The sequence below is a fragment of the Patella vulgata genome, chromosome 2 (assembly GCF_932274485.2).
Source record: "Patella vulgata chromosome 2, xgPatVulg1.2, whole genome shotgun sequence".
Classification (NCBI taxonomy): domain Eukaryota; kingdom Metazoa; phylum Mollusca; class Gastropoda; family Patellidae; genus Patella; species Patella vulgata.
In genome coordinates this window covers 29,851,953-29,953,455 of record NC_065880.2, presented here as the reverse complement: position 1 = coordinate 29,953,455, position 101,503 = coordinate 29,851,953, and the positions used below count along the sequence as shown (strand labels likewise).

The 101,503-nt window shown below is 36.5% G+C and overlaps 1 protein-coding gene and 1 long non-coding RNA gene across 2 annotated transcripts; one reads left to right on the top strand and one right to left on the bottom strand.

The window, feature by feature from the left end:
- Positions 1-16,667: 16,667 nt before the first annotated feature.
- On the top strand, positions 16,668-80,155 carry LOC126809660 (uncharacterized). The gene is made up of 3 exons (XR_007674926.2): positions 16,668-16,988; positions 73,366-73,503; positions 79,918-80,155. It is a non-coding gene; the product is annotated as an uncharacterized LOC126809660 (long non-coding RNA).
- Positions 80,156-87,338: 7,183 nt separating this feature from the next.
- Positions 87,339-92,648, bottom strand: LOC130010898 (uncharacterized). Its single transcript, XM_056099072.1, has 3 exons — positions 92,273-92,648; positions 91,685-91,903; positions 87,339-87,349 (listed from the first exon to the last, which is right to left on the bottom strand). The coding sequence occupies exons 1-3, from the start codon at positions 92,646-92,648 to the stop codon at positions 87,339-87,341; spliced, it is 606 nt and encodes a 201-aa protein (XP_055955047.1).
- Between the last annotated feature and the right edge of the window lie 8,855 nt (positions 92,649-101,503).

The following is a 101,503-nucleotide window of genomic DNA, read 5'->3' as shown; positions in this document are numbered from 1 at the left end:
ATTTAAACTGTAATGTTTGATGGCATAACAATAAATTTGTTTGTTAAATTATTATTTATTCATTAAATGATATGAACAATTAAATTAATACAGCAAAATCAATACTATATAGACATTTCGAAGGTTAATAAACAAAGTCAATTGCAATACTAATAAAATTGTGTTATACAATGAAAAAATACCCCCACCCTAACATAAAACATAACTATTTAATTTGCCCCCCCCCCCCAAAAAAAAAACAACAAAAAAAACAAAAAACCAAAAAAAACCCCAAGCACTGAGACATTTTGAGTATTAATAAACAATAAATAAAATTGTATTATATAATTCTTAGGGTTTAGGATTACACTGCAGTCTATACAGTAAAACAATATCTAGGGAGGGTGCGGTATTTAACATTGCAAAAAAGCCATTAAAGATAGCAATGGCGACAGGTAATGTTTGGGTTTCCACAATTAGAGTCTTATTTTCAGATTTATAAAAGAGTTTGATGGCTTTATATTATTGAGAATGTAATGTTTTCTTTCTTTGGTATCAATACTCCAAGGATGTTCTAGTCTCTGAAAAATATGAAACGGATGATTATAAGTACACTTATAGACAAATTGAGAATGTAATGTTGTTTTCTTTCTTTAGTATCAATATTTACTAACTACTTCTCCAGGGATGTTCTAGTCTCTGAAAAAAGTAAAACGGGTGATTATAAGTACTACTATAGACAAATTGGGCGTCGATGTGGATTTTACTTGGCATTCCAGGTATATATGTGTGTCTTAATCAGTCATGGGCACAGAGGGGGTTATTTAGATAGCACAAAAAGCGCAGGGAAGGAAGTGAAAAGAGCATGATTTACCACAAGATAACATTTTGAGACTAACATGTATGGCTACATATAAATGCAAGTGCAAGGGAAAGTATTTTAGTCAGACAGCATTATTGCCTACTCCTATTTCAAATTCAAATTGCTATGGAATCTTTTACATGCATCACTAATTTGCATACTGAACCGAATGACCACTTTGGTGTTAGTCTTACAAGCAAAATAACCTAATAGTAACTGTATCCAGTCTATAAGGCCTATATACAGTATTTACACAGTAACATATATGAGAGCCATATGGGGCAAGTTGTTAACCTATTAAATTTAATATGGATACAATAAAAGCCTTACCTACACTTCTTCTGTAATATGTTTTATTATTGTTTCTGCTCCTGACACTTTATACCTTCCCATAGTTGGCAATGATACATGGCATTTACCAATTATCTACGTTTCTTGGCCTGAAAGTTGAGATTAAGTCGAGCTTTTGTTATTATGTAATTGATTTGAATAAATACAATATGCTGGTATCATGAATATAACTGACTTGAAGTTTGAATTATTGATTTAAGACAACTGGACATTTATAAATAGCTACTCTTCTCTTCACATAAAAAGATACATGAACAATTTTCCCAATTCACCTGGATTTATTGTAGGTCTGTGTTCAAATTCACACTTCCTTTCAAAGCATTTAGGCAACAATATTTGGCTTTGCAATGTTGGATTATCTTGCTAAAATCTACTGCAATCTAAAAAAAATGGAACAAAATTAGTTGTTATCTATCTAGGCCATGTCTTTTTTTCCAAAACCTAAGATGGCGTCCACATAAAACCCCCCAAAAAACAAAAACATTGCTACAGCATTCTAATTATGATTATTTGAATAACTAATCACACTGAAACATAATTATACACATGGGGATATGATAGAATATTGAATTAGCCTACATGTACCTATACCTCGAAATATACTGTTTGGTCAGTTTGCCCACCTACCATATTAGCCACCCGTCCTTCGGCAAATGAAAATTAGCGTGTAGTTTCTTTTTTAACCGAAACGAAATTTTTTCGTTATAAATACATTGTATTAAAAAATACCAAAATCACAAACCTGATATTCATGTTTTCTAAACATACTGTTTTCACAACAATATCACTTTTTGAGTTGGTTCTAACAATGCCACCGGAATATGAAATTAATCGATACTAATCCAGGAAGGAATTACCACACAGCTTAAGAATACAGTTAACTTTTCACAACAGTATCACTTTTTTCAGGATTCTATATCGAATAGTAACAACGATAGTGGAGTAAAAGTTAGAATATAATGATTCTAGGCAGTTATATATTGACGTCATAATGATGTCATGGTAATATTTGTTGCGATGACCCCACACCTTAAACTTAAAACGTGTAAACAACTATAAGTGTGCCAAAGTTCATGCTTATCGAAAACCCGGCATTAAACGGGTCATTCGGGACTACCGCACGACGCAGAGAGGTGTGGTATATCGTCCACTCTACCTATAGGACCCACAGATGGCTCTCCTCCTTGTCACGAACAAACCGGGGTCGATTCCTTAATAGGTCTTCTGTTGGCCAAGAAAGTTCCCCGGGATTTTCTAGTATCACTCTATTCAGCCATGCCCCGTTCACCTTGTCCAAAGGTCAAGATGATACAAAGGGCGGACAATAGATATGGGTCTACGAACAGATTTAAATACATTTAGATGATAGGATTTTGAAATGTCACCAGAGGAAGTTGTAATTTCACACACACAAAAGAAAAACGCAGTTTCAGGGGTTCCTGGCATATTAAATATTTTGCAATCTCTTGAGAGCCGTAGTCTTAAAATTATATTTGTAATGGTTTTAACATACCGGTATGCAAAACTTGTGGAAGGCAACACTGACCTTTAAGAAAAAAAAAATACAGATTGTCAGGCAAGATAACACACGCCCACGAGAACCCCTGTCCTCTTTGACATGTGTCTTCTTTGGAAATTCACAAGGTTCCATTGGCAGAGATCTTACATTCCTGTAAATAATGGGTACATGATACGAGAGCTGACTGAAAAGTTCTTAGCCTATTTGTGAGAAACCTGTACAGAGTCGATGGTTTCCATCTATATATTTTTCTACGTAGTCTCCCTTCGAGATGTATACACTTTTGCCAACGCTGTTGTAAGACCTGGATGCCGGCCAGAAAGTTTCTTCAGCAACCCTAAAAAAGTCGTTCACAGCTGACACGACGTCATCATTACTAGTAAAAGAACGAGCGACTAGTTCCTTTTTCACGTTTGGAAACAGGTCTCATCCATGGTTACAAATCTGGCCAAAACTTTATTAGGATCAGATTCAAAACGACGCAGATTGTCACAGAACATAAGGAATCTGACATGTTTCTGATCCACAGTCAAGAGATTTGGCACCCATCTTGCAGAAAGTTTTGTTATTTCTAACACGTAGGTGATAATGTGCTCAACCCTCTCATGAGAGATAACAATAACACTAGAATATGTCGATTAGTCGTCACCATGTCATGTACCCGGGTAATCTTTTCTTGAATAGTTGATATTGATGGCCTTCCAGGACACGGTTCATCGTCAAGACTCCCTCTACCACGCTTCGTTACTGTGAAATAATGAAGGGGATTCGTCCCCTAAAGTAGAGACCATGTCGGCATGTATCTGTGTTGGGGTTAGTCCTTTCAGTTGCAGGTACCTGATGACTGCCCTATAGTCAGTTTTGTTCATTTGATTTCAATGGGTAGGTTCTCAAGATGACCTGGTACGAATACAATAATAACACTACAGTTGCAATTCTTATGTATGTGATTCATTCAATGATTGTAATTATTGGTGACAAAAGTTTGTTTCAGCCCAATTGATCTATCCTTTTCAGGCTTAGAACTTTTCAGCCAGCCTTCGTACAGCAGTTATTATTAAAATTGTCACTCGTGTCGTGAAATAATTATTCCTATACTAGTAATTAGTAAAATACGTAAATGAATGATCAAGCGTAAAAAGCGAAGCATGTAATCAGGTCGATTAGATGAAAAATCATTCACCTTTTGAGAAATTTCAAATGAAAAATATTTATTTACGATTCAAGATTTTAAGAAAAACTTTAAATATAATACGGTTTTACGGGCGAATGACGATTATATTAAGATGGGAGTAGATTAGACTGCTATTTGGGTTACTAACCATTAGAACTACAGACCACATCTTAAAACGACTATATTTTCATTACCCTATACTTAATTATTCTTTCTAATAAGACATGTGGGTTGTTTTGTTCTTTTTTAAATACTAAAACATTAAAATCTGATATTGCAATATCATTAGCTGTTGTTTTGTTTATATGTATGATAAATGGTCTATGTTAATAAATTACTTAAAGATGAAAAAGGGATTAGAACACGAAAAAATGGATACACGAGACTTAATTTCGAATGTCAAATACTGTTGCTACGATAGTAATAAATCTATGCTGCATCTTGTTAACACTTCAGACACTCATAACTTTGCTCAGAATAAAGTAATTTAAATAAAAATAATTTTCATTATCTATTTTATAAATAGTATAGCAAGATCAGCCTGTTTCACAATCCCTTTCAATTTCCTAATAAAATATTGTTTAAGAAAAAATCGGTCAGCCCATTATCTAAATATTACAAGATGCATCCTTTATTTAGATATTATTTCTAATAAAAGGAAACGAATTTTACAATAATAAACAATCTACGGTATACGTCTTGTCAAATGTTCAAACACTTCAAAGATCAGCCAGCTCTTTATCTCAATTTTATATAATGGATCTTTAATTTAAAGATGCATTATGTAAGCTTTCTATAAAGAGCTGACAGTTCTCGCTGTAATAGTTAAAAATAGATAATGAATAGAAAATAAATTTCAGTCAAATTCCTTTATTCTGAGTGGAGTTGTGGCCGTTTGAAGAATAGTGTAGCCTCGATTGTCATTTCTACCGTTTTACAATAATAAACAAAGTCTCCATTATTTCCTTTTTAAATTAAATTATTAACTTGCGATCGTGTTTAAATCCGTTAAAAACCTCAACCATCCGATACCATAGAGAGTTGATCAAGGGCTTGGCATGTGAATAAATGTCTAATTATTGATTTATTTAACATTTTAGGCCAAACGAAAGGTCTGCAATAGACAGATGTAGCTCTTACGTAATATATCTCTAAATATTATTTTTAATCAAACAAAGCGAATATGGTCACAAAAACGAAATCAAAACAAAGTCATAAACTGACAAGACTCATTTGACACCTGACAAGAACAAAACAAATGAAAGTAAACCGGAAATGACATTGTGCACGCGCTTAACATATAGGCCATCATTACTTCATGTAACTAGACCGGGAGCCCAGGGGGTCAACCTAGCTGAAAAGTGTACCAATTTTCTCCTATATGGTATCAATGTATGTATATCTGGTATCATCAGAATGTAAGTCTGCCGGGTTTCTGGTGGTGGGTGTGGTATTACACGCCCTAAATGCCATGATCCCCAACTAGGCTAGATTAGCTCAAAAGTGTACCACCCGAAAATCTTACTGCAGTGTACCGTACATCTTCAGGTATTACAAAAACACTCTGACAGACATTTCTAGTGGTGGGGTACCCCTGACAGAGCTATGTAATTGCCAGACATTTGTAGTGGTGGAGTATCCCTGACAAGAGTTATCTAATATTTAGACCAAAGCTAGGCTAGATTAGCTGAAATCTGTACCACTTAAAACAGCTTTGGAGTTGTTCAGTACCACCACAGGAGTCATGAATGACCACTGCCAGACAGTTTGTGCGGTGGGTTACCCCTAACAGACACGCCCCAAAATGCCATGCCCCAACTAGGCTGCTCGATTTTCATGTGGTACACTTTTGAGCTAATCTAGACTAGTTGGGGGGGCATGGCATTTTGGGCGTGGAATACCACACCCACCACCAGAAACCCGGCAGACTTACATTATGATGATACCAGATATACATACATTATTACCATATAGGAGAAAATTGGTACATTTTTCTGCTAGGTTAACCCCATGGGCTCCTGTTCTATAACCTAGATAACGAACCCAGAACACAACTAACGGTTGGTAGTGGTTCGAAAACGTATCACATGGCTTGATATAAGGATTCTTACGGGCTTTCCACACAAAGTTAACCATTAGATATAAGGGTGGTGGTCATATAATCCCTAGACTGTATAATTTTCTTGTTTTGAGATATAGTTTTATATATGAGAGGACCCCTATATTTTACCACCGTCTTCCCGTTACTTAATTCGCTGCACATAGAGCTTATAAATACTAATTCTTTGAAAGAGAAGACCGTTTTGTATTACACTATGGGCACATTTTGATAAACCTATTAGAATATTATATCCATTAAAATTCCATCAAACTGTCACTGATAAATGAATCGGCAAATTTATTCATTATTCAGTTGCGCGTGAATCTAATTTAAAGTCATTGGTCGTCATTTGTGGGATTTTTCAAACTACAATGTCGTAACACTGATATTTCTTAAAGGAATCACAGTCCAAAAATGTGTTAAGAATCATACATTTTGTATGACCTACATATGTCTTATGTATTACATTTTATTAAAGAATATTATTAAAATGTACTATTTTAATATACCATTTACTACTCCATTTTTGATAGGATTTATTTTTAAGTATTTTGTAAGCCAGAGGCTAATTGTTGTTTGACCTATATAATTACCTCCCTTTCTTTTACAAAAACTTTTCCTGAAATTGATACGGAATGTGTCTAGTTCTAGTAGAGATATTCCTTTGTTCTGTAAAGTCGTGTTTCATGTCGTTTTCATTATACCCATTGTTTTAGGGTTTATACATATTATGTTATTATTACTCTTATTTTGTATATATTAGAAGAATTTGTATATATTTGGAATCTTGTTGGGTAATATTTTAAGACCGATAAATCGATTATTCTGTTCGTTTAACTTATCACACGTTGAGTTGTAACAAATGGTTTAAATCAATTCAGTATTTACAAAGATGTGATGAATTGAAAACCTGGCAGTATTCGACCTAGAAAAAATCCAGATACAATGTATAAACAATGTGAGTGCATGAAAAAAAACACCTGTACTTAAGACTAATCGGACATGATTCCGTCTTAAGATGTGAACACGAATTTGTCTAATGGCACTTTAAGAGTATGAGGGCTGTTTTGTTCTGACTAGATATTAAGGTATCAATTATCGTGTCTAACCCTACTAGTTAATAATATAGGATTCGACTTTCTATACACAGACATGAAATCTCTGTAATTTCTTTCAAGGGTTTTCTTATAACAGTTATCATTAGTTTAATTCTTTACTCTTAGAGGCGATTCTTTAAGATAGAAAATACTGCCTAATTTTTATTTTCTAAAATCCTTCTTAAAGGCAAGCCCACGCCAAGTTTTCGTGTAACCTCAATAAGACACAGCCTACCAATCCCGGTACAAGACACCATTCACTTAATTTAGTATTTAGACTAAACATATTATTCTTCAAATTCAACTGTTAAGGGATCTTTTACGTGCAAGTCTAAATGTTAAGGCCACCTGTAGATTTCGTCAAGGTCGCAAGATGTCTATAGTGTTAGGGCATGTGATTGTTGACGAGATTGTGCGTTGGGGTTAAGGCTAGCCCTGTTTACATCTCGTGACCTTGACGAAATCTGCAGGTGGCCTTAAAGGGACAATAACACTCTTGCTGGCTTGAAAGCTCCAGAAAATAAATAATATCTCTAAGTACTAGATGTTTAAGTGTCCTACCTGTTGTGTAAATTATCCATTACATCCTATTTTACTTGTCCGGAGGGTTCGGAGCTATTTTTAAATCGAAGTTTCATTTGAAAAGGTTTACGTTAGACGTTTCAAACCATTATGTTGATTTTTCAAAAATTTTAAATAAGGTGTGTTAAGATGAAATTTGTATCATCAATTAATTGAAATATTCTGAAATAGTACAATTTGTTGACCAGAATAAAGATTGGGACATATTATTCAGTTACAACAAGATTGGTATTGAGCCTTTAATATTTAGACATTACCAACTGTTTAGTGAACCAGCGCCATAGCAACTGCGCCACCGTAGATCTCGACATTAATAGATTGTGATAAGTACCTTTTTATAACTGACAGCGTGTTTTTTATGGCTACATAAATATAATTTGTCACGCAACATAGCTGATTTAACAACTGTTTACAAGAAGACATGGATAAATAGAAGGCTCATATGACTTGCACGTGAACAGGGTTCGTCTTACAAATAAAGATGGTGGCGAATGTCAAGACGAGTATGGTTTTCGAGAAGAGATACGTTCTTATCAGAATACAAATGAAATGAAATGGACTGAAGACGGGTGGACGCCGTGCATAGTGCTACAAGGGCGCTACCACGTACTCTTGTCGAAACCCAACTGTCCTTTACATGTATGCCAAAGTGGACCTCGCTTTTTCTTCAGCCCAAACGACTAGATACCGTCCTTGTCAGGCCCTCATCCCTGCACCACTGACAAGGCGAACTACGCTGGCTCCCGGTCAAGACCGGGATGGAAACCCGGACCTTCTGGTTAGCTAGCCAACCAGCGTCTTACTCTTTGAGTCGACGCGGCTCGATATGATTTTCGAAAAGAGAAGCGGTCTAATCTAAGGCCAAACATTCGAAATTACAATTTTATTTTAGACATACAAACATGGTATATAATACAATTGGTAAATTATTAATATGCTGGCTGTAAATTATGTATAATTTGGCTTTCATGATGTAAAGCCGTTAATGACCTTCTCTAGTAGTTTGTTCAATAACACTTAGTCGGTATCGGTCGGGTTACAGGAAGCATTGTATGACGCACGAAATGCATCAAGATGATGTATGGCGCCATTTTATATTACAGTTTTGAGATCATAGCATCATAGATATTTGAAAATTGTGCCAGGCACCATGTATCCTATTACTTTCTCCACAGATTCACGACATTTTTTATTGGTAATAGAATAAAAGTACCTCACCGAAAAAGCGCCCATGCTGCACCCCAGTCCCCCGCCACCTCTCGTCTCTTTCTATCTACACAACTGAGTGGGCATCGAATTCGGAAAAGAACTTTAATTTTGAAATCATTGGTTACTTTTGCTTCGTAGTTTATGGAAATTGTCCAATTATGCATCGTTCATATTGTTTCCTGTGCCGTATTCTAGATGACACGCCATATTATCTGAGCTCGGATTTAATATTGTGCAATTTGTCATGTCATATATTTGCAAAAAAAAAAAAAAAAAAATGTACTGGAATTAGGTGAGCTTTTGTTTATTTTAAAGAATTTAAACTAGCTGTTATGACGTTAATCATTATCCGTAGCATGTGTTTTATTCCAACCCCCCTAGAGTTAGATCTCGTCTAAAGTATTTCTTTCTAAAGTTTCAACAGCGACATCGTCGGGATTTAAATACATAATATATCGTCTTCTTTTCATGGTTTATTTATAACTCTTCATATAAAGTCGATCAATCGGTCGTTGAATTAAGGTCAACACGATTATCATGATCGTTCTGATCTCACTGACCAATCCGTTTGCTGACTGATTATAGAGATACTGTTTCCGTACGTTACTCGATCGACAACATTTATATTCCATTATCTCTTAAAGGCAATCTAGTCATTTAAAGCAACATTATCACTTTCATGAAGAAACGGTGGTAATAGTCCACAACGCGGTTAACTTTCAAGATCCATGTTTCAATCAACAGTTTTCTATGGTGATTTTATCTTTGTCAGTGGTAAAGGGCGAGGTGGGAAGCGGGTGGGGTCTGAAAAGGTGAGAGAGAGAGAGAGAGATAGAGAGAGAGAGAGTTTAATGTCCACTAGACACAAACTAGGTCATTTCGGGACTAACATATGGTTTAATTTTATTTCAATAATTCGCTTGCGCGTAGGGGTCTTTAGCTGTTAGAGGAAACCGGAGGACCCAAAGAAAAACCACGAGGTTGGACAGGCGACCTTAATCCTTGTCACGTACAACCGGGGATTCGAAACCACGCCAGTTGACTCAATGACAGGCCTTATGATACAGCACGCACGTGCTAACCATTCGGACATCCAACCTCCCTGTCTGAAAAGGTACAGCGTCTATTCGTTGGCATGGGTCGGTAAGCCGAAGTTCCGTGTTCACGTTGACATGCACGTGAAAGAAACCCTAGTAGGTTGAATTTGACGAAGAGGAGGTGGAAGCACCGCTGTTATTCCAAATATGCTTGGCATATATTAGGTCTTCGTTTAACTCGGTTGGTGAATACAACTATTCAATGCTAAACACCATTTCGTGTAAAAAAAACAACAGTCGTCTCACAATTCGGAGCAAATTTAAAGAGCCATTAATATTTTCAGAATATATTGCTCTATTTATTTTTGTCAGACGTAGTGGGAACCATCGATCTTTTTTAGAAGAAATTGCCAATAAGATTGAGGAGATATTTAATATATTTTACCAGTGGTTACATTTTGAAATATTACATCAACCATATACACAGGCCCTTAGATAGCTGACGTTGCACGGATGGGTGTCTGATATACATGTAGTTTTCATTTTAAGCCAAGAATTTACCAGAAAAGTAGAGTTTGCCTAGAGGTAATAGATCTTTCCTAAAAGTATTGAGATAATTAAGAATACGTCCAGGTAAAAAAATCACCACTTTACTTAATTCTGATTATACATCACATCATTCACTTACTTTATTCTGATCACATCATTCACTTTACTTCATTCTGATATACATCGCATCATCCACTTCAGTATAGTTGCCCCCCCCCCCCTCCCTCCCTCTGCATTATAATTCACGAATCCGAACAGCTTTAAAGCCTTTCAAAAATTCTGTCACTCCAAACAACATGAAACTCGGTGCAACTTTGTAGTAGAACCAAACGATTCATCAAGCAATTAACCGGAAATTAAACTGTCATTTCTTCCGCGAACATTATAACAATATTCTTCGATATTTATCTTGATTGACACAAGCTGATGTTAAACGGACGCTCATATGGTTTAACCAATCACCCCGCAGTAAGTATCTAAGGTCAGTATAATATATAGTTGTCCATGTTAAATAATATGTATAATAAATATATTAAATATTATCCTCCGTACATTTTTCGTCAAAGTTTAATGTATAAAATCTTCATGTTAATGTTGTATGTACAATATTACAGGTTAGCTTCCATGTTATATTATTACACGTTATGTATAATATATTACATGTTAAATATGTATAATATATATTACATGTTATCCTCCATATTAAATATACTCAGCCAAATTAAAAACTTGACACTGATGAATTTCAACAAATTTTTTTTCTGGTAAGTCAAATAAATTTTAAAGTGTTTCTAACGATAGTAAGTAGTAAGAAGCCTTTAATTTCATAAAATTGTAAGGTCACGTGGATCATGTGACTTTTGAGCATATAAAGATGAAAAACCTGAAAACACGTGCAAACACAAACTCGTGAGGTCAATCGATGCAAGTTTGCTTAAACTGAACACGCACACGTAACTTGAACTGGAAAAACAAATTAAAATTGTTATTTTCATCTTTGTTAGAAAATGCCGCGCCTTTCAAATGTAGAACGTCTACGTGCTATAGGTAGGCTCTATGCTGGTCAGTCTGTGGTCACTGTTGCAAGAGCCTTTAATTGTTCACGCCAGACAATAATTAATCTTAGAATGAGAGTGCTTCAAACGGGAACTATATTGCTCACCGCCAAAGGGCGGGAGCGCCACGTGTGACGTCACTCCAGGAAGATCAAGCAATACGATTACGTAATCTTAGAAACAGATTTGTCACTGCAACCTCCACAAGTAGAGAGATGTTTGGTGGAAGGGTAACTGCACAAACTGTTCGAAATCGCTTGCAGGCTGCTGGTCTTCGAGCTCGGAGGCCAAATAATGGACCAATATTGACACCTCTTCATCGCCGTAACCGACTTGTGTGGGCCACAAGACACATAAGATTTACTCTAAGACAGTGGAATTCGGTTGTCTTTAGTGACGAATCTCGATTCACATTGAGATTTGCCGATGGCAGGGTCCGAGTGTACCGCAAACGAGGTGAGCGTTACGCTCAAGTTTGCGTCAGAGAAGTTGACCGATTTGGTGGCGGCAGCGTCATGGTTTGGGGTTCTTTTTGTGCACATGGACGTTCTCCTCTTGTTGTTGTCCAAGAGAACTTAAATGCTGTCCAGTACAGGGATCAGATTTTGCAACCTGTTCTTCTTCCGTTTATGCAGAGACATGGGCCTGGACTAACGTTTCAACAAGACAATGCTCGACCCCATACAGCAATTGCTACCCAGAATTTTTTAAGAAACGCCGGTGTCCAAGTCCTGGATTGGCTGTCGCTTAGCCCCGACCATAATCCTATTGAACACATCTGGGACGAACTGGGTCGACGTGTTCGTCAGAAAGTGAATCCACCACTGACGTTGCAGGACCTTCAACATGCCCTTGCTGAGCAGTGGCGACGTCTTCCTCGGGTAGTGTTTACTAATGTTCTGAGATCCACGAGAAGACGTTGTGTGGCAGTACGAGACGCTAGAGGAGGCCACAACCGTTACTAAACACTTTATTCCGATTGTTCTCCAAGTCTGTGAATTTCATTTTGGGGGGGGTACTGTGACATCACGAACGTTATCAATGTCAAGGACTTTCGGCGAGACGTATTCTGGCTTCTGTTGATGTCAAGGTCGTCTGTGCACAACATAAAACTAAAATAGTTGCCTTAAACCAAATATTAAAAATCTAGTCCCAAAAATCCCGAGTGTCAAGTTTTTAATTTGGCTGAGTATATGTATAATATATTTCCATCTTAAATCTGTATAATGTATTACATGTTATCGTCCATATTAAATATTGTATATGATATATCACATGTTATCCTCTTTGTTAAGTGTGTACAAGAGTTGATTGATAAGTAGTGAGTCTAACACAGAAAGAAAAAAGAAATTCAAATCAAATGCATTTATTTTTCAACATAGTTCCCCTTCAATGTAATACACTTCTGTCATCGGTGTTGGAGAGCCTTTATTCCAGTTCTGTAGAAGTCTTTGTCTTTGGGTGTGTAGAAAATCATCCACAGCGGCAATGTCGTCATAGTCAGACGGGAAATGCCTACCGGAAAGACATTTCTTCAGAGCAGGAAACAGATCGAAGTCTGAGGGAGCTAAATCAGGTGAGTACGGTGGATGCTGAAGAAGTTGAAAACCAGTCATGGATTGCTGACATGGCAACAACTGATTCGTGCACTGGCGCATTGTCCGGGTGGAAAATCACACCTTTGGTCAGCTTTCCTCGTCTTTTGGTCTTAATTTCTTGCCTCAGCTGCCTTATAAGTGCTGCATAGTATCTACCGTTAATTGTTTGACCCTTTTGGAGGTAATCCACCATGAGAACACCCTCAGAATCCCAGAATACTGAGGCCATCGCCTTTCCTGCCGATGAAACAGCCTTTCGTTTTTTGGGGTCGGCGACGTCACATGTTTCGACTGTTTTGACTGCTCTTTTGTTTCTGGGTGAAAGCGGTGAACCCAAGTTTCATCCATAATAACAATTTGTTTTAGGAAGCGGTCAGGATCGTTTTCAAATGAGGCTAGATTCTCTTCTGACATGATGTGTCTTGAACGCTTTTGATCAGGCGTCAAAAGCTTTGGTACCTATCGCGCTGAAACCTTTGTCATTTCCAAAGTTTCAGTGATAATAGAATGAACCCTCCCCTTGCTAATACCAACTACCCCAGCTATGAATCGTTCAATAACTCGCCGGTCATTCATTATCAGAGCATGGATTTTTTGTACAATTTCAGGTGTTGACACAGTTTTTGGTCGACCAGGGCGTGGTTCGTCTTCAACGCTGTCTAGGCCACGCTTGAATTCAGTTGACCACCTTTTAGTTGTGGCATATGAAGGAGCATCATCTCCTAATGTCTCAATCATATCACATGTATGGCTTTCGGTGTTAGACCCTTTTTATGCAGATACTTAATCACAGCTCTCGCCTCGATATGGTCCATTTTCTGATAACAACAGACCCTACTTGATTGTTATGACCCGTCACAACCAAACAGTTTAACCGAATGTGATGAAAGTTTGTGACAGAGCCCGAGGAACATAATAGTGCAAGTGCAAAACGTGGTATCATTGTTTTGCACGGTTTTCCAATCGAGGTTCACTACTTATCAATCACCCCTCGTATACATCGTCCATGTAAAATATGTATGATATATTACATGTTATCTCCCCATGTTAAATATGTATGATATATTACACGTGATCGCCCATTCTAAATATGTATCATTACACACCTTGGGATGTTATTTCCTTTGATCTCCCATGCATGTTATGAAACGTATCAACCTGTTGTGACGTCATAAGAGGGTGATATCTGATATCGACTACAAATTGTTGTTTACTCAGCAGATTGGAGAGGTGTCAATAACCTGAATATAGCCAGTGTATAACTGTTTATTTACGATTCATACAAATCAGATCATTTCAATGTCAGGTTTTTGAAATACAATTTTAAGAAATTTGGATTGGTATACCGATAAATGTATTTTATGCCTATTTGCTGATTTCAGGTTTTCAACACTTTTTTATACGCCCACATGTCATATATTGTCGTGACCCTCGTCCGCCAGTCCACGATCTGGAGGCTAAACGATTAAGGTCGTGGGAAGAAGAATCCTATTGATTTTAAATTATTTCCGATAATTACTTCCAGATTTATGGTCCCTGATATTTAATATTTTGTGTACTAAATGCTAGTATAAGGCAGAACTAGAAGGCAAACAAATCTGACTGCCCGGACGACTTAGCTACTTTGGGCGTATGTGGGGAAGATTGGGTGGCCGAATGGTTAGCGCATGCGCGTTGTATCATAAGGTCTGTCGTTGAGTCAACTGGCTTGGTTTCGATTCCCCGGTTGTACGTGCCAAGGAGTAGGTTCGCCAGTCCAACCTCGTGGGTTTTCTCCGGGTCCTCCGGTTTCCTCCCACTGCTAAAGACCCATACGAGCAAGCGAATTATTGAAATAAAATTGAACCATGTTAGTCCCGAAATGACCCAGTTTGAGCCAAGTGGACGTTAAACCCCATTTCTACCTCTCTCTGTGGGCGTATGTTTCGTTGACTGGCAATCTATTTTTAAAATCCACGACAGGCCAATGGATAACGTAATATTTATTTTAGTTAGAATAAACATCAAAAAGGAACGATTAAAACTATCTAAAAGATGGTCAAACAGAATTTTACCCCAGTTCGCTATGTTTCGTGTATTTGTTCCATATACTATTGGACGAGTTTTCTAGCTAATGTTACTATTTCTCAAACTATAAATCATTGAAACAACATTTATTTATTGTTTTAACTATATGTATTTATCTTTTTTAATTAACACGACGTTTCTTGCTATCTATTGTATATATATATATATATATATATATATATATATATATATATATATATATATTTGTGACTGTCGTTTGTCTGTCTGTCTGTCTGTCTGTTCAGGGTTGGCGGCTACACTAGGTCTGCCCCGAGTCTGAAATTTGGGGTATAGGGGTAGCTCGGACCGGGGAGTAACATAGGCCAGGTGGCGTTAGTCTACCATTTCCGGTTTCGGAGTTATGACCCCCGAGCGAAGCCGGGTATCCTGCTAGTTTCTAATACAGTTCACACCTTAAAATGCATGGTCTGTTTTTCCACAATCACCGGGTCAGTATGTTCGGGTGTTCATCAATATGAACACCTACTTGTCCTCAAATGATCACCTGTACACGTGCCAAATCAACATATTACAGGTTGATCAGTAACTTGAACACCTGAGTCAAAACAAAGGGTCTAGTGTGTAATTATCTCATAAAATAGTACATGTTATCCTTCATGTTAAATATGTTTAATATTTTAAAAATTCAACCGCTAAAATCTCGGTTCATAGTGGATCAATTCGACTGAAATTTTCAGCAAATTCCCTAAACAGTATCTAGTTTTTAACTATTATAGTGAGAACTGCCAGCTATTTATCTAGTCTCTCAAAATGTATCTTAAGTATGCACCGTGTGTAAATAAAACTTTCCTTAACACGATTGAATAAAATATAATCTATCAGCCAGTCCTACAATAGAGGTGGGTGGGTGGGTGACCGAAGATCAAAAGGTCTGTCATTGGGTCAAGTGGTGTGGTTTGATTTCCAGCTTGCACGTGACAACGCGTTTTTCTTTGGTCCTCCAGTTTCCTTCAACTGCTGAAGACCCCTACTCCCAAGCGAATAATTGAAATAAAATTGAACCGTATGTAATGCAAGCCATTACAAGAAATATATTTGGCCTCGTCTCAGCTCGACTTGGTCAATTTTTGGTGAACCCTTTTTGTCGAATGCAACTTCATGCGCTGTTTAAGCAACGCATCCGGGATCCTTTTTACACGTAAGATCAGTGTTTGTACCAAATTACCGACTAGACAAAGGTTCATTGTCGGCTATTAAGCTCTTATTCTTTATCATTTATTGGAAGATTTCAGCTACTTAATGTACAGACGGAACTTTTTATAGTGTATCATTAGTATCATTAGCTTATATGATGGCGGCTTTATCCCGAATTCCATTTCTATCTTATTTAATTTGATTGGTCGTAAAATAGAAACTTGTATATAGTGTGACATACAGACAACAGTTCGTTCTTGAAACACCAGAATCCTAAGCCGACAAGACTATTAGCTCTGCTATATAGCTTCGATCGAATATGGTGAGTTATTGTTTGGTTGTAGCGGATGTACCGTTTGAACGTGTGGAACAATACTCCGGCTTCGTTAATATTCTCAAACGATCAGTCTAACAGACGTTGTGACAGAAAGACCGCCAATAAGAGTAGTCAAACGGCACTGTCGTCTGCTAGTGTTCGTGTTAACTGAGGTATAGTTGGATCGTCAGAGTTGTTGTTCAGTCATCTATTAATCAGTGTTATGAAATACTTCTGTTTACTGGCGATCGATCATGCAGTATGAACAAGTTATTAAACTTCCTATCCGTCGCTGAAATTTCAATCTTCGGATTTCTCCTGGTTTTAGTACTTCAAGGTAAGCCTTGTTTTCAATGTAATTAATGTTCTAACGGGTGATTTTGTCAATACGGTTGTTTTCCATACTTGATCGAAATAAATCGAATTACATTTGAACGTTCCGTTGACAGTTTCCTTAGGCCATTTTTAGACCAGTATGCGGTTTTATGAATTCTGCCCCGATAGCGGCATTTCCGCCTATAGTCTTCTTTAAATTTGTACACGGGATCTCATCCAAACGATTAAACACACTTCCCTTGACAGCCACCGTAGATGAACACTGATCAGTAAGAACCGGGCTGACATTGTCTTAAATTTCTCAAACAAAAGAGTAAGCATGGCTGCCTCGTAGGCCATACAAATGAAATGAAACGGGGTTTAACGTCCAGCATTTTTTTTTTGATAATGAAAGATGGACAATCAACATTCAATGTGTCCGTTCAACGACGTTTCCGCCTACTCTTCATCGCATTCAAACTGTTGTTATTTTTATATGGACGCCAACGTGTGTATTTGGGCCTCAGTTTTCGTATCATTCGAAGGAATAGACGCTGTTTATTGCCAGTCTTCTCATCTTGCATCACTGGCAAAGAGGGGAATCCCAAGGAGGTTTCTCAACCAACACTGGAATCTAACCCCGGACAGCTGAACCACAATACGAACATTGCTTTATCAACAAGTTGTTATGGAAGCATTTATCATTAGAAAATGAGCCCCTAGGATACCTGTCTGCTACGTTAACTACAATTTCAAAATTTAAGAGCTCTAGAAATTCACCTCCTGATATGGACCAGCCTCCCTACCAACGTTACATTTCTTCTGTCTCTCCAGTGTCACCATTACCTCTAAATATACAGTCCAAATATAATTTAATTTGAAATAACTGGGATCTTTGCCACGATTGATCTGTAACAATCATTTGACGTTACCGAAAATTACAGAAAAAAAGAAATCAGTTCACTTTAGATCATAAGGTCTGTCATTGAGTCTCGTAGTGTGGTTCCGATTCCCAACTTGTATGTGACAAAGAGTAGGGTTGCCTGTCGAACCTCGTGGGTTTTCTCCGTATCCTCTGCTAAAGACCCCTATAGTTGCACCATGTGTTAGTCCCGAAATGACCTAGTTTGTGACGAGTGGACATTAAACCCTATTTCTCTTTTTCTATATAAATTAAAGCATACTATTATTTTTGGACGATATCTATGTTATTACTGTCTCCGCCGTGTGGATTATAAATCGCAATTCGCTCTTAAACGACAATTATTCTGTCTGCATTTTAAACGATAGTTATAGTGTTTTTCCGAGATAAATAAACTAAAGTCACACTATTGGAGTTTAGAAGTAAATATACTATTACTATCACAATTCGCTATATAGCTGTGCAATCGTAATTTCTCACTAAATACTGTATTTATATTCATCCGACATATTTCTTGTAAATCGGAATGTCCCTCCTTTTATAAACTGTTTAATATACACGCGTACAGCAAAACTATGTTAGGTAAGGAAAGTGGCATGAGGTGCATGCCCTATCCCAGACGTTTAATTCAGAGGTCGGAGCTCACACTCATCGGGCGTAGCCGGACCCACTGAAAAATGAGCTGAAAAAAATATCGCCTGAACTACACAGAAAACGAAAATATTAACGGATAGGCTACACGATTTTTATTTACCTTTTTTTAATAGACTGGAAAAAATATAAATTCAAGATTTTATTAATATATTATTGAGGGTAAGGCTAAATAGTTTTTTTTTTATCTATGTGGTGTGGATTTTAGAGCCTATTGTACTTTACATGGCTTTATAGTTATATAACTTTACCAATATCCTTTTTAATAAGTCAACTACTTATTGCCACGTATTGTTTTCGTAAGTGTTTTTATTATTTTTTTGTGGAATTTACATTCTGCCAACGTAGATGTGGTTGGCCCCCGTGCGTCTATTTATTAAATATGAATTGGGTCATTTTTGACGAACAGAAAGTGTTTACGGATGTGACAAAAAATAATCGCAGATTGTGCATATCGCGGTTATTTCTCAACGGATCATCTTCGGATTTTCATTTTTTGATTCTTTGGACGAATTCCATATATGCTCTGGCTGACGGCTTTTAGAAATTCGGAAGTTCGCTCTATTAATAGTAGCATCAAAGATTTGCGAAAGTTTTCTTCATTTTTTTGACATTAAAGATGGCATATCTTGAGGTATCAAGTTGAAACTCGGTAGGAATAAGGAACACACCGATGCCTTCAAAATGGCATATTAAATTATTTTGTGACGGCTTCCGGAAGCCTTCCGATTTTTCCCGAACATGAATAGTTCTCTCCATTTTGAAAATAGACAATGGTGGTGACATATGGTGGTGTTAGCCCCAGATATTATATTTCATTTTCAAAGACCTTGTTCCATAACATTTTCAACCGCTTGGCCGCCATATTGGATTTTGCAAAAAACATTCAAATCGATATTCACCCGCATTTTAATTCCGATTTTCGAAAACTATTTTTTATTGAACCTACTTCCAAATGGCAACAACTCTTAGGGAGCCGAGTTTTGAATTTCGATTTTGTTTACTTCCGGTTTCACTTTGAATTTTGTTCGACTTTACACTTTCTAGATGGTTACCTAACCTTTTAATGACCCTTGACCTTTGTATACATGGTGACCCTCATGTCTACTAACAACTAATATAAAAAAGTTCGGTCTTGAAGTATAACTTCCACTTTAATAGGTATTGGATGTTACTATACTCAATAATTTATGGTCTAACTTGATTGTTGACGTGGACGTGACAAGGCGTGACCTGACGTGACGTACCGAAACACGTCAGTACTCTTTGGAGGTATATAATTGTAGTTATGGCAGCATACAATTCATCAAATAGTAAGCCCTAAGCTTTATGGAACCAACATTAGGACCAAACCAATTTAATATTTGGTTCTTCCGGATCTTATTCATTAAATAACCCACTTAAATCTTGTGTACGACATTTTATTAAAATTTCAAAACTTCAAAATATAATTATGGAACTAAAAGTTTTTGAAAAGTTCAACCAAGTTTAAGCTAGTCCTTTTCCCGAAGAAATCAGGCGCGTGTCCATAAAAAAGAGGGTCCGGACCTCTGCTCGTGCAGAGCATTTTGCATTTCCCCTACATTCATAGTATTAACGTCGGACAAACAAATAACATGCGAATCATTTCCGCCGTTTTAATCTCACTCCACTCTAATCCCTATACATGTAAGCTCCTAAATGAGCAGATATATTGTCTGGAGCCTTCTAATTATATAAAAGTCCCGAGTAATCCCCGAGACCCGACGGAAAATTTGATGTTGTCCTGGATCCTCCTCTACTTAAAGTTCTAAACACGTCCTGTATCGGTATCATCTCCACATTAGCAAGCATTTGTAAAACCTATAAAAAAATAAGTCGGCATTAACAAAAAGTTTCTGCCAGGCGATTCTAGAAGATTAAAATGAAATATGCTGTAGGCTATTAGATGACCTATGATTGTAGATTTTTAAAAAATATGCTCCCTGTTGTATGAAATCCTTCCCGCAGTGTGTAATGTATTTACGATATTGTGGTCATAACAATATTGACTTGAATCTCAGCAAGGACAATTATCCATAGCTGGAAAGTCCTCCTAATTTGATAACACATTAGCTGGTAGTAAAACTGACAAATCAGACCATATATTATTTGCGAACGCCATTCGTGTGGGTTGTTATTTCAGACAATTGCCAAACATTTGTCAAAAATGAAATGAAATGAAATGGGATTAAAAGTCCTACTTTTTAGCACCGAAAAAGCAATTGAAGACGGGCATACGCCATACAGTGTTCTTTGAGGTAAATTTCGTGTAGACACCTGCGCTACGGCCTATTCTTAAGGTTTCTATTGCGTGCACCCCAATATGTACAAGAAAACAACTTCAAGCCGTCCGTCCGTCCTGCACTTCTGACAAAGGGAACCGCGCTGGAAAAATCACGAGGAACTTTTTGAGCCAACACTGGGAGCGAACCCGAGACCTCATGGTTAGCGAGCCATCGGCTTACCCACTGAGCCACCGCCCCACGCATTAGTCAAAAAGGCGGCACAATGTTGTAAAATACCAAATATTGAAGCACTTGAACCTAAATGAGCAGTGGAATCGACAGGTACTCAAGAAGTCAAATTTATACACATAACCTACCTACCTATCTCTTGTAAATTTAAACACATAACCTACCTACCTATCTCTTGTAAATTTAAACACATAACCTACCTATCACTTGTGAATTTATACACATAACCTACCTATCTCTTGTGAATTTATACACATAACCTACCTATCTCTTGTGAATTTATACACATAACCTACCTATCTCTTGTGAATTTATACACATAACCTACCTATCTCTTGTGAATTTATACACAAACCTACCTATCTCTTGTAAATTTATACACATAACCTACCTATCTCTACCTATCTCTTGTAAATTTATACACAAACCTACCTATCTCTTGCAAATTTTTGCTTCCGATTGTTTAGCGTATGCTACAATGGACAGCATTTAAATTTAAAAGTTAGTTATTGTTTTAATCACACAGTTCATTTAATGTTTCTAACACGCAAAAACCAAAACTAATCAAGAATCGTAGGAGCAGAATAGTGGCTCAGTATTTTAAAAATTCGGTTAATATTAAGTGCGCTGAAAAGAACAGAACCATTCAAGAACACAATGTCATGCATTACTAAACCAAGAGCTTAATCCAAAATGTTTCCTATATCGACCAACATGTAATATTATAATTATTCTGATTCGAAAAGCTCAACGTTGAGAATTTCCTTAAAGTTACAATTTCATATCTTTAAGTTATATTTTTAAAATGTATTAAAATAAAGCCCTAAAATAGATGGTATCTATAAACAGTCATACTTTGTTAAAGAATAGTCCTATTAATCCTATAATTCATTATTATTCTATGCAATAATTCAGTATCCTGTTTAAAATTATTATGTTTATAACAATATGTATGATAAAGACTACTCTAAGTTTTTTTAAATGTGTGCCTGATCCTTTTGATAATAGTATGTGTCAATAAAATATGTTTAAAAAAATTCCCCAGCAGATTATATAATGTCAATATGTTCTGTAATAGACATGTTACGTACAAAACAACATTATAATCGAATTTGTATATGTGATGCCCAATTATGCCGTATAAATGTTTTATAATTCATAAGTCATATAGGATGGACATTATTTCATGTAGCCGTATATTGTTTCCACCGGCGTTCGTTGTCTAGACCAACATTTCTTATCAACGCTATATATCATCCACATTGCGATTTTCTTATCGGGTTTCATTTTCACATTTGAACAGATTGGTCATATCCCCGTAAGAAAGATCTTTATCGAAATTCAAATGTTTTCGATAATAAATTTCAAAATTATCAACTCATTTACGTTCGGTACCGGAAAGAGTGTTTGATGAATTTTCCAAACCTCATAATGGATTTTTTATAAGATGCACTGTGAGATTTGTTTACAGTCATTTTAGAACAAACTGGTCGTAACGTTAAATGGTAGACCTCTACAAGAATTATTTCATCACCATCACGTATTTTTATGGTGAAAACGGTCTTTTTAGATAGTACAATGATCCTAGAGAACTTGCAAGTAAAACCTGGATGATATCGTAGAAGATTAAAGACAACGGTACAACCCGCCAAATTAGTGTTTCACACCTCGCCAACTCATGCGAACTATGAATAGTAACATAATATTTGAAATGCTCCGATAGGGCTAATGAACATGCATGGGCGTACGCCATTCAGTATGCTATGAGTGAAATTTGCCCGGACAGCGACACCACGGCCTACTCTTTTATTAAATTGTTCACGGGGCATCGTTTTTTCGTCCCACCCGAACGACTATACGTTGTCTCTTGCCTGCCCCCCCCCCAGTCCTGCACCACTGACAAGAGGAACCACGTCGGAAAATCCCGATGAACTTTATCGGTCAACACAGGGATCGAAGAAATTGACAATATTATGGGCAACTGAAATTGACAAAAACTAAACAAGAACCGATGGAGTACTGTCGGTTGTATGTCAATCCATAGGATAGTTTATGTTATTTTTATGTGAATAAGTTAGATACTGAAATACAAGTGTCATCTAGAACCGCTCGTTTCAATATGCCTACTTTGATACTTTGCAATTCACTATTGGCGGGGGGGGGGGGGCAAGGGATGTAACTGGTATAACGCAACATTGGCTATTACACTTGACGTACATTTTTGTACTTCTTTGAGTGGCATTTAATGCCCAATGGCACTCTCAACTTTCGTCGAAACTTTGCATGTTTATATACTAGTAATTGTTATTCCATATAAGTTTTATTGGCGCAAAAACACATTTTACACTGTAAATTAATCAAATTTAACCTTTTAATTGACTTTCTTCATTCTCAAATTTGTTGTCTGAACAAAGGCAGGACCATAAATACTAGTACACAGGAATACGTTACAGATATAAAACAGCCTTTGGGAATTTATCAGACAAGTATATACAAACTCCAATTCGTTATATCTTTAGCGGTAGTATTAAATCTGTATCGTATGATATAAATATGTACTCAATCACATTTGTCCCGCGGAAACAATAACGCTGGAGTGATTATTATAAGATCTAACCTATCCAGTTTAAGTAGAGCGTGGTATAAAAATAGTATTTCTTTATGATGAAACCAAGGAAATGTGTCAAAAGAAATTTCCTTTGGTAATCTTTTAAGTGCTGCAACCGTAGAATTTTCATTTATCATTTGTCACTTTCAGTTTTATGGATATAACCCCTAATCCTTTGCCAAAAGAATAGTACTACCATTCTTATTTATGGTATTTTGGTACGTTAAAAAGAAAAACTTCTTTTCAAATACAGAGCTATCGACACCACAAATGCTCGCGGTGGGACGACAACTAAGAACAATTTCAGACATAAATCAACAACATATTAATTCGACAAAGGGGCATCTGAAAAATAGGCCCTATATATGGTTAATGGCGCTAAGAATTTTTAGCTATTCGTTAATTGTTTGTTACCGTGTAGAAATTTACTCAATATACAATTAATACTTTGAAACAAACCAGCTTATTTTACGAAACCATCACTGTAATATGGCAAACATAAATTTCAGATTGGACATATTCAGTCTATAGTGATTCGATGACTATTAATGAACAGTGACGTTTTGAAAACATTAGCTATGTCTTATTTCTTGAAAGACTTGGTCTTTGTAACGATTTGAAAACCTTATGCAAATCTATCAGCTCACTGCCAAAGCTGTCCAACTTATCTTCATAGATTAATCTTCTACGCATTCAAGAAATCTGTCTCGAAAAGAGTTTATTTTCCATTCGACATCACATGTTGTAGCGGTATTATGGTGTTTTAAATCATTATACGGACGAATCTATTCACCCAATCATCTTGACCAATTTCCGCGATAATAATACAAATCACTTGACCAGACATGACCACGGATACATTAACACTGATTAGATATAGCAGAAGCTTTTACTTCATTAGGTTTGGAGGGTTAAATTCAAGTCTAATATATCTTTTCGACGCTATATATAAACATACAAGACTTATAAAAATTACCTTTTATAAGAGGAAATGGCAGTCTCGTCTTTTTTGGTAAAAAAGGTGAATGTAGTTGACTGTGGTAGCTTAGTCATACTTTGTTCACGCTATCTTGTGATGTATTGTGTGGGATGTCGGTAGCAACTTCCTTGTTGTTCGTGGCAGTCCTTCAGAAAAACGACGTTCTTCTTAACATGATATGTCCTTCGACAACGTTTAATTATTACATTATTGAATTAGTATTTCTTAGGAATCTATTTTCGAAAGAAGCTCAAATCTCTTTGGTGTTGAGAATCGTCCTGAATTTCGCATTCAGTTAGTATGTGTAATAGCTAGCTAAAAATGAATGTTATTTTGAGAATAAAGGTTTTGGCCGTATTTCTAGTAAAATCGAATGTGCTTTTGATACACATTGCATCACAACTGCTCAATACCGCACACCAGTGTGATTCGCATGCGTGGTAGTTTGGTTTCAGCAAGCGGTGATAGTATCTGCTGAAGGCAGCGCAAAGCCGAACGATGGACCAACTGTGGAAAGGGCCCCATTATGTTAGCGCCTTTTTCAAGCGAGACGCTAATTTTCCAAAGTAGCTACATGTATATTCATTCACCAAATCTTATCACGAGCCTTCAATTATATCAGATATTATAACAACCATAAAAGTTTTTTTTTGGTACGGCAGTTGTAAGGCAAGAAGAAATGCATGTGCTATGCGCTAGAATATTGTTATCGTCTGTTTTAATGTTTTCTATTACTTGTAATGTAGTTAACATTCAATTGGTAAAGTAAATTTGGCGCCTGTGGTTCCCCTTGAAAAGCTTGTTAAGAATGTGTATCATATTATAGTCAATAAACAGTTGACGCGTTTTAGCGTAACTGGTGTGTAAAACAAAAGCCAATAATATTTTCGCGCTTTTGGTGCCCCTACTAAACGTCTTGCAGGGACGCAGGATCAAAAGCCATTAAATAATGTCATATTGTATCAACCCATCTTGTTGCATCCATTGGGATTTAATTTCCACTCCGCATAAACAATTTCATTTCTAAAATTCACTTGCACGTATAGGGGAATAGCAGTGGGAAGAAACCGGAAAAACCAACGAGGCTGGACAGGCGAACCAGAGTATGAGCTGCTTACTTCGATTTGTATGCCGATGATACTCAATTATATGTTTCATTTACACCTAATTGTCCATCTTCTTTCAATTTATCATAATTGCAACTGGAGAACTGTATTATAATAAAATGATAATAAAACCGAATATTTGTTATTAGGCTCAAGGCATCAATTAAGTAAATTTGCAATAATTCGTAATTGTGATATATTTCCATCTTATTCTGCTCGTAATATTGGCGCAATCTTTGATAGTTTTATGCTTATGGGGGCCCAAGTAAATAATATTTGTAAATTAATATCAGAAATATAAGTAAAATACATAAATTTGTAACTAGTGACCAAGTCACTTGTTAATTCTCTGGTCACTTCTCGATTAGATAACTTTAATTCACTTTTAGTTGGTTTACATTTAAAGCTTCTAGACAAATTACAAAAAGTACAGAGAGAGAGAGAGAGAGAGAGAGAGAGAGAGAGAGAGAGATGGGGTTTAACGTCCATTCGGGGCTAACATATGGTTTAATTAATTTTTTTTTATTTCAATAATTCGCTTGCGCGTAGGGGTCTTTAGCAGTGGGAAGAAACCGGAGGACCCGGAGAAAACCCACGAGGTTGGACAGGCGACCCTACTTCTTGTCACGTACAACCGGGGAATCGAAACCCCGCCAGTTGACTCAATGACAGACCGTATGATACAGCGCGCGAGCTAACCATTCGCCCCCCCCCCCCCCAAAAAAAAAAATAGTACAGAATATTGCAGCTAGACTTGTTACTTTAACTAAGAAATATGACCACATTTCTCCTGTTTTATATAATTTACATTGGTTACCTGTTAAATATCGAATTGATTTTATTACTTACTTTTAAATGTTTAAATAATTCTGCTCCTGTTTACCTCTCAGATCTTTTAGAACTTTGCCGAACATTACGTAGGCCTACATCAGATAAACTACTTTTAAAGCCCAAAACTGTTCAACTAGCCTCTTATGGTCAGTGCTCTTTATGAAATAATCTACCATTTAGTTTAATAGTAAGTGCAGGGGACTGCACCACACATAATTTACATAAAAACAAATACACGGACAAGACATCATACTCAGAAACCACAAATAAACAAACAATTCAAAAAAAAGTGTACAGTCCCAGGCCTGTAGTGACATAGACTTCACTCAAATTTTAAAAAACAATCAGGATGTACAACCCAAAGAAATCATTGTGTAATGTCAGCATGAGTCATGATCTGCTATTAAGAAATACGAATATAGGCTAAGCATACTGTAGTAATATTCAACTATACATCGGTGAAACGTTTTATTGTTCAATGGAATCGAGGTAATTTAATACATTTAGGGCACATGTTCCACCCTTCAAAAACAAAAAAAAAAAAAAAACAAATAAAAAAAAAAAAAAAAAAGAAACTGAATACAAAGAAGCAAAATATGAAATGTAGACTGTCTCGAAAGATAGCCGTCTGCTGACTGAATGACGTCATAGCTTAGAAGTTGACAAAATTTCACAATAAAAAGGGCGATAATCCAGATAAAATAACGTTAAAACCTTAAAAACTATAAGTTTTAGCGACTAATCGAAATTATTAAGTTATATAATTGTACAAATTATAATATGTAATACCCCACACAAGAAATGCAAAACACGTATGCTGAAGAAATCGTAATCTGTAAGTGCATTTATAAAGGCATAAAAATAAGGGTGATATTCCTGACAGGATTAGGTAACTACAGAAAATTTAAAATCAATATTAAATTGTATCATTATCCAATATGTAGTTAGTTATATATAAGAAATGTCAAACTTGGTATGTTGAAGAAATGGAAGTTTCGAAATTTCTTTTAAAATGCGTAATTGTGTATCGCCTTTGGCAGGGCACTTAAAATAAAGAGATTTTATTCGGGAAAGAAATAGTTCTTTATTGTTACATATTGTCAAAAATCTTAATGCCTGTATATAGAAAACACTAGGCTATATAGCGTGGTATCTGGTATGTTATAAATTTATGGGTATTTTACTACTTCAAAACCAAATTTGTCCGTTTTGTCGAAAATACCGACATTAAATTTATTGTTAAATATATTGATGTCCAGGTCAAGAACATGTGCATTTAAGATGCTGTACATCTCTATTTCTTTTAAAAATTAACTTAAAACACATTTATTTAATCAGGCTTTTAACTGACACTGTATACAATCGTTAACATTTCCATAATCTTGTTGTTTATATACTCAGCCAAATTAAAAACTTGACACTCGGGATTTTTGGGACTAGATTTTTAATATTTGGTTTAAGGCAACTATTTTAGTGTTATGTTGTGCACAGACGACCTTGACATCAACAGAAAGCAAGAATACGTCTCGCCGAAAGTCCTTGACATTGATAACGTTCGTGATGTCACAGTAGCCCCCAAAATGAAATTCACAGACTTGGAGAACAATCGGAATAAAGTGTTTAGTAACGGTTGTGGCCTCCTCTAGCGTCTCGTACTGCCACACAACGTCTTCTCATGGATCTCAGAACATTAGTAAACACTACCCGAGGAAGACGTCGCCACTGCTCAGCAAGAGCATGTTGAAGGTCCTGTAACGTCAGTGGTGGATTCACTTGCTGACCAACACGTCGACCCAGTTCGTCCCAGATGTGTTCAATAGGATTAAGGTCGGGGCTAAGCGACGGCCAATCCAGGACTTGGACACCAGCATTTCTTAAAAAAATTCTGGGTAGCAATTGCTGTATGGGGTCGATCATTGTCTTGTTGAAACGTTAGTCCAGGCCCATGTCTCTGCATAAACGGAAGAAGAACAGGTTGCAAAATCTGATCCATGTACTGGACAGCATTTAAGTTCCCTTGGACAACAACAAGAGGAGAACGTCCATGTGCACAAAAAGAACCCCAAACCATGACGCTGCCGCCACCAAATCGGTCAACTTCTCTGACGCATACTTGAGCGTAACGCTCACCTCGTCTGCGGTACACTCGGACCCTGCCATTGGCAAATCTCAAAGTGAATCGAATTCCACTGTCTTTGAGTAAATCTTATGTGTCTTGTGGCCCACACAAGTCGATTACGGCGATGAAGAGGTGTCAATATTGGTCCATTATAGGGCCTCCGAGCTCGAAGACCAGCAGCCTGCAAGCGATTTCGAACAGTTTGTGCAGTTACTCTTCCACCTAACATCTCTCTACTTGCTTGATCTTCCTGGACTGACGTCACACGTGGCGCTCCCGCCCTTGGGCGGTCGGCAATCGTTCCAGTTTGAAGCACTCTCATTCTAAGATTAATTATTGTCTGGCGTGAACAATTAAAGGCTCTTGCAACAGTGACCACAGACTGACCAGCATAGAGCCTACCTATAGCACGTAGACGTTCTACATTTGAAAGGCGCGGCCCTTTTCTAACAAAGATGAAAATAACAATTTTAATTTGTTTTTCCAGTTCAGTTTAAGCAAACTTGCATCGATTGACCTCACGAGTTTGCACGTGTTTTTCAGGTTTTTCATCTTTATATGCTCAAAAGTCACGTGATCCACGTGACTTTACAATTTTATGAAATTAAAGAATTCTTACTACTTACTATCGTTAGAAACACTTTAAAATTTATTTGACTTACCAGAAAAAAAAAATTTGTTGAAATTCATCAGTGTCAAGTTTTTAATTTGGCTGAGTAGATATGATTATACTGTCACTTTGTGAAGTGCCCCTGAACATGTTATATGAAAGTTTGCACTATAAATATGTTGTAATAATAATAATAATATGTTTCTGATAGACCGATGATAGAAAAGGCAGGTTTTACAGATATAATCAATCTGAAATTCCATAGAAAGTTTTGAATCGATGTAAACACCAAGATTTTTTAACTTTGTTGGCTGGTTTAATTTCTGAGTCAGCTATTTTCAAAGTTGATGTATTAGATTTTGATTGTGAGTGACAATGGAACAATTTTAATCCCCTAAGAGGGGCTTAATGCGAGTAAGCTTATTTGTGTCTGTAAAATCCAATAGCATAATTTTTTTTTATGAAAGATTTAAAATCTTGATAAGGTAATAAAAGTTTCAGGTGACGTGACGGTAGCTGAAGCTACTCGATCACCATGCATCATTTCATAGATTTCCAAAAGGGGGAATTGCGTAAATCAAATATGAAAGCACACCATTTTACGAACAAGCGTTATAGTCGGCCGATTGGTTCACAAGTTGATTGGGAGAAAATGATATTTTTCTAGTTTCATTCCTACGATTATTCAATTAACAGTTCAAACGTCAACATCTATATACAATTAGATCTTAATCCGATCTGTTTTTAGCAGCTAACTGCTCGGAAGGTATTCGTGGTGTATGTGTCAATTGCTCAAAATCCCATATCAATTGGTAGCTATAGTCAAACGTCAACATAATAGCAGCAAATGTAGGAGTATGAAACAAGTGAATTACCCCCAGACTTAAGACCATGCCGCCTTTATCTTTTTTGCATTCCTTCATAATAAAATACATTATTCAACACATGTTATTCAACGAATAAATACAAAACAATTCCCATGGTATATAAGATTGTATCAGTGGAACGTATCTAACGAGACTAGGATGTTAAAGAACGCGACGGTTCCTATGGTTATTTAGTTTGCAAACAAATAATCTCTGTGTTGTATCATATTAATTAATCATTATTTTATCAGTGTGATATTCATCAAATCAGATCGCAAAGATTTCATCAGCCAAACAGCTTCAACTATCATGGGTTTACTTTAATTACTTAAGTATAGCTCCTTAAATTATTGCTTTTTAATAGAATGCGTCTTACTTCCCTTCAAGTTTGCGTCATCAAAAAACAATTAATCGATTTAAGAACGCATGCGTAAAAAAGAGAAAATTTAAGACAGCAACTGGTGTATCGTTTATATTGTATGCAGGATTCTAGTTAAAATTGAATTTAATGCAGTTGCGTCAAAAGTTTATCGTCTACATTTCTATTTATTTGTAAGACTCCCGAGGCGCCACAAGTACACATAGAGACGGAAACATACTTCTGAAATACAGTTTTAGATTAGAAATAAAACACGTCTTAAATGACTTTTTCCTAAAATAATTGAATTCTTCAAGTACAAATAGTGCCATGTAAATTTCAGTTAAATTGAATTTTATAGAGGTAATTAACTCAACCATTATTTTTTGTAATTTGGTAACAAGGACAGGCATGAATGAGCTTTGGAGAATGATTGAGTAGCTGTCACAAGTACGGAGTGTACAATGTGAGACTTTCTAAGAAATGCCATAATAACAGAGATGAAAAACCGCCACTACCAAAGCTCGACATCGAAATTCTATAACGTAACTGAAACGAATTGGGTTTTTTTCTTCACCCAGTGGACTAATGCAGACGGTCTACGCCATACAGTGTGAACGATATAAGGGACATTTTGCCCGGACAGCAGCGCTACGCCTATTCATTTTTCTAATAATCACTGTCAATTAGGGTTTGTTTAAGTGCTCGCCATGTGTCCATGACACTTCCGTTTATCGTTCTAGATACTGTCATTGTCAGGCCCTCCATCCTGCACCTATGCCAAGTGGTAACTGCGCAGGAAAATCCCAAGAAACTTTCTCGGCCAACCCCTGGAGCGAACCTAAGCCCCCACAACTCCCTTATAGCGTAACGATAACCAAATACAATATGAAGCCTAGTTAACTGTTTTCTAAAGAGTGTCTGAATCTGTAAAAAACAATAATTAATACTTTGCAAAAGATAATTTTTGCTATATTATATAATCAGTAGCTATATTTAACCATATAGCAATAATTGACACCATTATCAATGCTTTGATAAGTATCGAGACACCACCTCAAATTTGATGGATATGGGACATTTTCAGAGACCAGCTGACATTTTGGTCAGTCTAAGAGGCTCCAAATTTGGCATCTAGTCTTTACGATTAAAACCTTTTATGTACTTAATGAAAATAAAATGGGATTTCTGAGCCATTGTGGCCCCAAAATACATAATAATGCATCCAAAGAGGTATTAATGATTCAAATATTTACATTATATGCTTTTATTTACACTCTTCGGAAATGAACTATGTGTGATGTTTTGTTAACAAATGCTGTAGATTGATAGGATAAAATGTTTTGAAAGCTCTGCCTTATTGTGTAATTATTATATATCCGGTGTGTATCCTAACCGACTTTACCATCTCTAACCTAATATTACATTTATAAACATCCAGCTTTCTTTTCTTTACTGTCTAGTCTATTATCATCACGGTGAATCAAGTATCTAATAGAAATACTGGTCCCATAGGAAAAGTGTATAAATAGACTTCACGAAATAAAAATAAAATCTTTTAAACGATATCTGGAACAGGTTGGTGAAATGTTATTTCATTAAAAAAAAAAAAAATAGAGATGTATACATTTATATATTATACTGGTGATATGAGTGTTATCATTTACTAATCAAATCCCAATGCTGCACCATTTGGACTACACAGTGTACCAGATTAACATCATTTTATGACCACAATTTGCACGCAGAATAAGCCAATGAGATAAAGAATACAGGAAAATAAGACATTTTGAAAAGCATTTATGGGTGTGTAAAAACAAGTGTATGCTAACCCGAAAACGTTTTATGTATAACACAATAGGTCAAAAATGTAAAAGAAGGAAGTGCATGTGCATGGTATGAAAGGAAATTCCTAAACGAAAACATTGTATACAATATTATTTTATGGCTGCAAATTTCTTTTGGGGGCTGACATTGACATGTCATATTGTAAATGCAGACATATGATTAAATTCTGCATTATTAACATGGTTATATACATGTAAACCTAATAAAATACAATATCTCGATTCCGGGGTTGAAGTTGGCACATGGTTTGGGTTAAAGATACATTATGGGAGATTCGATAACGAGTTGGCAGTTCTCACTATATAAAGGCAATTTGCTGAAAATTTCATTCAAATTGATCCACTATGAACCGAGAACTCAGCGAATAAAATTTCTGCCTAGCCTCGGTCATTACTAAAGTCATTACGTTAAACAGCATAGTCTCGATTATCCATTTAATCGTTTAAAGTTATGCAGTAAATCGGATGACAATCCACTTACGATCGCAGGCTAGTGACGCCATCTAGAGTTGATTATGGTCTGGATAAGTTAATTAATGTCTAATTAATAATTTAGATAACATTTCAGGCCCAAAGAAAGACCTGCAATAGACAGATTTAGCTCTTGCATAATGTATGTTTAAAGAAACAACCCAAGAATTAATACTGATGATACGAGTAGGGCCACATATGGTCGCATTACGATTTTGAAGCTCAAAACGTTTTATATACATATTATGCTTTACTGAAAAAACCTATCATATGTTTAAACTGCTGATATTGTTACTTGGTTACCAGAAATAGCTTGGTAATTAAAGCTCAATCAAAGACATCGAACGTAACGAGGTTATGTAATCCTTGATTCAGTACAAATGCGTAACAAATCATATCCGCTATTTTTATATACGGGTATTAAAGACGCAGTTTGTAAGATTAAGATAAAGAGATTACCCTTCTTGCTATAATATATAGTTGAAAAATAACTAATGACAAATTCAATATATTGAAATTTTAAGTCAAGTTATGAGTGTTTGAAGCTTTTACAAGATAGCCTCGATTGTCAAGTACAATTGCTACGATGATAAAATACTCTCGATTATCCATTTTAAAGTTAAATTATTACATAGCACGGGTGTTCAATCCATTTAGTATCACGAATATCCGATGGACTGGGGAATCGAAATCACGCCAGTTGACTCAATGACAGACCTTATGATGCAACGCTCACGCGCTAACCATTCGGGCATCTACCCCCCCCCCCTCTTCACATCGGAATAAATGCCTAAACCTGCAATAGTTGGGTTTAGCTCTTACATAATGCATCGTTAAATAACAAATAATAAACAATACATGTATCAAAATCGTAATTATTATTCATCTAATGCAGTGTATTTGGAACCCTAGCAAATCAGTCTCAAACTGTAACAATCTACAGTCTTCCATACTATTGTCATGTACACACCGCGAAATAAAATGAACGTTTAGCCACAAGAGATCTCGGGATGTCAAATGTTCGCAATTTGCAATTGTCGACGCTGTGAGCTGTAAAGTGACAATAAACATGCATATGCATGGTTTTCATCCGTACATCTGTCAAAGACCATTCCCATGTGTAGAATGTCTTATCCTTTTAAAAACGTAGTCCGGTTGGTGCAGAATAGTAAAAGGTTATAGCCCAGTGCAGAAAAGAACGATGTTAAAGCCCAGCGTAGAAGAGTAAGAATTTAAGGCCCATTACAGAAAAGTACGACGTTAAAGCCCATTGCAGAAGAGAAATAATTTAAGGCCAAGTGCAGAAAAGTACGACATTAAAGCCCAGTGCAGAAGAGTAAGAATTTACGGCCCGGTGCAGAAAAGTACGACGTTAAAGGTACGACGTTAAAGCCCGGTGCAGAAGAGTAAGAATTTAAGTCCCAGTGCAGAAAAGTGCGACGTTAAAGCCCATTGTAGAAGAGTAATAATTTAAGGCCCAGTGCAGAAAAGTACGACATTAAAGACCTGTGAAAAGAAAGTACGACGTTAAAGCCCAGTGCAGAAAAGCAAGACGTTAAAGCCCAATTCATTTCATCTCACGAACCGAAGCTAAATGCTAGTTGCTGATTTACTTCATTTAATAATAAGATATTTCTCTAATAATATATCCCTTGTCGATGGTACAGAACGGGTGGGGGTGAGGGTGGGCTGGCAAGGAAAGTGTCTAGTTATTCGGGTCGAACGAAAAACCGAGATCCAGTGTTTACATTTGCATGCACGTAAAAAAAAAAACCCTGAGGGTTGGAATTCTAAAAAATAGTAGAGCCGCTGTTTGGGCAAAATTTCCCTGTCTTCATTACCCCAGTCGTTGCAGAAACTTAGGACGTCATGTCATTTCCAATAATAAAACTTTACAAGAAACAACTGGGTTATCCATTTCAATTAGGTGCGTTAACGCTAATACCAAACTCTATCATCTTCTGACATGAAGGTTAACTAATACCGACTGTCTTTGACGACAAAAGCAAACATGATTATTTTAAATACACATGTACCCTGTCAGATACCTAATTACTGTCATCTTTCAGATAATTGTTAATGAATGCTGATTCCTAGAATGGTAATTTTAAATTACAAAATCTATTACAGTGATAGATATAACATCGATGCAATTTACCATGAGGACAGAATCTGGCTTTTTCTGGTTAAGCTCAAGATTTCTGATTACTCGTGTATTTACGCGTGACATTTCTCAGTAGTGGAATATTAACAGTTATAACCCATGACACGCGGGTACTGGAGATCTAGAGATACTGTGGGATCACATTTTACGATCCGTCAATCAGACGAACGTGAAAAAGTACGAGGGCTGGCTGAAAAGTTCTAAGCCTGAAAAGGATAGATCAATTGGGTTGAAACAAACATTTGCCACAAATCATTGAATGAAGCATACACATAAGAACTGCGACTGCAGTGTTAGTATTGTCTTCGTACCAAACCATCTTGTGAACCTACCCAAGATGGAATTTAAGCCTGGCAGAGAGTGAGAGAGCCTTGGCGATACAGATACATGCCGACATGGTCTCCGCTTTAGGGGACGACGCCCCTTCCTTTTCCACAGTAAGGACGTGGGCTGTGGTATTTAAGCGTGGCAAAAAGAGGCTTGACGATGACCAGCGTCATGGAAGGCCACCAATAGCAACCATTCAAGAAAAGATTACCCGGGTGTATGCCATGGTGATGGCTGATCGACGATTGACCACTAGACATAAATTGCCAATGCTGTGGGCATCTCCGAGAGAGGGCTAGGCACATTATCGCCAACGGGTGAGGAATGACAAAAAATTCTGCAAGATGTGTGCCAAAAACTCTTGACTGTGGATCAGAAATGACAACCTGTGTCGTTTAGAAGCAGATCCTGATAATGTTTTAGCCAGATTTGTAACCATGGATGAGACCCGTTTCCAAATATGAAAAAGGAACTAGCCGGTCTTCATTTTCCTACTAATGATGACCACATGTCAGCTACGGTGGCTAAAAAAGACTTCTTCCAGACCGGCATCCAGGCCTTACAACATCATTGGCAAAATTGTGTACATCCCGAAGGGGACTATGTAGAAAAATAAAAAGAAACCATAGACTTTTTACAGGTATTTCACAGGTAGGCTTAGAACTTTTGAGCAGGAAACAATCAGTTTACTTTACGTCCAGTAGATTATCGAGATATAAACAATTGCTATCAATAGCCCTATTTATGTCATCTACCATTTAAATTCCATGTCTGTTGGTCGAGAGATTTCCCGGATATTGTGTAGTCGTTCGGATGGATCGAATACTCGAGGTCCGTGAGGCCATAGGCAGGTGCTCGTAACATAACCTTATAGCCAGTTTGAATTCAAAATATGTTTTGGCCGTGGCGCAGTTGTCCGGGCGAAAATTTCCCGCATAGGACATTGTATACCTGTCTTCATTACCCAAGTCGGTGGACAAAAGTAGGGCGTTTAAAACCATTTCATTTAACTTAAAAGCTCTTAGTTTAATCGATGTTTGATGGTTTTTCTTTTCTCGGAGTGGAAGTCTTGTGCTCCCGTAATCCATAGTTTTTCTTAAATGACAGACAAGAATAACTTGGAAGACATAAAACTCAATGATATTCATTTGTCAGATTCACAGTTTTTCCAACCCGTCCCATGCCATAGGGCAATGGACGTTTTAATTTTGTAAAAACTAAAAACGAATGCAATTAAGAATATATACTATTAAGAATGTATATTATTTCATATTTATGCCCTGTGTTGCACTTGTACGAAACGAACACAATCATTTATTATGGCCCAAGGCCTCCAGGAAGCTAAATCTGACATTGCTTTGAAGATATAATGGAGGGGGTTGGGGTGGCCGAATGGTTCGCGCGTGTGCGTTGTATCACAAGGTCTGCAATTGAGTCAACTAGCGTGGTTTCGATTTCCCGGTTGTACGTGACAAGGAGTAGGGTCGCCTGTCCAACCTCGTGGGTTTTCTCTCCATCCCCACTGCTAAAGACCCCTACGCGCAAGCAAATTATTGAACTAAAATTGAACCATATGTTAGTTCCGAAATGACCTAGTTTGTGAGGAGTGGACGATACACCCCAATTGGTGCAAGTGGATAGGTTAATAAAATACGACATTATTTTATGGGTTTTGATACATGAGTCACTACCAGCCTTTTAGTAGGGGCTACTAAGGCGACAAAATGCCATTGGCTTTGGACCTTACCCCCCCTCTCTCTCTCTCTACGCTGTAATGGAGAATATTATTGTTGTTGAGAATATACAAGATTAGTAACTTATAAAAGATAAAGAAATTTGTAATTATTTTCTGACTTATTTTCTATATAAATATAAACTGATATCAATTGAATTCCTTAAACAACTAAAATTCATCACGATCCCCAAGGCTTTTCTATTTTATTTTATTTTTGGGGGGCGGGGGTGGGGGGTCGAACCCGTTTTTATTAATCATGTGTATAGAAAATTGTTCTTGAAGGTACATCCTTATAAAATATGCCCAACATAACAGTTTTCTTCACTGATAAATTGATGTGAAGACATGGCTGCTGTGTGGGCGAGCGTGGCTAGATTTACGTAATTTATTGCCATTTGAAGCCACCAACTTTAGTGTATTTCAAATCACTTAAATTTCTCAAATTTGAATAAAGTAAATCAACCTGTTAGTATACTGAATTGTGGTTTTAAGGCAATGCAAAATAAATTTATTTGTTTTTAGCAGTTTTGCATCATAAAGAGCGAAATTGCATTGTAATGGATTTAAATTTTATGGCAAGACTAAACGTAAGAAGTTATGGATTACTTTGCATAGTAAAACATAAAAACGGTTCACATATTAAATTTCAAGTAGACGGTAGCCATCGATGTTGAATCTAATTTTTATTTCATGGATGGTAGAATTTATGGGAATAGAAAGTAACAAATAACTATTTAGATACAAAGAGAATAATGCGGTTTTGTAATAAATCTGTCATGTGCAGAGTGCAGTGTAAAGAGATTGTATTACAATAACTGTATTGTATGGGTGATATGTATTTAGAAATCATTACTACTTTATTGCAATACTATTGGTATAAACTATTTTATGGATGTTTTTATTATACCTCCACATTTTATTCTGGAATATTGACGTCACTCAACACATTAAACGAAATTCGGTGCAAGCTGCGTTTGTTAACATAGTCGTAGTCCGATAATCCTATAATTGCCCAAAAAACAAGCATTTCGATCGTATTCGAACTGCCCGTGCCTTGGGCTTTTCTTAGCCTCACGTCGCCCAAAGAACAATTTTACCATAAAATAACTTATTAAAAATTAGCATATAAATTTAACCTTAACTGAAAGCTAACACAAAAACAAATATTATGTTAAAGTAACAAAACCATAACACTTTTAACGTTAAAGATGGGTTCCCGCGTACAAACTGGCTGATTTAATGGTATATATGGACCAAAAACATATTCAATCTAATTAATTTGTCATAATTATGCTTCAAATCCTTCTCAAACATTGTAATTGCGAAGGAATGCCCTGCTATTAAAATTCGATCAAACCAGGTCATGTTTACGTCACGTCTTGGGAGTCAGAGGATAATTCATTGCATACATAAAACTATGTTGTCTTTAATCGCTTACTATTTATTACAAATATCGAATCCTAACTAAATTCTCGGATTATCCACTACCCGCGTCTTTTTCCGTCATTTTTATCTCAGAAAGTATTGTACGTCTAACTCTTCATAAAGTTTATCAACTTGTACATCAAGCGCTGAATGTTCGCTTGTGACCTTTGACATCACGCGTGCAGAAGTTCCTAATCGTCGGGCTGTTGATTAGGGGAACCCTTACATTTTTGTCCTGTATACGCTCAATGAGTGTTTTTCGGGAAATCCAGTATTTTTCTAGTGAGATTGGATATCTCTACTTTCCATATATACCAAAATTGCTATACTTTTATTGGAAATAACCACCCGATAAATATTTTTCTGGGAACCCATCTTTAAATTAACTTAATAAAAATTTGCGTAAATTTAACCTTAAATGAAAGCTAACACAAAAACAAATATAACGTTAAAAGTAACATAACCCCAAGACCGGTAGGCTTACTCGGTTAATATGGACGTGACTATGCAAGCAATGATTTTGATCACGTGTTTGTACCCGGCCATGAGTATGGAAATATGTCCACCTTGTGCAATTTCTCTCCGATACGATTCCCGTAACGAACCTCATAATTTAATTTGCGACCTCTTTTATGTTTTCTATTGACAGTGTCAAATAATTTATAGCTTCAGGGAAAAGTCAGCATTTTAACTTGAGCAGAAAATTAAAATTTATGGCAATTAAATTCTCTTATTTTCATTACGCCTCGGAAAGCATATCAGTATTTATTATACAAAGACTGTACGCGTACGTGGCTTTTGGCCATCAGACTTTATCAAACCGAAAAAAATGAGTAATTTTCGTATTCAAATGAGATATTGCTTTTCCATTTTTTATGGTATTATTTCCCAGTGTACAATTAACAATCGTCAACATATAAATAGGTTTCGCAATGTGAGAATAATTATTACTCCCGGGCCAAATAAACGCGCAGTTTAATGTTTCATACTTCCATTTTCAAACCAAAAAGTAGAGTCCAGAATTTTTACATTACGAAGCACGACATTTTATTCTCTCAGTATTTACATCGGAAAAGAAAAGTTCGTGTCCGGTTCTTTGAATTTGTAATATTTTTTGTCTGCATATAGAGCACTATAATGATACCTAAACATGCACCTTGAGAATTAGGATGACGTGACCGTTTATCAATTGCCGAACTGATTTTAGGCTCTCCAGCACAATAAATACAATATTTGATATATATCTCCTTACCCTTTAAATATCTCATCTTTCAAACGTTATTATCGACAGAATTAATCAGTCACCTATCACTAATCAACTCCGGTTACCCGACACTTGCCCTGAAGCACATAGACAAATCGCGCTTTGGGGAATGGACTTCAATCTGGAATAACGACGAAAACTTTTTAAATTGGGAAATTGACAGCTGTCTCTATAGTAAGATACATCGTTAAACGCAATGTTTCTTTAATAAATTTTGTCTATTTTATTAACAGTAATTTGCCAACTTCGTTTTTTTTTTTAAAATTACCACTCTTGGAACCAGGATTCATGAACAATTATCTGCATTTAGAAATATTGAAGTATTTGATACAGAACATGTTACGTTGAAAGGGTTCTGTTTGCTTTTATCTTCAAAGACTGTTGCCATTAGTTATCCATCATATCAGAAATGCTAAAGTTGTTATGGACGTTAAAGGACGGATTGTAATGCTAGAGTTGTTATGTCGTTAAAGTCTCAGACTGAAATGTTAGGATTATTAAGGACGTTAAAGCATCGAACTGAAATGCTAAAGTGGTGATGGAGGTTAAACATCGTTGCCAGAGTTGTTATATATAGACGTTAAAACACTTATTCGTTGTTACTAATAATGTTATTGATAAAATCTTCATCGCCATATTATAGTCAGTAGTTGAGAAAACTAGGGGTACTCATCGGCTGCCATAGGGTAGCCTTGTTTATAAAACCATAGCGTACACGACTCGTTTACTGATTATAAAATGTTCATTGTGTTTTCAATATTGGATTTTATGATCCCATATTTTCACGGCAAGATAACAACAAATATTGATTGAAATTGACTTATCTTGATATCTAATTTGTGTTTTTCATTTAGAATATTATGGAAAATATTGAGTTAAGCCCTTGCAACGTAAACACGAAAACAACTAAGTTATTTCGGCACCAACATATGGTACAATTTTATTTTATTAATTCGCTTGCACGTACAGTTGCCTTAATTGGCCGGAAACCGGAGTACACCGAGAAAACGCACGAGATTAGACAGGCAACCCTACTACTTGTCACGTACAAGTGTGGTGTGGGGTTGAAACCAGATTACTTGACCCAGTGACGGATCCTAAGATCTAACGCGCTATGTACCCAATGCCATTTACCTCCCGTACGTGTCTTCCTTATGCACAACTCAAAGTGACAGAAGACAAAGGTATACTATCATACCACGAGAACTGATGCTACATTTTTCCGGTCCGGAACTACTCTTTCATGGCCTTGGCCGTCATTTCAGACATTATATAGTTTACTTTGACAGACATATAGACAGTCTCATCATATTTAAATCAGCTTACTATTCCGTCCAACTACAGCATCTTTAAAGCGACAATTGATGACCACGAGATATTACCTGTTTAGTTTCTACAGAACAATATGTATATCTTTTAGATATTCCATGAATACGCCATACTTTATTAGTTTCTATGGATAATATTTATAAAATATCTGTTGTCACCTTTCATTCCTAATGTTTGACCCAGAGACTGTTTGATGCCGAGGGTATAACGTTCAGAGGGACGAAAAACAACAAAAACATGAATATGCTACAAAGTAACTTTGTTAGTCTCAATGGGTGATTACTATTTCTAGAACATCTGTTGTCCTTTATCCCCCCTCAAAGTTTGACCAAAAGGCTAGTTGATGGTTAGTGATAAGCAAATTCAGAATTTGAATAAGCTTTGAGAGAACCACCACCTTTCCTAACGCCCGAACCCATTTGTTCAGGTCATTATATTATTCTTCGGGTTACCTGATAAACACGGTTATTAACACATGATATATGTATTTCAATTATATGCTGCCATATTACCACTCTGACTCTAAAAGGTTTACCAGATAATGTTGTATAAGCAAATAACGTAGTCTACGTAATATAAAACATCCTTAAAACATCCGTTTGTATAATTTGTATTCTAGTCTGCGTTATGACTGCACGTAATATAATATTATCTTTATAAACATCAATTAAAATCTTTTTTATGTCTGATCTGTTACCATTACTGTGTACCAAATATTATCATTTAATAGAAATACACAATATAAAGGACTGTAAATGCTGTTACATTCTTTAATGTTTAGTCTATTATCATTACTATTACATTATACATTATTATCATTACTGTACATCAAATATTATTACAAGAACAAAATTTTAACTATTATCTAACACGAACTTTTTTTAAGTCTGTAACTCAATATTGTCCGCAATATTCGAAATTAAAATCACGAATTAGAATTCAATATTGATCAATTTCAAACAATATTCATGTTGTTTTTCTTGCCGTGAAAGGATCCTAATATCCAATGTTTAAAGTAGCTAAATCTCTAACTCAATATCATCCAAAGTCATACACGTTGAAAATACGAATTATTTGTCAATTCAAATCAACATTGATGTTGTGATCTTACCAGGAAAAGACAGGCTTCTGATATCCAATATTTAAGACAGAATAAACATTTTACCATTGGTACCATAGTGCGTTTTAGCGTCATTTGCAACAAGTGACCAGAAAGAACGAGGCTAGACATATACAACTGGAGAACTTGCTCAACAGACTGGAATAACCAGACGCTAGAAATTGATATAGGATTGAGATACAGGCCGTATTTCGCTGGATATAACTGATTTGAAATTAAAGAGTCAAAACGGAGACAATTGAATGTAAATCAGTTTATATACAATCAGATTACATTATTATATGCGTTGCGACCCATTTGGGTCAATTTCTAGGTCCCAAATATTAGCGATTTAGCTCCTTTAAGACACAATTAACATTTTCGTGTACCCTGTGGTTTCAGGCGGCATTTCGTAATGAACAAATAAAAACATATCCTACAACACAATGCGGAAGTAATTAGTAAAGGCTGATTCACAAGTGACAAAATAATAATTTTAAAAAAGTGTAGACTGCACTAAGCATGCGTAACTTACTGTAGTTCAATTTGAACCGTTCACGTATTTAATTGATTAGAAATTACAATATTATTTTTTTGTTTCAAAAATTGAATATAAATCACTTTACATACATTCATATTACATTAATATGTGCTTTTAGAACCATTTTTGTCTATTTCAAGGTTCCCAACAATAGAGCCATACGACCTTTAAGGTCCACGATAATACAATTTCGTAACGACCCTTGAGGGATGAATTCACAATCTGAACCCCTCGTCTCCCCGGACTGTCCAGGGGTGTTATATTCAACACTAACTCGAAACCAACTGAACAGCAACAATACTCGTTCACATATTACAAACTATTACACCTATATTATCTAACACTAACTCAAGCTAAATCTTGAAACGACCTATTGTCGATACAGCTAAAATCCTCTTGTTCAAAGACATGTCTTTGTTGGGAACTATTTTGTGACAATGTGCAGACGCGGATGTATAGGACCCGGGGTTGCACCGCTTTCAAATTTTCTATTGGTAATTTTGTTATTTGTGATAATAGGGTTCGTGTAATGATAAACGTTTGCAAACAATTCTTGGTTTTCTGAACAATTTATATTTTCCTGCATGTCATATATACATGTATGGAAATACGCTCGTATGGAAATCTATTATTCTACGTAAATATATATGGCTAATGTTTAATTATTTATATACATTATAACAATACACCTGGTAACACCTGATATACACCATGATATATGGTGTATATCATAATGAAATAAAGTGGTTGATTTAAATAAATAAAAAAAAATACACCTAGGTAAAAAAAATCACCACCTTACTTCATTCTGACATACGTTAAATCATATAAGGTAGCCGCCTGCCCCCGATAGGCGTCTTCAGATATTGCTAAAGTACACACAATATTGAATTTACCATTTCCACGGCAATGGATCTTAAATAATAATTACGTAACGCACAACAAAAGGTTATAAAGTATATATATAATACAAAACATGATATTAAGTTACATAATCTCCCTGGTATAGTCTGACAATAGTATAATACAGGAGTAATGAGATGAAATAAATGTTTATAGACCAATTATGTAATCTGACTATAAAACGTAACCTTTCATTACAATACAGGAGTAATGTTAATAATTAAATGTCGATAGATCAATTATGTAATTTGGCTATAAACTTAATCTTTCATTAGCATTTACATCAATTTTATTCTCTAATAAACCGATAATTGAAAAAAATAAAGAATTGCAGGGTTTAAACCCTCCTTATTATACAGTGTCGAAGTAAAAAATGTAAATACATATATTAAGATTTATTTAAATATTATTAGAATATTAACAGGGTGGGAAGGGAGCAAATTAAGCATTTAAGTCTGGTAAGAACAGGTCAATAATGTATGTTTCCATATTCCGTCTTTTGATGTAACTAAATTAAAGAAAGACACCATAATACTAATTTAACGGCTAACGCTTTCCGTTCGTACTAAACATCTTCAGGCCATTTTTATTTAGGTATACTGTATATATATATAATATCCATCAAGATTCAACAAAATTTGTCCTTTTTTAAATAAAAATGTTCTTCGACCAAATCTATATATATATTTGTGACTGTCGTTTGTCTGTCTGTCTGTCTGTCTGTTCGAGGTTGGCAGCTACACTACGTCTGCCCCGAGTCTGAAATTTGGGGTATAGGGGTAGCTCGGACCTGGGAGTAACATAGGCCAGGTGGCGTTAGTCTACCACTTCCGGTTTCGGAGTTATGACCCTCGAGCGAAGTCTGTCTGTTCGGGGTTGGCGGCTACACTAGGTCTCCCCCGAGTCTGAAATTTGGGGTATATGGGTAGCTCGGACCGTGGAGTAACATAGGCCAGGTGGCGTTAGTCTACCACTTCCGGTTTCGGAGTTATGACCCCCGAGCGAAGCCGGGTATCCTGCTAGTATCTATGAAATTTATTCAATGATATTTGATATATAGTGATGATAACAGACTGGTGAGTAAAGTATTAATACAGATGTTAAGATCGATTGAATTACTCTGCATTAACTTAAAGACAAATCAACTCCTCATTGCCTCATTTGACCAAACCCATTTCACCAGGGTAATTTCTAGTTTGGAAGTAAAGTTATATTTTGTAAGATTTATTTCACAAGCGTTATCAAAACTTTTCTCTAGCAAATTAAAACCCAGAGGTATAATTTACATCATTATTTAGCGTGTCCTTTGAGACAATTATTTCTTATATATGATAATTTGTAATTCCATATCAGTAATTCTTGTATGATAATACTTGATATGAGATTAGTATGTCTATTAAATGGCAATATTTGATATAACCGGTGATGGTATCTAATTCACAGTGATGATAATATTTTCTGATAATATTTGATCTGCATGATGTTAGTGAGAGAGAGAGAGAGAGAGAGAGAGATCGGATTTAACGTCCACTCGACACAAACTAGGTCATTTCGAGTCTAACACATGGTTCAACTTTAATTCAAGAATTCGCTTGCGCGTAGGGGTCTTTAGCAGTGGGAGGAAACCGGAGGACCCGGAGAAAACCCACGAGGTTGGACAGGCGACCCTATTCCTTGTCACGTACAACCGGGGAATCGAAACCCCGCCAGTTGACTCAATGACAGACCGTATGATGATACAGCGCGCGCGTGCTAACCATTCGGCCATCCAACCCCCCCGCATGACGATAGTATTATATATACAGTGATGTTAATGTCTGATAATATTTGATATACAATTCATCAAACAATCTTTCGGCCAAACATTAAGAATGAAAGGTGACAACAGATGTGCCAGAAATAGTACTCAGCCATTGAGACTAACGCGGTTGCCCGGTAGCGTATTTGTGAATTTTATCATATGTTATGATTAGACAGACTTTAAGAACATAAAAATGAAAAGCGACAATAGACGTTCTATAAATAGTAATCAATAAGTTGCGACCCAAACACTTCCGCTATAGCGTATTCATATTTATTTCTATTTATTCAATAAATATTGACATAAAATATAGGTACAGTCACCAGTCTATGCGTACCGGGGGGGGGGGGTAGCGCATATCATAAGGTCTGTCATTGAGTCAACTGGTGTGGTTTCGATTCCCCGGTTGTACGTGACAAGGAGTAGAACCTCGTGGGGTTTCTCCGGGTGCTCCGTTTTCCTCCAACTGCTAAAGAACCCTACGCGCAAGCGAATTATTGAAATAAAATTGAACCATGTGTTAGTCCCGAATTGACCTAGTTTGTGTCGCGTGGTTACCCCCACCCCCCGCCTCTCTCTCTCTCTCTCTCTGGGTTCCTCAACATAAGAATTAGTTGCAAAGGAAGGGTTAAAATACCAATGATCATGCATACGAGGGCTAGCTGAAAACTTCTGAGCTTGGAAAGGGTAAATCAATTAGGTTGAAACAAACGTTTGCCACCAACAAGTAGTGTTATTTTATTTTCTTGAGACCTGACCAGCTGGTGAACCTACCCATTGAAGTGTTCTTGAATAATACCTGTTAAATATCTAACACCACTTACTGTAATGCAACGTTATTTCGGTTACCAACTTATCTAGGGATCACGTGGGTAAGACGCTGGTTCGCTAGCCTGGAGGTCGGGTGTTCGATCCCTGCATTGGCCGAGAAAGTTCACCCAGATTTTCCGGCGTGGTTTACCCTTGTCAGTGATGCGGGAGTGATGCAGGACGGAGGGCCTGACAAGGACAGCTGACTAGTCGTTCGGACGGTACGAAAAGCCGAGGTCCCGTGTACAAATTGGTGTGCACGTAAAAGATCCCTTGGCAGTTGGAATTCGATATAAGAGTAGGCCGTAGCGCCGCTGCCCAGGCAAAACTTCCCTCATAGTACACTGTAATGACGTATGCCCGTCTTCATTAGCCCAGTTTAGGAGCAAAACAGTAGGACGTTAAACCCCATTTCAATTCCAACTTATCTAAGAATTAGATTTAAAACGTTATATTTGAGGATTGTGGATATTTGAAAGCTTTATAATATAATAGGGTTAGACTTCGTTAGACTTGAAGAGTGTTTGAATGTATATTGTAAACAGACATGAATTGGCGAAATCGCCTACTAAAATGACGTCACTGCCTATATATTGCTGTGACCTGGACTAGCAAAAACTCGATATGACACCCCCTCCCTAACCTCAATATTGTTAGGAATAAGATTAAAATCATCGGACTGCTTAAACAAAATGCTATAAGCCAAGACATATCATGATTTAAAATTGATGACAATGGGGAGACAATTAGTAGTCGAAGTCCGTTTAACGGAACCCCGCATGGCATTATCTGCTCTAGACATTTCCATTATTTAAGAAACAAATTCTTTCAATCTGTTTTATCTGTAATCTAAAACCTCCTTTCAATCCGATATAATGTCTTAAAATAAATAGAAAAGTAGACGGTGATCTATTGTCATAGAACAGCAAGATTTCAATTAACTTGAACCTGCTATTCTGATATACAGCTTCCAATGAACGATACATCACTTGCAGATTCCGCTCTGTCAAATTTGCTCTTTTTGATAATGTTCGCTCGTAAATCGGTTACGCGGCTTTGGAGGATGACCCACATAAAATTAAAGTCGAATAAGAATTTTTCATTTCAAAACATCAATAATTGTAGGAACCAGACTGATTAATATATTACTGAGCCATGGAAACTATTCATTATTTCTTTGTCTCATTAGCATCAACTCAATTTGTTTCATTTGTACTGATGTCTGTTAAAACCATTATAAATATATTCCACAGATTTTTTTTTTATATTTTATCTTTTTAAACTGCGAACAATAGCTTTAGTATTTATTTTGTTTCAAATTTGAGTTTGTGCATAGCCCGATTGAAATTTAGAAGTTTACGCTTTGTGTTGTCTCATTCCGGGATTTAGTTTTCAATTTAAAGTAAGTAATTGAGGGTTTCTATCTGAACTCTTGGTTATAAACGAATTGTCCTGAAGTATAAATCAAGGACGCTTTACTTTGCGATCAATAGCTAGTCCATCAATCAGCTATGGTACAATATATCTTTAATTTAATAAATGGATAAGAAGTGTGTCATGTAGCCTGTTCATAATATCCAAACTGAAGATTGATGGACCACTGAAGCGATTTCAGAATCTCTTCATATAGCTTTCCAACCGAAAATTTGTTCGTCGTAGTGTGTATCACCACTAAAGGAACAATTGAAAGTATTCATTTATACACACACATAAAGAAAGAATTTTATTTGGCACGCGGAAAAACATATTTGAATCATCAATTTCGAACGCGTCCGGATTCACTTCCCTCCTTCATGTCTTCGCCTTTCAGTTACAGACTCATAGCGAAGCGAAGGTAAGAAATATCGCATTGGCGCGGGATCACTGTGATTCAAGAAGTCAAGAAGGCAAGAAATGAAATGGACAACTCGAAGCTTACAAGTGACTTCTTGGATTCGCCTTCACATTTACTTAACGCGATGTATACTTATCGGCTTCCATGGTGTTCGCTACTTGGTAGGATTGTTAATCGACAGATAACAAGAACATTATCTCAATTAGATTTTGTATACGCCCTTATGTTAATGTGGTTGTATATTGTCGTGGCCCATGTATGTCCACATACATGTGTATCAATATGATGGACTCGAACTAATACTGCTTTCAAATTTTACATCACGTAATACAACGGACATAGATGATATTTTAATATATTAAAATGACCCATATTTTAATAGACTGGCCATTTACTACTTTGGTTGTCATAACCACATCATATCTGTTTATGTTTTCAAATTGATATCGTAATTGCCTAACTTCCGTGGCAATTTATCAGATATAATTTTAAAGCAACAATATCCATACTATATAGACACAATTAACCAATCAGCTAAATAATATGAAATAAAAAGACCAAGGTCAGTGTTTGCAAGGTAGGGTCGTTTCAATTCATGGTAGAAGCAAGATGTAACATTTTCCAGCAGTAGCTGCTCTGGTTAAGAGCAAGCTGAGTGGGTGTGAGAAAATGAAAGAGCTTATGTCTTTGATTTTTATGTAGACTTAGGCATCAAAACTGTTTACCCTGCTTAATATAAGCTCTATATACAACGTCTTTGTGTACCCGGTAATATACACGATCTGTTTGCCGTATAAGGTGAGGTTCGAGGTTTGTGTGCTGGGACATTATACTGCAAGTCAAGCCTAGACGATCAAGGCCAAAACAAAGTATGTGTAGCAGAGATGGTGTCGGATGTGGAAACCTTTGGCGGTTTTAGCGTTCCACATTCGACCGTCGTACGCACTCCTGAACTACTTTTAAAATTTTTTTTTTTTTAGCATTTTCACATAAGAAGTTTTAAAGTTATTGCCCCTGACTGATACGTCTGTTCATAAACTCACAGTACCATATTAATACTTGACCCATTTTTAGCAAATGTGTAGCAAGTGTCAGCATTCTGGTCAAAATGGTCTCTGTCAATTTGGTTTTGCAAATATATTTGCAAAATTATTGTCCGTCACTGGTGTGATTGCAATAACATCCTCGGCAATTTTAGTTCTGGATTGGGTTGACGTAATTATGATAAAACCTTGAGCTGGGCCAAAAACAGATTGAGGTAATACTGGAAGGAAAATAAATACTAGAGATCCGTCCAGAAATACTCTGCTAAAATCAATTTGTCTTGAAATAGAACAATCACATGGGCAATAATTTAGCTACTAAAGTAGCGAAAGGCAAGGTCAAAATGTGTGGCAATGGGCCTCTGTTAATCACCAGGCTATTATTGATAACCCAATTTTACGTTATAATAGCTCTAAAATGACGAGACTGTCGTTTCCCTTCATGGAATTATTAATTTGAATATACGTATTATGTTTATATATAGCTACTAAAAGATATATTAGATTGGTAATTAATCCACCAATCCTAATGAGGTAAAAGCTTCTGTCATATTCAATCAACTCTGTGAAACCGCATCTCTTTACCACAAATGTACATCAAATACGCCAAGGCAATAAACGTTGGTTTTTTTTTTCAAATCCTGCTAACCACTGGACTTGATCTCTCAATCACGCCCATCTCTGTTTTTGTCAAGTTTCTTTGGGAACAGTTTCTGCGTGGTCACCGGTGGTGTAAGCTAGAGGTACTACAAGTAAGTATAAATATATACCAATGGTACCAAATTCCAGAAGTGGGATAAGTCGGTCTTCAGAACATAGTCATATTTACAGTACCGGTACGACTAGTCTGCGTTACGTACACTCAAAATGATGAACTACAGCTGTCCACCAGATCTAACACTATGTAAAAGTCATCTTCTTGCGACATCTCTATAGTTATTGTGCGGTTCATTCGATACATTTCTCAAGCCCGGTCAACAACAGTTCGGGTATAGATAACAGACACATAAACCTCCACAATTCAACATTTGATCCATCAGTAACCAGTGACATTAAAATGGGACTGGGCGGCAGATTGAACCAGAAGACTTCAAGAAATAAGGAATTGAAATGACTGCACGTTTACCCCAATCTGAAACAATTATTCAAATTCGGAACTTTATTTCTTGGGAAATCAAAAATATTTCGTCAACGATCACGTTTAATGCCCGCTACATTGTCAGTGGTTTTTACGGCTTATACTTGAGGCAAATATATTCCTCATTGCCACGACCCCATTTTGGTAGGAAGCCATTTGGGTGCAATCAAGTTTTGGGATGTGTTTTTCCGCCTACTGGCAAGGGTTCTTTTACGTACAATCCAACATTGACCTTGATTTTTTGTTCCATCCGCTAGCCCCTCCGTCATGGGGAAAACATACTGGAAAATCCGGAGAAACTTTCTCGCTCAAATACATCCAGGTTACTGAACCAGCGTCATATTTTTATGGCATACCAATAATAACTGAATCAGATTCAAATACTAATTATTTAATATCCTTGTTTGTCACTCATGATTGCATGAGCTTTGTATTGTTGGATTTAATTTCGTTATGACAGACAATGACACCAACCTAAATGGAAAATAAATGATTTTTTTCTCGTTACATTTCATGAATTTATTACATGATTAATCTGTCATTGGAGACAAAATGTTTTAGGCAGCTTCCGGTTTTCAAAATTATATTACAAAGTTGCACGGTACATTAGTATTTAATAAATACAGATGCATAATTGATTTTTATTGTCTTAAAAGATCCCCCCCAAAACAATTGCTATTCTTCATTTATACCAACACAGCCGCTCTCGAACCAGTATTAAATTGCATGATTTTATGAGATTGATAGGCGATCCCTAATGGGAACTTAAACACTGGCAACATTATTGAACGGATTCTGAAATATATAGGCGACTAATGGAGTTTTATTTATACACAAAGGAATGAGATTTGACAAATTAATTACGATTATTGATAAATAATATGCAGTGAAATGAATCCTATTTATATTATATTTATCGCGATTAGGCGGGATTTTATATATGTCACGAAGAAGAGTGTTTCCAGCTTTATATACGCCCGCATTTTCATGTGGACGTTAACTTGTCGTCGTCCGTCCACAATTTGTTTGTGGACATACTACAGGTCACAATAATATTTTGTTTATCCAAATTTGACGAAACTTGAAATATAGGTTTATCTTCTCCAAACAATCTCGGTTACTTTCGATATTACCATGCAGCGGGTCGTAACGTCAGGGATTATGGCCAGTGTTTGTGCGAAAACTCACGTTTTGAGTTTGTGGACAGTCTAGAGGTCACAATCTTTTATGAAACTTGAAATGTATGAGCCCCCCCCCCCCCAGGTCAAAATTTTATCTAATGTAAAAATAACTGTTTGAATATATTACTGTTACACCCTAATGCTTTTTTGAGTTCGAATTTCGTGAAAATCAGATCGAAACTGTCCGACGAAATGGCCAATCCTTGTATGCAAATAGAGTAAAAGTATGTAATACCATGGCTATAGCCCCTGATTGAAGGAAAAATCGCGTTTTTAGCTTGTGAAAATTTGACAGAAACATGCCGACAAATGACCTCTCCTTGTGCGCAAATAGTGTAAAATTATGTAATACCAAAGTGCATATCGGACCATAACGTCTTGGATTATGACCTCTGATTGTACGAAAAGTCACCCTTTTTGGCATGTTGTCTGTCCAGCTCTTGCAAAATATGGACGTATCTTGCACGACAACCACTTGTGTATTTTTGTAGCCATATAACATTTCATAATTAAATAGTTTATCCTATTTGTCAGTTTTGTCTATTTTACGAAACTAAGCCGCGGGTGTCTGAAGCTAGATTATTAAAACCTGATTGTTTATTAAAGAGTGTCTCATATTTACTGCCCATCAAATCCTATACTAACAACGTAACTAGATAGACTGTATGTTTTCGTTTGACTGCAAGCTATTGTTTTTAATGAACTGTCGCAACTGTCATCTCAGATATTTAGGTATTTGTCGAAACCGTCTGTAAGAAGCTTCATTATGTGCGTAGTTCATCCTCTTTTGTAAACAGTCATGACATGGCATTATCTATCTGTGGTGTTCGATATGAAAATCACCAGACAATAATTGGCGGGTAGATGCAGCTTAAAATGCTAGGTCATCTGATGTCAGTATTTTCCATAATTTTTCTTTTAGATGAAGGTAAGTCATTTTTCTTAAGTAGTCAAAAGCAGAGTGCTCAGAGATGAGCCCTGCGGGGAAAGAGACCGATAAAGCTGTTCCACTGCTGATGAGCATCTCTAAGCCCCCGCTTCAGATATCATAGTTCAGTGTTATCCGAGCGTAACGGAGGTCTTTCTCGAAATCAAGAGGGATTTCTATTTGTTGTTTTGTACAATACTTTTACATTATTTACATGTAGTTACGTACAAGTAGTTTCCAAGTTAAGTGACATAAATCGTGAATATTCAGATTTCAACAAAAGATAGTTACTCTTTCCAATATGGGGATTGGGTATCCCCAAATCATTTCATGTTTTTCAATCAGATCTTGAACCCGTCAGGCTTCCACCTGTTTCCAAAAATGAATAAAGAACTGGTCGGTCGTCAATTTCCTACTAACGACGACATCGTGTTAGCTGTGAAAGACCTTTTTTAGGGTTGCTGAAGAAATTTTCATCATGACCAGCATGCAGGCCTTACAACATCCTTAGCAAAAGTATGTACACCTCGAAAGGGACTATATAGAGAAATAAATGGAAACCATCGACTTAGTACAGGTATTTCACAGATAGCCCCCGTAAAAATCCTTTCGTGCAAACAACCAAGTCTCAGCTCTAAGCCTGTTCAACTGTAAGCAAACTCATGGTTATATACCTTCCAACAAAAGAAGGGAAAGTTAAATTGATACGCACGTCTTATAAGGTCTTGGGTCTCCAAACATAAGGCCATCATTTATGGATAATTTTTTAATACATGTTATTGTATGGCATTAGCTGACCGATGCGAATTCCATGTTAAGAAATTTCCAGGCTGTACACAAGTCACAATTCTATGGAATACAATTACTGCTTTTTACTGAGCGACGTTTCGACTAGGCTTCTCTAGTCATTATCAAGCTTGTCAATAACATGTGGAACTTATTAAGTCTGTAATTAATACGTGTGTATGAAGAGGCCAGAAGCTTATATCATAATACTATCAATAAAATGTGGGATTCAAAGGGTTCAGTGCATCTAAATAAATGTTTAAATGATAGAATATAGTCTAAATTTGATAATAAAGGTTATGGGGTACTTTGCCATAGAGTCCTTCTCACTGGGACACCGCTGCTCCCAACGGTCATCAATCAACCAGAGCAGCCTCAACATTACGTGCATTACCAACAATACGGTTAATAAAAAATCAAGTTTTTATATAGCTTGAGACGCCAGAGGCTTTGTTGCGTATAGTAGACAAAAAGGTAAAAATATTTGATTAAGAAATTATATATGGTACAAACAGGATCTGTAATAGTCTGGGGTTTTATAACAAGCAGTTGCTTTCTTTCCTTTATCTTTAAAGTTTAATGCCCTACTTTTCTTTAGCGACTGGGCTTATGAAGACGGGCATGCGCCATACAATGTAGTTATTGGTAGTTATTTCCAATAAAAGAAGGGCGTTTTTTTAGGTGTTGATCGAATGGCTAGCGGTTGTGAGAGTATTGAGAGACTTAAATGTACAACAGACTCCGTATTTAATCGACAGAAAATGAATCAGTGGATAAAACAAGAATTAGTTTAGGCTTCGATATTTATGGCAAATATATAGCGGCTGAAAATGGACTCTTCGTCAATCAAATCACGTGACAAGGCAGCTAAAATAGGATCTTGCATATGGGGTAGTTTTCTTGCGATTAAAATGTTTTGAGAGGTATTTGAAAATAATTTAGTTATAATATGTACTTGGTGCAGATATTTCTTCAAATCACACACTGTGTGCGTGGAAGGGCATCTTTGGTTATAAAAAAATAAAGTGCAATAAAAATAAAATAGACTGCAATCATAAACAAGGGACATACTATACGACATTCTGAAATATAAAACTGGTTATGTGTCAGAGGTTTGAAATTTATCGCGCTAAACCAATGCGAAATATTACGAAATACTAGAACATAAATCTTATTCAGACATCCAGCATTTAGGAAACTCAACGAATATTTTAAGAACCCCGTAAAATCAAAATACGGCTAGTATTATTATTAGACTTGCTGTTTGATGTTATGTCCGTAAATAATCCTTCAATGGCCCACATTTGTTAACTGGTGTATTGCCAGTAAATACTCTTTCAGGGGGTCATATGAATAACATTGGTTGGTGGGTGTAATGCAGGTAAATATCCTTTCAATGGCTCATAGTTAGTAGGAATTGCATTGATTATTTGGGGCATTTTTAACAACTAATTCGGAATAATACATTTGGATATACTGACATTTAGAACAAGTCCTGATTTTAAGACCGCTAAAATAAACTATAAAATCAAAAAGACAGAATTCAGACTTTGAATGAATTTAAAGTTACTCATCTCGGACTTAAATTTAGTACAAGATCAAACCATTTTGGATGCATGGCGCTAACATTTTCAATTTGTTAAAGGGCCAATCCCGATAATATTTTGGAGAATAAAACTGCTTAATTTTGTGTTAAAATCCCTTAAAATCCTGGTGCCGAGCAACTAACTCAATATATGTGATATATTTTCAAACAACATAAACCTGCCAGTCTTCATCTCGAAATGGAGACCGGTGTCCCAAGTTGTATTATACGGTGTCTGGATAAAACCAGGCTTTAATTTTATAAAAATAATGTGTAGGTGAAATTTACCTTCGTTATCAAGTACAGCACATGGGTCATGCATTGTATAGACCTCTAATAGAACGGGAATCGTTTATCAGGTCACCCAGCAAAAAAATTGACCCGAAATCTTAAAAGGATTACGTGTCCGGATAAGCGGTTTTGACGTTCACGCCCAAACGACTAATATCTTCAGCTGAAACTTTGAGACAAGGTAAATACACCATTCCTCTATATTTTGGCGCTTAAATATCATACGTACTCAGACTTTTATTTTTGAGACTCTGCTCAAATCGGGATAGTCCCTTTAAGCACATTGTAAAATTACCGCCAATTTTATGTGAAACAAGAATATGTGTAAAATAATAGAATTACCTTTGGGTAAAAATTACCCGAACCGTTAATAATTAGGTAAAAGATAAAAGGTTGCCTAATTTAGAGACTATAAAGCGATTTAGAAATACAATTGGAGGAAATCCATTATGACCTGGTGTGTAATTGTTTTAATATATATAATTACACCATTCATTGTACCAACAAACGAGTTTACTTTTATATATATATATATCTAATAAAAAAAACACAACACAATTTATATAGGAAACAATCACTGGTTTATACACATATATTCTCTTATCGATTTCAGACCTCGATGAAATGGGGTTTATCGTCCTACTGTTCTGCTCCGACTGGGCTAATGAAAACCGGTATACGCCATACAGTGTGCTATGACGGAAATTGTGCCCGGAAAGCGGCGCTACGGCCCTCTCTTATACAGAATTCTAACTGCCAAGTGATCTTATACGTGCACACCAATGTGTACACGGGGCGTCGGCTTTTCCTCCCACCCGAATGTCTAGACAGTCATCCTTGTCAGGCCCTCTATTGTAGATTCCATTGTAAGGTATATGTTGTAATATGCTAAGTTCTATTATGCATTTGTCTATAATGTGAAATACAGAATGGAAAGGTGTATTCTATATTTTAACACTGTGACATTGGCATTTTGGATAAATGGAAAATGAAAATTATAAAACTAAAATACGTATTTCGAACCGCTGACGTTTCCACCGTGAACATTGAAATAATATTACCAATGTTATTCTTCCACAGACGAATACTCCAATAGCCAGAGAATTTACGCACAGATAGTCTCCGACATGTACATCATGCTGTGCCCTTATATGGTAAACCTTTAAATACAGTTCCACATAATTAATAGGCAATGACACTAGCATCTACTGTTCATATATGTCAACAATAGAGATGGTAGTTTATCTTGCCTTAATTAAAACACATAGCTACCCGGACAGATGAAGGGTCAATGTTCGGTCAGTCCAGGTACCAGATTATCTTCTTCGCTGTCTCACATGTTTGGTAGACATGAATCAGGAAACCACTAAGCCTAATTATTGTTAATGTGTCGTCATTTATCTTATATCACATGTCGGAGTAGTGACTAAATACCATATTTTATACCTGTTATAATAATATTCCTATAACACACCTGGGTGTAGTCCACCGTGTAACATGTATAATATTATTCTATATCAAGATTAAAAGCCAGTGCGGATCCATTTGATTTTTGCAATCTAACTAACACATATAATTTGATGTTCGGCTTGCTATTAAAAACACCACTCTTCCTGGTTGAATACATTGTTAGATCAGGTCATGGTAAAGTGTTACAAAACCCAGAAAACAAATGAAATGAAATTTTAATGTATGTAATTAGATTGAATATGAAAATTGACACAAAAAAGACACACGGTTCACAAGTTTCTTCAAAGCGGGATGAATTATCAGAATAATTTCATATTTTGCTAATGTAAAACAAAGCATATATTATACTTGGTGGACGTTAGCCTTAGTAAATAGCCTAGGAACAAAGAAAACTATTATCTATATGTATTCAGACTGGGGATTTTTACACTGTACTCTCCATACTCACGACGAGTACATTCTTTTTTCTGGGCAAACATTTATTTAATTAAAGAGCTTCATTTGTGTTTGCGAGGGATTTCTATATTGCCCGATTCCTGCTCAGTGGTATTGAAGTCTATTCCATATTATGCTTTTAGTTAAATACATATACTACATCGGAACAAACTTACAGGACATCATGACGGTATTTGATCTTCAAAGAGTTATCCCCATTAACTATGGTCGATGTTGATAAGATAGAATAACATATATTTAATGTTAGCTATAAATATTAATGGACTTGTAACGTAGATACATTTAATATGTAGAGCTGTTTGATGGGCTTTACTTTCCAATGCTTACGGTTACAGATTGGCTTTACGCTTCATCTTGTTTGTGACAGCAATAAAACCGGGGAGTTTGACACGTGGTGAAATGAATGTCGTTTTCTTTTAATGTCGGTAATCGATGGAACAGAATACACGATATATATTTAGCAATGGCCATATTGTTTTAGATGGTTTCCTATAGTTAAAGTACTGTCTGTAGATTACATAGTATCGAAACAATCCTGTCTCTTCTTCTACCGGCGACTTTATAGCTTCTGACTTCTCATGCAATCGAGTTCTTACGAAATAATACGCGAATTAATGTCATAGCGCTTCGGTGACTAGAACCATGAATAGACCGGTTGATGTGTACGCTATGTGACCATCTGAAGTGACTCTTGATATATACATTGATCGGTTCTGTCGGAACAATTGTTCATTCGAAGAGGATACTTAGCGTAAGATGAACTTATAAGTTAGGTGGATCAAGGAAACCTGATGCTATATTTGTTTTGTTTTTTAAATTTGATTTCAAGCTGGAATATGTAAATACGCTAATGCACACGTTGCAGTGTGGAGGCGGGATAGCAGGGGTATCATTAAATTGGGGAGCAGGCGTGATACGGTGCAAATTTCCCTTATAACTAGTAATTCCCGATAACTGATAATATTTTCCACAATTTATAGTAAAAGTATGCGGGTTAAAATATTTACTGAAATATACTTCATTTTATTGCTCTTTTTCTTCCGTTATTAAGCAGCAGCCCGAAAATATGACCCAACGTGTCATTGTCTGGGGCTCCTGGGAACTTTTACTATTCCACTATTGTAGCCTACTGTCTATACCGGATACATTTGCCAACGGTTTCGTCCGACATACAATTTAATCGGAAATGTCGTTACACAATAGTGTGTCACATTTTAGTACCAATCGTCCTCTATGTGTGTGTTTGGACATTTGGATTACATTGTCTATTTGGGGGGTGGGGGGATACGTCTACTGTTTTAAAAAAAAAGCTGCTTTTCTGTTGGGACAGTAGATTTTATTTCCACCAAAACACCTATTGCAGATCCTTTTTTTCTGGCTTCATATGTTCATAAACTATCCTGTATGCAATTATTTATATAATAAAGCTACTAATCAACACTTTAAACTATTTAATAATAGAACGTTTAGGTGGATAATCGAGACTTTATGTACTATCAGAGCAATGGTATTTGATGTAGGCGAACTCTTGTCAAAGTTTCAAACATTCCACAACTTCGCTCAGAATAAAGTATATTTTGACTGATATTTTCAAAATATTTTTTTTTATTATCTATTTGAAATGTATGCAAGAAAGGTCATCTCTTTATCCAGATCGTACATAATGGATCGGTAACATGAATATATTTGCTGGGTATTGTGCTTTTCGTTCTGGTGACCAAGGCTCTAGTTATATCACTACCTTACATCTTCGTAACATGAGTACAGATTTAATGGGAAAACGCATATAGAGGTTGCAAACAAATTGGGAACGCGATAGTTACACCTTACATCTTCGTAAAATGAGTACAGATTTAATGTGAAAACGCATATAGAGGTTGCAAACAAATTGGGAACGCGATAGTTACATCACTACCTTACATCTTCGTAACATGAGTACAGATTTAATGGGAAAACGCATATAGAGGTTGCAAACAAATTGGGAACGCGATAGTTACACCTTACATCTTCGTAAAATGAGTACAGATTTAATGGGAAAACGCATATAGAGGTTGCAAACAAATTGGGAACGCGATAGTTACATCGCTACCTTACATCTTCGTAACATGAGTACAGATTTAATGGGAAAACGCATATAGAGGTTGCAAACAAATTGGGAACGCGATAGTTACACCTTACATCTTCGTAAAATGAGTACAGATTTAATGGGAAAACGCATATAGAGGTTGCAAACAAATTGGGAACGCGATAGTTACATCGCTACCTTACATCTTCGTAAAATGAGTACAGATTTAATGGGAAAACGCATATAGAGGTTGCAAACAAATTGGGAACGCGATAGTCTTGACATTTTTCGAAATAGATTAGAAAAGAAACCTGAAGCTTCTGACTTGCAATCGGCTTATCTCCTCCCTGTCGGTTGTCAAGACACCCACTCAATATTCTTTATTCCTCATTTCTAAAGTTTATGTTAGACATTTAATAGATCAACACGCAGATTATATGTTGACAACATCCTCAATTCTTATGGGAAGATCTGACGATAAAGTTATCCCACGCCTACATACCCGGATGCCGATAAGGAATCGTACTTACTCTCGCCTTTACGAAACAGTCTGCAGTTTTTGAAATACATGAATACTATACATAATTCGATTAAAATAAACGAATTGAACCAGAAATCATTGAAAAGAATTAAGTTATTGTTTTCTTCCATTAATTATTTCGCATTAGATGCATCACCGGATTTGTAAAAGTAAACCTTTAAAACATGTTTTTTTCTGCTTTTCCTCTCGGGTAACAAATAAATAGATACAAATATTGAATTGATTGGTATGTGCTTATTATTGAATTCTTAAAGTGTTTGTTATAGTTATAAAATATTGCTTTAAAATAATTAGTCATCATTCGAATGAACAAATTTGTGTGAAAGGATAACCGTCGATGGACCAAAAAAACCCTTGAAATTAAAATCGAGAAACGGATTGATTTCTTCTTACATAAGCAGCCGAAACCATGGTTCGGTCAATTCAGTACTTCATTATAACCCTTCAAAGTTAGGGCGGTGTATTGGAATGGGCTCCGTCCGTTCATCCCGGTTTAGTTTCCGATTCCAGGGTATATCCCAATGCAGTCAACATGGGTTGAATGATATAGCTTCTGTAATAACGTTTTGATTTTGAGCTAATCATCAACAAAACATTCGTTATTGTCTTGTTATTGTTTGATCTGACAATCTCCTCATACTTTGATCGACAGTAAATTCAGCTACACCTAGAAAGCTTGTTATTTGATGAGTGTAGTTTTAATATAATAGTATTGTGCATAGGTTCCAAGTACAGTATAACCGGCTGTCATTTTAACTGTCAACTCTTATTTATTGTCGGACTTTTTTTCTAAATTGGCAAAAATTGTTCAACGAGTCATAAGGAAGAACCTAACGAAATTCAATAGAGGTCTGAGTTCTGTATGTGGCATCGTATCGAATTTTTATATTTTCGGATTGTAACTTTCTAAGACATTTCGCAGACTTATCATTCGTTTAATTCACAGTTTTACGTTTAAAGTTTGTGAACGCGAAACCGGAAAACGTTATTTATTGAAATTTGTAAAAAGCTGATTGTCTTTTTAATAGGGATATAACGAAAACCCAACCAAAATCCATTGATACTGGACATGGCGGGGATATTAAATAAGGTTTTTCAATCTTAATGTTACATTCAGTATCACAGTCACCCCCTTTAACGCTATCTGTGCTTCACATATACATACCTTCAATATCAAAAGCGGCTAAGTTCGAATGTCAATTTAATCCATGCATTTATATGACCTTTTGGTTTGTGATAGTTCAGATTGTGGGGTGGGGTCGAGTGGTGTAACGCGTGCGGTCTAGATCATAAGGTCTGTCATTCAATCGGTTGACATGGTTTTGATCGCAAGTTTGTGCGTGACGAGGAGTGGGGTTGGCTACCCAATCGGTTTCCGCCCACTCGACCACCTGTTATTGAAATAAAATTATTGTACCATATGATATTAATTTGTGTCGAGTGGACCCCCTTCTTTCTTTTACTGGATATTTAATTGACCCCTGTTATCTGCTTCTTCATTGTTTGAAACAAAAATAGTTTTACTTCCAGTGAATACATTAACACATCCTTTCATTATCATTCACTCAATGCTATCTATGCATTTTATAAATACTTTGGTCCATTCTTTTAAGTACAATGCACTTTATATGCAGCGATATCAACTAATTCTTGCCATGTATTGTTAATAACCTTGTCTACCGTAAAACTGATGACTTGAAGATTTGAAGCACAAAAACTGTACCTCTTGATCATGCTTGAAATAAACCATTATAACAGTCTGTTATATAAATTTTAAAAACTCAATGCCTTCTATGCATATTTAAGTAAAAATCTGTTTTAATTGATATCAATTACACTATGATTATCTTCATAACGAGTCTCTAGTCGGGGTTCCGATATCTGACGCATATTTAATAACCAGACTTCAGTCTGATTGCAGAGCCTGTTTTTTTTTTTACATTATCGATTTGTGTTTATTTTTTTGATATCAAAAAAGACTCGTAAGACATTCTCTATTGAACCTATCCGAGGTTGATATGATATAGAACACGCGGGCGAATCCCAAGTGTTCTCTATCATATCAATCCGAGGGAGAAAATGTTTATATCCGACATATACAACGTCATAGTTTAATCACCCTTAAATTAAATGGACTCTTCCTTTAAAAGTCAACAATGATTGGATAATTGCTCGATAGTTTTAGCCAAATAACGAAAATTACCGAACTAATCACGTGAATGCACGTGTGTGTTATTGTTTATACCCAACTACCTTGTCGCCAGTTTGGAGTAAATATAGGTTCAATTGAATTGGAAGCAAAAACAAAATGAATAGTAATACGTTATCAGAGGAATAATCAATCCTTTGTAGCCAACAGATTGACAGTGGAATAGATGTGAATGCAAATTCCGACGAGAATCTACTAGTTGCTAGTCAAAAAGCCGAAGAAAATTTGGACCAAATGGCAATCTTTTCCGATAATTCTGACAGTGAACCGCGAAGGTTTTCGGTATGTTCAGAGAAGGACTTGACTGTGTTAAGTGGACTCTACCCAAAAATACTTTACAAACGACCTCTTGGGCTATAAATACTTTCAAGTCTTGGGGGTGTGTGCAGAAATAATCGAAATGTGGACGAAAAGAAAATTATGAAAGATCTCTTAGACATGGAATAACCGATCTAAATATGCTGATAAGTACGCGTCTATTTCTGTGCTGAATGCTACAAACTGCACCATAAAAAATTTAATTGTCAAAAGAATAAAAATTTATTTCTGTATTCTTTGTATTATTTCGATCTGTGAACCGAATATATCAACTTGAAATAACGTCATGGCAGGTTGATATGAACCGAATATATCAACCCATGACAGGTTAATAAGAGATATATTGTATATGCACATCAAAGAAAAAACTACCGCCAGTTGTATCTGAATAAAGATTACCTCGTAAACACAGTGTTGATGAATACAGATTTAAGATTACCTCGTAACTACAGTGCTATGAATAAAGATTACTCCATAAATACTATATTTATGAATACTAACCCTAACCCGTTAACTGGCAGATACCCAACCCTACTGTGTAAATTGTTTCAATGGCATTTTGTAATTGAACTGGAAAAACGCAAGTCACAATTCTATGAAACACAATTAATTAATCATAATAAAGGCAAGAGAATTCTGGTTGATAAATAAACTGTAACTGTATTCCATCGAATTGTGACCTGCGTATAACCTTACTGTGGTTACGAATAGAATAACCTCTTCCAGATATATTTAGTGTTGTTTACAGTTGCAACCTTCAGACGATCCACCGGTATTTAATTTATCAGGCTAGAAAACAAACATATATGTGCGATTGTCCCTCGTAAAAAGAAAGAACTTCTGCGATACAAAGTGAGGTTGGTGCAATTAGTTATGAATCCCCAGTAACTGCGGCACAGCAAATATTTATTTTTCGACCCAATAATCACTTAATTGCTTTATCCTTAACACACACCAAGACAGTTTACATGCTATAACTTATTTAATTCTAAGTAGCTCGCAGTTTTTTGTTGTTGTTTGCTGGATTGTTTTCGTTCGTTATGGCTTTTCTGGCGTAGTTGCAATATATTAAGATTACCGTGATCACACGGACGATTGGACATCGATATTTTATCGTGGAGTTTGGTCCAGCCTGTCAACACTAAATGATAATGAATGGATACTCTACTTTCAGTGGACTGTAGACGTGACAGAAATTGATCTCCTTAATACGTAATGTTGTATTGAATGCGAAATCCAATTACATGTTATCCGTGGAACTGCTTATCAAATTAACATCTGAATTGGTACACAGTGGTATTATCCTTGTTTGTTCCTCCACCGACGGAAATTGTTATAAAAGCAACCACATACATAGAACAGATGACCTTAATTGGTGTAACGTAAAAGACGTTGTAGAGAACCCTGCACATTAAAACACAGATAGATTAGATACAACACTATACATCTCAGATAACAGGCAACGTGTTCTTAGAGATATTTCTACATAAGAAAGAGATAAAAATTGCTTTGAGGCTATTCCTAGATTTGTTGAGTCAATAAGGAAGAAAGCAAGAACATTGTAAAACCGTAATAAAACATCTATGGCAAGGTTTGGGGGCATTTGTGTGGACCTTTTTACCACAAGAGTTCCACAAGATATTGGGTTTCTATAGTTCCATAACACATCGGACATAGAAAAACAATTTTTTCAAAAATTTCTTCTCAGACCTCACTATATGCATGTGTGGTACCACATTCCACAAGATTTTTGACTTAGAATAATTTTGATAGGGTGTTTTAGGTCTGTGGTGTTTTTCACCACAAGAGTTCCACAAGAAATTGGGCTTAGAAAAAATATCATTTTTTTCAAAAAATTCTTCTCAGACCTCCCTATCTGGCTGTATGGTACCACATTCCACAAAATTTTCGACTTTCGAATAATTTTGATACAGTGTTTTGGGTCTGTGGTGTTTTTCACCACAAGAGTTCCACAAGATATTGGGTATGTGGTGTTTTTACCACAAGAGTTCCACAAGATAGGACATGAATTTGGGGCTAAGTCTCGATCTGTTAAACTGAATGCAAAACCATAGTAATGGTCCATGTAATAGTGGCAACCCAAACTCTTTTTCATTGCAATTTAACCCGCTCTAGTTGTGCCATTACAACCCTAATCATTTTACCTGCGCCATTGCAACCCTAAAAATTTGTACCTGTCTAATCATGTTTACCTGTAACATTACAAACGTAACCACCTTTCTATGTGCCATTGCGTTAACCTTAACGTTGTTCCATTTTACCGTTATTAGGTGCATAATGGACATTACATAATATGTAGTATTAGTACAGTGTGGTCTTTAGCAAGGTTCATGTAATTTTCCTTTTATCATTTATTTAAATATTTCGTTTCTTTGAATCGTTTGGGGACCAAGGTAGTAGTCATGTGACCAGGCACGCGAATCCTTAATAAACATGTCCTAATTCGGTAAGGTCGTCTGAGAGAAACCTTCTGGATTTTGCAAAGCCCGGTTCCATCCATTTAAGGATTGTGAAGCAAGATGATTGTTTCCCGTCTTTCCTATTGGACATACAAGTCATGCACAAACTAACAGCACTTCCTCTGAGCATTATGCGTAAGTTACAAGAATTTCTCGCCGACCCTTTGTCGAAGGAAATTGACAGAATTATTACTGTATTAAGCCCTATGTCAGTGGTGGCTTTGTAAAGGGTTTATTGAGTCACAGTCACAATGCAATAAGTTTCGTTAGGATTGACAGCTTCACCCTGCATGTTCAAGTGACTGCTAATAGTATAGTATAGTATATTGGGATTTTATTGTGTTATTGGGTGTCCATTGAGTATGAACCAGGTGTTTACAAAGTTTTGTATGACCTCCTACAAAGTCTTTACAAAAATCTGTAATACCCCTCTTTTATTTTCCATTTAGTAAAAGTTTTAAATTTTGTGTCGGTTTTTATGCGACGTGGAACACATCTGAAAGAACAAAGAACACGATCAGTAAAAATCGGCTAGACGATCTCAGCGAAAACATACATATAGGACATAGTTGTATAGAAGACGATTACTGAAGCCAAGTCGAAATGTCGCCGAATAATAAACACTAATTGTATTTCCTAGAACTGTGACCTGTTTATTTCGAGTTCAATTACTAAATTCTATTGAAACAATTTACACACACCGGCACAGAGAGGTCAGATGAATATAGAAACACATCTGCCTTTGAATGTGGGAGGATTGGGGTCAGGTTTACAGCCTTTCCCGGTGTAAATGAACACAATTCAGAAACAACACAATGAGTGTTAAAACCGATTTGAAATAGGGTTTAATATCCTAATTTATTGCACACTGGGCAAATGAAGGCCGTCACACGTTTCCGCCTAATCTTCGTTAAATTCAAACTGCCAACAGTTCCTTTCAGAGCACGCCAACGCAAAGCCCAGCTTAACCGGAGAGGGGCCCCGGGGCCTGACTAGAATCGCGGGGCCCCTAAGGCGACGAAAAGATTATTTCATATCCTTTTGAATTGCACGCATGCGTAACACACAATTAAACGGTCCGTAATACAAGAATATTTACATAACATCTGATCACATACGAAATCTATTCAGTTTCGAATGCGGCCTACGTCAGAGAAGGTTGAGGGATTGCAGACTCACATCGCGCCGCTCGAAGCCTAGACCGATCACCGACTGGAACTTCACAGAGAAGGTTGAGGGATAGCTTAGTATCCGCCCTCGCGCAGCTTGATCGATTACCGTGAAACTTTCATCTGGAATTTGAATTTTTTCTCTTTTTGCCATGAACCGCGGGGGCCTGGGCCCCTCAGGCCCATGCCTAAGCTGGGCTTTGCGCCAACGAGTATATGGTTTTCGTTCCATCCGAACGATAAGACACTATTCTGCGCCAGATCCTCCGTTCTGCACCACAAGACAAATAGCAAAGACCTCCCTCGGGCAAGGCCTCCTGGTACGTGAGCCAGCGCCTTGTTGAGTATCATCGGCGTCTGCTCTGCAATAACTTGAAAGTTTGGTTGTAATGCAAAGCGCGTTATAAAAAATAGTCTTATATGCTTTTATTTTTCTCCATGATTGACAATATTGTATATTATTAAGGTATATATTTGATATCTAATTATATGTACGTTATTATAATACATCCTATAATTTCGCTTATAATAATCTATATTTATATGGTACTGACAATCTAACTAGCGGTTGTCAGACAAGATACGACCACATTTTTCATCAAAATCGGACAAAAATTGTGACCTCTTGAGGGTCCACAACCTTGGTATTATATACTTTTACACAATTTGCGTTCAAGGAGTGGACATTTTGTCGGGCAGTGTTGGTCCGATTTTTAAGAAATTCTAACATTTTTAAAACCGAATAAAATTTTTGACATCTAGAGGTCACACAGGCTAAAATAGCGATATTTTTCGTACAATCAGGGGCAATAATCCAGGAACTTACGGCCCGATATGCTCGAATATCGAATATAACCAAGGTCGTTCAGATATAAACACATGTCTTAAGTTTCATCAAAAGCGGAACAAAATTGTGACCTCTAGAGAATCCACAACCTTGATATTACATACTTTTAACATTATTTGCGTACAGAGAGTGACCATTTTGTCCGGCAGTTTTGGACCGATTTTCACGAAATTCGAACTTAACCATCATTATAGTGTAATGGTAATAAATTTGAACGTTATTTTTAAATCGGATAAAAATTATGAACTCTAGAGGGACCACACGCTAAAAACGCGATTTTTCGTTCAATAAGGGGTCATAATCTAGAAAGTTATTTTCGGTCCGATATTTCAAAGAACCGAGGTCATTGGGGCATAAACGCATATTTCAAGTTTCATCAAAATCGGATAAACATTGTGATCTCTAGAGTGTACACATGCTATAACGTGATTTTTCGTATAATCAGGGACCATAATCCATGAAGTTACCATCCGATACATGCCAAAGATCTTTGGGAGATAAACCTATATTTGAAGTTTCGTCAAAATGGATAAAAATCGTGACCTGTAGAGTGTCCACAAACAAATAGTGGACGGACGGACGGACAGTTGCGACGACAATATACGTCCACATGAAAATGTGGGCGTATAAAAATATCCCAAATAAGGCCACATCAATTTGAATTTCTGTTCTTCGGGAGCACACATTAAAATTTCTTCAGGAAATCCCACCGAAATCCCAATATAAATAGATGACACATATTAATTAATTGTACATTTATCTTTTCAAAAAGTATCGAGCAATCAAACTGGTTATCTATGCTAAAGCCAGGCTGACACTTGCACGACTTTTGGCCACGATTTTGTCGTGGCAAGTAGTGCCATTTTGGGACACGAACTGGGAGGCTCCCGCACTGTTCACGACTATTTCACGCATAGTTTACGACGAGTTCACGATTGCGTGCCCATCAGTGTCCACGTTGACACGACGAGTTCACGCATAGTTTGCGCATTGTTTACGCACTTCCCGCATTGGCACGACGAGTTCGCGCAATTCGGACGGTGTCGTGTCGCAGTAGTCGTGAACTGTTCGTGAACTAGTCGTGAACTATTCGTGGCAGTTCGTGACAGTCGTGGCATGGCGCGCACTGTCACGCATCCTCCCGCGCATCGTCCCGACGAGTTCACGAAAAGTTTGCGCATAGTTCACGACCCGGTCGCTAAATTTTGTCGTGACCAAAATTTTGAACATTTCAAAATCATCGTGCAAGTGTCAGCCTTGCTTATGTCTAAGCATAACATGTTCACGATCAAACACAGCCAGGTTTTGAAGTACCTGGTAGTGAAATTATACACTAAGTTTCATCACTCTCCATCAGTTAGAATGAAAGTTATCTTGTCCCAAATCATCAACCAATGAAATTGCTTAGCTTTAGCGGGAAATATTAATCAATCAAGACATTCACCTCATGAACATCTATACCTCGATTAAAAGCAATTAAATTGTTTATCGCTACTTAGCCTAAGCAAAAAATTTTGATCATCGAACTTAGTCAAGGTATTGATTTAATGAATCTATGCTTGGAGTTTCATCGCTCTCACCTAATTAGAACCAAAGTTATCGTGTTCCAAATTATCAGCCAATTAAACTGCTTATCTCTACTTAGCCCTATTTGAAAATGCGCATGATTTAACTGTCAAGGCATTCACCTAATAGACACCTACACCAATTTTGAACATCCTACCCCAATTAGAAGGAGCGTTATTGTGTTCCAACGTCTCGTCCAGCATCGAACGTTGTTAGGTATTGTTGTAATGAAACTATACATGAAGTTTCACTACTATCACTCAAATAGAATCCAAGTTGTCGAGTTCCAAAGTCTCGACCAATCAAATTGCTTATCGCTCTGCTTAAGTATCATACTTAGTCAAAGTATTGATGTGATGAAACTATAAACCAAGTTTCGTCACTCTCACTTTAATAGAACCAAAGTTATCTTGTCCCAAACCATCAACCAATCAAATTGCTTATCGCTGCTTACCCTAAGCAGAAAACCATCATCTAATCAAAGCCTACACCAAGTTCGGACATTCGAAGGAGAGTTATTGTGTTCCAAAGTCTCGACCAATCAAATTGCTTTTCGCTCTGCTTACCCTGAGCAGAAAATGTTCATGATGTAACTTTGTCAAGGTCGTGCCCCAAAGCATTAAATTGCTTATCCCTGCTTACTCTAAGCAGAAAATGCTCATCTCCGAACTCCATCCAGGCATTCACTCAATTGGAAGGAAAGGTATTGTGTCCCATTTTAATAGACAAAAACAAAAAGTACTTAGGAGTTACATTTCTCAGAAGTATATAGTTCCGAATATATAAGGGCCCGATGTGCCATTTCCATTTTCGCTAAAATATCACATTTTTCTTTCACGACTTAAGATACGTTAAATAATACTTCGATTGGTTATTTAACATTTAGTTAAACATACATTATGCAACTCTCGGTGCCAACGCTAGCCTGCGATCTTTTCTGGATTAGAATCCTATCTGCTACTTAACACTCATTGATAATTAAATAAAAAATGGATAATCGAGACTATGTTTTTTTTATTGTACCGACTTTAGTAATGATGATCGAGGCTATACCCAAAATTCAATCGCTAAAATCGCTGTTCAGAGTGGATCAATTTGACTGAAATTTTCAGCAAATTGCCTTTACATTATCTAGTTTTAACTATATATTATAGTGAGAACTGCCAGCTCATTATCTAATCTCACTTAAAATACAGATGTGACGTCACCCTTTGATGTTGGCGTACCATTATTTCAAATAATCGTACGGGCAACTTGCCAATCGTACCTTGTCAAATATTAGACTCGAGTGACGTATTTCACTGTAAACGCACGTGCGGAGTGTCTGTATTTTAAGATGTTTAATGGTCTCGAGCTGAGACATTGCGTAATATATTGTAAAAACACTCGGACCTGACGGTCCTCTTGTTGTTACAATATATTACTTAATGTCTCGCTCTCGACCATTAAACAATACATAATGTATCTTTAAGAAATCAAAATATCAACACTAGATATACCATGTACATATACCGTGGACCTGTAGACTTGCAGTCTTACATAAATTGACTGACACATTACTAATAAAATGTTAGTCTCAAAGATATACAGTAAAAACAGGATTAGACCACAGCCATGGGCTAAAATGTACAGAATCTAAGTTCCTGTGTAAATGCAGTATAAGCCTGTGTGGCTATTGAGCTTGCAGAAATACAAACACTAGGAATACAGCAAAAAAAACCAAAAAAACCATTGACATAACATAGGCTTTAAATCTATCGGTATCAACATATCAATTCCGGATTTAGTGCAAATGTTTGATCGTCAATTGTTTACACCTCGCGCACCCACCTTACAAAATGACGTCACACGCGAGGGATTTCAGTTGCAATGAAATCAAGCAAAACAATCAATTTTTAGCATAATATTTGGCATGGAACAATACCCTGGCGAATACTTAGATATACTAATAATGATACAAATCACAGATACCAGATTATTTTTGCTCTGGAATATCGTAAATATCGATAATTTCAACAAGAACGGAAACTGTAACCGGATAGGTTGAACTAAGGACTGGCCATGTTGTCCGGTTACGCGATTAACCAGACTCTTAATTATCCGGAGATTGGTAGATTGTTTGGACGCTTACAATTTGGCCTAACAAGTCCAACCTAGATATCATTAGTTTATATTAATTAGCTTTCAGAAATCGATGTTGTTCGCCATATCATGAAAACAATGAATGAAATGGGCTAACTAACCTGGCTTATAAACAATATTATTTATAAGTCACCAAGCCCAGGTTGATTGTAGTAATTATAATGACAGTTATCCTAATGAAGCAAGTAACTTCTGTCATCACTACATTTTCTTCCCAGCCACATGGAGCTTATTTAGCACATAACTGACACATAAGTATATAACAATCCCGGAACTTCAGGACATAGTTTTTCATTCGAAGTGCATGTCTGGGCATATGCTATAGGAGTTTTTACGCGTGACGTACTTCCGGTGTCTATTTTTAGCCTGGCCGTTTTTTCACGTGTCTTAACATGGTAAATGCTAATGAAAACGTTTTTTTTTAAAAGTCTTTTTCTTTTAATAGAAAACGTATTCTTGAATGTCATACTTGTTGTAAGATGTGTGTAGCATTCGTAATAAATTACCGATTTTAAATCATGTCTAAATTATTTTTCTTTTCGTTTTATTGACGATATACGCGTTGTAGCAGACGATATATGCCAAGCTCGCACACGGTCCAGTTGACCGCTGTACGCAAAAACATAAACAAAGATGCATTGCTGTATGAAGCCGATTTATATATTGTGTGTTAATTTTACTGCAACCATAGATAACATCTGTTTGGTTGTAAAATGCCACGAAATAGAGCATAAGAGTAAATAATAGAATGGGTTAGAGTGATGACGCTGCCTTCCATGAAGGAATTATTCAAGACGATATTAACATTTAAGCAAGACCATAGCACATCTAAAAAAAGAACAAATAATAATCACGCTGTAAAAAATAATTATGTATAGAATGCATCGAATCCTGTTATATATTTACATTCAACAGTTGTTCTCTGAACCAAATACTGAATTAGAAATTGATAAAATGGACACAAATGTATCGTTCTTCATTCTTGGTTGCGACAGTGGAGATAAACTGACCGTCGAATTTATGTGGTTACATAAGAAAAAAAGTTTTAAAAAATATTCACAGATTCAACTTGATCATCGTTTCATATTCCATCAAGGGGAAATTTTATAAAAATGGCCGACGTTTTACTCCGTGCATCAAACAACTATTTTATCATTGGTTAGAGCCGTCTAAATTTACAATAGCTATTGGCTAACAGCACGCATAAACAATCTTAATTGCATATTGCATACTATTTATAGTATTATTAGCTGAAATTATTTTTAAGTCGATAGCCGCAAGGACCATCATAGTACCGTGTTTTTGCAGATATATCATCAACCTCGCACGTACTGTCCAGTCGGCAGTTGAATGTAAATTAGATAGACCATTTAAATCTTTTGTGTTAATAGTCCCGTAATTAATAGATAACACCTGTTTGGTCGTAAAATGCGAAATAAACTTGACCAAATTCTAATTCGGACTATGAGTACAGATCAATCATCCACTTGTTGTTCTCAATTGCATACGGCCATTACGGGTCTGGTAAACTTGCCGTATCTTTGTGTCTGATGTGGATAAAAACTGTCATAGTCGTAGTTAGCTCTATGCATTTTAACTTTTGAAATTGTCAAGTGTGTGAAACTTTACTAAATCGTTTTCGGATAACTATATTGGAGATTGTGTGATATATCCCGTGGAATCAGAAAAAAAGGGGAAAGTTCTAACCACAAGAAAACAGAACGATTACCCCACCTCCTTCCTTACAAAAACAGGTTTTTACAACGGACAGTTGTGGTACACAACAAATATCTAGAGAGGCTCTATCGGTCTTTGTCTGTGAAGATTCCCCGACAAGGCTACAACCTCAATTTATTATTAATTTTATTCGGTCAGTTTCAGACGCCACATACGGGTATTTCGTATATTGTTACGTGTCTATTACTAGAGAACAGAATCTCAGTTCGTCTTTGATCAATATGACTTCAAGGATTATATACAAAACCCTAGCTTACCGCTATACATGTAGTTTAAGGAAAATCATATAGTTATTTCCTAAAAAAATCTTGGAATCTCAGAAGGAAATTTTAAAAAAATGCAGACATCTTCAAGGGGGCATTAGTTTTGTATTTGATATTATATTGAAATTTCCTTGACGACCACTTGTACTTGACGACCACTTGTACTTGGCGTTGCCCACGCACAAAAATACGTGTTATCGAAAAGAGATGTCAGTTGATTTGATGAAAACAACTTATAAGATCACCTATAAAGAGTTTTGATATATTTCAGTGGTTCTTTTAAACGACAGATTCATCAAGTAGAGTGTTCTGTAATCCATGACAACAAAACAGAAGAAAACTGTTTTACAACATCCATCAATCATGTACTCGTACGGTTACGCCTTCTGCAAATTTTGTGCTAATGCTTTGTCAAAGTTTCCCTTACTCATACTTCCCACCTAGATTAAAACTGAGTGCGGTTGACAGAGTTGTCTAGCTGCAGTGGATCACAAAGTCTTCTATTTATGCGTTGGGGGTTCTATTGTATATGATCAGAAGCTTTTGCTTTCCACCCGTGTTCTTCGGTCTCTGGGTCCTCGGTGGATGACTGGGTTTGGCGTTGGCTCGCTCACTAGGAGGTTCAGGGATTAAACCCACGTTTTGACCCAGAGAGTTCTTGAGAATGTCAGTGGTCAACACGGGTCCTGGCAAGGAACAGCGTCTAGTTGTTCGTATACGAAAATCCGAGGTCCCGTGTACATGTTGGCGTACACGTAAAAGAATCGTTGACAGTTGGGATTTGAAATAAGAGTAGAAAATAGCACGGCAGTGCAAGCGCACTATTAAACTTACGATGGAACGAACATCTGGTAGTCCAAAAACGGCTTACTTGTGTTCAGTGCGACGTTCCGTGGACCCTATACCCCACTCCCTTTAGTATCTAATTACCATAATGAGTCTTACAATCAATTAAACTTAACATGAAGATGCAGACGTTAGATATAGCCAATACAGTTTTTTTCTAATTAATTTCCCTAAAGGAAATTTTACTTTATGAATAATTTCCACTGTCTAAGTGATTTCTTTGTTTTTGTTTTTATATTCCAGTTAACAGCCTAAAATGTTATCAGTGCAACTCATTAGACAACCCTAACTGTTTAACAGCCCATCTAGAACCGAAAGAGTGTGTCGGTGAACACAAAGAAGCAAAGTTTTGTGTAAAATCTATTGGATTTCTAAACAAGGGTAGGTATTGTTAGAATAGGTGATTAATTATAGATAATGGAAAGTTGTATGGTTTTCGTTTTTCTTAAAGATACATTACGTAAGATTCAGGTAAAGCGCTTGTAGTTCTTGCTATAATAGATAATGAAAAATGAATATAGTTAAAATTTCAGTAACATAACTTTATTCTGAGCGCAGTTATAACAAGATAGCCTAGGTTGTCAAGTATCATTGCTACGACAATAAATATCCATTATTAAATGGCGAAGGTGTTCTAATCCATTTAATATCTACGCCAACCGATGACATGGGGGGAGGGGCGTGATTATTGGCGTATTATGTGAATAAATGTTTAAATAATAAAGGCTCTTGGATAATGCAAATGAAATGAAATAGGGTTTAAATTCCTACTGTTCTTCTCCAACAGGGATAATGGAGATGGGTATCTTGGAATCACGTCCTTGTTTTTTGTATTAATAGGGGATTAACACTAAAATGACGAAAATAATATCATTATTATATCATTATCCAAAATAATCTTATAAACTTTAAAATACAGCCATAGGCTTCGATGGACCTTTGTAATGATCAAGTGGAAGACCACATATAAAATATTTCGAGAAGTGTGACACAGTTAGTTTATTAGACTATGCGCTGTTTCTTGTCGCGCCCTCCGTTATGCTCCACGGAGGATTCGGCTGATATGTCTTTTGACGATATTGGCATTTCATGAAATCCCCACTAAACCAAAGTCGATTTGAAAGTCCGACGAGTCGGGCGTTTTAAACTATTTAAACAGACATGATCACTTTCAATCTCACAGAAAAAATAAATGTAATTAATTTCGAAAAATAAAGTATTCAGAATAATCTTCTTCTTACCCTTTTAAGGTAAAAATGTGTCAATTGCATTTTTTTAAAGCTAAAATAGGAAATCTCTCACAGCTTAATCCACGCTAATATCTACTCAGATAAAGATACATTATGGCAGATTAGATAAAGAGCTGACAGTTCTCACTATAATAGTTAAAAACTAGATAATGCAAAGGGAATTTGCTGAAAATTTCAGCCAAATTGATCCATTCTAAACCGAGAATTTAGCATTGAATTTTTGGCCTAGCCTCCATTATCATTACAAAAGTCGGTACGATAAAAAACATAATATCGATTATCCATTTCATGATTAATTCATGAATGAAAGTTGAGCAGCAACTTGGATCCTATGCCGGTAAATACTGCAGGCTAGAGATGCCATCGAGAGTTGATTATGGTCTGGATAAGTTAATTAATATCTAATTAATAATTTAGATAACATTTCAGGCCTAATGAAAGACATGAAATAGGCAGATTTAGCTCGAGACTTATGGTTTTTTTTATCCTACCGGCTTTAGTATGATAATCGAGGCTAGCCCCAATATTCAATCGCTAAAATCCCGGTTCATAGTGGATCAATTTGACTGAAATCTTCAGCAAATTGCCTTTACATTAGCTAATTTTTAACTATCACAGTGAGAATTGCCAGCTCTTTAACTACTCTCCCAAATTTATGTTTAAGTAAAATCCAAGCACTTAATAATATAGTATTGTTTATGAATGTTCTCCAAGTTCCTAGAAAAATACCCAAAAAAAATGTCACCATCCGTAAATTTACAGTTAAAATTTACGTCTCAAATTTTGCACACAATATAATTCGAACCTTTCCTTTAACTCTAGTCAAATCAAACATTATTATTTTTACCGACTGGAACGCCTCCAAGGAAATAATGCCTCTTTAAGTCAATGAGTTATTAAATTCCATTCGGTTGAAAGAAATTTTTGCTGAATATCGAGCGAACATGAAATGTCATAAACGGCCATGGTTAGAAGGCCATGGTTAGAATGATGAAGGTTTTTACGTTTGCGATAACATCTCGTATAACATTTTGTCGATTACGTTGTGTTGCTAATTTTACCATTTAGGTTTGAAACAGAAATGTTAGAGTTAATCGGACATCCTTAATTCGGTTCGCTTGAACGCTCCATAGCAGCTTCAAAGGAACTGGGTATGGTCCAATTAACAGCGAGAGAAATGCGGTTTAACGTCTACTCGAAACAAATTTAATGGAGAGAGAGAGAAATGGGGTTTAACGTCCACTCGACACAAACTAGGTCATTTCGGGTGTAGCATAAGGTTCAATTTTATTTCAATAATTCGATTGCGCGTAGGGTTCTTTAGCAGTGGGTGGAAACCGGAGGACTCAGAGAAAACCCACGAGAATGGACAGGCGACCCTACTCTTTGTAACATACAACCGGGTAATCGAAACCACGCCAGTTGATTGATTGACAGATCTTACGATACAGCGCGCACGTGCTAACCATGATAGAAAAGCTGTGCAATAAGAGACTTTGGTATCGGGCATTTTAACACATTAGCAGGGTGGTGGTTTAGGGGTAAACGCAAGAACCGGGTATCACAAATTCTTGGTAAGCCACTGATTACCTTAGCTAACCGGAATATAAAGTATACATATAAGACCCGTTATTTGTTTTAATATAGAATTCGTTTTATAGAGCCCACTCAGTGCAGAACAATACAGAGGGGTATTAGAAACTGGTTTGTGTACATTTCGCTTCCGGTCCATTTAGTTAAATACATTACAAAAAGAAGATTGTGTGTATTAATGATGTTGTCATCGCAACTTCCACATTACTGTTTTTTACGGCTTACCTTCACAACAATTCTGTAGTTATTAGAAAGATTATTCATGGATCAGGAAAATAAGAAACGTCTAGAGAACGAACACACAATAACAAACTAATCCCTATCAACATCTGCAAAATCAAATAGTATTATCGTTTCAAGTTACAATTTCATATTTTCTAAGAAAGTCAAAACATAATTATTTCTATGTCTTTTGCTCAATAGGTTGTCAACTTAATATTGTACTATCATAGGTGTCATTCTCCCACTTAAAACTCATTTACACAGGAAATAATAACACAATTACCTCCCAATTACCTCTCTTGTTTTCTATTCTCCACCATGGAGTAGTTATTTTCAAACGTTGGAATTTGAAGATGAAAATGATATTTTTGCCAATTTCTCAACTGGCAATAGTGAATTATAGGATTAATAGGATTATTCTTTAACAAGGTAGGACTGTTTATAGATACCATCTATTTTAAGGCTTTATTTTAATAAATTTTAAAAACATAACTTAAAAATATGAAATTGCAACTTTAATGTCAGTCTGAACTCATTGATTGCACAGTCCTTGATACAAATGAAATAAAATGTCGTTTATCGTCCTACGTTTCTGTACCGACTGGGCTAATGAAGGCTGTCCATAATACAATGTCATACGTAACTACATTGCGGAAATCTGTTAAACTTCTCCGTAGGCAGGGTTGTCTCTCTGTTAAAAATGACTGATATGACACAATAATCAGATGTTGTCCAAGGTTCGATAAAATCAATATTGTGCTTCCATTCTCTGTGCATTGTTCGGCGCATAATTAATATACATGTCTGACTGTGTACAGATCGCTATCAGGGAGCTAGTTTAAAGAGGTCTGGGTAATGAACTTTTCCTGAACAATTTTGCTTTTGTACAAAAGACCGGAACAATACACTAACCTCCGTTTCCTCATTAAACATTCATTTTCTTCCCTTGTGCTAAGTTCCCATTATCACTAGTCGTGCTGAGGTTGAAATCGTGGTTTTAATCGCGGAGTAATCGTGGTGGTCCTATCAGGTCTTATCATATATTGAGGTCAGTCGTAGCAGTCGTGTTGATCGTATCGAAACGTATCCGAACCTATCTGCACGCACCAGATCGAGGACTCAATAGGGATAATCCTGTCGCAACGCATCGCTCGACAGTGGGGACCTAGCATTATATATTTTGGACGGGGAACTGGTCCACAAACGCTACTAATCTTGTTGTTCCTCCTAAGAGGGGGTGGGGGGCCAAGCCCTCTGCGAAAAATAAAACCGCCTAAGCCTCCGCCAATTCAAATTCAAGTGCGATCGGCATTACAGTTGACACGATTACGTTCCTTGGACATTATGGTTACGATAAAGTCATGATCGGTCCCTGGCCCATATAGTACGCTCGTGCTTATTCAATGAATGTTCCGGCGTTGTTCCCCCTTGTCACTGATGCAGGACGGAGGGCCTGACAAGGACAGCTGTCTAGTCATTCGAATGATACGAAAAACCGAGGTCCCATGTACATTGGCGTGCACGTAAAAGATCCCTTCAGAGTTGGAATTCGATGTGTGTAGGCCGTAGTGCCGCTGTCCGGGCAAAATTTCCCTCATGGCACACTGTATGGCGTATGCCCGTCTTCATTAGCCCAGTTCGGAGCAAAACAGTAGGACGTTATACTCCATTTCATTTCATTTCATTTCATTTATTCAATGAATGGCTAGAGTCTTTTTTGTACAAAAGGGAAAGCTTACCGTGTCGTTGGTGCTTCCTTGCATTTCACGAATGTCGAATAAATTGCCATGAAGTATATTCGTTTCGTTACGATGGGTCAATACCAAAGTCCCAACATTTCTACCCATTAGGGAAATTACATTAAACTAATTCAGATAGAGTTACTCTATAATTGGACTGTGACAAATGGGAAATGCTGTTATACGTTTATTTTTCAATCTGTTTAGATATAATGATATAACCGTCAATGATACTCGGAATCATAGGTTGAACTTACTTGGATACGTAATGAGGTGACATTGTGGTGTCTAAAGGGAATAATATTAAATTAACGTCGATACAACATGAAGAAGAAAGAGATAAATTTCTCTAGTGACCCAAGGTGTGTTCATAGTTTCAACCCTGAATGAAAGTATATGAGCAAATTAATGTAAATATGACACAAAAGTTTCCAAACTCTAAAAAACGAGTCTTATTAGCCAAGATTTATTATTGTTCTTGATGCATTGGTTTATTCCCCGTATTTTTGCCACAATATCTTTTGAACCTTCAATAGTGTGCATAAAAATGTAAACCATATTTCTGTGAAGATTGGGGGGTTGGGTGGCTGAATGGTTAGCGTGCGCGCGCTGTATCATAAAGTCTGTCATTGAGTCGACTGGCGTGGTTTCGAATCCCCGGTTGTATGTGGCAAGGAGTAGGGTCGCCTGTCCAACCTCGTGGGTTTTCTCCGGGTCCTCCGGTTTCCTCCCACTGCTAAAGACCCCTACGCGCAAGCGAAGTATGTAAATAAAATTAAACAAAAAAAAACCCCATATGTTCGTCCCGAAATGACCTAGTTTGTGTCGAGTGGACGTTAAACCCCATTTCTCTCTCTTTCTGTGAAGATTAAGATATTACAATTAGATATGAAATGTTAGTTCGAAACTCAAAAATAAATATGTAAGTAATAAAAATATGTTTTGGAACTCGTCTCATATCAACCTTTATATTTCACCGTACACGACTACACGTTTGCTAATATCAATTATAAAATATTCCACGGTTAGAAGTTGCCACACATCTAAGGGTTGATCGACAAGAAGAAATTGGTCCCATATTTCCTTTCGTACAGGCTTTATTTTTGGAACACCAAACCACGTTTAAGATATATTTAACGAAACTGTGTACATACACCAACCTAGCAGATGGGCCTTTTGCTACTTATTATAACTTCTGGGTTGAATAAATTTTGTGTTTATTGGTAATAAATTTAGGTAGTTTTTAGTATAGTTACTATTCCGGAGCATGAATGAATAAAGGTGTTTTACTACCTATTATTTTGCTCTAACCGGGATAGTGAAGACAGGCATACGCCAGACCTGCACCCCTGACAAGAATAAGTCACACCAGGATAGGGATATAAAAATAGCCCCCATCTTTCCGTCCGTCCTGGTTTTGTTTCTGGAGCATCTATCAAACACCGTTCGTGATATGAATCTGTGTGCACACATCAACATTCTGCTACTTGGTAACTTCTGGGTTCTATAAATTGTATGTGTTTATTTGTAAAAGATTTATTTAGTATTTGGTATACAATTATTATTCCTGAACATATTTCACAAGCTGGTATATATATATTTCTTTATGCAACTTTGACCACACATCGACCTATTACAATAGTTGTGCCATATGCTAATTCGAATATTCTCATTTGAATAATTTGTGTGTTTCTCTAGAAGCACAGTTGACATATGTTTGGTATGCAATTATTATTCTGGAGCACATCTCGTGGGATGCGCGTCTGATCTTATTTGCTATTTAACTTATATCATGTACAATAACACAGAGATTGTCAACACACCGTTGCTAAAGGCGTGGGATTCCCGACCATCCCACATCCCGTAAACTTAAAACATGACAAAGGCTGACTTTGTTGTTGGTGGGTATATGTAAAAATGGGTCCTTCCATCCACGTTAAATATTTCTTCCAGAAGATAATTAAAAAAAACTGATTGTTTGTGTATTTTAGGCACGCTGGTTATAAGAATGTGTGGGGCTGATTACAGCATAAAGAATAGCTGTAGACCACACCAAATGGAGGAAGGTAGTTTGACCAATGTGTGTTTCCATACCTGTAATGACGATGCTTGCAATTCAACTCAACACCAAACGCCTTTATTACATCTTATTCTTTCATCTTTATTTGTCATTTTTTGTAAAATGTTATTCGATTTCTTTTAGTCGGCAATAAATGGTTGAATTTGTAATTTGTTGAGTTTAGATGAGTTACGTCCCTTAAGAGAAAGACACAAACCAAGTGCAATGAATGCGTGAATTTGTAATTTGTTGAGTTTAGATGAGTTACGTCCCTTAAGATAAAAATACGAAACCATGCAAAGATGACATATCGATTAGATAAAACAGAGTCATTAGTATTCACAGACAGTCATTAAGTGGAACATATGGAGTTTGTGTTTGTCAAGCTTCTCTTGATATCTTTCTTTAAAGTTTGCCTTCTTTTGATAACCGCGCAATGTTTTCATTAATGTCTTAGCTAAAAGCGTATAATTGAAGGAAACTGAACCCATCCTCATGAATCTTGATAGTTACATGCAAGCCATTAGATAGATCACGGAATTATTCATTACGTGCCTTAATGTTTTCTGTAATTGCAACATCTTTGGAAGCAGTGCTGTAGTCTGACTGTCTAAAATGTCTGTACGTAGCAACTGCAAACTGCAGTATTTCAATATCACCATTTCTAAGTTTTGAAATAAACATATTTTAGAACCTTCCACCATTAGAAATATTGTATTCCATTACAATTTATTAACATGGTTGATAATCTCAGCAAGTTTTAAACAAATGTGACTTGGCTGCTTTAAAGTATTGGGTGGCATGATGCTGTGAATAATTAACCAGCGATCGGAAATGTAAACTCACAAGTAATAGAAAACATAATTTCAATAGTTTCCAGGTTAGCGAGATAATGACAATAACTCCCAGAATAATTGAAATATATTAAGCAAGGATCACTGGTCGGCCAATCCAATTAACCCACAAAACACCACCGCATAGATTTACCATAGTGATATTGCATTGATTTTAAATTCTTATTATGGATATTCTACACATTAGAATGGTAGACATTTTTGCCAATATTCTGGGGTTGTCTCTTTTAAAGGATGGCCATTTTGCTTAGACCTTGGTATATACACATCAGGGCCCTGTACTAAAATCACTAAAATAAATTTTAACTAAAATCAAAATGAAATTTTATGCGTTTCACGAAGATCGATTGTAACTTAAACTGCAGTTTAAATAGATTTTAGTTAAAATTGCTTGTGCGAGCGCAGTGCACATTTCCGGTGTGGGCACTTAAGGTGTAAGCAAATACGCTTCGGAACTGAAAATTGTTGGCAGGTTGAATTAACGGTTACAATATCAACGGGGGTTCATACGTTGTAGCAATGTTTGTACATGGTCAGGCAGTTGTAGAGAGATGACATATGTATATACATTTCGAAATGTATCGGTGGGTTGGGACTGAACTTGCATGCTTCTTTCGTGACCTTGACATTTGATGTACTCGCGGGTTTCATGGAAATAATGCGTATCGATAAACTACATCGCGTTTTTAACTGTTTGGATATATAACCGTTACACTCTAATGACTTGAGTTCGCATTTCGTGAAAATCGGACCAAAACTGCGAAACAACATGACGGCTCCGTGTACGCAAATAGTGTAAAAGTATGTCATACCAAGGTTGTTGACCCTCTAGAAGTCACAATTGTTATTGAAACGAACTGCACTACAAAATGGTCACTCTTTGTACGCAAAGTATGTAAGAGTATGTAATACGAAGGTTGTGGACCCTCTAGAGATCACAATTTTTATCCGATTTTGATGAAACCTAAAATATATCTTTATATCCCAAAAATCTCAGTTTGTGTCGATATTTGCGCACTTCAGACCACAACTTTCTGGATTATGGCCCCTGACTTTACGAAAAATCGCTTTTCATTTTAGCTTATTCTCTATCCATCCCTTGCAAAATATTGTCGTATCTTGCCTGGCAACCGCTTTTTTTTTTGGACAGGGTGGGGGTGGGGGGTCTAATTTGGAACGTCATCTAAATGATTAAATTGCTTTGCAATAAAATAAACGGATGGACCGTAGCTGTATTTCCCATGCTATGAAATGAAATTGAATGAAAATTGTTTTGTGAATGATGGTATGTTAAAACTATAGATCTAACAACGTAGCCCTAATCAATGTTTATTTATTTCTTGATTTAAGTTAGGAGAGGGTGACGGTTGTCCAAAGTTGAGCAGAACAGTAGGACGTTAAACTCCATTTCATTTCATTTCATTTAGTTAAAATTGTCCCTAAAATAGGTTTGTGAAACGCCACTGTTTTGAGTTAAGATAAAAATTTAACTTAGAATATTATTACTGGATTTTATTTAAAATGATTAAAATAGTTTTGCGGAACTCATCAATCTTGACTTAGGATGAAATTTTAGTTTTAAGACGATTTTAAGGAGATTTAAGTTTTTGTGAAACAGGGCCCAGATCTCATCACCAAAAGTCGTACTGATAGACTATTTCTTACTCGTCTATATATTAGTAATTTGTCAAGCCTAATTGAATAAAATAACTATGACCTGTTTGGGCACTTTGAGGTTATTAAGATAAAGATCATTGAAATTAACAAAACTATGTTACATTAGAGATTTACCAGTCCAATTAAGCAATATGGAGTTATTTCCCTTACTTTTCTGAGGTCACTTCCAACGGGTATGTCTATTATTAGGAAAAGGTTATTCCTAACCAGAGTATATTTTATTGGCACGCTCTGTATAATAAACAAGCACAATGGGCACTCGCTAGCTTCGATGGACTATGGAGTTAGGAATAGGATTAGACTATCAATACTTCAACGAGGTAATCGTTATTCATAAATACATTATTAACTATGTAATCTTTAATCGTATACACCGTGATTATCAATAACCCCACCTTAGATGCTTATAAACTAATTCGAAAATTAGTTCGCTTTTAAAACCTGGGGCCTGTTTCACCAAATTTTAACTAAGATAAAACCAAATTTTAGTAATTTGATTGGATTATATTAGATTGATTTTAGTGCTTGGCCAATCAAGATTGAAGTATCTACTAAAATTTGGATTTTATCTTTAGTTACAATTTCGTGAAACAGGCCCCAGGTTCATACGAGTTAGCAGAGGCAAAGACTGTGTACTCTTTCTAGAACAGCTGGTTAGTATTTTGGGGGTTGTACTGTTGTATTTAGGTATCTTACGTTTACGTATCATCATAAGGTCCATTAAAGTACATAGTTATAAGAGTTGAGATCCCTTTGATTTTAGTTCTCAACTTACATCCTTCAGCGAAAAATAACGACTTAGTACACTTGTTCTGATATCAACAACCGATAGTTCTGATGATATCCTTTAACATTCCACGTAATATAAAAAAAAAACAAGATTCTTGGAAAACATCAAATTACATGTATGTCACAATCTACAAAAATAGACGTTTTAGCGCTTTAGAGCGAAGGTGACATTTATAAGCAAAGGATGAAAGAACATTCATAAACCGATTTTTCTAAATCCTTTTCTAAGTCAATTTTACTGAAACTAATGAAGAATGAATGAAGGGTGCTCTTATTGACATAAAGTAGCAAATGCAATTATAAAGAATCACGACTTTTATGAAAGCCCTTTCTCTAATGTTAGCATGATCTGTCAACATTATCTGTTACATATAAATGTCAATTACTGTCATCTATTTTTCTCATAAACACCACCTATTTGAATGTAGCATTATTTAGGTTACTGGGTATTCCTGTAGTATAACAATTAAAGAGTCGGTTGTGTATTCACCTGGAATATGAAAAGTAGGCCTTTTTGACCATGATAAATGGTATAGTCCGCATCTCTCCCTCGACGAACTTTTTCAAACCTCCACGTTATTCATTAAGCCAAGGAAAGAAGCCAATCGAATGTCAAAGTTGCAAGTTTACCAAGTCAAGAAAATGTTATAAAATGAATTTGTCTGAGCCGGCATGCTTCTTCCTTGGAAATTGTGTATGGGTTGCGTCAACAATTGAAAGATTGCTACGACGATTCGTGGGGTCACGGTGGCTAAGTTAGCCTGGAGGTCGGGTGTTTGATCCCTGCATTGGCCTAGAAAGTTCATCCAGATTTTCCGGCGTGGTTCCCCCTTGTCAGTGATACAAGGACAACTGTCTAGTCGTTCGGATGGAACGAAAAACCGAGGTCCCCTGTACACATTGGCGTGCACGTAAAAGATCTCTTGACAGTTGGAATTCGATATAAGAGTAGACCGTAGTGCCGCTGTCCGGGCAAAATTTCCCTCGTAGCACACTGTATGGTGTATGTCCGTCTTCAGTAGCCCAATCGGAGCAGAACAGTAGGACGTTAAACCCCATTTCATTTCATTCCATTTCACGACGATTCGTGGTACTTAGTACGCGCGTACTTGTATTTTTCACGTATTACACCGACCCGGCCAATTGTATCATAGAAATAACATGAGATACATGATCAGTACTTAAAGATGCATTATTTAAACATTAGACAACGAGCTGGCCTTTCTTGCTATAATAGTTTAAACATAGATAGTGGAAATTAAAAATAATGAAAATTTCATTGAAATTACATTATTACTTTATTCTGAGCAAAGTTATGAGTGACTGAAGATGTAGCATAAACTTTTTATTATCGTAAAATCTCGGCCTTCCGATGATCTATAGAGTTGATTATAGGCTTGTCATGTGAATAAATGCCTAAATAATAGTTTATATATGACTTAAAGCAAACACAGAGACCTGCAATCGGTAGTCTGAGCTCTTAGTCTTACATAATGCATCTTTAATGTGGGTGGTCCACCTATTTCTTTATCAAAATAATAGACAGATATCATAAAGATGGCGGCTATTAAATTTTAAAAAAGTCTTCCTAGAGACCCCAATTAAAACGTCAAACTAAATATTGTGTTCATGGCTACACACACACAATAAACAAATCTGGTAAAAACATTTTGAGTATGGGAACGCCATATTATTGATAGATATGGTAGTGTTAGAAACAGATGAACCATTTTAGGGCACACTGGTCGATTTTACATAGAGCCTTGGGCTCTGGTATTAAACTCCCTGACACACAATGACACTGTTATATTAAATCTGAACACCTTTGTAACAAAATAGGTTTATTTATCAAACAAAAAACAAACTACAAGGAAAATATAAAATGAATAAATAATTATGTTTTTTTATGTACATTTTATATACATTATTAATATACAAGTAACACAAGGATTCTGTCAATGGACGGATACATTAAGTCCAAAATGTCTGATTTTTTTCTATTAGACTTGATGAACAGAGAGAAAGCTTAAGGTATTTGAAACAAGCGCATGGTGTTGGCGTATACATTATAACGAGCATCAGTGACGAACGAATACGCTATTATAACGAGCATATGGTGACGTGTAGACTATCATATGGCGATGTACACACTAATATAATGAGCATATGCTGACGTATAGACCAATATAACAGGATATGGTGACGTATATATTATTATAACGAATCACGTAGAAGCACGCGAATACGTAGAAATTATGAAATTATAAATAGTCATTCTGAAAATGAAGTCTCAGTTTAACCTTCAGAAACCCGTATAATTTCAACAAACCTTTCGTAACACGCACAAACTTTAATTGTGAGAAGAACGAAAATGATAATGTACAATATTGCACAAGGGGGTCATTAATTGTTTGCGATTCTCATCTGGAATATGTCAGACGTAACATTTCCGGTTGGTGGCGTCATTTGTTAGATCGCACAGCAGGTGTCAGTGCCATATTGAAATGACTTTATAGCGTAACTATGGATACATTCTAGCGTTATATTCTGCAGCAACCAATCCAGGAAGGAGGTTTTAGGGTGGAGGTGGGGGATAGGGCGGGGATTTCCGTCGATTACCAAAGGCCCTTTAATTTGCGTCATCACCGTATTTCTGTTGACCAGTACAACAGGTTCGGTTGGTGGCGTCATTTGTTAGATCGCACATTAGGTGTCAGTGCCATCTTGAAATGAATTTATAGCGTAACTATGGATATACTCTAGCGGTGTGTGTGTGTGGGGGTGGTGGATAATTTGTGAATCTAGTAATAACATAACAATTTTAAACTGGTACGCAAGCGTCCAATTTGGGATAGCCAAGTCAAAGTTGTGCGCGGTATCCACTAACAACACAATGTTATTTTAGCTACACTTGTCAGTTATCAATTTAAACTTTGGCCATCAAAAGTGTAAATAATAATACACTAAACGTTGAGCATAAAGATACTGCAGATGAATTTAAGTAAGACTCCGTATTACATTTATTTGTGGTACAGCATGCCGACGTTTCCTCTAAAAGACCTCCAGATATCTTCTCCCATGTACACGATGTTCTCGCATCACAATTAGCTTCTATTTGTGTAAAATTACCATTCGTAACCTGTCGAATCTGAAAAATTATTAAAATTATGAATTACAAAATTACCATAACAATAAATAATTACTCGTAAGACCTGTCATTAAGTAACGTGGTGTGCTGTTTACATTTGCTCTTCGTCGTGCTACCAAGGGTTATGTTACATGCACATCAAGGTGTGCACGGAAACTCCATTTTTCGTACCATTCGAAAGACTAGATGCCGATAATTGTCCAGACCTCCTTCTTTCATTACCAACAATGGGACTCTACATTGGAAATGCCAAGGAACTATATCGGGAACAACTGGATCCAATCCTGGACCCCCTGCTTCGTGCTCTAGCTTCCTACCCACTAAACTACCGTGGCCACCGGTTGTTTTTGACATGAAGCAAAATTTTGACGCTGTGGTTATTATCAAAATGGACGTGGGATATCAATATATTTAAAATTCATAATAATTTAATAATTTGTCCCTTACCAAACACGAACCAGTAGAGATACACGTAGATGAGTTTCTTGAAATTATGAAGTCTTGTAAACAACCACTTGAAATACATGTTACGTTATGGCATACCAGCTGAAGATAAAAAAAAATCATTACGTCGGGAACACCATCTATTTTGAAAGCAGTATACAGTTTGGATCGTGTAAACATTATAAATTTCTTTCTAATTCTGTTAGACAATAAGTATATGTATCGTTCCTTTGAACGCTTGTCTTTGTTGAGTGAGGGTAAATGGCATACATTGAAATGTTACCAAAAGAAACCGCTAAACAATAATATTAGAAGAGCAGGTTATATAAATTATATGAATAAAAACAATTAAATTCCTGGCGAAGATTTGTCAGGGTCAATTTCACACTTTGATATCGCACAAAAAAAACCACTAAAGAGGTGTAACAGTTTATTTTTTTTTTAAAACTTTACTAGAGCAGGATATATAGATTATGATAATACATAAAATTGAATTCCTATCGCAGACTTGTCCATTTGATAAAAATAATAAATACAATTGAAACAAAGTAGTCGATAACTAACCTGTTGTGGAGGTGTTGAGGTAGTTGTTGTATTGTACATAGCTGTAGTTGTCGTTACCGATGACGCTATTGTTGAACTTGAAACCATACTTGTAGTAACCGACGACGTCATTGTTGAACTTGGAATTATGCTTGCAGTAACAGATGAAGCCGTTGTTGAACTTGGATATACACTTGTAGTAACAGATAGCGTCGTTGTTGAACTCGAAACCATACTTGTAGTAACTGATGACGCTGTCGTTGAACTAGGAACTATACTTGCAGTAACTGATGACGCCGTTGTAGAACTAGGAACTATACTTGCAGTAACTGAAGACGCCGTTGTTGAACTTTGAACCATACTTGCAGTAACTGATGACGCCGTTGTAGAACTAGGAACTATACTTGCAGTAACCGATGACGCCATTGTTGAACTTGTAACTATACTTGCAGTTGTGGAACTTGGAACTGTACTTGCACTAACTGATGACGCCGTTGTTGAACTTTGAACCATACTTGCAGTAACCGATGACGCCATTGTTGAACTTGGAACCATACTTGTAGTAACAGATGACCCCATTGTTGAACTTGGAACTATACTTGCAGTAGCCGATGACGCCATTGTAGAACTTTGAACCATACTTGAAGTAACAGATGACGCCATTGTTGAACTTGGAACCATACTTGCAGTAACAGATGACGCCATTGTTGAACTTAGAACTATACTTGCAGTAGCCGATGACGCCGTTGTAGAACTAGGAACTATACTTGCAGTAACCGATGACGCCACTGTTGAACTTGGAACTATACTTGCAGTAACCGATGACGCCGTTGTTGAACTTTGAACCATACTTGCAGTAACAGATGACGCCATTGTTGAACTAGGAACTATACTTGCAGTAGCCGATGACGCCGTTGTTGAACTTTGAACCATACTTGCAGTAACAGATGACTCCATTGTTGAACTTGGAACCATACTTGCAGTAACAGATGACGCCATTGTTGAACTTTGAACCATACTTGCAGTAACCGATGACGCCGTTGTAGAACTAGGAACTATGCTTGCAGTAACCGATGGCGCCACTGTTGAACTTGGAACCATACTTGCAGTAACAGATGACGCCATTGTTGAACTTGGAACCATACTTGCAGTAACCGATGACGCCGTTGTGGAACTAGAAACTATACTTGCAGTAACAGATGACGCCATTGTTGAACTTGGAACCATACTTGCAGTAACAGATGACGCCATTGTTGAACTTGGAACTATACTTGCAGAACTTTGAACCATACTTGAAGTAACAGATGACGCCATTGTTGAACTTGGAACCATACTTGCAGTAACAGATGACGCCATTGTTGAACTTGGAACTATACTTACAGTAGCCGATGACGCCGTTGTAGAACTAGGAACTATACTTGCAGTAACCGATGACGCCACTGTTGAACTTGGATCCATACTTGCAGTAACCGATGACGCCGTTGTTGAACTTTGAACCATACTTGAAGTAACAGATAACGCCATTGTTGAACTAGGAACTATACTTGCAGTAGCCGATGACGCCGTTGTTGAACTTTGAACCATACTTGCAGTAACCGATGACGCCATTGTTGAACTTGGAACCATACTTGTAGTAACAGATGACCCCATTGTTGAACTTGGAACTATACTTGCAGTAGCCGATGACACCATTGTAGAACTTTGAACCATACTTGAAGTAACAGATGACGCCATTGTTGAACTTGGAACCATACTTGCAGTAACAGATGACGCCATTGTTGAACTTGGAACTATACTTGCAGTAGCCGATGACGCCGTTGTAGAACTAGGAACTATATTTGCAGTAACCGATGACGCCACTGTTGAACTTGGAACTATACTTGCAGTAACCGATGACGCCGTTGTTGAACTTTGAACCATACTTGCAGTAACAGATGACGCCATTGATGAACTAGGAACTATACTTGCAGTAGCCGATGACGCCGTTGTTGAACTTTGAACCATACTTGCAGTAACAGATGACGCCATTGTTGAACTTGGAACCATACTTGCAGTAACAGATGACGCCATTGTTGAACTTTGAACCATACTTGCAGTAACCGATGACGCCGTTGTAGAACTAGGAACTATGCTTGCAGTAACCGATGACGCCACTGTTGAACTAGGAACCATACTTGCAGTAACAGATGACGCTATTGTTGAACTTGGAACCATACTTGCAGTAACCGATGACGCCGTTGTAGAACTAGGAACTATACTTGCAGTAACAGATGACGCCATTGTTGAACTTGGAACCATACTTGCAGTAACAGATGACGCCATTGTTGAACTTTGAACCATACTTGCAGTAACCGATGACGCCGTTGTAGAACTAGGAACAATGCTTGCAGTAACCGATGACGCCACTGTTGAACTTGGAACCATACTTGCAGTAACAGATGACGCGATTGTTGAACTTGGAACTATACTTGCAGAACTTTGAACCATACTTGAAGTAACAGATGACGCCATTGTTGAACTTGGAACCATACTTGCAGTAACAGATGACGCCATTGTTGAACTTTGAACCATACTTGCAGTAACAGATGACGCAATTGTTGAACTTGGAACTATACTTGCAGTAGCCGATGACGCCGTTGTAGAACTTTGAACCATACTTGAAGTAACAGATGACGCCATTGTTGAACTTGGAACCATACTTGCAGTAACAGATGACGCCATTGTTGAAGTTGGAACTATACTTGCAGTAGCCGATGACGCCGTTGTAGAACTAGGAACTATACTTGCAGTAACAGATGACGCCATTGTTGAACTTGGAACTATACTTGCAGTAGCCGATGACGGCGTTGTAGAACTTGGAACTATACTTGCAGTAGCCGATGACGCTGTTGTAGAACTAGGAACTATACTTGCAGTAACAGATGACGCGATTGTTGAACTTGGAACCACACTTGCAGTAACAGATGACGCCATTGTTGAACTTTGAACCATACTTGCAGTAACCGATGACTCCGTTGTAGAACTAGGAACAATGCTTGCAGTAACCGATGACGCCACTGTTGAACTTGGAACCATACTTGCAGTAACAGATGACGCCATTGTTGAACTTGGAACCATACTTGCAGTAACAGATGACGCCATTGTTGAACTTGGGACCATACTTGCAGTAACCGATGACGCCGTTGTAGAACTAGGAACTATACTTGCAGTAACCGATGACGCCACTGTTGAACTTGGAACCATACTTGCAGTAGCCGATGACGCCGTTGTAGAACTAGGAACTATACTTGCAGTAACCGATGACGCCACTGTTGAACTTTGAACCATACTTGCTGTAACAGATGACGCCATTGTTGAACTTGGATCCATACTTGCAGTAACAGATGACGCCATTGTTGAACTTGGAACCATACTTGCTGTAACAGATGACGCCATTGTTGAACTTGGAACCATACTTGCAGTAACAGATGACGCAATTGTTGAACTTGGAACCATACTTGCAGTAACAGATGACGCAATTGTTGAACTTGGAACTATACTTGCAGTAGCCGATGACGCCGTTGTAGAACTTTGAACCATACTTGAAGTAACAGATGACGCCATTGTTGAACTTGGAACCATACTTGCAGTAACAGATGACGCCATTGTTGAACTTGGAACTATACTTGCAGTAGCCGATGACGCCGTTGTAGAACTAGGAACTATACTTGCATTAACCGATGACGCCACTGTTGAACTTGGAACTATACTTGCAGTAACCGATGACGCCGTTGTTGAACTTTGAACCATACTTGCAGTAACAGATGTCGCCATTGTTGAACTTGGAACCATACTTGCAGTAACAGATGTCGCCATTGTTGAACTTGGAACCATACTTGCAGTAACAGATGACGCCGTTGTTGAACTTTGAACCATACTTGCGGTAACAGATGACGCCATTGTAGAACTTTGAACCATACTTGCAGTAACAGATGACGCCATTGTTGAACTCGTAACGGTAACCGATGATGCCACTGTTGAACTTGGAACTACACTTGCAGTAACCGATGACGCCACTGTTGAACTTGGAACTATACTTGCAGTGACCGATGACGCCGTTGTGGAACTTGGAACCATACTTGCAGTAGCTGATGACGCCGTTGTGGAACTTGGAACCATACTTGCAGTAACAGATGACGCCATTGTTGAACTTGGAACTATACTTGCAGTAGCCGATGACGCCGTTGTGGAACTTGGAACCATACTTGCAGTAACAGATGACGCCATTGTTGAACTTGGAACTATACTTGCAGCAGCCGATGACGCCGTTGTAGAACTAGGAACTATACTTGCAGTAACTGAAGACGCCGTTGTTGAACTTGGAACTATACTTGCAGTAGCCGATGACGCCGTTGTTGAACTTGGAACTATACTTGCAGTAACCGATGACGCCGTTGTGGAACTTGGAACTGTACTTGCACTAACTGATGACGCCGTTGTGGAACTTGGAACCATACTTGCAGTAACAGATGACGCCATTGTTGAACTTGGAACTATACTTGCAGTAGCCGATGACGCCGTTGTGGAACTTGGAACCATACTTGCAGTAACAGATGACGCCATTGTTGAACTTGGAACTATACTTGCAGCAGCCGATGACGCCGTTGTAGAACTAGGAACTATACTTGCAGTAACTGAAGACGCCGTTGTTGAACTTGGAACTATACTTGCAGTAGCCGATGACGCCGTTGTTGAACTTGGAACTATACTTGCAGTAACCGATGACGCCGTTGTGGAACTTGGAACTGTACTTGCACTAACTGATGACGCCGTTGTGGAACTTGGAACCATACTTGCAGTAACAGATGACGTCATTGTTGAACTTGGAACTATACTTGCAGTAGCCGATGACGCCGTTGTTGAACTTGGAACTATACTTGCAGTAGCCGATGACGCCGTTGTGGAACTTGGAACTGTACTTGCACTAACTGATGACACTGTTGTGGAACTTGGAACCATACTTGCAGTAACAGATGACGCCATTGTTGAACTTGGAACTATACTTGCAGTAGCCGATGACGTCGTTGTAGAACTAGGAACTATACTTGCAGTAACCGATGACGCCACTGTTGAACTTGGAACTGTACTTGCACTAACTGATGACGCCGTTGTTGAACTTTGAACCATACTTGCAGTAACTGAAGACGCCGTTGTTGAACTTTGAACCATACTTGCTGTAACCGAGGACGCCGTTGTAGAACTAGGAACTATATTTGCAGTAACCGATGACGCCACTGTTGAACTTGGAACTATACTTGTTGAACTTGAAACCATGCTTGTAGTAACCGATGATACCGTTGTTGAACTTGAAAATATACTTGCAGTAACAGATGACGCCGTTGTTGAACTTGAAGCCACACTTTCACTAACATATGAAGCTATTGTTGAACTTGGAACGGTACTTGTTGTGATTGTTGAACTTGTGGCATTGGTACCTACAAACATAAAGTTCATACTTTTTCAAGCTGGAAAATTCTCCTCTATGATATAAAAAAAAATTCACAAGTCCTAAATTAGACTAGACCTGTTATTGGCTGTTTGAGATATTGACTAAACGCACCATAATTAAAGGAGCTAAAACTTTAACGTAATATTTTCCATAATATTTGAAATTAAAAACACGAATTAGAATTCAATATTGGTCCATTCCAATATATATTGTTGTTGTTATCTTGCCGTGAAAATATGGAACCCTAATATGCAATATTTAAGACAGAATGAACATTTTATAATCAGTACATAAATCGTGTATTCTATGGTTTCGTAGGCCATTTGTACTGAAAACGAAAATAACATATCCTACAAGACAATGCGGAAGTAATTAGTAATAACTGTTTCGTAAATGACAAAATAATAATACTAAAAACGCTTAGAATGGACTAAGCTGGCACAAACGACTGTCGTTCAAATTGGACCGGTGGTTCGCCGAACATAATTGATTAGACATTACAATCATTTATTTTTAAATTGAATATAAATCTCTATACATTACATTAATATGTACTTCATCTATTTAGGATCCCAAGGAATAGAGCCATGCCCCTTTAAGTTATATAAAAAAATTTAACCGAGGGACAAAATATTCTTTAACTAGCAAAGGTCAATGGAATAATAGATGATAAAAAAAGACTTACCATTTATAGTCAATGACATAAAAAATAAAACCACTAACACCCGCATAATTACTGCTTCATCCATTTTAACTGAAAATAACATAATGTAGTAGTGTTTAGAATTCAACCAAACCTATGAGCATCCATATGACTTCTATGCTCATTGGGGCGATCGCAAAGGTTTGAGGGAAGCCTATGTCCGAAGCATGTTAGTTGGGTTATTGAATAGACTATCAACAGTTAGTTAACACAAATAACTACCCAGCATGTATCGCTAATTTTAAATAATCACGAAAAGGCCGAAACAGGTGATTCCTAGTGGACAATGTTACATAATCCGTTCTTGTTTGTGAGAAAAGTGCAATCAGTAATCTGTCTAATCGTTAAACCTAATACATTGATAACAATAGTCTTATTATCGATATGAGATCAATCTGTTCAGCGTGTAACTATAGTTGCCAGATCGGCGAAATTAACATGGATTATAATATAATACAGATAATTGTAATTAGCTTTCTTCATCAGATCGATCATAAAGGGAATGGGTTGGGGAGGGTAACCCCGGAGAATGTGCGAAACAAGATATTTTTTTCGGTGCAGTTTTAAGTAAACACAATTTGCCGAAGGTCTCAAGATGCATTTATTTCATATGGCAATTTGTTTTAAGAAGAATGATTTTAAGTAAGATTAATTATTCATTTTCAAAACTATTTTCGATTATAGACATACATATTTCTCATTAAAATAAACCCCAGAAACCACATGATTACGTAAAATAAGTTAAATAAAATAAAAATATAGCACGAACAATTAGTGTAATATTGCTTAGGTGCGTGGGGACTGGGTGGTCGAGTGGTCTATTTCCTACGGGTCTTCCGGTTTCCTCCCGGTGCTAACGACGCCTACGCCCATGCGAATTGTTGAAATAAAATTTACCATATGCTATTTCCGAAATGGCAGAGTTTTGTCGTACACACGTTACTCTCTCTCTCTCTCTCCCCTCTCTCTCTCTCTCTCTCTCTCTTTCACACGAGCGCTCTCTGGCATGCACAGATAACATCCAAGTTTCTAGTACAAATCATTTCTTGTAAACATTATTAAACGAACACAACGAAATATAGTTTTCTAGTAATAGAACTAAACTGAACGTCCCTCTGATTAAGGAATATGTAATCTCGATGCTGTAGAATATAACCACATCTTATTTTAAAACAGACTTACCAATACTGAGAAGTATAGATCTGGGTACTTTCCAAGGATATGGTCATTCAAACTTGAACACTAAAGTGATATTTGTTGCGTTCCGATTACCCTCTAGTTAAACCCATACCAAGTTTGGTTGACAACGCCATTTCATAGGAAACAACAACAGATTAATATCTACTAATGGATTAAGATCATCGCTTTATATCTTGTCCATATAAAGTTAATCTCCGCTACTATCTTACATATAATACAGCAATTGGCCTAATTGGATAAATTACTTCTATTGTTAAATTAACGACTGTTGGCTTACTTAACGTAATTCATGTAATGTTATTATTTTGGGTTATATTAAATGCAAATTAACAGAACACAGTTTTTATGGGATAAAATCACTAGTTTATTCTAAAAGCACGACGTTTCGACAAGTATCCTCTTATGTGCTTGATAACGATAAGAGGATACTTGTCGAAACGTCGTGCTTTTAGAATAAACTAGTGATTGTATCCCATAAAAACTGTGTTCTGTTAATTTGTTCCCTGATCGCTAAATGCCACTTAAAGAATATATTAAATGCGTTAAAGCGTAATATTGTTTTTAGGTAATCTATGTAATTTGGAATTTCAAGAACTCACCGAAAATTCCAAGGATTTCGTATGAAACATAATATAATATGGCCACCTAGGATTTCAAGACATTTTGGGAAAACACATTTCTAGTGCGTTAACGAAACCCCTATTTATATGATTGTCCTCTTACAATATTTCCCTAGGGAATGTGTTTATAGTATTGAAACCTTTTGATAGATGAAATACAGTTTTAAGACATCTTGCTATATATATACTATATTGATATCTCTATCACTATATGTCGCATTCATACAATTTAACTTTTTGAGTTTATTTTAATTTTCTCGTGGTTTTAAGTCATAATATGGATGATATTATCATTTGAATCGGAACAAACCACTGGCACTGCTACTCACTGATTAAATTACTTAATCTTCCAGGGGTCTAAATTAAGGATTGGCGGAGTCATTATAATATTGTATTTTTTTTTTTAAAGAATTGAATAATAATTATATTTCCCTATTGTATTGTTTCAGGTTGTTGTCATTATCACAACCTGATATCAATACTTCATAAACATTTTACATGTTAATGCCTTCCGGGGTGGGGGTTGAGTGGTCTAGTCGTTTAACGTGGGAGAGTGAAATCATAAGGTCTGTCGTTGAGGCAAGTGGGGTAGTTTCAACGGACGTACCATTCTATATATCATATCAATCTTAATGGAACATGACATAAAAAATAAAAGTGAGCGTGAATATGGAAATCTGACATCAAAATGTGACGAAATAGCCTAATTATATGTAGAAACGATCAAAAGATTAGCTTAACAGGTTTGGATAACTTCGACAGGTGTATATACATAGTTATTCAGGCATAAAAGTTTTAAAGAGTCCGTCTAGCAGAATTAACCGGTTTTATTCACCTAAATATATGTGGTACTGATCCTTAAATCAAATTTTATTCCCACACAAATCGAAGCGGCCGTGTCATTTTTTTATTCGGGGCACGTGGTGTGTAATGTAACAATACAAACCTGATTTTATAGTTGTACCAAGGCAGGACATGCTTAACCGTCCATGGCAATTTGATGCTACGTAACTATTGTGTACTATCTTTTTCATAGTTTTCCACTTAGGAAATACCTTTAGTATCTACTCAGTTTTGTCTGTTGTATTTCAATAAAAGCAGTCTCGATTCCAATTTCTAAAATTAACGTGTGCACTTTGCAATCGAATTATTCATATCCACAAGCCACCCATCCCTACCCTCTCACATGCTACGATGCAATTAGTTCTGTTGGATGTGTTCCTACGAGTTACTCCATGTCGTGCGTCCCCCATTCCACCCCAACTAGAAACTCATGGCATCGCACTGGCATTCAGCCCACAGAGTCTATCGTGTTTAAAAAAACAATATACTAAACTTTATGAAATATATTTACTTAATTTAATAGGGACAACCGTTTAAACAATGTTTCTCTTGTCGTTATGAATCATGATGATAAGAAGTGAATCATTGTAGAAATATTGCTCCTATTAATCTCAGTAAATGTATTCTATAAAGTGTTCTGTTTTATTAATGTTTAGACCAATTACTAGTATGTCACTTAAATAAAGCATTCTCAATCTTTCACGTATTCACCTATATCCCTGTCAAAATTACAGAATCAAAAATTGCCACTACCGTCCCGATACTACTCACAATCAAAGCAAAATTAGTCAATTAAAATTTGACATTCAATGTAAAATTTCTTAAAAATAAAATAATTTAATGAAAAAAAAAGCCGTTCTTTTGTTAGACACCTAAGTCTAGTTTTAATCTTTTGTTATGAACGCATTGTTTTATCCAATTCCTGTTATACATTAAAACTTTAAAACAATTCTGGAGAATGTGTTCTCAATATCACATTAATCAAATTTTGCTGGATTTTGTATTATATTATAGCTATACAGAGAAACAAAATGCTAAACAAAGCTAACGAAAAATAAATATAAACTTAAATTGTGAAAGTATAATATTTACCAGTTCAATATTTATTTACTTGAATTCTTGGGTAACCTAATCACAAAAACCTTGAAAATTCTTTGAAGCGTTTCCATGACAACCATTACATATGATCTTTTTAATTAGTTCATTAAATAATATTGATTATTTTCAGTCTCGAATATAATATTTCTGAAAACGAGCCATCAGTCTACCAGGTACATATTTATTCATATTCTTATATACAGAAGTATGTAAAACATCGAATTATGCATAGCAGACATCGATAAATAAATACATAAAACAAACATTATTCACAGCTTCGATGTATAAATTGTATACTTACAATTTTCTTGTTATTTTAGGCCAAAATGGTCGATTTCGAATGATCTATCGCTCAGGTGTCATAATTAATGATATTATCAGGTAGAACTTATTGATTTGCCAATCAACCGGCTAAATGGAGTTAATCACGTCGAGGTTTAGACAGATTAACACTTGTAATCATTTAGACTTAGCCGACGTTAAAAAGGGGAATGTCATTAAATTGCATCATTTCAATATTTGACAAAATTTACATAAAGAATAACATGTCATCAGTATGATATAATTCGACTTCAAAACCGAACTGAAAACTAATTCTTTGTTTCGTAAACTAGTTTTACCGTAAAAATGGTCACTTAATTTCCGTGATTGTTGCGAACAGTGGGTTACGCGGGTTAAGGTACTACCACTATAGAGTCGGATAACTTGGTCAAAGTAACAACCAGATAATTTGACAGGTGATGTACGTGTATTGGTGTATTTAAAATAGTATTTGAGATCCTTAGGTCACACAATTTGATTTTCTGTTCTTCGGGAACACCTGTAAAAATTGACCTTATTATTTCTTGAGGAAAAAATAGTATTTTAAAATCCAAAGTACTGGGTTAGGTGTTTTAGTTCCATTTTTAAACGTTTTTGGAATTCGAAACAAAACATCTTTCATGTGATTCAAGTGGCTATCTATTTAACAAGACTCCGAAGAACTGAAAATCAAATTACCGAGGCCTAAATGAGAGATTATAACAATATACAAGAAGAATTTGAAATTCTATGTCAACCAACCTATTTATGTAAGTTCGCCCACGCTATCAACGTTCACGGAGAAATAAGTGATTTTTGTACTATTATTTGACTTTATTTCTAACCATCAATAATATATGACGGATATGATGGTTATATCGCTGTTTAATAGCGGCGTCAACATTATGTTAAATTAGGCAACACGTTTCTGATTATTGTTATGGACTTCTAGTACAATTCATATTATCACCTCATATTTAATGACCATACGTTCTGGTTTGAATTCGTACATGACTGAATAAAACAGTATTGCAGTGAAATAAAATGTGGTTTAACGTCCTACTTTTCTGATCCAAATGGGCTAATGTATTGTGGTATGGCCTAATTTTACATTCCAACGATTATATGGGACCTTGATTTTTCATACAATCCGAACGACAATGCACTCATCCTTGCCAGGTACTCCGTCCTGCATCCATGACATGGGGGAGCATAGGGGTCGCATCTTCGGGGTCTCCTAGTTAGCGAGACCGCGACTTTCTTACTGTAAAGCCATAACTGCAAAACAGGACTGCTAAATATCGTGGATGCTATATTTCCTCTTTAGTTGATTCTATATCCTTGACAACTAACATAGTTTACTTCCAGATAGCCTTTGTGCATGAGAGATGTAGCCTATCCGACCCTTGGAATCTTATTTAAAGTGAGAAATCGCAACTCACGGACACTGTAAAAAATATTCATTTTTTATGTGGCCGAATTCCGTAATTTAACACCTTTTTTTCTGTTAATCGATGGATTTTGTGGAGAAATTGTGTTAATAGTGTGAATTATTTCTTCAAATTACGTGTTTTATGTATTTCTGTGGAATATTCAGTATTAAACAGGAAATTTCCGTGAAATTTAGGGATAAAATGTTTTATTCCCTTCTATAATGGACCTAATTCTGTTATTTTACGGAATAAACGGTGGAATGACAAGGAAGTTCCGGGAAAATTTGGGAATAAAATGTTTTATTCCGTTCTGTAATGGACTTAATTCTGTTATTTTACGGGATAAACGGTGCTGTCATATATAATCATTCCTATAATAATCATCATGTTATAGTATTCATTACAATTTATTAACCATAATATGAAGAATCATATTTTGTAACGTTTGGTATATTTATTGACGTGTATATCTAATTTCCATTATTTATAAGATCTATAAAGTGTATTGTTATTAATCATACGGAAATCAGATTGGTAATCAAGCACGCTTAAATCCGGATAGTATAACCGATTGGCCAGTGTAAGTCGGTTTGCCTCTATGGCAGAGTCTACACCTGCGAATTGATAATACCGCAAACTTACATCTGAAAGCCTTCAACCACTGACGAGTAGCGGTTTGTGATACCTTGCTCTCGATTCTTATATTAGCGAAATAAGGTTACGTTTAAAGATTATCTGCGATATCACTTCGGTGGAAGCGGACGTTAAATAAAGCTATTTCACACACTCGTATAAAGTCAATGGTTAATTCAATGCCAGGAAACAAAATGTACCAGGATTTTTTTTTTGTATTTGAAAATGGAATTTATGTTAATTGAGGGAATTTCTGTAAATTACAGGAAAAACAAATACGGATAAAATTTTCCTGGTAATTTTTGTTTCCGGAATTTTTTACGTTTTTTCACGGAAATTTTTGTTACAGTGTATGGTACTCACTGGACAGAACAACACAAAAAGACCCAACTTAAGTCCAACAAAGCCCAAATGCTAAAGTGCGGTGGTGTTGAGAGGGCGAATGGTATAATGTCCTTCAATGAGTCAGCTGGCATGGTTTCGATTCACAGCTTGCGCTTGTACGTGACAAGAAGTATGATGACCAGTCCTCCGCTGCACAAGCGTATTATTGAAACTTGTTAGTTCGAAATGTATGATAAAAATAAATATCCGCCAAGAAAATTCTTAGGAGTTTTCCGACTTGGTTCCCCTTGTCAGTGGTACTGGATGGAGGGCCTGACAAGGACTGTGTAGTCGTTCGGATGAGCGAAAAACCGAGGTCTCGTGTACAGATTGTCGTGCACATAATATGATAACCCATGACATTTAGAATTCGAAATAAGAGTAGGCCGTAGCGCAGATGTGCGGGCAAACAGAACACTGTATGGCGTTTTCAGTAACCTAAGACGTTCAAGCCCATTTCTCCTGATCATAAATCAATTAAACAACAACCTGCTAAACAACCAGAACAAATTACCCAATCCCACAACATCAACCACGGCCCCCAGAATTAAACACCACCAAAATCTATTATACAACACGGAGTGGACGCAATGTCAAAAGTCCAGCGCGTTTGGATGTGGAGCTGTGCATATTAACGTTACAAAAATTAACTTCACGAAAAATAATAACTTTACGAAAAAACTAAAATGTGCTTATTTGAACAATTTTTATTCAGTTAAAGACTTACAAGTTAATTTCATTCTTTGCCACAATATTAATAATTATATGTTTTATTTTAGAAAAACAGGGATGTTATAGTTCCAGTCAAAAGCATTATAGTCCGTCACCCCTGCCACAATATTATCACTGCCACAGTGGACTAGTCTATAACCCCTGTTCATCCAGTCTCAGTAGACTGACCCCCCAAAAAAAACATGCTTTTAGAATTTCCTGCTAAGATTATGTAGTAGAATTTTCCCACCATATTAAAAGTATAAAACAACACTTTATGTTTCATTATTAAATAAGATTATGACAAGCACTAAGCCTTTGACCTAAAGCTTCTGGTATATGGATTTTGATCCAAATACATTATTCTTGAAACCATGTAAAACCGTTGATATTATTGAAAAAAAAAGTTCCTATTCCCAGACTACCCTTTAAATATTATTAATATTTTTTAGTGATATAAAAACAGTTATAAATATGATACACCAAGATGACATAGTGCGTGACGAGCTCGAGTAATAACTATTACACAATGACGTGTTGCAACATGACGATATATAAACTATAGAGTTCAATTCCTCTACGACCGAATCACACCCCAGTCTGACATCACATCTTGATTCGGTTTGAAAATCATTTCCCGAGCGATCAGT

Coding starts and splice junctions, on each gene's coding strand:
- LOC130010898 (XM_056099072.1), bottom strand. CDS start 92,648: ATGGTTCAAAGTTCAACAACGGCGTCTTCAGTTACTGCAAGTATGGTT. Junction 91,904..92,272: donor GACGTCATCTGTTACTGCAA/GTATGGTTCCAA, acceptor CGGCGTCATCAG/TTAGTGCAAGTACAGTTCCA.